Source organism: Branchiostoma belcheri, unplaced genomic scaffold (assembly GCF_001625305.1).
Source record: "Branchiostoma belcheri isolate BF01 breed outbred unplaced genomic scaffold, Haploidv18h27 scaffold14, whole genome shotgun sequence".
Classification (NCBI taxonomy): Eukaryota; Metazoa; Chordata; class Leptocardii; order Amphioxiformes; family Branchiostomatidae; genus Branchiostoma; species Branchiostoma belcheri.
Window position 1 is genome coordinate 1,817,509 of NW_017802824.1, and position 125,687 is coordinate 1,943,195.

General features: G+C 41.0%; 13 protein-coding genes across 17 annotated transcripts in view; 6 read left to right on the forward strand and 7 right to left on the reverse strand.

Moving 5' to 3' along the window:
* Window positions 1–12,902: 12,902 nt before the first annotated feature.
* On the forward strand, window positions 12,903–14,863 carry LOC109464691 (angiopoietin-2-like). Its single transcript, XM_019761739.1, has one exon. The coding sequence runs from the start codon at window positions 13,007–13,009 to the stop codon at window positions 14,141–14,143; it is 1,137 nt and encodes a 378-aa protein (XP_019617298.1). The 5' UTR covers window positions 12,903–13,006; the 3' UTR covers window positions 14,144–14,863.
* A 3,646-nt stretch (window positions 14,864–18,509) lies between these two features.
* Window positions 18,510–23,090, forward strand: LOC109464731 (dynein light chain Tctex-type 1). Its single transcript, XM_019761804.1, has 5 exons — window positions 18,510–18,768; window positions 19,428–19,469; window positions 19,870–19,993; window positions 20,503–20,580; window positions 21,689–23,090. Exons 1-5 carry the CDS (start codon window positions 18,742–18,744, stop codon window positions 21,757–21,759), a joined length of 342 nt encoding a protein of 113 aa, XP_019617363.1. The 5' UTR covers window positions 18,510–18,741; the 3' UTR covers window positions 21,760–23,090.
* A 2,221-nt stretch (window positions 23,091–25,311) lies between these two features.
* On the forward strand, window positions 25,312–30,142 carry LOC109464603. The gene is made up of 7 exons (XM_019761610.1): window positions 25,312–25,447; window positions 25,935–26,197; window positions 26,631–26,752; window positions 27,373–28,027; window positions 28,579–28,703; window positions 29,211–29,373; window positions 29,756–30,142. The coding sequence occupies exons 1-7, from the start codon at window positions 25,312–25,314 to the stop codon at window positions 30,140–30,142; spliced, it is 1,851 nt and encodes a 616-aa protein (XP_019617169.1).
* An 874-nt stretch (window positions 30,143–31,016) lies between these two features.
* On the reverse strand, window positions 31,017–32,970 carry LOC109464524 (leucine-rich repeat and fibronectin type-III domain-containing protein 5-like). Its single transcript, XM_019761531.1, has 2 exons — window positions 32,410–32,970; window positions 31,017–31,676 (listed from the first exon to the last, which is right to left on the reverse strand). Exons 1-2 carry the CDS (start codon window positions 32,968–32,970, stop codon window positions 31,017–31,019), a joined length of 1,221 nt encoding a protein of 406 aa, XP_019617090.1.
* A 3,169-nt stretch (window positions 32,971–36,139) lies between these two features.
* LOC109464696 lies at window positions 36,140–44,082 on the forward strand. Its single transcript, XM_019761748.1, has 6 exons — window positions 36,140–36,267; window positions 40,929–41,136; window positions 41,600–42,004; window positions 42,152–42,330; window positions 43,041–43,164; window positions 43,545–44,082. Exons 1-6 carry the CDS (start codon window positions 36,155–36,157, stop codon window positions 43,674–43,676), a joined length of 1,161 nt encoding a protein of 386 aa, XP_019617307.1. The 5' UTR covers window positions 36,140–36,154; the 3' UTR covers window positions 43,677–44,082.
* LOC109464693 (E3 ubiquitin-protein ligase Midline-1-like) lies at window positions 37,071–40,284 on the reverse strand. Its single transcript, XM_019761740.1, has 2 exons — window positions 39,004–40,284; window positions 37,071–38,056 (listed from the first exon to the last, which is right to left on the reverse strand). Exons 1-2 carry the CDS (start codon window positions 40,155–40,157, stop codon window positions 37,261–37,263), a joined length of 1,950 nt encoding a protein of 649 aa, XP_019617299.1. The 5' UTR covers window positions 40,158–40,284; the 3' UTR covers window positions 37,071–37,260.
* Window positions 44,083–44,169: 87 nt separating the features above from the next.
* On the reverse strand, window positions 44,170–51,160 carry LOC109464694 (glutathionyl-hydroquinone reductase YqjG-like). 5 transcript variants are annotated; one of them, XM_019761742.1, is made up of 11 exons: window positions 50,940–51,160; window positions 49,735–49,798; window positions 49,377–49,497; window positions 48,738–48,916; window positions 48,161–48,233; window positions 47,922–48,007; window positions 46,985–47,097; window positions 46,481–46,574; window positions 45,864–45,980; window positions 45,126–45,242; window positions 44,170–44,628 (listed from the first exon to the last, which is right to left on the reverse strand). In XM_019761742.1, the coding sequence occupies exons 2-11, from the start codon at window positions 49,789–49,791 to the stop codon at window positions 44,530–44,532; spliced, it is 1,056 nt and encodes a 351-aa protein (XP_019617301.1). In that variant the 5' UTR covers window positions 49,792–49,798; window positions 50,940–51,160; the 3' UTR covers window positions 44,170–44,529. The 5 variants fall into 5 exon arrangements, with proteins under 5 accessions (XP_019617301.1, XP_019617300.1, XP_019617303.1 ...); XM_019761741.1 differs by having other exon boundaries at window positions 50,925–51,160; XM_019761744.1 differs by lacking the exon at window positions 49,735–49,798 and having other exon boundaries at window positions 50,940–51,156.
* A 197-nt stretch (window positions 51,161–51,357) lies between these two features.
* On the forward strand, window positions 51,358–55,500 carry LOC109464695 (transcription initiation factor TFIID subunit 12-like). Its single transcript, XM_019761747.1, has 8 exons — window positions 51,358–51,562; window positions 51,755–51,902; window positions 52,774–52,866; window positions 53,305–53,484; window positions 53,777–53,854; window positions 53,958–54,072; window positions 54,467–54,555; window positions 55,430–55,500. Exons 2-8 carry the CDS (start codon window positions 51,831–51,833, stop codon window positions 55,463–55,465), a joined length of 663 nt encoding a protein of 220 aa, XP_019617306.1. The 5' UTR covers window positions 51,358–51,562; window positions 51,755–51,830; the 3' UTR covers window positions 55,466–55,500.
* Window positions 55,501–58,005: 2,505 nt separating this feature from the next.
* On the reverse strand, window positions 58,006–58,734 carry LOC109464587. The gene has a single exon (XM_019761593.1). The coding sequence runs from the start codon at window positions 58,636–58,638 to the stop codon at window positions 58,186–58,188; it is 453 nt and encodes a 150-aa protein (XP_019617152.1). The 5' UTR covers window positions 58,639–58,734; the 3' UTR covers window positions 58,006–58,185.
* Window positions 58,735–58,939: 205 nt separating this feature from the next.
* Window positions 58,940–75,650, reverse strand: LOC109464525 (mucin-like protein). The gene is made up of 27 exons (XM_019761532.1): window positions 75,307–75,650; window positions 74,656–74,794; window positions 74,095–74,192; window positions 73,537–73,684; window positions 72,507–72,684; window positions 71,905–72,059; window positions 70,865–71,116; window positions 70,075–70,380; window positions 69,405–69,658; window positions 68,831–68,987; window positions 68,332–68,436; window positions 67,675–67,950; window positions 66,983–67,105; window positions 66,564–66,683; window positions 65,856–65,987; window positions 65,138–65,398; window positions 64,355–64,480; window positions 63,475–63,609; window positions 62,728–62,850; window positions 62,356–62,466; window positions 61,868–61,980; window positions 61,132–61,357; window positions 60,794–60,863; window positions 60,445–60,494; window positions 60,104–60,209; window positions 59,433–59,661; window positions 58,940–58,954 (listed from the first exon to the last, which is right to left on the reverse strand). The coding sequence occupies exons 1-27, from the start codon at window positions 75,601–75,603 to the stop codon at window positions 58,940–58,942; spliced, it is 4,305 nt and encodes a 1,434-aa protein (XP_019617091.1). The 5' UTR covers window positions 75,604–75,650.
* A 1,466-nt stretch (window positions 75,651–77,116) lies between these two features.
* LOC109464526 (mucin-5AC-like) lies at window positions 77,117–107,715 on the reverse strand. The gene is given in 30 exon segments (XM_019761533.1): window positions 77,117–77,125; window positions 77,623–77,762; window positions 78,163–78,309; window positions 78,701–78,826; window positions 79,352–79,504; window positions 80,077–80,250; window positions 80,434–80,480; window positions 80,797–80,866; window positions 81,657–81,846; window positions 82,895–83,007; window positions 83,156–84,013; window positions 84,218–84,487; window positions 85,126–85,453; window positions 85,455–86,035; window positions 86,628–87,356; window positions 87,923–89,111; window positions 89,437–89,603; window positions 90,249–90,387; window positions 91,466–91,533; window positions 92,092–92,281; window positions 92,509–92,621; window positions 93,424–93,546; window positions 93,838–94,179; window positions 94,459–95,121; window positions 95,211–95,280; window positions 95,414–96,946; window positions 97,048–97,500; window positions 97,773–98,063; window positions 103,051–103,301; window positions 107,386–107,715. Coding segments are annotated over 30 exon segments (9,597 nt in total). The 5' UTR covers window positions 107,456–107,715.
* A 6,848-nt stretch (window positions 107,716–114,563) lies between these two features.
* LOC109464610 (importin subunit alpha-1-like) lies at window positions 114,564–123,952 on the reverse strand. Its single transcript, XM_019761621.1, has 11 exons — window positions 123,851–123,952; window positions 122,983–123,116; window positions 121,995–122,126; window positions 121,221–121,405; window positions 120,362–120,534; window positions 119,111–119,388; window positions 118,594–118,719; window positions 117,732–117,908; window positions 116,934–117,116; window positions 115,827–115,982; window positions 114,564–115,201 (listed from the first exon to the last, which is right to left on the reverse strand). The coding sequence occupies exons 2-11, from the start codon at window positions 123,037–123,039 to the stop codon at window positions 115,103–115,105; spliced, it is 1,566 nt and encodes a 521-aa protein (XP_019617180.1). The 5' UTR covers window positions 123,040–123,116; window positions 123,851–123,952; the 3' UTR covers window positions 114,564–115,102.
* Window positions 123,953–124,065: 113 nt separating this feature from the next.
* The window catches only part of LOC109464616 (protein DGCR6-like), a 3,152-nt gene continuing 1,530 nt past the window's right edge, over window positions 124,066–125,687 (forward strand). Inside the window, exons 1-2 of the mRNA XM_019761629.1 lie at window positions 124,066–124,267; window positions 124,886–125,046. Of these exons, the coding sequence (XP_019617188.1) occupies window positions 124,134–124,267; window positions 124,886–125,046 (295 nt within the window). The 5' untranslated portion in view covers window positions 124,066–124,133. The remainder of the gene's footprint in view (window positions 124,268–124,885; window positions 125,047–125,687) is intronic.

Consider the following 125,687-nt stretch of genomic DNA (forward strand, 5'->3'; position numbering starts at 1 on the left):
ACACTGACTCTCAAGGCAGCAAAGGCTGGATGTTAGAGAGTCAACACATAAGGACAAAACATATAGGGCACATAATATCAACAGTGTGAAATTACAAAAAAATGATCATAAGAACCTATCATTCCAATTAGCCGAGTAAATATATGTACACATCTAAAATAACACATTTGGAGGTCAGAGGTCGATAAAATAAGTCACAGTCAGACTACCTTATATGAGAAAAAAAAAAGGATACTAAATAACAAGGTTAGAAAGGAACAGCTGGAAGTGCCTAGAAACGGTTTGTTGAAGTGATGTAAGTGTGGAAGGAGTGTGAGAGGCTTTCGTTTAATGTGATGTCATTGCCCGGGGACCCGTTGAGTAGAACGCTGGTGGAGAGGGGCCGTCTCACGAGGCGGTACACAGCAGTGGCAAGGTCTTGTCGTGCCGCTGCGTGCAGTGGGCAGTGCAGGAGGAAATGTGTGACTGTCTCCGAGGTTGCACCACAGGCACATCCCCGGCCGGTAAGGTTAAACTTGGCCAGCGTGGAGTTAAGCTGGCACCAGCCGATGCGGAGTCTCGTGGCAAGTATGTTGCTGCGGCGGTCACCGAGCCTACGGTACCCCTTTAGCATTTTGTTTGGACGACTTGCAATTGGCCAATTTTCAACAAAATAGAGTGAATGAGAGTGGTCACAGGTAATGAATGAAAAAATTAACAATACAATTCAATACAATTAACAACTAAATATCAAATATACAAATACACAAACAAAATTATCATAAATCATTTAGTCTGTGTTCTTGCCATGTCTCCTAAGTGTCTTCAATACATGTAGCTCTTTCATTGCTAAATTCTATTTGGGTCTGAGCCATACCATTTTGTATCTCCCTTGCAACAGAGTATGAGACCCAATGATTTGATATACAGTATAGTCTATATGAGAGTGAACAGCACTTCCAGCACTAACTCACTAAATACATACAATGTTGTAATGTAGTATATTTTGATACTATGCTGGCAAGCAACAGTAGATACATAGAGAAACATCGATAAGAACTATGTGGATAGTCAAACATTATATATATATAAATCTTTTAATCTTTCTTTGCTACCCCCATAATCAAAAGAGCTATAAATTGTGATCACTGAACAAAAGGAGTTTCCATAATATATGGCCAATAAAGTATTATGAGCGAATCAGAGAGGGTACATCAGTGGGTAGATCAACAACTGCTGGCTTGCAAATCACTGGGCCTCAGTCAGGCCTAATGGTGAAGAATGTGGTCTGAAATTAGAAAGGACAACTGCTTGATGCCTATTTGTTCCAGGACATCATTACCTTTGCATGTGCGGCGGTAATGTTGCAGTGAGGGGATATTGGGGAATTCTGTTCCGTGCTTGAGTTACAAACATATTAAAAGCATAGTCATTAATCATTACACAGATAAGTGTCAATGGTATGGAAGCTTGAAGGGATTATTGGAAAATCAGAGAGCATCTGACAAAATACATTTTGTACTATTTGTAGATCAAAACGTCATAAAAGTTCAGTGTTGTCTGGTTTGCCAACATATACAGTAAAAATGGTTTGAATGCTGTTTGTCTGCAAAATGTCATTATAAAATAACAATACAGGGCACTGGGATCCTGATAGCATTTATAATACCATCGATAGTAATTTTTTTATAATATAGTAATGGTTAGACTTTTGTGGGAGGATATATTTCTTGCAATGCAAAGTCATGCCACAAAATGGCCCCATAAAGGGCTGCAGGCAGTATTCATCCGTATTGGCAAAACTAAAATTGGATTCGACAGACGCACTTAAGAAGCACTGCCAGATGGAAGATCGGTGTATCGACTGAAGGAAGTCAATTCCAGTACTAGTCAGCCCTTAAACTTGAAGGACCTTTCATCACCCAGGACAATCCCTGAAGTAACAGAGGCAGGATTTGTGCCAGATGTCCATCCCACAGGAAGGGAGAATAATACTGAGGCAATATAACCTGCAGGATCAAGTCTCCAGTCATGTGACCTTCACTCTGACCTTGGGAAACTCTGAGCTCTCCCCTGTAATCACCTTGAAGAGAGCTCTTCTCTTGATAGCAAGCTCTATAAGTAAGTCTTGTTACCGCCACACAAAGCTAATTTTCTGGACAGTATCAATGAAGGGATTGATTTTGGCTTGTTCCCAAAAATTGATAGAATCTCTCGGTCCTTTTCACAAAGTACTTGGCAATGCACATATCTTCATAACAACCTTCTACAAATCAAAATGTCGATAGTGGCTCTTTGTAAAGCTACTGTTATGCAATACAATGTGTCGTACATGTACATGCATGTAGTTGTTGTGCAACTGTTGAAAAGTAATTGCCTATATCGTTAAACTCCCTATTATAAATTGGGTTGAAATTGGAAGGGGGGAGTTTGTGAGTTACTTTAAGTTGCTTCTGATTTGGGGTCCCCAGGGGTCATCCATAGAATCAGGTTATCTTTAAATTGTATAACAGTGATTAACATGTTTGCTAATGTTACCGCTATCACTATTATAGCAGTTTTGTGAGAAACGAAAATACATGTAGCACATTTGGACACATCATATATTGTACCTTGAATATAGGACAGTATTTTAAAGAATGTCTAAATGTAAGAAATTCTTTTAATGATTGTATAAGCGCCTTTTCATCCCATATCACCTAGTATTGTACTACGTAGACTGATTTGTTAGATTTGTTCTCTCATTTCTGCCATACTTTGTACCTTGTACATTGTTGCGTAATAAAAGTCATTTCATTTCAATTTCATCATTTCGGTTTATTTTAAGTTGTTACATTTATCTTCATTTTATCTGAAAGCTTCCTAAAATTAACAAGACTGCAGGAAAATAATTACTGTTATGGTACTGCACATTTCGGAAACAAGAAACTGTCTACAAATTTCAATAGGATACTCAAATGTAGGTTTGGAAAATCTTACATATCCAACTACAGGATACTTTCTTGCTCAACTGCGTTTCACAACCATATATAAATGATTTTGGCCTCATCATAATAAAGTAATGAATGAAGACGTATCATCACAGGTTTTATTCTTTATTGATTACCTTCTGATTCACGGCAATTGACATTTACTTCTCCATAACAGAGACTTCATCCCGGGTCACCCGAAGGTGCCCAGACTATCCTAGGTCTCCTGCCTGATCAATAATAGTCTCATTACTGGACAACCTCAAATGGGGCAGTAACAGGTTTATCCTGGATGAGGTTCAACCACAATCAGACTCTCATTCTGGTCGTTTCCCCCAGCCCGGGACCTGAGATGATGGGATGATACGGGCAAATGCCAGGATCCAATTTTCTACGCCCTCCCTCTCCAGACTTTACGATTCTTTGCCGCGGATTTCACACTTTTTTTCCAGTCACCCCGGGTTCAGACTTTGAACTTGAAAATCTTATTGAGCTGCAATGATGTAATACGATTTGCAACAGTTTAGATATATTCATCTGCAATATTCATTTTACACCAATTTTATTTGCCCTCCCTCTCCCGACTTTACGATTCTTTGTTGTGGATTTCACACTTTCTTCAGTCACCCCAGGTTCAGACTTTGAACTTGAAAATCTTATCGAGCAATTATGGTAAGCTGTAATGACGTAATACAATTTGAAACAGTTTAGATACATGCACTTCAGCTGCAATATTCACGTTATACAGCAATTTTATTTGCCTTTCCTCTCATGGTTTTATGATTCTTTGTTGCGGATTTCACACTTTTTCTTCAGTCACCCCGAGTTCAGACTTTGAACTTGAAAATCTTATCGAGCAATAATGGTAAGCTGTTATGATGTTATACAGTTAATACAGTGGAACAGTTTAGATACATGCACTTCAGCTGCAATATTCATTTTACAGCAATTTTATTTGCCTTCCCTCTCCCGATTTTACGATTCTATGCTGCGGATTTCACACTTTTTTTCAGTCACCCCGGGTTCAGACTTTGAACTTCAAAATCTTATCGAGCAATATGGTGAGCTGCAATGATGTAATACAATTTGCAACAGTTTAGATACATTGCACTTCAGCTGCAATTTATTATTACATCAATTTTATTTACCTTCCCTCTCCCGATTTTACGATTCTTTGCTGTGAATTTCACACTTTTTCTTCAGTCACCCCTTTGAACGTGAAAATGGTAAGCTGTAATGACGTAATGCAATTTGAAACAGTTTAGATATATAGAGATGTACAATGTACTTCAGCTGCAATTCATTACACACCAATTTTATCTGCCTTCCCTCTCCCGATTTTATGATTCTTTGCTGCAGATTTCACTTGTTTTTCAATAACCCCAGGTTCAGACTTTGAACTTGAAAATCTTATGAAGCAATATTGGTGAGCTGCAAGGGTACACCAATTTTGTATGAATTCAATTTCCCAACTTTACGATTCTTTATTTGCTGCAGATTTCCCTCTATTTTGCAGTCACTCCTTTCAGACTTTGAACTTTCACACTCTTATCAAGCAATAGTGAGCTGCGATGATGTAATACAGTTTGGAACAATTTAGATATGTCAGCTGCAAGAATTTGTTATACGCCAAATTGAATTTTAGTTGCTATCCCTCTCTTGACTTTATGATTTCTTGCTGCAGATTTCACTTTTTTCATATTGTTTTTACTCAGTTTCTTCCCCCTCATCTGTTCCAAACACTAACCTCTGACCTGGCCAATGAGATGATTTGTTGACGTCTGTCACCAAGGTGACTGGTGTTGGGTTACATAATGTTGCAATTTCATGGTCTGCTCTACTCCTGTCACCATACATTTGTATACTCGTAGTACATGTATGAATTTACAGAGCAGACCATGTCCGAAGGTATATATGATGCATTAGCTTTGCAAATGTTACTTCTCTGGTTCAGATATTAAACTTGAAAATCTTATCAATGATGGTGAGCTGCAATGATGTAATAAAATTTGGAACAGTTTAGATAGGTCAGCTGCAAAGTTTCATTATACGCAAATTTTATCTGCCTTCCATATCCTGACTTTACGATTCTTTGCTGCAGATTGCACTCTTTTTCGCAGTCACTCCTGGATCAGAATTTGAACTTGAAAATCTCTGAACTTGAAAAAGTTGATGAGCTGCAATGATGCAATACAATTTGCAACAGTTTAGATAGGTCAACCTCAAGGATACATTACATAAGCAAATGTCAAAGGACCTTTCACAAGAGTTCACATCATTTAGCCACTCCAATGCTGATCTGTTTTCCATCATGATGGTAAACTATTAGTTAGAGTATTTATTTTAACAGTACCGTTATAAATTCTAAGGTGCAGAATTCAATCTATACTATTAAGAAGGTAAACAACAATCAAAACTATTTTATGTTCACATGAAATCAACATAAACAGAAATACTTCTCTTAAACTGTCCCCTTTTCTTAGGAAAATGGACCTTACCAATTTGGGGCACTAAACTGGGTTTTGTGTCTACTCGGTGTCCTGAAGGTCAAACGAACAGCTCTAAATCGATGAAGTCTGGAAATACTCCGCGACTAATGCCGACTATCAATGAAGATTATACCCAGCTTGAAATGAAATAGGCTACTGCAGCTGTCTTTTGCCTAAATTGTACAATACCTCCACGATTAATCATGGATATCAGATAGGATGCAAACTGGGCTTTTTCCAATAAGATTCTTCTTTCCTTTCAAACTCCTATTGGCTACACTGTCTTAAACTCCAAAGGATGTTAACATACATTCTGTAAAATGTAGAGTAGTGGCTGGTAATGCTAAAAGCCTTCGTTGTCTACCCCTTATTTCAAGAAATGGTTTCTACCTTAACCAATTACATGCTATTGAATCGTCAAATACCAGAGGACTCATAAAGGTTCTGCAAAAAGGTCTGAACGCAGGTGTATTGTACGATGTGCTCAATCATATCAGCAGTATAGTACCTTTTACTGGAAATTTAAAACATGTATAGGGAAATGGTTTTGATAAAACTTGATATTCATACCGGTACTTCATATAGCAAAACCCAGAATGTTCAATTTGTGAATCAGTCACAGTCTGCAAACCTAAGGCATAGTCCACCTGTTATTCAATATTACAAACATGTATAGCGAAAACAGTTGGGAATGCTAAAGGGACACAACTATGATACAATTATTGTTTTACTTCATAAATCAAAGCAGACATATACAAGTCCCTGTGGACAACCATGTCCACCCAAGCCATTCCTGATGATAGTGTCAAGATATTAGTTATGATGGAAACAATTCAGGTTAAGAATCCCACAATATAAAGGCTATCTAGTGTGTGCTTCTGTAAATTAAATCATCACCATTAGTTTTATCCCACTCAGATCTAGCACGTAACATTCCACTAAACCAGCTGATACTTGTAATTGCTGTTTTAGTTCACTGAAGCACTCGTGTCTGAGCTACAAAACCTACTGCACGTTAAATTTGTTCTGTATCACACAACGTAAGCTACCCTGTGTACTGTCGGTAATATATTCTGTACACAGAGATGTTTTATGGATGTGCGTCCCCTGAGATCACATGCCAGTTTAATCAAGCAAGGAACGCAGGCATGCCTCTAGCTTACACCTGTTACCCCTGGCTATATGTAGCAGCACTTCATAAATGTGCAAGTCTGCGAAAATATGTAGAGCCGCAGCAAGAATAAGGGTACAAAACCGCAACATGATGCCACACCATCCACACACATTACTCTCGCTGATGCTGATGCTTCACGAATAGGCAAACGTGTACCCGACAAGGATCTGACTTGACGAGTTTTTGCGTGGCATTGTTGACAGAAACAACCCACAAACACAATGAGAATAATCGCTGTGACAGAGGTTTAAAGAGGGGAAGACAAAAATCTGTGCCTTACCTTTTTGGCGAGCAGGAAGCAAATAGGAGTTGGGACGGTCTCAGCCTGTAATCGAATGGATCAATCAGAGATGCCCCAATGGCTGCATCTTTGCCCGGTCGGCGTACTTTATAATTCATATGGTGGGGAAGCGCGCAGAGCTGTGTTAATATGCAGGGTGGGTAGACCTGTGGGATTTGGGGCTACAATGCACTCATGTGAGAGACTTTGATTATAGCTGTGTCACTGCTCTGCTATCATTGAGGGTAATAAAGAGAGCCATCCATTGTGCGGAGGCGCGCTTCCGACAACGAACAGAGCAAAAAACACCTGCTAAGATAAATATGTTGACACTGAGAGTAATTTGACGCCTTATTATCTTACCATTACGGGGCACCTGAAATAGAACATTAAGATATTGTACATTATTAGTGGCAAGTTATCTTCAGTGACATCTTAATGTAAAGATCATAATTGATAACAAAAAGTGAAAAATACTAAACAATTGGCATTGTCGTTGATGAATTGCTGTGTCCTACAGATAAGATTAATATAACTTGTAACAAGTTTTTTCATTATGTTTCTGTGTTTCCCTTTGAGACTGAACAATGGTGGGTGCAAATCGGGAAGGAAGCCAAAATGAATACTGATTAATTCTTGATTCAGTCAACTGCTGCAACTTTGTTTCCCACAGTGTAAAACTGTAAATCCCCTTATCTTGTACGAACAAATGCTAACTTGAAGTCATACTGAGTCATATACAAGAATGCAATCATACCTCACAATAGGCCTAGATAATTCTGTAGAGTACTGTAGAGTACTGTAAAGCACCTTTTTTTTTCTGGTACTTTAATATTCACATTTTTTGCTATCAATTCTGTACTGCGAATTTATCATTACCGTGAACAAATGACTAGTCTTGGTGACTTTCTTTTTGATTCACCTGCTGCCACCGCGAATGGATAGTTCTGCGGACATGTCCATTTTTCTCAGACTGTGAACTTTCGCTGCCGCAAACATAAGGCAATTTACAGTAATATACACGTATGCAATCGTACCCCACAATAGGCCAATATCCTCCTTTTCCATCCATCTAAAGCACACTTCAGCAGTGTAGAATTCACCAGGATTTGTTTCTTTAAACCAGTTTGTTAATTACCTCCATGAAATGTGTCATGGAGGTTATATTTTCAGTTGCGTTTATCCGTCCGTCCTTCTGTCTGTCTGTTGGTCAACAAGATAACTCAAGAACGCCTGGATGGATTGGTTTCATACTTGGTGTGTTGGTAGGGTGTGACAAAAACTGGAAATGATGAGATTTTGGTCCCCCCAGTGGCTTCCCTTGGTACTGCAGCGCAACTTCCGGTTTTGATATCTCGCGATCTGGACATGCTAGGGTCATGAAATTTTGATGGAAGGTAGCTCTCGTGCTTGGGAAGAAGTCATATGAGTTTGGGCCCCCTAGCGGCTTGTTCTGGAACTGCAGGGCACTTTCTGGCGAAATGTTTAAAAGCCAATAAGTCCAGACAGGAACAACATATTTTCATTATTTTTGGTGTGTAGGTAGCTGAGAGAGAGATGTACATAATTAAATGCAAATTATGCAAATGAGGACTTTATTTGCATAATTAATGAGGAAATTCTATAATTACAGTGTTTTACATTATACTATGTAACCTAGGGCAGGCGGAACTTCAACAGATACTAATTATGCAAATGATGACCTAATTTGCATAATTAATGTGAAAATTCTATGATTTTGTAATGGTGAATGATGAGAATGTCATACTTGGGACATCTGTAAGTTAATCAAAAGTTAACATACATCACGATGCATATATCATGTTAATGCAGAGGTCATTTGAACAATTAAAGAAGAAATTTACATTTACATATCAAGATCATATTTCATGGAGGTATGAGATCTCGGAATTCTAGTTCATGAATTGAAATCAGCCTGCAGGCTTTTTGTTCATTCAAGTTAACTTATTCTTGAGACAAATAGACCATAAAGTACAGAGGCAGCCACAATTATTCGGGACATCTCATGCTACATCATATACTTCAGTTGAAATGCCACAAGCTATATATAAAGTATGTGTTTTGAATGGCAAATTGCTATAGGGTGTGGCACAGGTCTGGCCTCAAATCACACAGTCTGCCACCTCATCACTTCTGTTTACAGCTGGGGAAAGAGTTTTATTTATACTTAACTGACAGATGAGTTTGCTACCATATTTTCTGCCGCTATAATATTGATCTTTTCTTGATGGGAAGGAGTTGGTTATGAGAGCAAGGACGGTCATATCTAGAGATGGTTTATTATATTCATATGACGGCGGTATCCAACAAGAATCCCCCAATGATGTTTGGAATAATAACAACCACCATCTGACTGCACAATCGAATCTTTTCCCCGCCGTACAAGATATGCAAATGTTGTCCCAGTGCCGGAACACAGCAAAACCTCAGGGCTCCTCCAAAATTCCATCACATTCTAATCATAGCCAGGGGCCATTCCAATCACATGCACAGGGATTGGGCAGGTCACTTCTAATCTTGGAAGGAGATGTCAGAGAATTCCAAATGCTAGGGGGAGAGGAAGGTAAAAAAAAGTGTGAAGGAAGAAGGTTGGAAAAATTCAAAGTCTTTCTGTAGATCTCTAAAACTAAAACTAAAACTGGATTTTTAGAAACTTGATATTGTAATTACATTTGTACATTGTATTTACAACTTTTCTTCAAAAAGTGCTTTACATCTTCTTTTGTTACCAAAAAAAATGAGAAGTTGAAATTAAATAAGAATCAAGAATATTTGGGGTCACCACATTCTAATTAGTTGTAATTGAAGCTTCTTCCAGAATGCACAAGATATTGTATAATTAAGTTAGGGAAAAAAATCCACGATGCTCTATTTCCATGTCAATAATCATACAAAAGTGCTTACAGAGTTTATTTATGCTATAAAGTTAACATTTTTAACAAGCAAACTATGCATTCCAACAGGTCATCATATTCAAGCAATACTCTCAAATTAGACAATACATGACTGTGCAGGGCTTGAAATTCATTTTTGGCAATAGGTGCACTGGTGCACCCAACCTAAAAAAATTGGGTGCACAAAAATATTTTAGGTGCACCATATAAGATTAAGTAAGCAGAATGTCAACAAAAACTAATAATGTTTGTATTCATTTCTAAAGAAAAGTAGTACAATAATGATTTTATTATTTTTCTGACACCTAGAAATTTAACATCTTGACATACGTAAACCTATGAAAATATTTGGGTGCACTGGTGCACCCACAGAAAAAAATGGGTGCACAGCTCCAAATTTGGCTGCACTAATTACCCAGTATTTCGGGCCCTAATGTATATACGTGGAAAGTGACAAGCATATTGTACTAATAAGTGTAGATCGGCTCACCATTGATACTAGTAGTATGTGGAAACTACAGCAGAGATGAGCATCAATCAATGCGTATTTAATGGTTATGAGGTTGTCGCAGCATGCATGACAACCTAATCACGTGGAACGGACATGCCATCCATCATCCGTTATTACACAGCCAAACTAGCTCTCACCACCGCCATCAACTGTCCATTCTTTACTGTACTTCTTCATCCATCACGACTAATAAGTTTTCAACTTACTGGCCATGTTCCATTTAGGCACAGGTTAGAAAAGCTCAGGTGTTCCATCTTGAACTCCATCTTAGATCAAGACTTTTGTCATGTTACATAAGGGGGCGTACTCATGGGAAAGTCAAAGGCATCCGAGGCAATTTCAGCGCAGCGAAACAAGAAATATTCTGGATGAGGAAATCTGTCTGATTGACATTTACTGCCATTTCTTAGCACATTTTCATCATTTCGTACTTGAAGCGTTTGAAATAAACCATAAACATACGCTACGTAAGGAGTCCCTGTATCTTTTGGTTCCACCAGATAGGTTTAAAACCAAAATCAACCTCCTTGCAATTGATAATCATATTAGGTAAAACCAAACTACGATACGAAACAAGCTAGAGATATTTTCATCAGCGACATCACATTTTTGCCTCACATATAACAGTTTGCTATGGGATAGGGTTGATTCAAAATGACTGTAAAATTATGAGTTTGAGTTTATTACCTTTGATTCAAAATTTGATACCAGTAATCCAGTTTTACTACCTTGAAATCACTTTTTGGGTGTCTTAAAATTAAAGTTTAATGCCATGAAACAGTATTAATTCTATATCTAATATCATTCTTAGAACTTTTTGTTTGCTTCTGTTTGCAAAAGAAAACACACAGTTTGAGTATCACAATGATTACAATAACAGAGAGAGAAGAGCCCTGATGAGAAATGATGCTACTTTCTTCAGAATCATATATTTCCACGCACTCTCATCCGAGGATAAGCCCTGGATCTTTTGAAGTCAGTGAGGTTTACAGCACTAGTTTATATCAGTGTAAATCTGGACGAATGTCAATCCAGGGCTTTGGAATGATCCATCACTGGAAAACAACAATTGATCCATGACTTTTTTACAGTCTGCTGCCATGAATTATTGCAGGTGGCCATGCATGAGGGTTGTAATGTTTGTGTTGTAGCGTACACGTACAACTATGGAACCTAACTTAATAATATTGAAATTGAAAATGAACGTGTCTCAGAATTTAACAGTCATAATTTTTATACATGTCAGTCTAATTTGTCATTAAATCATGATAAGGCCTAGGAAGAAAATGTTGTGTTTCCAGATGCATAACTCATATCATTTTAATAACATTGAAATTGAAAATGAACGTCTCAGAATATAACAGTCATATACATGTCATTTTAATTTTTTTAAAATCATGATACAGTGTAAGGCCTAGGAAGAAAATGTTGTGTTTCCAGATGCATACATGTACATGTAACTGACACTAGCAAAAACCAACCATTTAACCAGGTAATTTCTAAATTTCAAATAATCTCTAAATTTCTTAAACGTCATTTAATGCATTTTCAGAAGCAACTTTTCCTCAGTAAATTGGATGAATTCGAACTATTTGTCCACAAGCATATATAATTATTATAAATATATACAGGTGGACTGGTCCTTGAGGGAGACAGTAAACTTTATTTGTTACCTGAAATCTAAAGAAAAAAAAATTTAAAACATGAATGAATATCCTTTAACCTACCAACCCTATTTTTGTCAGGATTGAAAGTGACTGCAAATAATCACAATAAAATAAAACATTTCTTTGTCATCGTTTTAGGAATCTATCAACTTTACCCTTTACCTTTTAAGTAATTCTTTGCAGTATAATTCCATACAAATCCTGAGTATGTTGACAATGTAAAAGTATTCTACATGTACATATTACAGACCCCACAGGGGGAGGTTAGGAGTGGCAGTTAACATAAATAAGCAGTCGGTCTAAAGAAAACACAAAATAAACATGCTTTTCTCCACCTTTTGTTATGACTACATTTTACCGTTAGACACTAATAATACTTTATATATTTGAAGACTGCACATAATTTCAGAATTAAGAAATCACGGCATGTTAGACTTCAGGAATTAAAACAATGTAGTCTAAAGTAACATGTCTTTAATTGTATATAACATTACATACATAATGTCACGTACAACACATGCAAGCTCCTTGGCCAACGCTTGACCCCTGTGTTTTTATTTACTGCCCTAAAGCTTTGTATTGACCAGCCATTCAGTAACACTATACACTGTAACAGATCTTAACAGTATAATACTTGACAACTTTAAGCCATCTTTTCCATGTGTTGAAACACATGTGCATAGCACAACAACAATGCAATGCAAAGTCAGTAAGTCTACTTGTCTAGTTTAAACTTAACCTTCCATGTAACGTCCATGGTCGCTGGATGTTGAAACATGAGGTACTTGAGAATGCTGTCAACAAAAGCACAGCAGCAGACAATACCTGAACAGAAACAAAAGCCAGGGCGTGACATCGATACGGTCGCAGACAAAAAGAGCTGAAACCAAACGCCCCGCCCAGGGTTTAAACGGCAGTTGTATTCACACAGTACAGTGATAGCGATATCAACACAGTCCGCAGATTGACGTCAGTGTGTCGCAATAACTTGTAGAGAGAAGACGACCAAAACGCAGTCTACGATGGCTGTCACTTTGCTGTCACTTCTCTTGCTGTCCATGTCAGTTCTGCTGGTCCACGGCTGTGGTTACAGCAGCACCACCTGCCCAACAAGCAGCAGTGAGAATGAACAGCTGGCCAGGAGACAGGGGGAAACGCTGCAGCAGAAGGTGACGCACTTGGAAGACATCAACACAGAGCTGCAGGAGGAAGTGGTGGGATTGCGACGGACCCTTTCCGACCAGGTGGAGGTTCAACACGTCGTGAACGACCACAACAAGGCTCGGACCGAGATCAACCACCTGAAACTCCACCAGACAGAGCTGCAGAAGATGATGAAGAGGGTGGAAAATGAGAACGAGTACCTGAAATCTACCATGAGAAAAGCCGGGATAATCTCCCAGGCTGACTCCGCCAAGACAACGCGGGAAAACCAGTCGCGACTGCCCGGAGCGATTGCTACAAGTAACACCCAGCTCTGCAAAGCACTGAAGACATGGCAACAGGAAACCGGCATGGAGTGTACAACTGAGGATAGCCCGACATGCACGGCGTACGATGTGGTCTTCGCTGGCCGTTCCGTCCCGGTGTACTGCGACGAGGGCAGCGCTCACGACTGGATCGTCATCCAGCGGAGACTGAACGGAACTGTCAACTTCAACAGGGACTGGCACGAGTACAAGGAGGGGTTTGGTGACCCCGATGGGGAGTACTGGCTGGGGCTGAAGCTCATCCACAAGCTGACGGAGAACGGGAAATGGACGCTCCGCATCGACATGGAAGACTGGGAGGGCAACGTCCGGTGGGCGCAGTATTCCAGCTTCCACGTGTCCGGCGAAGGAAAGAACTTCAAGCTCCACATAGCAGGGTACAGGGGAACTGCAGGAGATGCCATGACGTACCACCATGGCATGTCCTTCTCCACGTCCAACAAGAGTAACGTTGACCTTCAGGCGTCGCGCCGTAACCCGGACTGTTCGCAGGACTATCGCAGTGGCTGGTGGTTCGGACCCTGCTTCAAGGCACTTCTGACCGGTCCTTACGCTGGAAACTGTGGGTACAGCTGTCCATATGGAGAGGGACTGTACTGGAACACTTGGAGAACTGGCTACTCACTGAAGACTGTCACAATGAAAATCAGGCCTGTCGTCACAAAGTGAGAGCAGAGTGTACTGCACAGACTTCATATCATAGTGTGTTCGTCACAATTGAGAAGGTCGAGTTGGATAAACATTGGAATTACTGAGGCCAGTCTGGGCAGCCTGGCTTTATAACTAGGCAAACTTGTTTTAGTCTGCTTATATATAGATATTGCTAAAAAAAGTTACATATTTAAATGTCAAAAAATATGAAAACTGATACCATGATTAATCAACTAGTTCACAAGATGACATTCCAGTTTTTTTTTGCTGTACGACGTTGCTATCATGAGATTAAAATCATTGATTTTATGAAATAATATGTTAACTTAACCCTGAGAATAAGTTTGACCGATTTAACAAGTGTTTTGTTCTTTTTCGGTATTTATAATTTGATACTGTTGCTGCTGCTACTGAAATTACATGTACATGTGACAATTGTAAGACAATGCAAAAAAAATACATTTAATTGTGACTTAGACCTAGTGTAGAAAGGGAGAATGAGAAGCTTGTAAATAGGCTGAAGTTGTTATAGATAAATTCCTTGACGTTACCAAGGAGGTTCAAAGAGAAATTTCTTTTTGACGCTACCAAGTTTGCATAACATTTTGTTAAAAGTAATCTACTTGCCTGTTGTATATTCCTGTCATAAATTAATGAAAAAAACTTGGAACATTTTTCTATGTCTGATACAGAGATGCTATACCAAGAGAGAATGACATGATAATTCTACATCAAACATGCAGAAGATGAGAAATAGAAAAAGTATGCATATTAAAGCATATGATGCCATCTTCATTAATAATATTTTATACAATTTGACTCATTCTTACCTTTTTTTACTAAATCCATCTTGATTGCAGATATCTAGGCTCAAAGATCTCGGCGGCACGTTATTTACAATTGTATCATCATGAAAAGAATCAATAGAAATAGATTGTAAAGCTTTATAAAAAAATTGTGCAAAATTATCGCAAAATCACAATGCCCGAGCGTCCAAGGTCGGCAAACACCCCATGATAATTAAAGAACATTCCCAAAGCTTTACACAAGGACAAATTAATTTAACATTAAGCATTGCCGGCCTGCCTGAATTTACCACTAAGCATTGTCAGGCCCTTCTATAGCTACATTGACCGTTAAGCATTGTCAGTACATGTACTCTCCAAGCAGAGGTTTGGGTTTTGGCTTATTTTTGGCATGTCTTTACTATTTTAGGACTTTTTGTCGGGCTTCCTTTTTTGCAATGGTATCTTTTTTTTTACACCAACCCCGTCAAAAAAGATACCTGTGTAAAAAAAGAAAGCCAGATACATGTAAAAAGCCTAAAAACATGCCAAAAGTCCAAACCTAAACCTCTGCTTGAAGAGTACCCCCCACGCAGACCCTCCTACATTAGCATGCAGCGAGTAAGAGAAAACTGATTACCTGGCGTGCACTCCCATTAGGAGGCTGAGTCTGGATCAGTAGGGAGGAGGGGGTTGCCATGGAGACAGCATCCAGACTGAGAAGACGAGCTTGCTGCTGGGATCTCAGGTAATAAAGAAACAAGGCAGGACCCATGGAGTGGTGATCAGCAGAGGTGTGTTGGAAGGCCGGGCTGTTAGGTAAAGAGTATCATCAGTATTCTTCAGACATGAAAGGAACATCAAGGAATGGCCAGGTAATAAGTTAAGGGTCATGGATAGTGACCGCAAGGTCTAAGGTACCAGCATCCAATACTGGTATGTTAGGCCTGTTTCTGGTTTCAGACATGAAAAAATAGGGTCGGTAAGTAGGGATTTTCCTTTTTTTTAGTTTTTTTTTTCAATTTCAGCTAAGTATAACAAATAAAGTTACTAGTAATCAACAATGCTGTCTCAATGGCCCAACCAACTGTTGGCTTGTAGACAAATATTTCAGCCGATTTACTGAAGAAAAAACTGATTGCTTCTGAAAAAAAGTTAAATGACGTTTCTGAAATTCAGAGGGTTTCAGATCGAAAATTTTGTGGCATTTTCTGTGGTCCATAGGGTTGGTGGGGTTTTGCTAGGGTTGAAGGAAACCATAAACACAACATATTAACGTTTATAGCACACACAAACACTAAAAGTACAAAATGTACAGGGATCGAAATTCATTTTTTTGATTAGGTGCACTGGTGCACCTAACCAAAAAAATTAGGTGCACCAAAAAAAATTTGGGTGCACCACATATTTCCAGTAGTACATTAATAAGTTAAATATTATTAATATCAAATTAATATTCCACACGTAAAGAATGCTAAAAATGATCGTAGCAAGAGTGGAAATTGCATCGCTATGGAAATAACACAGTAATGATCTTACCGAAAAAGGGCAAATTAGGATGCCGAGATCGAAAAAAAAATATAAAAAAAATCTAGAAATGAAAAAAAAATCACACAAAGCCTCAATCTTTTTTGCACTTGACTTCTCGGTTGATTCGGTTTCGGACTCCGACTCTGATGACCCGGAACTGGACAGTCGGAAGGAGCTCGGGAGGCCGTGGAGGAGGGCCCGGGAATGTTGTCGAGAGCACATGGCCGCCCCCTCCCCCTCTGTCTCGGCGCTCCCACGGCACGGTCTGTCCACTTCTCGCTCGTCCGGGCGTGTTTCCCGTTGGTTTCCAGCTTCATCGCTTCCTTCGGGGTTCTGAAGAGCTTGGGCTGATGTTGCCACATCTCGTCGTCATCACGATCGGACCTCGGCTGAAGGAACCGTAGAAGCGAAGTCTGTCTCGACATATTTGTTTTGCTTTGTCATCCACGAATTTCATGGCCGAATTTTGTCGACACCCGGGTTTTGACGATGTGACCTCGAAGATTATCGAAGTCAAGCGAAAACTGCACGAAAACAACATTTTCTCACATGACAAGCCCCCGAGGTAACTCCCAAAAAGCGTCGGAAAGTTCCGGAAGCGAGTTCGCGATGTTTTGGTCACATGACTATCAAGAAACCGGGGAACGAGAGGGAAGAGATCTCATGTCCAGTGTTGTAGTCGGGATCCGGAAGTTGGTGGGTAACGCGAAGTCGGCACTGCGCCGACACATAATTTTTCGGGCTTTAAAAACTGAAGTAAATCTAATTCTATCTCAAGAATTTCAAACAAGCAGTGCATCAAAGGTTTTTTATTATTTTATTCCATCAAAGCAATGTTGGAATTACAGTGTTTTGTACCTTTACCGTACTAATACTACAAAAATATTTAGGTGCACCGGTGCACCCACAGTCAAAAATTGGGTGCACCGATCCAGATTTGGGTGCACTAAGGTGCACATGCACCCATTATTTCGATCCCTGAATGTATCAGCATGCATCAGGATAGCCTGGGTACCATCTAAGCTCAAAACCACTCCTACGAAATGATACCCATCAGAGGTCATCTTCAGTGTCATCTTCAGCATCCCAGCTAGGAACAGTGGCAATCTAAAAAGTCATTTTCGAGAACCTCGTATTGATAAAATGTGCATTTTGACATTTGACCAAGAACAAATTCAAGTTCAAATGTGACCCTGATGTCATGCAGAGATGGTGGGAATTTTCCATTTAGGAGAGATGGGATTTTCATGCCTCTCTGCAGAATGCTCGTATGTACGTGTTGAATCTGTGCAAAAATGGCAGCGGGCCCAAATGTGTTCCACCTCGTGCTTCGGAGATGGTTTCTTCACGCAGGCAAAACACATTTCTGTATGGCCAAAATGGGATTGTAGGAAGTCATTTTTGTCCCACAGCTTGTCCTAAACTCCACATAATCAAATTTCGAGCCTTTGATGGGGTGACATCTGTCTGCTGATCACCAGCGTGGCAACTGAGAGGAAATTCGACGTAACGTTATATGTAGCCGTGGCGACTATTGATTCGGGCTTACATTGCATTACCCTCAGCAATGTAAGCCCGAATCAATAGTCGCCACGGCTACGTTATATGTAACGTTAGCCTAAGAATAAGCTAAACTTACAACTAATTTTTACTTTTCCAAATAATACTTTCAAAACCTTTTGCAAGGTTTGCCCCCCTCCCAGCTCCCCCTTAATCGAAACCAGATGCTGACATCCACACACAATGTATTTTCATCATCACGTGTAACGGACCGTTAGATTTCAACAACATCGGAGCCTGAACATCAGCAAAAATTATTTGAGTTCACAATGATAAACTACTGACCAACAATTTTATGAACCCTCCTACTAGAGACGTAGGCTTCTGCAGTTTCGTTGGACTTCCCGTCAACAGCTACAAACTGGCATATTTTGCCAACCAGGAGACCAGCGATGAAGAAATCCCTGGAGAAATCTGATGTTTTGCGCCTTATGCAAATCAAGTGTCCCGGGAAACTTTTCCAGCCAATCACAGGATATATTTATCAGCAGGGTAACATAAGCGGCACATTCGCCACCAGCAGATACGTACATGTACTGCAGTTTTTATTCAAACTGCTAGAGGTCGCCCTCAAAAGGCGTTCTCGTACTCAGGTTCCTAAATGGTGACATGGGAACGAGATCTCCTTCCCATCATTCTTCACTCCCTACCAACGAAACCAAACATTTCCGGTCGAGCTTCGTTGATTTCTCCACATTTACAGCGCTTTTAGACCGCGTACGAAGACACTAATAAGACACAATGGACGACTTTCAAACAGGAGAAGAGGTAATGTCTAAAGTTTAGTGTTGCTAAGAGGAATCATTGACGAAAATCGTTAGAATTCCGTTGACAACCAAGTCAGTGTTTAATAATTTTGGCAGGCGCCATGTTTTTTTAATCACAGAAAAAGTCATATATTTTGAGGCGTTTCTCATTATTTACCCTGACCTGTGAACATTGTACTAAGATACGTTTGTAGCTGGGTGATCTACCCCCCAAATAGAACCATAAAACACAGTTTTTCATCCTACCAGGACGTGTAACTTGTAGAATAATGCCAAACAGTTGGGGTGTGTCTATGATGAGAGTTCAAAAAGATGCCTGTTTCATGTCATCAAGGATGCAATTAGCATCTTTTAGAAATACTCTTCACCGCAAATTTATGTTTCCATATTGTGAAATTCATGAATCCCATCCAGAGCCCGTGTAACTGTTTTGATGTTACATCTGTTTCCATAACTCTGCACTTAATATTATAGAACTAGGTTAAAAGGAAATTTGACACTTTTGTAGTAACAAACAACTTTTGTAATAACAAACAATCTGAAGATGCATAGCAACAATTTGTGCGAAACGAATAATGAAGAAGAAAGGAGACTTTGGCCTAGTGCTGTATAGGTTTTTTGTCTGTAATCTCATACATATGTTTCTTCATGAATCCGCAGACAGCCTTTGTAGTGGATGAAGTCAGCAACATCATCAAAGAGGTATGTATGAATATGATGAAATAAATCCATTCAGTTTGAACTTGCTGTTATCATTGCAAAACTGATGATTTATACACAATCACAGCATACCTACACTACAATGTATAGACAAGCATTTATAATATTAATAACTCTCTCAGTCTCTGTGTCAGTCAATCTCGAAAAACTATGACATGTACATAACATACACGTACATGTACATATGTGCCAGAAGCCTGAACAATTTGTTTACATGTATCCCTATGCTTAAGTAATATCCATTCATTCTAGAATTAGTATTCTTATATTTATTTCTGTATACTATAGTTTGAGCCCAAATACATGATTTCTGTAGTGTAGAAAAGGAGCCAAATGTTGGTTGTTACTTCAACACAATCTGTGAATGTTATTTTTTCTCCAGTCTGTTGAAGGTGCCATCGGTGGCAATGCCTACCAACACAACAAGGTGAACCAGTGGACATCCAATGTGGTGGAGCAGTGCCTGAACCAGCTTACAAAGCTTAACAAACCATTCAAGTACATAGGTAAGCTTCTACATATGATATATTTCTTGAGTCTCTGAGTTTGATGTAGAATGTACTAATATATGTCAGGGTACCAATGTACTTTGTTTTAATGATGCAATATGCGTGGTCTTAAATTGGGTATGTAGGGCTCAAAATACTGGGTGCATGTGCACCTTAGTGCACCCAAATTTGGAGCTGTGCACCTTTTCTTTTCAAATACATGTAGTTTCGTAGGTTTACATATGTTATAAGTTAAACGTATAGTAGTATACAGCATATTCTTAGATTCTAAGTGTCAGAAAAATTTTAAAAAGTCAATGTAGTAGTACTTTTCTTTAGAAATGAAACATAATTAGTTTTTGCTAGCATTCTACTTGTTTTATTCTATATGGTGCATCCAGAAAATTTTAGGTTGGGTGCACCAGTGCACCTATTGCCAAAAATGAGTTTCAAGTCCTGGTATGTACATGTATGCTACATGACAAAACCATGTTTCACATCCTACCATTGCCTGTTTTGTCCCACAGTGACCTGTGTCATCATGCAGAAGAACGGTGCAGGGCTGCACACAGCCAGCTCCTGCTTCTGGGACAACACCACTGACGGTCAGACAACTTCACTAACTCACAAATAAGTAGTGTCAGGGCTCTAGCCAGCATCCATTTTTCCATCAATGGGCCTATACCATTATTACGTCACAGTTTGTTTACCTGTTCTAAAGAACATTCTAGAACGGTCAGTTAAAGAATAAAGATCATTTCAAAGTTTTCAAAGTAAGGTATGTCTGATTTTTGCTGCGTCTAGTTGTTTTGACACAGCATTACATGCCGCATGGATGATTTAGTTGTGACATTAGACGAAATTAGTACTGTATTAAAAGCCTTATATTAAGGCTAACGCTACACAAACACACACCGCGCTACGCACCCCTGTACAATATAAACGTCGATTGATCGGCAGTCATTGCGGTAAACAAACTGTGACGTAATAATGGTATAGGTCCATTGTAGGCACTTTGCAATGTGTGACGGAAAATTTTTTAAACCAATCCGTCAACCTCGATGGGCAAAATTGACAAAAATCTAGGGAAGAAATATAAAAACATCCAGAGGACCACCACCAACCACTCTTATATCTCAACCCCATGATTTGACTCTCAAAATAAGGGTAATTGCAGTTTTAAAGGCTTGAAAATCCAAAATTTACCCCAGGACACCCCCTCCCCCTAGATTGCAAGCTATCTCCCCCCAGGTCTGCTCATGAACCTGGACTGACGGGAAGAAAATTCAAGCTTGCTAGAGTCCTGAGTAGTATATAATAGTGAGAGCCCTGAGTGCTAGAGCCTTGAGTAGTTTTCATGCTAGGAAGATTGGTTCTAGCATGAATTGTATGTCGCACACATTGTATAGCATGTATTTAACCACTACAGTTGACCTGGAAATAAAATGAATCTGTGACATACAGTTTTAGTGGGATTTATATTTCCTAAATTCTGAGTGGTGCAGGTAAAATTTGACTGGTGCAGGTACTTTCCAGTGTTACCTGTACCAGTACAGAAAAAAGTATTTTGAGACTGGTTGTATTTTTCCATGTAAACCATAATTTAACATTGCTTCCCATGAATATAGCACTGATGGTATACTGTAGACTGTACACAGTAGACTGTAGAATGATATTACCTAAACATGTTTTTTTGTTTGTTTGCCTTTACAGGTAGCTGTACAGTGAGGTGGGAAAACAAGACCATGTACTGTATCGTCAGTGTTTTCGGTCTGGCCATCTGAGCTGACTTCAACCCACAACATTCTACCATTATAGCTTCCACACATAACCATCGTCGATCAATGTCCAAGTTTAGGGGATCTGTACAGAATTTCTACGTTCACTGCTTGTCAGAGATAGCTGTCTTCAGCCAGAAATGTAGTCACAAGTTTGACTCATGTTGAACTTTTGTGCTTCAACTGGCTTAGTTAGCTGTCCTGACTGTGTGTTTATATCAATCTATTAATAAAGGGTTTTATTCATTAGTATATTGACTACGTTAACCTGCTATTTCTAACAAGATTGACATTTGTATGGCTTAATAAGTACTACTGGCGGTGGTGTGTTTAGCTACCTATTATTATTACATGCACATATATAGGTCAAAGTCCACAAAATTGTGTTTTATGTGGCTAATTCAGAGAATATATTCTCCACCTATTACTAGCATATAGAATATGTATTATGAAATGTTGATATCCCAGTAGTTTTGATTACTTTGTTTCACCACTATAACCTCCTTGGTTTCACATACGTCTTTTAGACAACAAATCGTTTGGTGTGTACTTACAATGTATTACATACATAAAGCTACACAAGTTTCAACTTGATGTCAGTGCCTTTCTCACTGCTGTATCATGCCTTCAATAGCAAAAAACATACTACCACAAATGTTGACTTGTCATTCTATATGCAGTGACAGAATTGCTACCCTTACTTTTATCTGTTAGGATAAATTGAAAGTTTCAATGGTTGCAAAATATTATCTTAGTTGTCACACTATATCTATAGTACATGACAAGTGGTTGTGCTTTATATAGTGTGTGACTATATAGCATAAGTTGATACAGCACTGGATTTTGGCTGTCAAACATTTCTGTGTGCAGTTTTGGAATATATATAACATGATGCTTTACGCATCCTGAGATGTAGCCTTGGCCAATACATTATACACCACCTACAACTCTATCCTGGTATTTTTGGTTTAAATGCAAACTTTGGCATTTGATATGCACTGTTTTTTGTTGTGTACCAGTTTCAGTAGAAAGTCATTGAAGAATGTTGGACTGAAAGAATCTGGTGAAATCTGGATATCCAAGTTAGACCATCTGTACAACTATTCAAACCATCTCTGACTCCTTACAGCTTTTAGCAGTGTTAGATTCTGGGTTGTGTTGGGATGTTTCTTTGCTAGAAGGAGAAACAATTTTTTTGCACCTTTTTTCTCAAGTGTGTTATTCATTTCATAGCACTTCCCGATCTTGTTTGTTCTTGGTTTCTGTAAATATAGCATAGTGCTGCATTATAGATGCCAGCTGAATGAAATGGTTAGAATAAAAACTGTACAACCTCACATAACAGAGTGGAACTGTCATTTGCTTCAGTACCCTTGCCTTTTTTTTTATTCCAACATTTTGTGACTAGACATGGTGAGAGCACACTCAATTACATGTATATCAACTTATTTTATGCCGCCACCGACGCAGAGGACGAATACAGGACAAGACAATACACGGGAAAGTCGTGTAAAGTGCCTTTCCCAAGGGCACAAGATCTGTGGCATGTCAGGACTCGAACCCGGGACCTCATGGTTCCATGTCGAGCACGCTGCCGCTTCGCCAAACGACCCCAGACTATCCTTGCCTTTAGAGGATGAGAGGTACAGGACGAGTGAAGAAGTCGAACCTATAGGTCTATTATCTCCGTGTTGACATCCTATGTCCCTGTTCAAGAGGAATCCAATCCAATTGCAATTTCACGGCGACAAATCGAAAATATTCTGGATGAAGAAATCTGTTACATGTATTGACATTTACTGCCGTTCCATAGCACATTTTCGTCATCATTTCATACTAGAAGCTTTGAAATGGCACCAAATCTAGGTACGTGCGGATTTCCCTTTGCTATTTGGCGCACAATTATCACTGCACTAAATCCTATCTTTAAGCATATCGTAAAGCATACGAAAAGGTACGCTCTATGAATGAAGCGGAAACTTTACACTTGCTTTAAAGGTGTGCCTGAAGAATGGATTTTGTGCAGCTCATTGATTGGAATTCGCTGCTCGACATGACCAACCGGTGAACTGATACAAGTACATTCAGTAGTGTCTGTCCTTGGTGCTGAATTTCGTTTATTCAGGCAGGAAAAATCTATTTTCTATTCTGGTCGCCACTGTAGGCTTCCCTCTCGTAAACGGTCGTTGCCATTTCAAACGGTCGATACCATATCGCTGGATGGTGGGTGCCATATCCTAGCGTATCATAACTTTTCTGAGGGGTAAAACCATTGAAAACGTATTAAAAGCAACATTTTGAATGTAACTGCGTGGTGAAAATGGTAAAGATATGAGTGAAGAAAGACAAAGCTAGGAGTTAAAACACCTCATCCTAAAACCTTAATCCTCAACGCCACGTGTTGACGGAGCGTTTTAATGCACTCAAAATTTACCTTTCTGTGATATACCACAGTTTCATAGCAACAACCGTATATGAAACGGAAAATAGCGTCGCAGTTTATGCATTAGAACGGACCTGTTTCTGAACAACATTCAACATGCGAAGACACGTCGTGGCGCTAGGTGGCGCAGTAGGACAAAGCATCGTCCGCACACCGCCACTTAGGTCTGTCCTTGGTGCTGAAGATGCAACAAACTGGCAAAACGTTCAATCACTTGTTTTCAATACTGCCAATAGACAAACCTTTCGCAGAAGGAAAAGAAAACTGCCTGGAACTCTCGCTGGCTGATACACGGCTACCGATACACAAGTACACCGTGTTCTAGAATATCTAGTGTTTTTGTCCGTTGCCAAGCTACTAAATGTAGACGTCTGCTTTAGATGCTAACAATCGATGGAACGTTGACGTTGACGTCTCCACGGAAACAAACACGGTTGCGAAAACAAGTTGTGAAAACTCTTCGCGAGAATGTAGCCCTTCATTTAGGTGAGAACATATAGCTTTTCTACCACTGATTTGTGTTACAACATTTTAAAGAATGGTCGTGTTGATGCATTCATACTGTAGAAACTCCGGGCGAAGTTTGTTTTGACTACTTTGAAAAATAGCAATGAGACAGATGCAGTCGTTTCTGTTGTCTTTGTACAAAGATGATGAAGTAAGATTGTTTGTTTACTTTGAGCCCTTGCTACGTTCAGCTGTAGTCAACGTTACGGTAAACGTGTTCTTTGATGTTCATCAATCACAATTGACAGTAGTATTTGATTACGACGTTGTGGGTATATTGCTATTTGTCCGCTTAGATCACATACGTATGAAAGCCTATATTCCTTCTTGTTGTTGTTGTTGAAGTCCCTGTACACGCTAGACGTAGTCTACAGGTGCTATTCTCTCCCTGGTACTTTTTGGTTATGGTTACACAGGTGCTTGTTCACTGGTGCTTTGCACTTGCATCTTTACGGGTAATTCCCTATTTCTTTACCGAGGCCTCTATATATAATTTTAAAATGCTGAGTACATCATTCTGTTCATGTCGTCTCTGGCATATTCCGTAACTTGTATCTCCATCGATACTTTTCAGGTATGTGTGATGTTTAGCTTGATGACTGTCCACCATGAGTGACTATGACGATTGGAGCAGTGATGAGGAGAGCTATGATGAAGAGTCAGCCAACCGACTGGGGAAACTTGTGTCCGCGGAGGAGTACAGGGCATTCGTCAACGAAGTCACCCTGGAAAACGACTTCTTCGGTAAAGTCACAGAAGTCTTGATTTTCTTTATTCTTGTACTTGAGAGCTTTTATTTAGTGGAGCTTGTTTGGGAACGCTGGAATGGCCCCTGTCATAGGTAGTGACAGAAACTGTTAATGTTATATCGACTGTCGTTTGAAGGTTCGTGTGTCATGTTTACACCATATACAATCTGAAGACCCATTCATTTCCATCATTATTACTTGTTTGTTTGTTTGTTTCACCAGGGAAATCATATCTGATTCGTTCACTTGTGTTAATATTCTGATATATATTGATAATATTGTATAATAATCTCCAGTTAATTTGTTTTTATTGCAGGACTTGTACTTCTATAGGAGATTACTTTTAATCCTTCCTGCTTTGTATTATGTCTGTATCTTGTGGGACAGCCGTTACCAGTCTCGACTGCCTGCTCCATGTAATGATCTTTATCAGTGCCAATAAATGAATAAATGTTAACTTGTCTTGACTTCTCCCTCTACAGAAATCACTTCAGACGGAAGGCTGGTGGAGCTGGTAACTCTCGGCCTCTCCTCCACCTGTCTCGTCATAGGGAAGGACAACTGTGACATCTACAGCGGGGACACAACGCCCTCTTGCGGCGGCCCGGATCCCTGCAGCCCGTACGTCGGCACCTTCGAGCTGAAGAGGATCCTGTTCCTGGAGCAGGTCCGTCTGACGGTGCACGAGGCGTGGCGGTCCCGGCTCAAACTGGAGCTACCCAACGGGAAGAACTACTTTTATCAGGTGTGAAAGGCTTTGGATAGAACATAAGACTCTCATCTGTATGTTGTTGTTTGTTTCCTTTATTTTATTTCACCAGGGAAACCATATTGAATACCGGCGTTTTACGTTTCGATGCCCATCGGACATCTTCATAATCTTTCCATGGCCATCAGAGATTTGACTGGAGTACTGCTTCTCTCAATTTCTTTGTAGCCGAGCAGTCTAAATCCCTCCTGCTGTAAAATTGCAACATGATGTAACCCAACACTAGTTACCATGGTGATAGACGTCTGGTTCAGGCCATTGACCTTATTTGTTTGGAGAAGAAGAGGAAACGTAGAAACAACAACATGTTTTCCTTCGGTAAACATAAATATAGATGGGTAACGTGAATCTTTGTGAATCTCGGACCCGCTAGCTTCACCAGGAGACGGGACACTTCCTGGTGTGGAAGCGGTGGCAGGACCTGGTGTCCACGTTAGAGACAGACTTCCCCGCCTACCGCGCAGAGTACCTCAGGATCAAGAGACAAGGGACGAGAGAGAGGAGAGAGGAAACGTGGAAGTCCAGATACAGGTGGGGAACACTTCGCCCCAAGGGGCACATATGAAACTTACAAGTGTAGGACATCGTTGTAAATATCTTCATTCTTCCACCTTGGTCCGTACGAAACTGGATTCTGTAAGAATTAAACAACTGCATAATTTTTAAGAATTGTCAGACGTTTCAGGTAGCATACTTTTCGTTTGTGACTAACGGAATCTGTTACAGTAGTTGAACAGGTATTTATATTATCCAAAGCGAAGTATTCCGTTGGTCACTGACGAAAAGAAGTACTTGAAACGTCTAACCAGTTGAGTAACGTTTTTCTTGTGTATCTAATTACCTGGATGTCTAACCTTCATCGATATATACATCGGCGAAACACTTATGTTAGATTTGAAATTGATCCTCGTTTTTTAATGATTTTAAGCAATACTATCATGAAAGTTCATCTGTTTTGGTAGTTACATGTTTAAAGTTAAAACTTTTGGTCCAACACAAAAAAAGAGCTTTCGACAAGCTTCACTGGGCCAGTCTACTGAGGAAGACGAGAGTGACTGGTCTAGGCGAGAGAACTTTTTGTGTTGGACCAAAAGTTTTAACTTTAAACACGATTTTAAACAATGTTATAACGGATTGTTATCGGCACACAGGCCATATGGCAATGGTAGCGGAGAGGGCCACGACTCAGATGAAGATGACCTCACTACAGGGCCGAAGAGAATAACGTCTGCCGAGCTTTATGCCGAGATCTCCCATCCAAACGTTCGCTCCGACGTCACGTCTGGGCCGGGGGTAGATCAGAGTCCACCCCGTCTGGAAAGGAACGAATTATTCGAACCTGCCGCGCAAAGTGAGCCGAGTTCCTTCACTAACATCACCCCGAGAAGTGAGGATCCAGACGGCCTAGATGAAAGCGATGACGATGTGGAAGACTGGAACGTACCGGAGTCCAGCGACGACAGCGACGGGGACATCTCGCTGAGCCCTTCGGACCGGGACCTCGGGCGCCTGCCGCCGAAGTACCTCACACTCCGCGTGCGGTCGCTTTTCGAGAAGACCAGCGTGGAGTTTCACAGGCACGGGGACACCAGGCTGTGCCGGGCGGCGTCGCTTGGAGGGATCTCCGAGCAGGATGGTGACGAGAGCTGGTGCGAACTGGCCGGCACAACCCGGTCCTCACTTCTGCGTTACTCGTCCTTACCGGACATCCTGGAGGGCCAGGCGGGGTTCCTGTGGCAGCGGTCCCGTGTGGTGGTGAGGGAGGTGACGGTAGACGGGCACCACGTGGAGCTGACACCGGAGGAGGTGGGATATAGAATAAATACACTTAATATTATCTCGATTGGTTTGCTTTAATTTCCTTGTATGAATTTGTACATACACGTGTACTACCCATAATCACGGTATAGCATACACGTGCTAAGGTCACATTTCCAAACCGCGGCCCGGCCGGGCTGTTTGCATAAACGAGAACTACACCATTCATATCACATTGTGCAAGTTACAGTTGTTGAGCAATTAAGTTGATTGATTGATTGATTGATTGATTGATTGACTGACTGACTGACTGACTGACTGACTGACTGACTGACTGACTGACTGACTGACTGATTGATTGATTGATTGATTAATATCAAGAACATACGCGAATGCTGCTCATGAATAATTAGTTTTTGATAATTTGTTTTGTTTTAATTTATGAATAATTAGTTTAGTTTTTTCAACTTGCCCGGCCGGGCCCCGAGTTGGTAATTGTGACTTGAGCATTTCGTTGAGGATTCATCCGATGTTCATTGTAAAGAGGCACACGTACTCCTGCATCGTGCTGTAAGTTCCCCTCCCCTCCCCCCCTCCAGGTGTCCCTGTTACGTGAGGTCGCGACCCTGAGGAAGACCCCGGCAGACCTGGACATCCTGGTCATCACGGACTTCACGTCAGGCCAGACTGGTCAAGTGGTCAGGGTCAGCAGGAGCGTCGGAAAGTACGAAGTTCGTTCTTTATTACCTAGACTCCTTGTTTTTAAAGGCACCCAGGGAGGCAAAACAAAAATATTCTGGATGAGGAAATGCATGTCTGATATTGACATTTATTGTCAGTTCGTAACACTTTTTCGTCATCTTTTCATACTTGAAGCGTTTGCAATAGCCCCGAAACAAGCTACGTGAGAAGTCTCTTTATTTTTGGTACCACCAATAAATAGTTAGAACCAGCCTATAATACGAAACAAGCAACTGTTTTCCGTCAGCTACAACGTATTTTTGTCTCACCGCTATCAGTATGCTATGGGATAGGGTTAATTCAACTTACTACATTTAAAAATCCAGTTCTACTGCCCTAAATCGCGTCTTCACGTTTATAGGAAAGACCGGCTGAATATAATCATTTTAAAAAGGAAATTCGTTCATTTTAAAGTCTTACCTATAGTTTAGAATCTCGTCTAAAACGTTACAGAATTTTTGAACTTGATATCGCGTTATGTTGGACACAGTCTCGGTCGACACCTGGAGAACGTGAAGTTCATCAACGCGCCATCTAGCGGAAACCCCGAGAAACGACTGCCAGACAATCAGATAAAGGAGGATTTCTCCATCGATGACGCGTTCCAAAAATACATCGTGCAGCATCCAGAAATGAGCCCCACAAAACGTAAGGTGTAATTGTTATTACATGTAAAATTCACATTGTACATTGTAAATTTCAAATACGAGAAATTTTAACTCTTAATGGTTCTTGGTAGTAACTGCCCTTGGTACTGAATCCCTGGTTATACTAATGCTTATTTAAGGGCAGGAGGATGATGCAGGGCTTGTTCTGGAACGCTAACCTGTTCTAGAGTATTAGTCATTAGCATGACCATTTCTAGCCTGGGTGCCATCCCCCGTAGCGCGGGCAAATACTAGTACTACGGGGGATGGCACCCAGGCTAGGCCATTTCAGGGCTTTAGATTAACTTCTGAACAAGGCATGACTTTATAAGATAGATTGGTATAGCCCCAAACATAGATGTTTTGTATATTCACTGTTTCAGAAAAGACTGACCGTCGAAAGAGTGTCGCCGCTGCTTTCAACAGTATCTTTCACAGCCCTAAGGCCCAGTCACCCTCTCCAAAAAAGAGAGGCCATAATCGTCAAGACAGAAACTCAAAGGAAAACACTGGAAAAAAGACACCTTCGTCTTTGAGCCCGTCACCTATGACAGAGAATAAAGGAAGAAGAAAATCTGTGGCACAAACCTTGGCTAAGCCATTTGTGAAATTAAAGAAGTCCAGCTCCAAACTCCTACACAAGAGGATCACGCCACTATCTGAGGTTTCAGAGGAAATGCCCTGTGCAGAATTAGAAAATGGCAACCAGACTGTCGACCTCCACAACAACACACAGGTGAGAAAACGTCTGAAACTGCTTCTTGTACAAGTTTGATAACATGATGACAAGACACGTATGAACCAAGGAAATTGCTTGGTCTTTATTTTTTGAAGCGCACCATCGATATACATTACAAACTGAACAAAAACTATGTTAACTTCCCTTTTCTGTACAAGTTTCTGTTATATTGTTGTTTCTTCACACATTACACGTTTGTTTTTCAATGCCGATGGGCTACGTGGAGCTAGCGATCAGCGCTTGGTATTTAAATACAGACTTATATTTCTACAATCACTCATCCATATACATTCATATGCATAATATATACATAAGATCTGAATATATTCATAAGATATACATTAAAAGCTTGAGTCTTACAAACCGCCATTCCGGGTTTGTACTGTCGATATTACACACACAGTGCACATATCATTTTCTAGTATGGTAGAGAACAAGTGCTTTTGAAAAAGCTGTCGTTTGCCGACGTTGTACGAGTATACATCACAAATTTGTGCATAAAACGGTATGTAACCAAGAACAAAATGTGCATAAGAACTTTGTACTAAGACCAAAATTAAAGCTACCCGTATATAGTTGAAACCATTTCTGAACGAAAATGACCCATAAAGTGATGCACGTACCTGCCACTAGACGTATATCGGTGTGTCATTAACATAATATATTCACAAACAAGAAGATAGTGATTCTTCTCAGTTTTGAGTCACTAATGCAAAAATTTATTGTAATATGATCTATTTCAAATGTATATTTTAGTCCATCATATGGCTATGCCCAGTTCCAAGTTTTTCTGTGCAATATTGAATAGAAACCAGAAATTGCAAATAGTTTTAAAACCCCGTCAAGAGCAGTACGCTCCCGATTGGACGACCGAAAGCAATTTCGTTTGCCGCCCTAAAACACCACACGACTACTTTACACACATTTTACTCCATGCGAGCTTGAGGGCAAAATAAAGTATACCCACGAACGACCCCACAGTCAATGCGAAGTACACCGAGATCTCAACGAGAGTGAAAATATCTTTGTGCGAGGGGTTAGAGTCGGAAATAGGGTTGGAATCTAACAAAATAACGACTTCCGTGGTTTGACGAAGTGGCTTGTTGTTGACGTCGTTTCGGCCAGTGGTGCTCTTTTTTGTGGTTGTCGTGAAACGCCATACTGTTGTGGGATTTGAAGGCGTGAGTGTGCGGTTGTGCGACGACTCGCTCTGCACCGTCATGGTAGAGACCGAAGAAACTGGCTTTGTCGTTACATTTGCAACACTGAACCTTTTAAACATTTCGCTCGTTTCACCGGATTTGCATACAGGGCTTTCTGATCCATTTGTAGGACAGCATGTTGACACTATTCCTTTTATACCAGCTACCAAAACATCTAACGTTTCCCCTTTTAAGTTTTCAGGCCCGGCACAGGCCATTTTGTCCCTGTCTCGGACATGTATGTTGTCGCCAGCGGTCTCTAGACTTTTTAGGAAGTGGGTTAGTTCACAGTCACAGCCCCAGGGGTTTTCGCCGAACCAGATATCCAAGCTTGAAGCTGTTTCTACGTTGGGAATGGCGGGGGAGGTCTGTAGACGAATCAAATAAAGGAAGGTGTTACGAAACTCATGGCTTACGTGACGTGTGTATGACATAGTTTAATCAATGTCTGGAGATATAACATTTGCCGACCCACTAAATTTTTAGAAAAAAATATAATTGGCACGCCTAGAGTCGGTTGTGGTAGAACAAAGAAAAGGAAAGAACAGAAGTAAATTCAAACACAGGAAGGTGTTACGACATTGCATGGCCTATGTGACGTGTGCATGACATACAAGTAGTTCAATCAATGTCTGTGGATATGACATTTGCCTACCCAACAAATTTGCAGAAAAAACGATTGACACTTCTAGAGTCAGTTGTGGTAGAACAAAGAAAAGGAAATAACATAAGTAAAGCTACTAAATTACCCATGTTTATCAATGCACAATGTGTATGTGATTACTTGTTTGTTGCGCTTCTTATACCCCCTCCACATGCACTTAGGTGTGGGTATCATTATTGTTTTTATAAATTGTAATCACAAGACATGGTGACGGCACACTCAAGTTTTTTACAAACTTATTTTCACACTGCCACCAACACAAAGGATAATACGTTACTCATTTTTTACCTGAGTTAATTGAGGAAAGTCGTGTTACAGTGCCTTTCCCAAGGGCACAAGATCGGTGGCATGACAGGGTTCGAACCCGGGACCTCTTGGTTCCGAGGCGAACACTCTACAGTTACTCTAGACGACCATTATTTTGGATATAGACTTACCTGTATCAAATTCCTGCTCACGTCAAACTTCTCTAACACATCGGCCGATCCCGGCCAGGGTACCTCAGTTAGTCTGTTGCCACTGAAGTTAAGACGTCGGATGTTTATAATCCCGAGAAAAGCATTCTCCGACACGGATTTGATCATGTTGTTTTGAAGATACAGGTACCTTAACCGCCGCAGTCCCCTGAAGCTATAGTCCGTCACTAGAGACAAGTTGTTTCTTGAGAGGTCAAGAGTAAACAGATTTGTCAGTGTCTCCAACGCGTGGTCCTCTATGAACAGGAGACCGTTATTGGACATGTTCAGGCGGGAGGGTTTTGAAGAATTCGAAATGCCTTTGAACGCCGCCCTTGGGAGTTGGGTGATCTTGTTGTCCTGCAAGTCTATTTGCATCACCGTCGGAGAAAAGCTACGGGGGACGGAGAACAGCCCTCTGTCGGCACACGCAGCTATATAGGCCCCCTCGTAGCAAGCACAACTCCTCTCGCACGGTAGGGCGAGTGAGATGGGTACGTAATTTGGAATCAACGCTACCGCTAGTACAAAAATCAGCAACATTTTTGTAGTTGTAGGTTGTGCGAGACGCGGCCAACACAATTCCTTACGCACACACACACATACACGGAGACGACTGACGCCTACGCACAGCTTTGATAGTCTTCCCTTCGAATTATTCGCAATCTGGCACGCGTCGTTCCGCGAATCGAATCGCGATGAATATATATTTCTTCTCCAGTCTAATTTACGAGGCATTGCGCAAATACTGAATAAACATCAACACATGTACACTAGATTTTTACCTTTACGTGACGGAATTTTAATTAAGTAAAACATTGATACTGGGACATTTTGTTTACCTACAAGTGGTACGTTTATGCTTTAAAAAATTGTAACCTTCTTAATATTTAATTAATCCTTCATTACATTGCTAGACCTTAACTAACAGAGGTACGAATGGAAAAGCCACTGAAACGGACCTTTGCTTCTCTATGTTGTTATTGGTGTCAAAAATCTGTTTTGAAAGTAACAGTCATTCACACAAATACAGAAAAATTTATAGGCGATATTTGTCTATGACTGATGACTATTCATGTTCTACGACATACCTTACGTGATTTTCATGTCAGGACAGACTAAAACATATTAAAATATCTTTTTTGTTGTACGTTCTTATGTAGACATCACCATCAGCGGATGAGGACGTTGCCATCAGTTGTCTGGTGGCAGATGTGAAGGATAGTGTGGAAAACTTCCGCCGTATCATGTCAACTGTCTCCTTCGGCAAATGTCACCTGAGCTCATCCCCGTCCAGAACAAGTCAACAGGTAAGAGAAGCACTGTCTAAGGTAAAACGAGCAGTACTTTCTACTAAATGTGTTGGAGTAATCGATTTAAAACAGTTTTTGATGTAGACAATGAGAATCGTGGGGTCGTATGGCGCAACGGCAGAGCTTTCGACTTGGGTCCAAGAGATCCCGGGTTCGAAACTTACCATGTCACCGATCTTGTGCCCCTGGAAAAGGCACTTTACACGACTTTCCTGGATGGAGGCCTGGCGAACCCCATCTCGTATTAGCCACAAAAAGGCGGCAAAATCTTCAGCTAGTTGAAAGCGGCTGCCTCAAAATGAAAGAAGAGAAGAAGAAGAAAAAAGAAATATTTCCAGAGAGTGTTTAGATGAATTATTTACTATCACCCGACTCAATATCTGGGAACGATATTTGTGCCACGGGGCTTTTACGTTGGCAATAATGTAAGTACTAAGTAGTCTGTTTCATTTCCCTACTGCATGTCTGAACCAAGCGCCTAGAGCGGCGGGATAAGACCTACACCCGTGCCTGGCAAATCCAACCGTCCGAAATCGCGCGAGAACTGGCCGTGATTGAACGAGACTTGCTGGTGAGGGTCCTGGAGGCAGAGTTGGTGGACTGTGTCTGGACTGGACATGACAAAGTGGGTAAAAGGTGCACATTGATAGATGTAATGAGATGTGTAGTTGCCTGCTAAAGGTTTGTTTTAAAGAATGCCATCAAATTCAATCAGAACGCCTTTCAGCACCAAGGACAGACGTTATAACTTGTGACAAACGATTTTAGCACCAAGGACAGAGGTAAGAATTTATTAGGACGAGCGATTTCAGCACCAAGGACAGAGGTAAGAACTTATTGTGGCAAACGATTTCAGTACCAAGGACAGAGGTAAGAACTTATTGTGGCAAACGATTTCAGTACCAAGGACAGAGGTAAGAACTTATTGCGACAGACGATTTCAGCACCAAGGACAGAGGTAAGAACTTATTGTGACAAGCCATTTCAGCACCAAGGACAGAGGTACGAACTTATTGTGACAAGCCATTTCAGCACCAAGGACAGAGGTAAGAACTTATTGTGACAAGCCATTTCAGCACCAAGGACAGAGGTAAGAACTTATTGTGGCAAACGATTTCAGTACCAAGGACAGAGGTAAGAACTTATTATGACAAACGATTTCAGCACCAAGGACAGTGGTAAGAACTTATTATGACAAGCGATTTCAGTACCAAGGACAGAGGTAAGAACTTATTGTGACAAACTATTTCGGCACCAAGGACATGTGTGATATGTTCCAAGTTATTTTCCACGCCACGTCAATATGAGATTTATTTGCATGATTGTACTATGATAAGAAGATATGTAAGTAAAAGTATTTACGGTTGTTACATAACTTGGGAATGGATGTTTGTTGAACAAATGATTTCAAAGAATACACGAACATGTTTATACACGAGGAAATCTTACATACAGGAAAAGAGAGCCCCAAACATCACTAAGATGGTGGCATTTTTTGAGCGGCTGGTTCACCTGGTTGGGTCAGAGGTCATGCACGAGGAGACCCCGGAGAGCAGGGCGAACGTCATCGCGGGGTTCATCACCGTGAGTGGGAAATAATTACTCATTTGTAATTGTTCATTTGTAAATCACACGGGGGCGCTCTCTAGCTCTACATTTATCGGTTTCAGACATGGAAAATTTTATCTCGGAGAAAGAATGGAAGTATCGTGGGGATGATCGGTGTGTAAAATGTTTTGCACAGAATTTTTTTGGAGAGGGACAACGGTTCTCGATTTTTTCCGTCATGAGATCTTCTCGCTTGTCCTTTTTTTATATTCCCAGCTTGGCTTATATGCCAAATCAAACTTGATAGAAGTACTACGAATGCAGAAATTAAGAAACTATCATTGGGCAATAATGAACATGTCAACCTCTTTGTGCTAAAAGGTTTTTACACTAGCATGACTGACCTGTTTATCTTTCATAGATTGCAAGAATCTTTCATGGACTGCTTACGTCACATGGGGGACATTTCTTTAAAAATGTAGTTCTAGAACCCGGGGGTTTTGCAGCTTTCGCTTGCGGTGTCCCCCCTTGCAGATCACTGCGATAGTCTGCATTCTGCTCTCAGATACCAGAATCGGCTGTTGAGATTGGGTGGAAGGAAACAGGGGACAGCCTTCCTTCAGTGAAGTTTCTATAAGCTTTAGACTCCTTGTACGTACTAGGGAAAGTCCGGAACTTTCGGAAACTAATGTTACACACACCAGGAAATCTGCCAGGGGGGACAACGCAAGCAAAAGCCAGTTCTAGAATGGTGTTCTATTGGAAATGTTTTCACCTGTGACGTAGGCAGTTCATACGATCAGTGAAAGGAAAACTGGTCTGTTGGATGTTTCCGTTGCGTGCAGGTAGCGGACCACTGCCGGGTGATGCGGAACTTTGACTCTCTGCGGGCGGTGTTGGCGGGGTTACAGCTCCTGCCCGTGTTCCGTCTGGAGCGGACCTGGGACATCCTCAGGACACAACACGCGGTCCAGTACAGGTACACTCAACCCCACACCAATTCCAATTGTTGGTTCTCGGATTTTTTTAAAGAAAAAGTATGAAGCGACAGGGCGAAAAAAATAAAAACAAAAACAGGCCAAGGTATCCTCTGATAGCCCCAAAAGCTACATAATAGGCGCGCTGATGTCAACATAACAAGCATGTTTATAATACATGTACAAACAATGAATGTTAACCTTTTTATTAAACCAATGTATTGTTAAATGGATGAACTGTAACAATTGTGAAGGCAAGGAGCTGTCTTCAACCGATTGGATCAAAATATGAGCATTTTGTAGTTGATTCAAAACTTGAACAAAAGATACACAAATATTGTATGATATACACGATACTTACTACATAGAGTAAGACTGACTTTTTTGTCGCAATAGTTTTGTACAACCAAAACAAAACCGATCGCCTCTACTGTGTTCGTAAATAGCCTAAGCCCAATACCTACATCACAGTCTGGAATTAGCATACCACTCTATTATAAAGTGGAATCTACAACATGTACACTCGTGAATAATCAATTTTCGTTTTCTGTACTTGTAAACAGTACCAGACAATCTGTGTTGGTAGTTAGATGTTTAAAGTTAAAACTTTTGGTCCAACACAAAAAATTCTCTCACCTAGAGCTTTCGACCAGTCACTCTGGTCTTCCTGAGATAACTTTGACCCAGTGTTGACGTCACACTTCAAAGAAGCCTTGTGACAAGCTTCACTGGGTCAGTCTACTGAGGAAGACCAGAGTGACTGGTCGAAAGCTCATCTAGGTGAGAGAACTTTTGTGTTGGACCAAAAGTTTTAAATTCAAACAAGTACCAGACAATGGTAGTAAATAAAAAGCCACATACAGTTATTTCCGGTACTGTTTACAAAGTAAACTTTACCCTAGTTTACTGGCATTTATTACTGCTAGTGTTGGTAAATCCAACTTTCGTACAGTTGCTCTTACATAAGTCCTCAAACTGGTGACGTTTTAGATTATCTAAGACCACGGATTGGGCACGCCACTGATGACTGTAAGGCTGCCACTGACCGAGAACGCGGGATAGACCGGCTCCGTGAAAAGGCAGTCCTTAAACACGTGGATGAGACGCCCGGTCTCCGCGTCGCTCAGGGTGACCGTGCCGGCGTCGTGATCCAGGAGGACGCCGATCGTCCGGAACACGCAGCCGAGCGTGAAGGACGCTCCGGTCGGGCCGTGGAGAACCACGCCGATGTCGTCGCGGTTACAGATGCACAGCGCCCAGGACTGCAGGGTCGACCCGACGTGCTGGTCCCGGGGAGTCCAGCGGTGCGCCACGCCTATTGTGCACCAGTTGTCGTCCACGACCGCCTGCCAGTAGTGCCTCCCCGACGTCACGCCCGTGTCGCCCAGAACGGAGAACTTCTGATCCACAAACCGGGACGGTAGGTCGGGGAGAAGGGCGTCAGACCCGGGCTCGTAGGTGGCGCAGGAGTTGTTTTCCGACAGACGGAGTTGCCTGTGAGCTGTGTTCGGGTCCAGGGCGAAGACGAAAGGCTTGGTGGTTAACTCCAGCTCGTGACTCGAGGTTTTGGTCACTCCGTTCTTGGCGGTCACCACGAACCTGTAGCTAGAGTCGGAGTCCAGTCCTCTCACGGTACAGGAGAAGCCGTGCACGTTCTCCAGCACCACCCACGCTTCTTCTTGCACTTCCCGTGAGCTTGGCTCTTGGCTCTTGGCGTACCTGACGTCAAACATGACGTCGGCGTCCTCCCCCGTCCACTGGAGCGTCGCCGCGCACATGGACGTCCAGCACCTGTGATGAGATTATAAACAAAACCGTCAGTATAGGTATCAGAACAACTAACCGCTTCAAGGTCGCGCAACCAGGGTGGAAGTGGCGCATTGTGTTTGCAGAAATATCTTCATATGACCCTTTGCTAGCCTCCACCAGGCCTTTCTACGGGAATACGGATCGTAGAATTCGGCAAAATAGAGAGTAAAATTGGCCAAGGGAGTCCGGCCACGGGGAGGTAGTTTCTTTCCCTCCGAAGCGGCTAGTCAAACCTACAAGGCGGCCAAACTCCCCTGGTAATTATTCTCCTATATATAGCCAGCGTAGTTAGTCTGGTAGTGCACCCTTTCCCCGCTTCACACGACTGTTCAACCGTAACCAGAGTAAAGCGGGCTTGACTATGTAGAAACTGAATGTCTCTAAATGCCGTGTTGCATACAGTAACTGTTATGAATTTGCTTTGGCGATGCAGCGCTAGTGGAAGGTTTGTTTGTCACTCGCGATCTACTGACACATTTTAATCAAGATAAAGGAGAATATGCTATTCTTCCCTCATTAGATTCCTCTGGGTTATTATGCATGGGTTATTATGCAGCTAGGCTATCTATTTTTAATAGTTCGTATGTCCTTTCCGTGCAAATATCTAAGTCTGTATTATATTAATGTGTATTGTATTGGGTTCGTATACCTGAAGTTAAGAATAAATGAAAATTGAATGGAATGATAACATTTAGTGACCATTCGCGGCACAAAAGCAAACGGGGTGAGGAGAAAGCATTTTTGGCAGCGTGCCAAAAGGATGCTATCCCGGAAATTAAACAAGAAGATGTTTATTTTTCTCATCCCACTTGGCCTACACAAAACAAAGAAAAATGTGCAACAATATTGTATCAAAAGTCACAACAACAATTTTCCATGCAGGTTGAGCACCAGTGAGGAAAGTGCAGCACTCAGCTACATGTATTTACCTGTCCAATAGAATGTCAGGTGCCTTGGGAGCCCGACCAAAGTCCAGCAGGTGCAGGGTGTGTGCTGTGCAGCTGAAGTCTACAGACAGGTGCTCCAGGTGCTGCCACACCGTGTCGTCCTTCAGCTCCGGCAACTGCAGGGCCTTCTGCACGTGCGTGTGGAGCGTCTTCCACGTCTGTAAGAACGCCGCGGCGTCTCTTTCCTTCAGAACCTCGGTCACGTAGGTCACCAGGGCGCCGACCTTACGCTCGTTGTCTCGCGTTCTCTCCAGGAATGCCTCTACCGCTTCCTCTTCAGTCTCTTTGGCTTTGTCGACGCCACGTTCCATGTCAGTTTCTCGCTGCTGTATGATTTCCACAAGCTTCTTACACTCGTCTCTGACCTTGGATTTCAGCTCTGCCGCACGTTGGCTCATTCCTTCCCTGAACGTTTCCATCCGTTTCAAACCGTCTCTCAGGGACGTCAGCTTCTCCTTCAGTCTGTCAGAGCTTTGGAGCAAAACTGCGAAGTTTTTCTCGAACACCTGTCCGAGATCTTCCATGTCGTGCTCCTTGTGCTTGCCGACCAGTTTGCAGAGGGAGCACACGGGGGTCTGGTCCGTCAGACAGAACATGTTCAGCCGCTCGTTCCTGTGGTCGGGGCACGTCAGCACCCGGGGCTGGTCTAGCTTTGTCGTCGGTTCCACGAGCTCGTGAGAGGCGAGAGGGCCGCGCATCGGGTGCAGGGTCGACAGGCACTGCTCACAGTACGAAGCCCTGCACGTCACGCAAGTCATACAGGCCTCCATCGGCGCGTCTTCGCAGAGCTGGCAAGGAACTTTGGTGAATGAGGCACCCTCTGTCATGGACAGGTGCTGGTAGCGTTCCACGATGTTTGCTAGCATCATATTTCGACGCAGCCCGTCCAAACCACGGTCGTCGATGGGCACTCGTTCCCGACAGATAGGGCAAGGGAACCCGGTGGTGGTGTCTTCGCGATCGGTGGAAGGCGACGCCTCCGCTGACTCCTCGACTACTGGTTTCGCCTTCAGGGTCTGTAAGAGGATATCGTCGGCGCACCTGAAACACAAACTGTGGAGACATGGCAACAGCAAGGGACAGCTGAACAGTTCCAGACAGACAGGGCACGTCAGTTCACTTTCTAAACCCTCCATAGTGAGAGGTTTTCGTCAAAATGTGTACCGAGCGTTATTCTGGAGAGACAGGTGGAAAATTACTGTAACAGTGGACACCGACACCTGATCCCAACGACAAGGCCATTTCCTTATTCCCATCATCCAATGCAAACCGTGCATTAGCGCCACCTTACAATTAAAGTAGGAACTGCAGTTCGTTGCTTGTGTTGAATTAACTTCTTTGCCATTCCCATGCTGTCGTTGCCACACTGCTTTGTCCAGCACAGTTCAACGTTCAATATCAGCTTAGTTTGTAAAAGCAGACATCAGTGAGCTAATTTCATATAATGATAGTGAAGTAGCAAGGGTATATCAATGGACATCAAAGATATACACATTTTAGACACATCATCTAACTCCATGGACACATATAATATCGGCCTGTCTCTGTTGCTAGCCTTTGTCAACAACAGTAAATAGTATTATATTACCTACAATTCAAAGAGTCCATTCTCCTGTTTTAGAATGTATGCAATCTTTCCCAGATTTTTTAAAACTGTCATGATCTTTTATGCTACCATTCCTTGTTGTTGTTTTGACCATAGTTATTATATAAGTATGACCGTGATGTGACATGGATCCCCTCCACCAGGCTCTTTCTGGAGCTGTGTGATCTCATGAGTGAGGAATCCAACTATCGTCTGTACCATAAGGCCCTGAAACATGCTCCCACATATGAACTTTCATGCTAACATTACTTGCTGTTGTTGTTGTTGTTGTGACCACAATGTTATATGTACTCTCAACCAGGCTCTTTCTGGAGCTGTGTGATCTGATGAGTGAGGAGTCCAACTATCGTCTGTACCAGAAGGCCCTGAAACATGCCCTGAAGGACTCGGCCTGTGTGCCACTCCTGGGTGTCTTTCTGCAGACCACTGCTGTCATCAACTCCATAGCACATGTCGACCCGGGGCAGGTAACAACAAGGGAGCTACGGTCTGTTAGGAGAGAACAACAGGCAAGTTGTTTTACTGTAGTATGTTGAGGATCAATGATACTCGATTTTACAGCTTCTGCAGAAAATTTGAGAGGAACAAAATTAACGCTCTCCTTGCTTAAAAGTCCACATCAATGAATCAGTAAGTCAGGGGTATTATACAGAGTGCAAGTGCAAAGTAACGTAAAGAAGCAAAAATAAAGGAAAAAACGTTGATTCCTGCATGATACTGCGGCGCAAAATAAAGGGAAGTCAGCACTAAATGTTGATGTTTTGAATATGGTAAAGAATTTGAAGTTGGTGGCTTGCTTTTGATTATTTTTGAAATTTTCTGTACATCGGTAATTCAGGAGGCTCGGTAGGGGAGTCGTTGTCAACTGTGTACTGTCCTTGTAGTTGTAAAATTATCACTTACACCTACAAGCTATAAAAGAAAGGCCTTGTTGTAGCTACATGTCCAGCCAATTGTCCTTCACTTCAACAGGCCAGAGAACGAGGAATAACACTGACTGAACGGGAGCCAGCCGACTTGTTGGCCAGCATGACTGAGGAAGAGAAGAATTTACTCATCCGTGTGATCAGAAAATGGAAAGAGCAAAGGGCACTTAGACTCGAGAGAGATGCTCAAAGAAAAATCAGAGACGCCACTGAAATGCCAACAGAGGAGCCAAAGGGATGGTGGCAAAGAAGAAAATTCAGAAGAAATTCCAAGAAAAAAGTAGCAATGCAGCCCGAAGCAAAGAAATCTTGGATCGGATGGATGTCAAAGGAAACCTCTGTCATAAAGGAAGAGTCGGGGGGACACAGAACAGGAGAGGGACATTCTTTCTTGAAGAGCACCTTCAATCTTGACAAGTGGGGCCAGCTCCTGCAGGGCTTGCCAACAGAGGTAGGGGGCGCCACAGGACTGTTTCAGAAATTTAAACTCTGGCAAGACAGCTAAGAGTGTCTTACATCCAGCCTATTTTTCCACAAATATTTTTTAGATGAAAGGAAAAAATGTACAACTGATTTCATTGGTCACTATAATTTACAGCACAAAACTTGGTCCCCAACTTCCCGCTCATGGGGCAAGAGGCACCAGGAGGACCAGTCCATTCTCCCTACAGGGGTGTCATCCCACCATCACATCCTCGACTCAGACAAGAATCTGGACCATGAGTTGGAGATCGCCCACCATGATGACATTCACGACAACGACCTGGAAGTGTCAAGGTGACGAAATCTGCAGTCTGAAACTTTCATTTTAACAGTTCATTCTTCAAGTTACGTAACAATCGTGGAAAAGATGTCGTGTAACCTTCTTATAACAGTAGTATAACAATCTTGCAAATAGTTTGCTAACACTTCCATTGGCATGGACAAAAACTTAGGAACATGTTATACCTGTCCTTGGTGCTGCAATCGTTTGTCATGATAAGTTCTTACCTCTGTCCTTGGTACTGAAATCGTTTGTCATGATAAGTTCTTACCTCTGTCCTTGGTGCTGAAATCGTTTGTTACAATAGGTTGTTGCCTCTGTCCCTGGTGCTGAAAGGCGTTCTAATAGAAATTTGATGTTATTCTTTGATCAACACCCTTTATTGGCATTGGAAATATTCCTTCACTTTTCAGACTTATTTGATAACATGTGTGTCCATAATATCACCAGGGTCCATAATATCGCCACCTTGAGAAACAGTGTGCTTAAAGATATTTCTACTGCAACATACTTTTGGTACGCACTCCTTCACACATGAAATGTACATACCTAGGGTATCTTTAAGCACACTATTTCTCAAGGTGGCGATATTATCGACCCCGGTGATATTATGGACACATATGTTAAATGCAAAGCTTGTCAGTTTTTCTACTAAATGTTCTGTGAGCTGATTTAATTTTTCATTTTACTGTCGCATCTTAACATGGTATTTCTCCATGTCCAGGTACAAGTCTGTTGACAAAAAAAAGATTCTGGCCCTTGCATTTGGATCTGCAGACAGTGATGATGATGATGATATCCCTGCTAACTTGGCACACAAACCTTTTGAGATGCTGCAGCAATACCAGGTAGAGGGGAGTCTTTGTTACATGTACCGAAGGAAAACATATTGGTTTTGCTCTGTTTCCTCTTCTTCTCCAAACCAAAAAGGTCAATGACCTGAACCAGACATCTGTCACCACGGTAACTGGTGTTGGATTACATCATGATAGCAGGAGGGATTTAGACTCCTGTCTGACCATATATATATATACATATATTAAATGTATTTGAGTAAGATTTAACAGAGCAGACCACATATTATATATATATATGTACAATGTTTACCTTCCCATATATCATGTGTATTATGTGACTGTAAACCCTGCATCAATTCAGCGCTATAAAAGGCTGTGATGGCACGGGTAATGTTTGACCAATAAACCATTTATTATCATTATCATTATAGATGTCTGCTGTCCAGTACAGACATGAGAGTGACCCTGCAGTTCGTGACTTCCTCCTGAGGGCAGACTACAACACAGAGACAGACAACTATCGACTGTCACACGAGAGAGAGCCATCCCACAACATGTCATGACCATACAAGACCCTCACCACATCCGTCTTTCTTTCTTTATTTTATTTTTTAATATGATGATGATGATTTGTTTATCAAGCATTACCAGCATGCTGGCAGAACGTACTGCGCCTAAGCTAAACATGCAATGTATTGTGCAAAGCACTTCGGCAGAATGTCTCATTTAAGGTTCTGTTTGCATATTTAAGGATGACATCCCATCTGTAGTTTTCAAATGTTGTGTCAGAAAAGATATGCAAAATTCTGATGCAACATCCAATGAAAACCATGAATAATCTTGGATTTGCACAGGCGCAGTGCATTCCGCTAATGTGACAATATTGCATATGATTTAATTTATCCCTTGTCATTAATGAAACATGCTTACGCAGTGGCTATAATGCTATAAGCTTTTAATGTGTCCACTGAAGGTATGTGTCCAGTCTTCAGATGTTCCCTTTTTTTATATGGGTCATAGCTACGGAGTTCTAACCAATAAACATGTCACAAGAAAGAATGGGTCATTTATTTATTTTCATATTTGATTGTCTACATGTGTTTGGTAATATTGTATAATCATCATAACATCAGATTCAGCGATATACAATGTATGCTTATCATTTCAAATATTATTCTATGATTTTAGATTACTAGACTAAAAAAGTACACTGCAAAAAGTACAAAACTAGTAGTACTGCAAATCCCATAAGCAGTTAATGTTCCTGCTATAAATACACCTGCTAATCCTTTGAATACCGCTGTGGTCTACAATGGACTCCTCTATATACTACCTCCCTCTTCTTGCTATCTGAGTGGCCACTCTAGCTGTGATTCTGCCAACCTAAAGGCATCCACTGACACTGTGACTGTTCCGTCATGCTTTGGTCATCTTGTCCCTGTTATGAGGCAGATTGAAGTCCAGGTCTGGACCAATGGCCACGATGGCATAGGGGTTGATCGATGTGTGACTTGCCTGTAAGACAGAGACAACTTTAAGTCTTGGTCACACAAATATGTCCTCCCAAACTCCCCCCAACCATAGTTAGGAGTACATGTAGGTTGGGAGCAACGTCGGATGTGGTTGGATGGTGTTCGGCAGCGCAGACTGAATGTTTCAAAATGATTTGATAACAGTGGACAGGAGGTTCGGCAATGGTTGGCCAGTGTTCAGAAATAGGTTTAATCATTGTTCAGGACCTGTTTTCAGGATCAAATTTGACTCAAATTTAACTTTAATTTGATTCAATTTGTATAGAAAGATTGGTGTGCTCAGGAACTTCACCCAACCAAAGTCGGGAAGGTTCTGACTGTGCGACAGGGGCTTTACTATATGATGTACTGTGTTATAACTGACTCTGTGTATTGATATGAAGAATTGCATCTGGTATAAAGGAAGCATGTTTTCATAGTCTATTTCAAATTAACAAATCACCTTTAATCAGCTCATTCATAAGGATCTACTGTCCCTACCTGGTAATGCTTCTCGATGTGTTCCCTGTCCACAGTCTCTGCCACCCCGGGGAGCTGGTACACATCCCTGGTGTAACCCCACAGGTTAGGGTAGTCCATGATCCGCTTCTTGTTACACTGGGAAAGAAAAATCATAAACACAACTACATTTGGTGTCCAGTTTCCTGGAAAATAATCCCAGCTACAGTGATTCAACTCCACTGCAACACAATAAGTGAAGAATATAAATAATTAACTAGAGAAGTAACATTTGCAAAGCAAATGCATAATGTTTACCTTCGGACATGGTCTGCCCTGTTAATTTTTACTCAAACATATTCACATACATGTACTACTAGTATATGGTGACAGGAGCAGAGCAGACCATGAAGTTTGCAACATTATGTAACCAAACACCAGTCACCATGGTGACAGACGTCAACAAATCATGTCATTGGCCAGGTCAGAGATTAGTGTTTAGAGAAGAAGAGGAAGAGGAAATTGAGTAAAAACAATATGTTTTCCTTCGGTAAACATAATTAGACTCAACGATACATCAAATATTCGGAATGTCCATGATCTGCTTTTTGTTACACTAGGAAAGAAAAGTGTCAATGTGACTGCTTTTTAGAGCGGTTGAGATTTTATAGAAAAAATACCCAGTAATTCAACTTCACTGCAACACACTGTCACAGATCAATATTCATGTTCAATGATAATGTAAGTCAAAGATTCAGAAAGTGATAACCTTGCTCTTACCTTGAAGTGCCCCACATAGACCGGATCAAACCGGACCAGGGTGGTGAAGAGCCGGATGTCGGCCAGAGTCAGCTGGTCACCTGCCAGGTACCTGGTCTTGGATAGGATCTCCTCCACCTGCAGTATTAAAAGTCAACATAGAATTTATACTAAATTTGTATGGGTTGGTGGAAAACAATGTCCAGTCTGATTGGCGGAAAACAAAGTTCAGTCCGGGGTTTGGGGTTGGAAAATCCGGACGTTTATGGGTGTAGTATTGCCCCCTTGTAAAATACGATAAAAGTGCACGCATTGGATACGGGCGTGACAACTGCGTGAATGTGAGCAATACTTTACATAAATAATAACAGACAGTGCGGCAGTTAAGCAGGTCCTACAAAAGGTGCACCCCCCCCCCCCCAGTGTTCTATATGTACCGTATGCACAAACTGTATGTTGCTCAGGTACATCTTGGAGCAATGAGGTTTAAAAGCTACATTCTAAACCTCCTTGGTAAGGAATATTTTGTGCCTTGAGTTTAAGCTCAAATTTGATTTGTAAAGGAATTGTATCATCTTGTTTTTTAACTGACTGACAGAAAGAGAGGGAGGTAAAGGAGAGAACAGAAGTCTACATACCCGGTCCAGAGAAGCAAACAGCTGTGTGACAGCTTTGTCGTAGGCCTCCTGACTCCTGGCAAACCCAGACTTGTACACACCATTGTTGATGTCACTGTGAAAGTCAATAATACATGAATAACTACATCCTTTCATTAAACAATGGGTCACAACTACTGTAACACTAAATGCACATACAGGTATAAGCCACAAAAAGGTCTTGTTAATCTAAGAGTCTCAGATGACTTTTACATGTATATACATTGTACAATGTACATGTACTCAATCTGGTAGACATAACTGATACTTGACACTGGAAAGAAGATGAAATGTTGCAATTCTGGGATACATGCAATTGGCCATTTTTCTGAAAGCATGAAACTCTTGCTATTCAATTCATGTTAATCTTTTTTTCACATTCTGACCTTAGATGCATTACTAGTGCATGTATTTGAACTTTAACCTGCAAAACTTTTGACAAAAAAATTATTACAGTACTTAAAATGTATAAGATGAAAGTCTTACTGGTAAATCCACTCGTTCACTTCATCCACCCTTGCCCTGAGGTGTTCTGGGTACAAGTCGAGCTCCTTCTGCTCAACTGTGGCACAGAAGTCATTAAACTCACTGTTGAACATCTGAAAGGGAATAGAATAAAATAAAATAAATAAAAGAAAGGGAATAGGAAGATGATAAGCATTAGGAGGAGGCAGAAGACAAAATCGTCATTGTACAGTCAAACTTGTCTAAGATGACCACCCAGGGGAAGACAGGAACAGTAAGTCCTTCTTAGACAAGAGGTCTTCTTATACAACATGCAGCAAAATTTCCCCCATTAATATATATACATTAGGCTGCTGCATTGATCTGATAAATGACCCAACAGGCACCATTTTATTTTGCCCAAAGACTCACATCAGTGATTCACTATCAGGGCCATGTGCGGTCACACTGGAGAAGTGGTAGGTAAGGCTTTAATGCTTTTGTCTTTATGGAGACAAAATCTGGACCCCAAAAAACAGTCATTAAGATTTACTACTAATATGGCCAGATGGCCGGCTTATACATGTAGAGGTGGTTGCTTGGGCAAGTTTGACTGAACAAAAAAATTAAATTGGAATTCTCACAGAAGCCACCATATTAGAACAAACTTAAACATCATAACTATAATATTTAAGTGCATATAAACTGCATTTCTCCTCTGGTCTCTCAGTCACTGACGAAAGCTAGTGGATACTAGCTGAAACGTCTGACGTTTCCAAAATCATATCCAGTGTTGCTTGAGTAACTGCTCATTGATGTATGGTATTACCTGGATGTCTAACCTTCATTGACGTATATCATATTAACATTGTAACGTTAAATGTATCATCAATCTGGTAGAAAGACATGTAAATTTATTTTTAATATGTGTATATACACTGAGAGATTTTAAAATGTTTGTTCATAAACTGAGTGTTACCTGAATAATCTCACTGGACTCATTAGTCACAATGGTGTTGTTCTTCTTGTCCCACACCATTGGCACAGTGAAGCGCCCCTCATATTCTGCAAGCATAAAATTATCCAAACTGAGCAATGTATTGACATTCATAGGCATTCATAAAACTTGCCCAGGTTGTATCTAGAGGTACAGAATATACTTTTTGACTTATTTTATAATAATTAAGTTGTTTAATGCTATTAAAGAGACAATCTTACCTGGGTTAGCCTTGAAATAGAGCTCTCGGATGTACTGGGCACCAAAGAGGGGGTCTGCTGAACACTTTGGTTTCTGGGAAAAATATCAGGAAGATTTTTAGCATTTCACTGTCATTATCCAGAAATCTTTTACATTTACAATTAATATTGTAAATCATTAATTGTAGAATTAATTTATATTTCTATAACTAATTTCTAGAACCTTTCTAGGTAAGAAATACAGCACACTGCACTAAGAAGGAAGAAAGAAATTCAATATTACTTGTGAATTTACACTGTAAATTGTACCTTCCATGAATAGTTTCATCAAGTCACTGAATAAAGATACTTTTTTAAACAATCAAGTGTTTTATTCAGCCGAAGTATATATTGTATTACACTCTGCTGTATGTTGGGGCCACATTATAGATACCGTGCAGATTATATTAAATAATACTTTACATTCAGGAATGCATCTTTTGCAATGACATGTTTGAACCAGTAAGAAATGCTCAGAGGAAAGTGACAGACAGTCAGCAAAACGTCTGCTGACTGGTGGCGTAAAAAGAAACTTTACATAATATTCTATAAATTGTACCTTGTCAGTGAAGTTCCATCCCTTCTCTCCCATCAGCCAGTCAACGACAGTATATGGGATGACATCCTCCAGCCCCTTAAGTTTCCGGACGATGAGCGTACGATGTGCCCAGGGACAGGCGAGGGACACGTACAGGTGATACCTGTCTCGTTCTGCCTTAAAACCACTGGAGCCGTCAGCTACATATACACACGGCAGCAAAAAATAACATCAGCATATTTCTTTGTTAGTTTGTTTCCCATGACTTTTGTACCAGCTTGTAAGACCAGGCTGTAAAGTTTGAACCACTCACACCGGGAAGGACCCTTAATCTTTTTCGAAATACATGCGTACTAGTGCAGTGGGGTCTTAAATGTGCTCAAGGTGTCAGGCTCTCCTCAAACATGGGACCTCCGGCTTTATGTCCTATCCAACAATATGTCCCTAACTGAGGTCAGGTACTCATTTTCACCCGAGTCAAGTGAGGAATTAGGTGTGAAGTGCCTTTCCCGAGGACACAACAGTAGCAACCCTAACCACAAGACCACATTGCCACCCATCATGATCATGCTTTAATTTTCTGAAGGCAAACCATGAAAAAGAAAATGGCAAGACTAGAGGGACTCTGGACTAAAGGAGATGTGTTTGAAAAGTACCTACCTGTGATCCAATTCCTGAAAGCTGAATCTTTCCTCACAAATTCCCCTTTAGATCCCATGTAAGACTTCAAAAATTTATCAGACATCTTAAGATTCCTTCTTTGGATGATTCCTGGCTGGTTCTGAAATGACATGCAGAGATTTTGATTATTGTGCCTCTAACTTCTAAGACAATTTAAACCAATGCCCTGCATATGAATGTAAAAAATTGCAGACAGATAGAAAGGGTCAGTTGTAACATAAAAACACATAATTGCAATTGCCACACTTACACAGTGATTGGTATTGTTGATTTGGAGTGATTTCAAAGAAAACTATGCAGTTACAAAATGCTCACTCAGAGCTTTTTAAGAATTTACCAGCAAGAGGACAGAAATTTGCCTGACTTGTCTCTCTGGTTTCAGTCTAATCAGCATGAATAATCTGCAGGAGATTAAGAAAGGTAATCATGTGTTAAATCTCAAGACAAACAGGTCTGTCTACAGTACTGATGGGTAGATGATGCATGCCAGTGTTGTTTAGAAGCTTTATGCCTGATGGTGACCCCTGGGAGCTTACAGACTAAACTATAAGACATTTGGCTGGCATCCAGGCTAGATAAATGGAAGGCTTACATGAGGGCCTGCAAGGGGGGGTCCCGACAACGCTCTACGCTGAATTCGGAAACCTCTCGATTACTTTACGATAAATTCCAAGTGGCTACAACGTATTACGTAGAATTAAAATGGCAAATACGCTCTACGCAAAAATATTAGAGTGGTCTGTGTACGCTCGACGTAGCATTAAAATGGCCGATTACGCTCTACGGAAAAGGGCTTGCTTTTTTGTATAATACTGTAATTCACAATTTTTTCACGGTATTATGTTTGCAGTTTTTGTGGTGTCTGACACTTCTGTACTGGGACCTTATCATTACCATATTAAAAAGATAATACATGTATCATTATCATATTAAAAGATAATATGCCAACTTTCTTTTTTCTGCACCTGCCGCCACTGCGAACATATAGTTCCGCAAAGATGTCCATTTTTCTCAGACTGCGAACTTTTGGGCTTTGCTACCGTGAAAATAAAGTAACTTACAGTAAAACAGAGATTAGACATCCATATAGGTCATCCTTTGCATGATGTTTTATGGCAATCAGGCATAATATGCCATTTAGGGGAAAAATTAACCTTTAAATTACACAATAATTGACAAAATAATAGTTTCTTTTTTTTTTAACGTTAGGTTCGGCCTTAAGTCAACAACCCTTACCCCTGAGGTACAATAATTAATCTATTAACTTACCTGCACCAAATAGATACCGCAATTGCAAGAAAAACAAAATTTCTGTCACCTGTCTTTTCACCAGAGGTTATACCTTACACTCTTATGTACTCTTAAACCACATATGATACCGTCCTCCACTTTCGCATCTTCTTAGTCTACAAGAAAACAGAAATAACCTTGAACTAGAAGAAAAGAAGCATATATGCAAGGCTGCATGCAGCTGACTTGTTAGGAATTTCCCATTGCAGATACTTAAGACCTCAACAGTTAGTTTACCTCAAAAAGTCTTACTTGAAGCACTCAGTGTCCAAGCTTGACCTCCTAGTCTGGCCTTAACTCCGACAATCAAGGAGAAATGAGATGCTTTGGAAGTAAACAGCCTCTCCTCTTAACAAGCCTTTTGACAACCACTCAGCTTGAAATCTGGTAGCATATTACCTGGTGACCCTTAAGACGCTAATTTTTTGCTTACTCATGCCAAGGGACTAATTTGCATTGATGTATGAGTATCATTGGCCATGCTGACTTAACATTTTCCTGCTATCCATGCTGACTTGCAGGTTAGTACAATAATAACAACTGGAGAAAGTTGAAAGGTCATACCAGGGATCTTACATAATCGTAAACAAAAGGGGAAAACTGCTACATCATTGTTGCTGGCATAAATTTTCAACTGCACTGAAAACTTCACCCCCTCGGTAAGAGTGGACTCGTCTGAACCTAATGAGCATTATGGGTACTTTCAACATGGCGGTCGTTTCTGAATTTTTGTAGTTTCTCGTTTTTGTAGAAGTTTTATTCGAAAGAGTGAAGCTTTGATGAGCAAGTAACACGATTTCCAGACCTATAAGACTCTAGTGTAGGTTATTATGTAGTTTTGGGTGGCCTAAGTTCGTGCGCGCGCCTTTTGAAAGGTAAGTTTTCTCGTCACTCACACAGTCTGGGAAAAACAAATTTTTGACAACACGTGAAAAATGTGTTCTTTTTTATGGACACATTTTCTTCTTCAGCTTCTGTGGCGTTTTCCAGGGCAGGTCTTCAGGGAAGGTATATAATAAGTCAGCTACTGTATTATATGTATTTTCGTTTTTCTTTGTTTATTCCAGTGCAGCTAGTAAATCGTCAGGCATCGACACAGGTTTTGTTTTTCTTGTGATGAAGCTTTACTGATGACACACAGGGATGTCTGCTTCCAACCCGGGAAAACCCAAAACTTTACAGGACACCATTCAGGACATTGAAAACCAGATAGCTGTGAGTAAGAGATGTTGGTGTTGGGAATCAGGCTGTCGTCTGAGACATTAGCACTTTTCTTTAGCTTAGGAGCACATAAAACAACCTTGGTGATTCTCACACGTGGTACAAATTATGTAATAAATTTTAGGGGAGCAGGTTGATTCGCTCCATGTCCATTTCACCCCAAAATTTACTACCAGTTCTAACCCATGATGATGAGGCGACCAGCACTACGTATACATGTATATGTCCTACTTCAGAATATTAGTAAATATTACAAAATATTGTCACATGGCTTGCTAGCATGTACTCTGTAAAGTAATATTTAGAAGTTGGATATATGCATATAATGATAACCTTTATTGTACATTCATGCCCTACCGGGCTAAGTACAGGCGAACAGATGAAATCGGTAATATACCGGTACATGTTTGTAGTACAAACAGCTCTAAAGCTGTTTAATTCAAACATAGTGCCACCCGGTCATCCTAACATGGGTCAAACTGGTAGTAATTTAAATACATGTAGTTGGGGCAAAAAGAACGTGGGGAAAACCGTCTAGAAACCTAAAGGAGCGTAAGCAAGGGGCCCTCCAAAATTAAAAGTTAAATTTTAGTACATGTACTAGATGCACTAGATAAGAGTCAAATGCACATGTTTCATTCAGCGATACACCATTATTTCCAATCAGTCGATTTACCACAGAATGAATTATAGATCTTCAAGCACCACCGTACCGTAGAACGAAGTGCACCACCCACAATTTTACAAATCACACCACAGAAACTTGCACACTTGCACTATTAATATCATCACAATTATGGGCTGGAGTTTGACATTTTGTATAGGTTATTCAATTGTAAGGCATTTTGTTTTTTTTCTCACCCAGCTGCTTGGCTCTGGTCCCAACACCGACAAAAAGAAGGAAGACCTCGCCAAGCTTAAGGAGCTTCTAACTAAAGCCAGGCAAGAACAAGCAAAGGTAGGAAGTTTTAAATTTAGGCCACAGCAAGTAAATTTTATGGAAGACATCCTCCTTAGAAGGAAGATATGTTGTTTGTGGGGAACGTCTGGGCAAAGTTTGGACACATAATTTACGGAGGCTGACACTTGACAATGGCACTGTTTTCTTCTCTCTATTTTTGACTAGTGTAAGATTTCAGGTGGTTAGAACAAAAAGGGGAATGTGACATGACTTTTTTATACAGTTTATACAGTTTTTTTATACTACATGTAGTTCCAGATGTTCAGGGTTTTTTTGACTTGAACATAAACACTTCCACAAGTCCGGAACTAGTTCCAGCGAACTGGTACACAGCACTATTTGAAACCTTGTTTGAGTGGGCACAAGATTGATGACTCGGCAGGATTGCAAACATGTGTTAGAGTACATGAATTCTGACCGTTTTGCAAATAACAGGTCCAGTTGCAGGCTACAGCAGCCAGCTCCGGTGCCAAGCCACAGCTGGTCAAGGTCCCCGTGCCCAGCGTCAACAGTAACACCTCTGTTACCATGGCAACACCGTCTCCCGTTCTCCCCAGGCTGGGCGGCTCAGGACAGAACCATTCAGCCGGCAGGATCAGTCCAGAAGGCAGCCAGGTACACTCTGGTTTTGTTGTGATAACAATGCACTCTTAAAATCTTTGGGAGTGTTGAAACATGAGGACTTTCTTATATTTCTGTGTGTACTGTACAATGTATGTAGTGTCTGTCTTCTTATCTCTGTCATGACCAGAGGAAGAATAGCTCTCCAATGTGCTAAAACTGAATCAAGATCACTAATTGCAGTTAGTTAATTGCTGGGTAATATGGTTGAAGTAATGCAAAGATATCTAATGGGTACATTGTACCATTGCAGTTGATGACATTTTTTGCAATTGTTACCAATCAGGTCCTATCGAAGCGACGTTTACAAGACCTTGTCCGCGAGATTGATCCTACGGAGCAACTGGATGATGATGTAGAAGAGGTAAGAGAAATACCAGCTATTCCCATCTTGGTCCCTGGCCAGCTTTCTTTAAAAAGATATAGTGTTGTTAGTAACTTTTTACTGACAGTTCTGTCTTCCCTAGTTGTTGCTTCAGGTTGCGGATGATTTCATTGAGAACGTGGTGACGTCATCCTGTCAGCTGGCTAAGCACCGTAAATCCAACACCCTGGAGACCAAAGATGTCCAGATGTATTTGGGTAAGGTCTATATTATTATGTACAAAATTTACCTGTGAAAGTCATTTCTTTTACCTCATTAAGACCTGAATGTTTTTCTGACAAAGGAAAGTTTTTAAAGATTATTTTTGCTTTTATAAAATGAATTGTTGATGAACATAACTTGATGTTTTAGGTTATGATGGCTGCAAGATTTCGTAGTGAAAAAAGATGATGTTAGAAAATTCATAAAATCTGAATAATGTGTAATGACAGTTTACACTGTATAAAAATGTATACCATTATCGAGAACAGTTTTCTGCAGTACATTCTCTTGTACATGTAAGTAAACAATTTAGTCTGATTGAGAAATAAGAACTACATTGTATAGTTTTAGTTAAACATTTTAGTCAATGTCATATGTTCTCCTTACCAGAGCGGAACTGGAACATGTACATTCCTGGTTTTGGGACTGATGACATCCGTCCGTACAAGAAGGCATGCACTACAGAAGCTCACAAACAGGTCAGATTCTCCTTTCTTTTTGTCTTCTTCTTTGGCAGTTCAGTCTATCGTAGACTATCTGGGTCATGCCTCTGGTGACCTCTCATGTGGCTTGAAAGTCACGGCCTTGGTTTTGCAGACCCTCCTGCATACTCTGCATGTGTGTAGTGATGCATACCTAAACCCAATTTTGGGTTCAGGTCCAGATTCAAGTCCAGAGGTTTAGGTTCAGTCCGGACCTAAACCCATGGCATATACAAAATTGCATGTTGGCAACCTTGCAATGCTGTTTGGGCAAAACTGTGGCCACATAACATGGAGGCCGACACTTGACGATGCCGATGGCAATGTTTTCTTCGGTTTGCAGCAAAGATTTTACAATCTACGGAAGGTTTTAGGTGGTTTGGAAAGAAAAGGGGTATGTGAAATGGTCTTTTATGGTAATAAGTCCGGACTCAGTTCTTGACTTTTAGGTTTTTTTGGACTTGAACCTAAACATTCTTACAAGTCCAGATCCAAGTCCAGTGAACCTGTATGCAGCACTACTTTCGCAGTCTCCGTTTCTCTGCTGCAGCTTCTCCCCTTCTCTTGTCTGCATCTGCAACACCATTTTTCACATCTCTGCGCCAGGCGCAGTTTCCTTTTGTATGTCAGGGTATATACAGTATAGAGACTCAGTACTTTAAGATCTATTCTGGGTGAATCGGCAATAATATTAATTCTACCAGTAGAGGTCCCGATCGGAGTCTCTGTCAACTAAAACTCTGACCAGGATCTCTGCTGGTTGAATCAAAGATGCTGATTGTGTGTGTAATCTTCGTTGAAACTACAAAACTTTTTATTCATAATAGTTCTGACATGATACTTACCTCCTTTCATAATTTGTGCTTTCCAGAGGATGGCCTTGATCAGAAAGACCTTAAAGAAGTGACGAATATGGAGGGTCAACTTCACTTAATACACACACAAAAAAAACACAGTATTTATGTCTTGTACATGTAACTACCATGGCAGCAGCACTACTAGTGCTGCCTCTTCAATCATAACAATATTTCAGTACAGCTAGAGAATATGTGTCAAGCAAGGAGGTATACTGTACGAAAATGGTATGTAGCACTAAGGATACCGTGTCATAGGTTGTCAAAGTAACTGTTTGACCAACTAGGCAATCGCAAACCTATCTTTTGAAATACATTTAAGGCAGATGCATAGTTGCTTTTGTCACACGTACTGAGTATTACGTTATTCTATATTAAGTAATGACTTGTCAACTATAATTATAATACAAAGAGAAAAGCGACATTCTAGACTATTGCACAAAACTGACATGTTCAGAGATAGAAATGCCTTAGTGTTGGTGGATTAAATACCATTTTCTTGTTGGTGCTAGAAAGACTCCTCCATTGCTTAGAAGTTGCTCGAAGTTGTCTCGCATCAAAAGAAACAATGGTGTGTGACGAGTGTTACATCCTGTAGTGCAAGCAGTTGTACCATCAGTACTGCAAGTATCTTTCTCTCACTACCAGAAAAGCGTTTCAGCTAAAGAAATTGGTTAACCTGTTTGATGGATTTATAATGCAATAGTATCGACTGAAGGAGGAAAAGAACAAAAAAATTGTGCCCCCTTATTTAACGACATAATGAACTGGTTTGGTAGCAGCTATGGTAAAGTTATAAACTGCTCATTGCCCCTTTTTTTCAACTGTTTGCACAGGCACAACCTAAATGTAGGATATAGTGAGGGATTTTTAGGGGGTAATAAAAGAAATGGGTATTATATCATGTGAAATCTTGGTCTTATTGTTCTTGGTTTAATTTAATCTTATCCAAAAGTAAGAGGAACCACTACATGAACCAGTGAAAAAGTGTACAATATCACACCGTTGCTGACACTTTTTTTAAACCATTGCACACGAAAAAGTTTTGCATCTAGGAAAGGCAAAGAGCAGAGGTAATTTAAAATCCTCTGTAGATTATCCTTCTGCAGTGCTGAAATGTTGACATATTGATGTAAAGGACTAGCATTCACTAACATGTAAGTTGTTTGTAACAATCAGTCCCCACCCTTTTTCATTCTATACATTGTAACTTATGTCTACATGTATCTTAATTTGTAGTAGTTGGAATTATGCTGGAACTGATCCATGTCATTTCAACATATTAACCAGCAACATGGCCACTGATTATAATGTTGTTGCTTATGTGAATAAAATGCCATAATGATAACTGACCAACACAGCTCCATATTAATGAATGAAGTGTGTCTCTTGTCTGATCATTCCTTAATGCTGAACAGCTAAACTGATGCCTGCATCATCTTCATAATCATAACACTTAGTAAAGGTTAGTACAAAATCTCTTATGAGTGTTAACTAAGGACTGACCACACAATTCAATGTTAAGTTGATTTTATTACCTTTTCAACAATAAGGGATCTGTAACATCAAATATCTCATATCATCATCTTGTATAAACTTAGTTTTATTATACATTCATTGTTGAGAAGTTTCTCCAAGTAGTCAGTAGTAACATCAAGTAATTATATTTTAATCTAATAATAAAAATTAAGTGACCTGAGTTAGTATTACGTCTCTCAGAAGTATTAAGTATCATCTTAGTTAAACGTAAATGTAGATAATCTTTATGTATATTGCAAAAATACTATTTCAAAACATCACAAACTTAGTGCTTAGTGAAATACCATACATTTGTATAGTGCAAATGCTGTACCTACAGCCCGTCACACTACAAATTTTGCCTCCCGAACAGTAGCCGAATGCTCCGCAACTATGGCTAGGAGCAGGTCAATCAAAGTCGGCTTGTGTTTGGATGGCTGCTATTATGCTCTGCCAGCCCTAGCTTAATAAAATATGTTTATAACATTTGGGGGTTGGTCGGGGGGTTCGACCATCGTTGGCTGGTATTCGGCTGTAAGTCAGCAGAACACCAGCCAACCATTCGGGAGTAAGTCAGCAGTTTTTTGAGTGTGTCCGAGAGTCAAATTTTACTCAAATTTCTTGGCCAACATTTGGTCTGATTGTTCCTGAATGTCAGTTGAAGGTCCTGAATGTGTAACAGGCTTAAGGACTATTGATTAAAGCATAAAGATATTGACATTTTACTACCTATGCAAAAAATCCTAGCTATGTTTAACCTAAACTCTTATATTCATACAATATACATTCATACGTATTCATGATTAATTTGTGAAAGTAGTAATGTCTAGTATATCAACTATTCTACTAACAGCTAATCTTAAATCTCCTTTGATACTTAGAATTTACTAGTAAGAATTTTTGACAGTTCAACTTGATGTGTATTTAAACAACCAAAAAAATTTGTTTGCAACATACATGTGTATAAGTTTTGAAAACAATTTTGAATCAAGAAAAATAGGTATAAGATCATTAGTGATAATCAATGTTTATCGTTTTGTTGATTAGCACAAGTTGACACATCTAAGTCAATTGTGGCTAACCTAAATGAGTAAAACAAGTGAATTACATTTGTACATCACAAAAAATCAATCAAAATACTTGAACATTCACAACTCTCATACATACATGTACATGTATATCAATCTATACTACTATGTACGTATATCTGTTTCACAGCTACACCTAAAGCTGGTTACATCAAAGTTAACGTTGTTCAGAATTTGTTGTAACCAAAGTGAGTGACTTTAGCATATCGGTCGACAAGAGAGCCCATAATCTGGCGAGGCTGGGACCTGGAAGGATTTGGTACAGCAGCGTTGATGACTGTCTCACCGGACCAGGAACTGCCAGTGGCCTCCGAAGTGTAGCTCGTCGTCTCGCTGTATTGGGTGTCGGTCGTCTGAGAGCTCGTCTCGGATGCCGTCTCGCTCATCCGCGATGCCGTGTCGTCATTGTCATCCGAGTACCGCTCGGTGGTCGTGGCGGTGGTTGTTTCGTCTCCGAACGAAAAGCTCAGGTGGCTCCTGTCGTCATCCTCGGTGGAGAAATCCCAGTTGAAGACCTCGCTGTCATCCATGTCGTAACCAAACACCGCGCTGCGTGCGTCGTCGCCTGCGGCGCTCCTGGCACCACCCATGCTGACCCTGTCCCCTATGTCTATGGACATGACGCTCCGTGCACTTCCCGAATGACGTCCGTCTATTGAAGGCGTAATCACGTTCAGAAGGGCTTGCAAAGCCCGCGGGTCGATCACTGGCCGCGGAAGACGATACTGAAGAAAATAGAGAACAGTTTTGTGATTTTTTTAATCATGGAAGACGGCATCCCAACATATAGCATGAACAATAATTATTGTAATAACTGTACACTGTTAAGTGTTTATTGGCACTATGGCACTAAAAACACCCTACAGTTTAATTTGGGACTTCAAATTTAACTAGGGGCTGACCCCCCTCATCTCAGCAACCTTACATCCAGTTGGGCTGTTATTGCAAAATAATCATAAGTCAAACTTATGTCAGATATGTAACGTTAGCAGCCATTAATCACGAAATAGGGCTTTGAAAAGTTATACATAATTATGCATAATGATAAAAGAGTTATACATAAAATGCTTCCTACACTTATGCATAATTGTTCATAAGCCAACATTATGCATAGCAAATGGAAACCTTATGCATAATTATGTCTTACCCTTGTAACCTTATGCATAATTATGCATAACCCTTGTAACCGTACTAGTATGCATAATTTTGCTTAACCCTTGGAACCTTATGCATGATCATGCATGACCCTTTTAACCTTATGCATAATTATTATAACCCTTGTAACCTTATGCATAATTTTGCTTAACTCTTGGAGCCTTATGCATAATTATGCATATCCCCTGAAACCTTATGCATAATTTTAGTTTACTCTTAATTGAAAATGGTAGAGGTAAGTAGTTGCAACTTTTCTTACCCGTACACTCGACATAAAGATCTCCTCATATATCTCCTTATCCCTGATGGCTCCGGCTACAGAAGAAGACATGCTCCTGACACTGTTGTGTCTGGAGGACTTGCGTCTGTTGCGCACGCCGGGAAGGAACCTGGTGACCTGGATGTCGTACAGGTTCTCCTGGGAGTCTGCCTTGTCCACGTCCGACGGATGGGACAGCCAATGATGACTAGGCTTGGAAAATGTCGGCCTATAGAAGGAAACATTTTAAGTATCATAGAAGCAGGTACATGTACATGTGCTGCTATTTCAATTACAAGAGCTTCAACACTATTTTCTGCCTTGATCCATGTACCAGTATTTATACATGTAGCTCTGCTTAAAATTACATGTTACAATGTTAAAATTACAATGTAAGCAATTGGTTATCAGGTCACCGGACACCAAGTGTTTACTACTACCATGGACATTGCCAGGCTACCATATTTGGTTATAAAAAAATCTACCAGAATTATCATTTTCTGTTCTGAGTCATTCTTTCCCTTTTGGTAAGTTAGAGAATGGAAAGTGAAAAAAAAATTATGCAGCACAGAAATATGAACAGTTCATTTTGTCTCAGTACATGTATTTCTGAAAAATTGAAAGGCATTGGGTTCTATGGTAATTCCTTTCAGATGCATGATGGTCCTTACTTGTACTTCTTAGCCTTTTCCTCCAGGGTCTGATTCCTGAAGATGATTATGAAGATGCCCAAAACCAAAAAGACTGCAAAGAAGCCAGCAGTTGTCCCGGAGACGACTGGAATGAAAAAGAAATGTACTGTCAACTACTGTGATCATACACTGCACAGTGTCCCTGTTGATTTGTATCCAAGACTTGCTTATATCAAGACTTGCTAGATGCTTATTTCATATCTTCATACACTGTAAATGGCCTGTACCTTTCTCAAGTTAATTTTAGAAAATGAAGACTGAAATCTGTGATGGTGATATGTTCGAATTTGAAACATTTTAAATGAATATGGGTGGCATACCTGATACAATATTGATCTGGCATCTAGCTCCAGTGTACTGCAATGGACAGCTGTAAAACAGTAATCAGTTTTGAGTTAACAGGCTAGGTGAAAAGGGACATTAAACAACCTTGCACGTTGTTGCATGCATGTCTTACAGTCTGAATTTGGTGAAGAATAAAAAGTCTGATGAGAAATTCAGAACTTAGAAAAGTCTTTTAGCCAATGATGTACTCTTCAATTGGAAGTTTTGGCAGATTTGCAGTCAAAATTCCTTGTTCAAAACCCACAATCTCCCCAGCCTAAATTCTTTAACTGAACAGCGTCATATTGGCAGATTTTGTAAGAAAGGCATAAGCTGAAACAATACCTGCATGACTTTGCTTTGTTCTTGATGGAACAGGACCCTCCATTCTGACAGTACCCTTTGTAGCAGAAAGCTAAAATGAAAAAAAAAAACTTTCAGTGATTATCCATGGTATTACATACATGTAGGTACAGTACCAACAAATGGAGGCAATTTTGTATTATAGGCTTACACATCATGGATGGTACCTAATATGTCGTAGACATGGGAAACCAATGTACATGTACATGTAACTTAAAGGAAAAAAATCCTTACAGTCAGCATTAAGATCTGGTTAGAAATAGAATTACAATGTCATGTACATGTAATTGACAGTAATGCATTACACTGCTGTCTCGTACCTTCGTATGTAACCTGGGACACATTCAGGCCCAGTAGGTCAATAGAGGTGTTCCTTGCCCCGTTTTCGAATGCCTGGGTGATGTCAGCATTGGTGAGAGCAGCAGAGGGGTCAGTGGCCAGCAGGATACTGGCAATGACACTTCCATTCCTGAGCTCCGAGATGGACACCGAAGAAAATGCGGAGCGGATGGTCTGGTTGAAGTGGGTCTCAAAGAACATGGTCAGCTGCAGAAAAGAGAATGTAAGTTTTTTTTTAATGATACGTTTAAACTTACTGTTTTAAGCCATCCAATGCAATTCCAGGGTGGCAAAACAAACAATATTCTGGATGAGGAAATCTGTCTGTCAGTATGTCTAATATTGACATTTACTGCCTTTCTTAGCACATTTTCATCATCATTTTCATACTAAAAGTGTTTGAAATAGCCCCAAATAGATAGCTAGGACCAATCTACTATACAAAACAGCAACCATTTTCCATCAGCGACATCACATTACTACATTTTTTGTACGTGTATATTAAAAAGAATGTCCAGAAAATTGACTTAGAAAAAAAAAGCTCTGAAATCACTATTGAATATGTGATGGAAAAGTCGAATTCTGTTCCTTATAGAATGGCCAATCATTATCAGTTTTGTTTCTTTGCCTCCAACATAAAAATGAGAAGAAAAAATGTTTTTATCCTGATTAACATATGACCATCCTGTTGTGAAAGAAGAAATATTCCCCACTGACCGCTAACTCTATCTGCCTCCTGGTATTCTTGTACCCATCAGTTCTGCAGTCCGTCAAGTCTGAGGTGAAAACAAGATCTCCGAAGGACAACTCCAGGCCAAATCCACCGGAGTCTGAAACAAAACAGAAGATTGTTGTCATTTCTCTGACAATAGACCAGAAAGCGTTGCAGGTAACAATGGACTGCTGACAATAGTCGTACTAGTACATGTAGGTATGTAATATCAAGGTAGTCCAAGATGGTCTCGTGGTTAAGGTTTTAACTCAGAATCTGGAAGGTTCTGGGTTCCGATCCCTGTCAGGCCCCACTGTTATGTGTTTGGGAAAGACACTTAACACCTATTTCCTCTCAAGATTCAGAGTATGAGTCCTTCCCAGTGTGTGCATAGTTCAAACCTTTCAGTCTGGTTTACACTGCTTGTATGTACTGTACTAAATTAGTGTGTTACCATGTTTACTGTTCATGTAAAATAAACAGAGATGCTTACCTATTTCACATGTGGTAGTGCCATCTCCACTCCAGCCAGTTTTGCAGCGGCAGAAGTTGTGTGTGCCATTGAAGACGTACTCTGCATGCTCGTGACAACCGTCATTGCACTCTGTCAAGAAGAAGTATGATAAATAAAACGTATTTTAACAACTTGCAATGACTTAAACTATTGAATTTTACATTGATGACTTAGTATCAAGCCAAAAGAAATGTTGAGATGAAGATGTACAGAAGACATGCAAAATTTGGGGGTATGTGTTTCTACCTTTCAAAACATTGTTTTGAGTCACTGATTGATGAATGTTCTACACACCCTAATGTCCTATGTTTAACCATTCAGATGAAATTATTTTGGGAAATAAAAAGTTACCTATTTCAACACAGGTACGTCCATCTGCGTGGAGAGTGAAGCCGTCTCTACAGGAGCAGTTGTAAGAGTCGACAAGGTTGGTGCAGGTGTGATCACAGGGGGAACTGTCACACGCGTTCCATGCTGAAATGTCAGAGAAACATCCTATTAATACAAATAAAACCAAATAAAATGTACAAAAGGTAAGATGAAGAAGAATTCAAAAGTAAATGTTTTTCATGTATGACTGCTACATCCATACATGTACATGTAACTCAGGCTAATGGAATATGCATGTCTGGGCCACACCAATTTAATTTGTTGTTTCTCGGATTTGCCTCTTCATTTTTTTCTGATTTACAAAAAAAAGATTCTGGTTCCGAATCAACTAAAAATGCTCATGTTTTGCTCCCAACAGTTGAGGAAAGTCCTTTTCTTTCTAGTTGTTACAGTTTTTCAATCTTATAATGCAGTGAATTGGTTAAAAGTTTAAAATTCATTGTTTAAATTTTATCCCAGCTTTTTGTGTTGACTTCATGGCTCCAATCGAAGCATTTGGGGCTATAATAGGATGCCTATGCCTGTTTTCATTTTTTGTGCCCTTGTTTCTCTGAAAAAATCCAAGAACCAACAAATTAAATTGGTGTGGCCTTGCTTGTACAAACATCATGACAGTAACATGCTTTACATGTAGATTACTCATTCAGGCTATGTTCTTGTTCATTATTCAATTTGAATGAGAGGAGAATTGTAATGACTCAGTCGTACCTATGCAAGTACAGTTGTCATCTGCCAAGACAAATCCAGGGCCACAGATGCACTCAAAACCGCCCACGAAATTCCGACAGCCGACTTTGCATCCTCCTTGTCCTGTATCACCAGCCTGCAGGCACTCATTTATATCTGAAAAGCAACAACTCAGTTACAATCAAATACATTGTACAGTGTAATATCAGCAAATAAGTGGAAAAGTCATCTCTACCTCCAGAGGCATCATACATGTACTTATACATGAAGTGCTGTAGACACATAATTTTTCCTTTCGTGTGATGTCAGCAATGGGTCAAAGTTTGTCAGAAGTTGGTATTCTGGCACACTGAACGTAACTCTTTTTGTGAGAGGAGTGAAGGGGGCTACTAGTATATACATCAGGGCATACCAACCTTCTCTCAACTGAGATTGGGACTTCCGACAAAATTTGACTGATGTCACATGTGCGGAAAATCATGTGTCTACATTACACAAAAAACTTACAATAGGTAGAAAATAACGCTGTAAAGAAGGAACATGAAATAACAAACATATTGCAAGCTTTCCATTGACATGAGGTCTCTGTCCTTGGTGCTGAATGCCTTCACTTCACAACAGTTACTGAATTTTTATTTATTTATTTCAAAGGCACTTTATGGATTGTGATGATATTTGGTATGCTGGTAGGTCTTAGGAAGACGAAGGTCAAGGTCAAATATGGGCCTCCTGGTGGCTGACCTTGGTACTGCAGCAAAACTTTTGCTTTTTTTTTGTCCTGAACATGCTATGGTCTTGACTTTTTGGTGACAGATAGCTTTTCCTGTCAGGAATAAGTGGCGTAGGTTTCGTCACCCTAGCAGCTTGTTTATTACACTGTAAGTTTGTGATGTTGACAAACCTCCACACAGTGATCCATCTCCTTCGTAACCCTGTTTACAGTCACAGTGGAAGCCGCCAAGATCGTCCCTGCAGACGGCGTTGGAGCTGCAGTCGTTGGTCGTGTTGGACGCACACTCATCGATATCTGGAGCAAGAACGGTACACTCGTCAGGAGGATGGCAGGAAAGATGGTGAGATAAAACATTGATTATCGTCATCATCATCAGAACATTAGATATCTTTTGACACTAATTGCATGGATTTTTAAGGGGAATGAACCACAGCAAAGACATACTGATGTATACGAATGAATGAACACACCAGCTGGTGTAACACATGAGATTCCAAGGCACACAGCATGGCGGCAGCTGGCTATATTACACTGAATGACTTAAATATTCTTAGTCCTTGAACATCTAAACCTAAACATTGTCTAAAGCTATCTAGTGAGGATGCCTCCACTGTACTTGAATGAATGAGTAGAATAACATTATATGACATGTACAAATGTATACATGTACATGTCATATATACACAAATACATAAATTGTATGATAGGCAACTAGCAACAGTATTTATAATGCATCAAAGATTCTTTATATCAAGTTTTGAAAGATCAGTCTGACAGATAATAATGGCCAGAATAGAAACGGGTTTAGACAGAAAATGACTTTTTTGAGGATTTTTTGAGGATGCATCGTATTCTCATCAGGACTTCTTATTAGTCTCTGGCTATTGGTTCTGAGCAGTCTTGTATTATAGAAGCTGTACAAAATCAATATCTACAGGATGTGGGTCTTACTTATACAAGTGCATCCATCGGTGTCCAGGTAGTAGCCCATCTGGCACCTGCAGTAGAATGACCCCTGTGTGTCCTCACATATCTGACTGCAGTTCCCGTTGTTCACTAGACACTCGTCAATGTTGTCGCACCTCCGCCCACCGCGCTGTGACGTCCGCCGAAACCCGTCCTTACAGATGCACTCGTAACTGCCGGGGGTGTTGCGGCATTCCTTCGCATTCTCATCACACATGTGAGTCCCTTCAGCACATTCATCAACATCTGGAGAGAAAAACGTTGTTGTTACAACTTCTTTTGACCATATGTGATTGAAAAGACTGTACTTTTGTTTGTTGTATCTTGCTGATATTGTTATTGGCCAGTATACACTACTGGTAAGAATGCTTGTAAAAAAAACTATGTAGTCAAAGGAAGGTTTACACAAATTCGGCTACTCAGATCGATGAGGAGACCTCAACAACTACAAGTGAGTGAAGTATACCACTGAGTCAACAACTTATTTCTAAATACAAAATTTTATATTTATGTATTAATTTCATATGGGTCCTGGGTTTGATTCCACCTACATGCCCCTACGTTGTGCCCTTGGGAAAGGCACTTAACACAACTTTCTCCCAACATGCCAGTTATTGCCAATTTTTCAGAAGATGGTCTATATCGGAAGAAGGCATTCAGAATATTCAGGAGGGAACTGTTAATTGTTTTTAAACTCTCATACCTTGACAAGAGTTGTTTGCCTGTAGTTCGTAACCAAGGTCACAGACACAAAACTCAGCTCCTGTAGAGTTGGCCGCACATCCACCAATGGGCTGTGCATGACAACTGTTATTGGCTGAACAGTTATAGAAGGCTGTAGGAGAAAAAAAACAGAAGTAACACAATGTGAAATATGTCGATGAATGTTAGACATCCAGGTAATACGATACGCCAAAAAGCAGTTACTCAAGCGACTGGATATGATTTTGGAAACGGTCAGACATTTCAGCTAGTATCCACTAGCTTCATCTTGAGTAACTGCTTTTTGGCGTAATGTGAGATTTGCTTGTGTCTGTCTAGTATCTCATTGGAAAAGTTTAGTTCATTCCTGTTTCTGTAGCCCTTGGGCCACACATTTGTGCAATCACTACAGCAGGGGATGGTCCATTTGATAGTGGTGTCATATACTCATTCCAAATGCTGAGTGCTAAGCAGAGAAAGCAGTATGTATGTGTACCATAATTAAGGGTTAATGACCCCCCCCCCCAGTGTATATGGTGTGATAAAGCCTTGTCAGTTGCTATTACCACCGAATAGAACCACCGAGTGAGCGTTTTATTTTGTCTTAGAAGTCATCATAATGGTGGTACTATTGCAGCAGTAGTTGAAGCACAAAAGGAATCTGGAGCTGTATTCAAAAGGGGGATGAATGTAGAAAGATTGTACTCACGAGTACACGTCCTGGCATTCATGTCGAGGTTAAAATGGGGATGACACTGACACTCGTAGTAGCCCACGTGATCAACACAGATATGTTCACACTTGCTTCCAGCCCTGCATTCATCAAGCTCTGTTTCAAGGAGAGACATAATGTTTGCAATAAGAACAACAGAACAACAATGCAAAATGATCTTTCAAAAATGAGGAGTGCCAATGGGGTACTTCAAATTCACGGTTTTCACATCTGCAAATCTATCATTACCACAAACAAATAATTCGCCAATTTTGTTTTTGCTGCAACTGCTGCCACTGCAAACATATAGTTCTGCGAACATGCCCATTTTTCTCAGACCGCGAAATTTTGCTACCACAAATTTACAGTATTTTGACTGCAGGAAAAGTAAAGGGAACTGAAGAACTAGACTGTACCTAGACAAGTCCTTCCATCAGAATGAAGATAATAGGCTGCTCCACACTCGCATTCGTGTTCCCCATCTGTGTTTATACACAGTCGATCACAGCCTCCATTGTTCACCAGACATTCATTGATATCTGTAATGCAGGTACATGTAATGTCAGTTACAGCTTGCCCAACCTATCAAAGGTACATGACATATACATATTAAGATAAAAGAGATGCATAAGTTCATGTATCGGCTTACATGTAACTGTCCTCATGCTTACTAAGCTCTTGAAATGAATTACAACTAAGTAGCGTGCGTAGTCCAGTGGTTAGCGATCCTGCCTCTGGACTAAGAGGTTGGGAGTTCGAATCCCAGCTGATGTCGCTCACCCGACATGCACCCTACTTTTTAGGGTCGCAGTCCTTAGGACGGGGCGTTAAGCCGTGGTCCACTGTTCATTGTGCTTGTTGAAAAGAGCTAGGGGAGTTTCCCCGGTACAATGAACCTGTAAATACTGTACATAGCGTCTGTCTTCTCTGTCACGACCAGTGGAGCTCTTCAATGAGCTACATGTAAACTGGTTCGAGATCACTTTAACTTTTCACTTTTACTTGAAGCATTCTTTATAAAAACATGTTTGATGTACATGTGTGCATCATACAAAAAAGCAACAATTTAAAACATTATAATTTGATTCTGTCCAATGATACCACTTACCTGCACATGTTTTTCCATCACTTTGAAGCTCATAGCCAGGGTTACAACCACAAACGTACGCTCCATCTGTGTTGTTACAGTAGCCGTGGTTGTCGTCACACTCGTTCTGTGTCGGCTGCCGACATTCGTTGATGTCCACACACACGTGGGAGTCGCCGCTTTTGTGGTACCCCGGCAGACAGTCGCAAAAGTACGAACCAGCCGTGTTGATACAGTCTGCATTCACACACTGGTGTGCTTTGGTGTGGTTGACATCCAACAGGCATTCGTTGAAATCTACATTTGCACAAGGACATGTAAAAGCAGGACAACAAGATTCAGTTTTCTTCATGATGAAAATGGTATTTGAACTACTGGTGTTAGCAAGATGTGTACGTGTACAATTGAAATGTGACCATGGCCATGTGTACATGTACAAAAATATATTGTTCAGATGTTTACAGTTAAAGTGGTCAAGACTATGCTGTGTTGTTGTGCAGCTGAACTCCCGGTTTTGACATCTCATGATCTGGACAAGCTAGGGTCACAAATTTTGGATGGTACTAGGCTAGGGAGGAAGGGACATGAGTTTGGGCCCCCTAGCCGCTTGTTCTGGAACTGCAGTAGCATTTGTTGAGAAATATTTGAAGGAGGATAACTATTGTCAGTTGACCTTACCCTCGCACACCTCTCCGTTCCCTATCATGTCTGTTGGACATGGTCCACACTCATACCCAGTCTGGTTAGCCAGGAGGGGAGCTGGCTGGTCTTTACACGTCACACCTAGGACAGGAATAGAGGAACGTAGTGAGAATGAATACCTAACAAAAATACTTTCAATAACATTGAAATGCCTAGTTACTTGTCTGATGATTAGTTTATATCCAAGGCCCCAGATGTAGCTATATTGACTTTATGCAAAAACTGTTTTATTATAGAACATCTCAATCATTTCATCTATCCCTTAGTCTCATTATTTGACCATTTGGGTGCCACTGACAACCTTTTTCATCACATACTGTTAGGACATACATGTATCATTCAGAGACAGTTTGTGTCTTTTCAGTCTAATTAACATGCTATAATCCTATACAACTTTTTACAACTGTCACACTCAGATAATTACAAAACCTTGAAAGTGACTGATACACTGTATGAGGCTGAAAGGCACTTGTACCTTGAAAACAAGGGTTGCCGCTGCAGCCATCAATGTCTTGTTCACAGAATGGCCCTCCCCATCCACTGGGGCATACACAGGTCGCAACACCAAATCCCTCGGTCCGGGATCCAACGTTGTTGTAGTTACATGTTCCAAGATTGACGCAACCACATACCTAAAAGTGACACACGTCATTTTTTTCATGTCAGTTCTTTTCTTAGTATAGTAGTTGTTGCTGTAAAGAAGACTGAAACATTTGCAAAGCTAATGCATGTTTAGCTTCACATGGTCTAGCCTAACAAACTACTGCTCTTTTTTTACTCAAACACATTCATCATATGTACAATGTATGGTGACCAGCCCCTCCAACTCTGCCCTGCAACTTGCTACATAATTGTAATCCAACACCACAGGGTGTAAGATACATTCTCAGTTACAGTGGGGACAGTTGTCTGGTCCAGATCATTGACCTTTTTTGTTTGGAGAAGAAGAAGAAATGTAGCAAAAACAATGTTTAATCCTTAGGTAAAGTTTAATTTGATAATAACTTAACATAAATATACTAGAAATGTCAGCTGCTCTGTTGACTTACTGTGATGTCTGGGGAAACCGTTGTTGCAGCATTGAGAATATCAGTAGCTGTCCAGCTGATAGTTGTCTTGTTTGTACTGGTTGGAGTCCAGACAAAGTTGGCTTCCAAGCCTACAGACTGTGTCAACGTCCCAGAGCCGCCAAGGGTGAAGTTCACCACAGGCTGCTCGTCTGTCGCTTGCAGGGTGGCTGTGAAAGTCTCACCCACCTTAACTCGTACTTCACTTGGCGCAGTCACATTTGGTGGATTATTTGCTGCAGAAAAAAAAGTAGTTTCATTGCATCATTTATAAATAGAAGGAAGCACTGCATAAGCCACACCAATTTGATTTGTTGGTTCACAGATTTGCCCTCTTCATTTTTTTTCTGATTTGAAAAAAAAAGAAATTTTAGGCTCTGAATCAACTCCCAAATGCATATTTTGGCCCCAACAGTTGAAGGAACTCACTTCTCTTCAGAGTTGTTACAGTTTTTCCATCTATCAATGCAATGGTTTCTAATAGTTTTGGGACTATCATAAATGATATTTTTTCCTGTCACTTCATATTTTTTTCTGAAAAATCAGAGAACAAACAAATCAAATTGAAGTGGCATCTACATCTGTACATATCAGTAGTAATGGTGAAACTGGGTACATGTGTATGTAAGGAAATGCTTTAATTTTTACTTACCCAAGACAGCGGTTGCCTGCTGAAATGCCAACAAGCCCTGTGACGTTGCAAGGCCTACTTCAATAAGGCCAGTAACAGCAATGTCATGAAGACACTGCGTGTTGTTCTCTCCACCACAAGCGGCGATGGCCTGGTTTTTTAAGTTGGTGTTCCCATCAAAGAGGACATCCAGGTCTCTGGTAAAGAACTTGGGCACAAAACTGTCGTCTCCATATGAAGCGGCAGACGACCCAGATGGATACCGTGTGAAAAGTGTCACGGTAGACACGTCAACTCCTTGAAGAGAACTGACATTCCTCAATGACCCTAGAAAAATAGCAATGGTGAATATATTCTGTTATTGATCATAGGCATTGATCTGTGAAGTTAAAAGTTAAACCAAAGGTGTTGTTCACTTGAAATTTTATCAAACTTAAGAATCCTGTGTTGACATCTCTGATGTCCCTGTACAAGGTTCAAGGTTATCAAACGATGGCTTTAGAATGATGCTTAGCCATTGATAAGGCTGTGTTAGGCATAGCATCATTTTAACACAGCCTTATGAAAGGCATAGTATCATTCTAAATCCAATGATTATATATGGCAAAGCATCATTCTAAAGCCACGATTGTAATGCCTAATGGCATTTGTCTCCCTGCAACTACTGATTTTGTACTGATAGCCTATGTGACATTTTTCAACATTGAATATGCAGACACCAAGCACTGCAACAACTGGATTGTTATGACAATGGAGATGCCACAGAAATGGTTAGTTATGGTATACGTGTACCATGTTTTGCTGTACTTACAAGCTTGACCAAAGGGGAAAATTTCCGAATCTTGAGGCTTCGTTGGGTTTGATGTTGGGTACAGAGATCCGTCTGGCAAGACGAAGTCATCTGAAGAGTTGCCGTTTAGATTTCCCAGAATGCCTTGCAGCTTCCCAGACATCTCTGCAGGCATGCCCACCACGTAGGACAGCAGGTCCAGACCCCTCGTCACGGAGATGGAGATTCCAGACGGGAAGGACACAAGAATGCCCGTCAGATTTCCTGCATTGTCTGGAAGGGAAAGACAGTTTCTCAGCTATGACATCACAAAGAATCATCATGGCTCTCATCTAATGGAATTTCAGGGGGTTAAAGCTGGATTTTCAAAGTCAATTTTCTTTTGATCATCATCATCATATCTTGTCGGCCCACTGCTCTAGCCAGTCCAGGGCTTCCTGGTTTGCATCGTACAGGTCTCGTTTGGTGACGGATGGTCCTAATTCGCAGTCCTGTAGGATGTGTTGCATGCTTTGGGTAGGGTGTCCACATGGGCAGTCAGCTGAGCTCACCCGTCCCCATGTTAGCAAATTGACTCTAGTCCTACCTACTCCACATCTAGCTCTATTCAGAGCACCCCATTTCCTTCTAGGCAAATGAGTGTCATGAGGTAGGGACTCACATGGGCTCTGTAGGGCTCTTTTGATGTTACAGTAGTAAGTTGAATCAAACTTATCCCATACCATACATTTCTGTGAAGCAAAATGTGATGTCACTTACAGAAAATGGTTGGTAATGCTTGTTTTGTATCGTAGGCTGGTTTGAGCTATTTTTGGGTACCGTAGTACCCAAAAAATTATGAGATGCCTCACATATCCTATTTTGGGGCTATTTCAAACGCTAAAGTATGAAATGATGAGGAGACTGTGCTAAGAAATGGCAGTAAATTTCAATATCAGACTGATTTATCATCCAGAGTATTTTTTGTTTTATTTTTTGCCACCCTAAAATTGTATGGGATGTTAATAGCACAAATATGAAGGAAATTGAGTGTATAGATTCTGAAGAGATATGCCCCTCACCATTTTTGGCAAAGACTCTTCCATCACTGAAAGTCTTCCCTGCAATGATTTCTTCCTTCTGCAGCTCCACACCATTGATGACAACATAGAACCCAGGGCTGCTGGTACTGAGATGTACTTCCACCGATTCTGATGGTTGTTTGAAAGCAATGCCACTGGAAACAGGTGAAAATATTTTGATAAAGATCTATATATGTAACATGACTTGAGAAAAAAAGTAATGAAACTGCCAGGTTTATGCACTGATGTTCACAAAAACTGTTTTTCTTAAAAAAAGTTGCCATGCCAACTAAGGCCTTCTTAAAATTTTACATAAAGCAAGTTTAAACTGTACCAGTGATTTAAACAAAAAAATGGACATACCAAAATTTTGGAGTGTACAACATTTACTCTACTCTTTCTCAAGGAATGTCCAATTTCTCGTGTTGGAAATTACAGTTTAAACTTGCTTCATAATCACTTCTACCAACACAGATGAACTTCCAAGATATCACGAATGTGAGTGGTAATATTGTTACTATGTCTAATGCGCTTGTAGCTACACAATTGACTTTCACAGTTGAATGTTATACTCTCTCCATTAACCAAAAGTGTTTCCTCACCTGTAGACTGTGCCTCTGACTTCAACACCGTTGATGACTGGCCGTTTGGTCCGTGCCTGGAGCTCAAAACTGTACGGAGAGTCGCTGGTGTTCCTCAGCAGAAGAAACTCACCATAGGCGTTCAATGAGAAGGAGGCTCCATCAAGGGTGGTGATGTGAGGATCACCAAGGCCAGAAGCTGAAAGGTTCAAAGATGCAAGTTTTTTTTTTTTGTTCCAACACAAACTAAACAGTCACACCATGAATTTTCAGTCAATCTTGCCAACCTTCATCAGATGTCTGATTCACTTCTGTCAGCGTGCAAAATACCTGGTTGCCCAGTTGCCCCGGGCAACTAAATTTTACTTGGGGCAACCTACTTTGGAACCTAGGTACCCAAGTGTACTACCTGAATTTTAACAATGCCCCCCCCCCAAAAAAAAAATCATGCCCACTTGGCTTCCACCACTGTATCCGGAAGATGCCTTTTAATTTTAGGTCTTAATGGCTATTACTAGTATCAGTTAACTGAAGGCTGTTAGAAATATTATCAAAGGCTTATGTATGTAACATTTCTTAATTTGAGGAAAGTAGTAACTTATACTCTGTAGGTGGGGCAACCAAAAATTCTGATGGGCAACCTAATTTTTGCCTAATAGGTTACCCACTGGGCAACCTGGTTCAAAAAATTATTTTGTACACTGCTTCTTTGACTTACCCCAGGACATACATTGTACATGTATGGTTACATTGTAGCTTGACAAGGTGTGCATTTTGGCTGAAAATTCATGGTGTTTCATTTGTGTTGGAACAAAGCTAAGATTTTACAACTCTGGATTCCACCAATTTACATGTACAGTTGAGCTTTGATTCATTTGTACATGTTTTGCCACTTGCTCTAATGTACATGTATTCTGTCAACTGAATGCCCAATGATAACAATTGTTAAAATGCTGATACAGAAATTTAAAAGTTATCTTTTGAAGGTATGAAGTCAATGTAAGTTGTCATTATGACATGATAATCTCTCTACAGTACAATCTAATCTTACCCTGGACAGTTTGGCGATAGTTGCTTGATGACGCTATTGGTCTCTTCCTCCTGAATTTAGCGCAGAACTCGTCATCTCCAGACATCTCACAGCACCAGTTTTGAGGCAAGTAGTCATTTTTGTAGTAGCTGCTATTAGTGTTCATATCCTAGAAGGCAAAATACATTATTCTTGACTATCAATGTGCCATCACCATTATACAAAGTACATTGTACATGTAAGTGTGATATGTTACAACTTTTAACCACTGGTTTCAACAGTCACTGTGATAACCAATGGATTTGTTAGAGAAAAGTCAAGTGTTGAAGCACAGATCAAATTTTTGTTACATGTACATTTGTATCATTTTGATTCAAATTTTAATAAAGCATGACAGAATGACTATGGATTTCACTGCACATTCAAGCTAATTGTAGAGGATGATATACATTTTGTATGTCATGTACACTGTGCTGCCAGTGGCTCATTGGGAAATTTTCAGTCCTGTACGTTGTTAGCCATTAAATTCTATGTAGCATTTAGATTCCAGGTAGTAAGATTGATCATACATGTACATACCTTCCTGTATCTATGCAGGAACCCAGCTCCCGACCCATATCTGCTGACAGAGTCGATCAGGGCTCCACGGTTGTCATAGCAACACTCGTAGTTACCACCTGACCAGAGAACACAAAGGATTGCAGGTAATGTACATTGTCATACAAAATAACTTCATACATTGTAAGACAATATTAGTACAGACATACAGGGCACTAAACAGGCACTTTAAAATAATGCCTCCCTTAAAAGGAGGCCACAAAATAATTGAAAATAATACATGTAAATACCCAGCAGATATTGACACTAAAAATGTTAAATTGCTGACAGATTCTCAAGTTGTCTTAGGATGCATAAGTATGTCACTGCTTTTGTGTTTGCTCTTATTACTTATACATGTAAATATGAAGTTGACTTTTGATATGTACCGGATAATGTGTAGGTTATAGGGCGCAATTCAGTCTAACCAGGCCCACAAATCCCTTGGCTAATAAAACTTGACTTGACAAACCCTTACAAAGATGTTTTATGGAAGACAAGTTAACTATATACTGTCAGTCAAGTACATGTAAATCAACCAACCTGTGGATAAGGCAAAGGCCTTGGAAAAGCAGTTGGCGCTTGTTAAAACCCAGCGGCCAGCCTCAGCCTGCGCTTGTCTGAAATACCTCGGACATGTTCCGATCAGGTTAGAGGCATACTCGGATACATCCGGCTCATCCTAAACAAGAAATGAAAAAGACCATCTTTTGATTTGCAATTAAATGATAACAAAAGTACCAATACCTTAATCAACGGTTTTCAAAGGAATGGTGATATCAAATACAAAATCAACCATTATTATAATACTCATATGATAATGCAACATAGAATTTTGAGCTTCCTGGAATCATGTTGCTGGCTACTCAACTAATACACATTACAATTTAACAATCATACTAATAATATACATGTAGCAGACTTGGTATTGAAGAACTCAATGATAGTCTGGTCTAATGTCCTGTCTTATCGTGGTTTGAGATGGTTTTCTTTGGGCATGTAGATGATCGCAGCTGCCCAGTTCAACTAGGCCTCGAAGGTTTTGGATGACAAGAGTTTAGAATCAGCCCAAGACAACGTCATGCAAAATCTACCAGGGAGCTTAGTTGCACTGGGCGGCTGGAATCATCTACAAGATAAGACTGGACATCAGGCTATCTCAGTGATGGAAAAATAACTGTTCTGTATACTAACCCTTGCCCAGTTGTCACACGCAAGCTTGGGATTGATGTAGTCATCTCCATTGTTGTCCACCTGGTAGAAAATCTGTCCCCGTTTTCCAGTTGTCGGACTGACTTTCTGGCTCATACGATACGCATTGACGTCGTTGTTACTGAAGCTCCACCAAGCCGAGTTGGGGTCCTCTATAGCGTAAGAACTGCTTGCTGTCCTGACCATATAGCCTATCCTCGCGGGGTAGCCATCGCGGTAATAGACAAGGAGAGGCAAGACTGGGATCCATGTCATGTATCTGTCTCTGTACCGGTACATGATATAGGTGTGGTAGTAGTCAGTAGCCACAACTGCTTGAAATGTGTTCTCCTGTGTAGAGTGTGAAAGGGTAACAGTACATGTAAGTACAAAACATATAGTGTTTGACATGATACACAGAACGATGTCAATTGTTATAGTATACGTAGGCATCCTTCAATCTCGAAAGATGATGGTACAACACTAGTCTATACATATAGCTAGGTCTGGTTTTGTGGCAGTGGGCAGCGTCTATCTTTGCAATGGCAGTTACAGCCAGAGTTTGGACACAGGAAATTTGAGATATTATGTGGTTGTGGTTTCTCTCTTAATCACTGGTGCATAGATCTAAAGAAGGTATAAAAGTAGGTACAGTGTAAAATAAACTATTGAAAGGCAGCACACATACAAGTAGCTGTAACAGTTGTATGTAAACCAGGTTTCTTAAATCATGATTGTCATTTTTGTTGCCCACCTTTTATCGTTTGTTCCTTTGCACAGTTAGAAAACACATGTTAGTTACAGTCATGAAATTGTCACAATGAAGTTTTTAAAAGCTGTTTCAGATTGTGAAAGGCTTTGTTACCTCAGTAGCGGCAGCTGCCCATGCAGGGACCATTCTTTGCCACGTTGCAATAAAGACGAAAGCAGCCGAGAAATTCCCAGTCGTGGAGTTGTTCCTTCGTATGGCAGAGTTTACTAACGCTGTCACAGTTTCATTTTCAGCAGTGTATGTATTGTACCAAACCTGTAACATACATGTACATATGAGAAAGCAGCATGTATTGGTAACAATAGAGCACATAATTTATCTCTTTATCTCTGGTGTGGCATAAAAATCTAAAGATTTTGCTCCCGTAGAAACACATTTAAAAAAAAAAGAATTAATTTCTCAAAGCCCACACATGAAGCAACCTACATGTATGATTCTTCTTTTTTAGCCACCCAAGATTTAAATCAAGTTGACCAAGACCCTAAACCAAATTCTAACTAGAAAGGTAACATTTTGCATAGCACATAATATACCTTCACATAGTCTAGCCCGGCCAACTACATTTTGTACTCTGTTTATTCTTACTCAAGCACATTCATATTGTATATGGTGACCAGCCCCTCCAACTCTGTCCTGTAACTTGCAACATACAGTGTAATGTAATCCAACACCACAGGTTGTCTGTTACAGCACCATATACTATGGTGACAGACATCTTGTCCAGGTCATTGACGTTGTGTTTGGAGAAGAAGAAGAAGAAACTGAACAAAAACATAATGTTTTCCTTCTGTGAATGTATGAAATACATGTACAACCAGATTACTACCTTTGGTGCCATTCCTGGTAGTAGTCCACTGAAGCGATTGTTTGCCCAGAATGGGGAAAATAATGCACAGATGTCCGTCTGTTTCCTCAACTCATCTTCTAACCTCCCCGGATTGCGCAGACTTGGAATTCCGTAGTAATTCTCACCATTCGTGGAAACAATGAGGCCATTCTCTGTGACCTGTATAACAATGTAGGTATGAAATAATACATGATTTAACGACTCTGCAGAGATGAGAACAGCAGAGGAAGATTTACATATATATGTATATATATATCTTTTCAAAAAAGAAACGTTGCCTCATTAGGCCATGTTGATTTGATTGTATGACTGTATGACATCCTCTGGGAACTCCAAAACTGATGCCTTGCCTTCATTTAATAATAATATGAAATCTACATAATTCTACACAAGAGTATGGTATGGCAAATAATAGACTCTTCATTTTTATCTATTCACATTTTCCTCTTGACCTTAAGAATTGTTCTGGCATTCTACAACATTAAGTATCATTTTCCAATATATTTTTTTTGCAATTTACGGCATATATATTTGCTCTTTGTATGACTTACAGTATGGTCGAAATTTTTTTGGATAAGGATGAAAATTCATGCGCGCATGCCATCCATATACAAAATGTAAGAAAAGAGTGTTGCCTCATGTACTGTATAATACTAAAGAATACTTTCAGCTGACAGAATTGTACAGAAGAAAGCCTTACACAAAGGTCACTGCAGAGACCCCCAGGAACTGGAAGTCCATAGGGGACTTTGATAGGAGCAGATATGGTCTCGCCATTCCCTGGTGTGGTGTCTAGTAGCTTGTCATTGGCGGCCTCACCAAAGGGAAACAACCTGTTTTCTGCAAGGAAGTATGAAAGATCATAGTATTATTAATTTATTGGTTTATGTAATATTTCAGTTTTTGGTCCTGATGTGACAAGTGCATTAAGTTTCTGCAACCATTGAATGATGTCAGGGCAAGATACAATCATTATGTGAAATTCATACACACACACGTCATACATTTTTTGTACACGCGCACACACGCACACACACACACATGCTCGCACACACGCAGCCACACACACATGCTCATCCACACACACACACACACACACACACACACGGATGCATGCACACACACACAAACACACACACGCACACAGCCACACACACGTGCTCATGTACATGCACGCACACACATACGTGTGCATGTACATTATTTTGTAGTCATGAATACGATTTAAAAATCAATGTACCTCTACACTGTCCTACAAAGCCAGTGCCTTGTGTGGAAGTGCTGTGGTATCCTGTGTTGCAGGTGCAGTTGTAGCTGCCTTCGGTGTTCACACAAGTTGCATGTGGGTCACAACGGTTCTTGGATTGCTCCTGGCACTCGTCAATGTCTTTGAGCAAAGGTGAAAGAAACATCAAGCATCAGTGTGAATTCAAAAGTGATGTATGACAAATTTCCCAACTCTTGCAGTATGATCATCATGATAATGCAGTAATGTGACCTAATATTCTTGGACTTGGAATAGGCACAATGAACAGAGAGGTTCACAGTATTTTTTCATTTATGCACAAATATGCAAGTTGCCCTCCCTCATACAAGCAACAAAAAACATTGATAATACATTTCAAACTCAACAAACTCAGCAATATATAAAAATGTACAGAACAGAATCTGATAATAAAAATTATGGTAGTATACATGTACATGTATATGACATGGAGTGTTGGCATTTGTTACAAATAGTTTGGCAAATAGTGAATCGGAAATCTGCAGTTTTGTACCTTCACACTCGTAGCCGTCTCCTTGGTAGCCAGGCTTGCACTTACAGGTGTAGTCTCCGATCGTATTTGTGCACGTGGCAAGGTCAGGCTCACAGTGGTCCATATCAAACGCACACTCGTCTATGTCTGCGGAAGAACAAAAAGTTGATCAAACGAAGTACTATAGCCTTCTTTCTTCATGCATACACGCACACATACATGTGTACACACACACACACACACACACACACACATGTGTACACACACACACACACATACATGTGTACACACACAGTCACACACACACACACACACATGTGTACACACACACACACACGTGTGTACACACACACACACACACACACACATACATGTGTACACACACACACACACACATATACATGTGTACACACACACACACTCACTATCCGGTTTCATCTTAAGTACTGCTAAGCCCAATTTACATTGAATTACTAGCAGCTGCACATGGGTTTAATACATATTAAGAAGATAGACACATACAACAAAATGGTTTGTGCCTGACATGTACAAAATGTACATGTCTTAACTTTTTTGGTTAATCAATGATAGTCAGATCCTCCTCATCTTGCAGATTTTACATTGTGAAACGTATGAGGCTATTCATTTAAAATGGCAATTATAGTATCCTACCCTGGCATCTGATGAACTCTGTGTCATTGTTACTGAGAATCATCTCGTAGCCATGGTCACAGTAGCAGTCGTAATCTCCGTTTATGAGAAAACAGTTTCCAGGTCCAGAGGTCTGGGAGCAACGGTCATCTTCAGGAGTGCACCAGTCAATATCTGCGAAATTGGCAACAGTTGATTTTTCATTAGCTTTGACCCCCAAAAAGCCAGAATCTGCATATTTTTTTATTATGGTTGCATCGTAACTGCACATCAGGAAAATTATTTCTTATTCCTTAGCTGTTGTTCGTAGGTAATGAACTAGCAGGTAGACCAGGGGTCGAAATAGATTTTGGGGCCAACTTGCACTGGTGTAGATAAAATGAAAAATACTTATAGGTACACAACCAAAAGTACATGTAGTAACTTTAATAGCATCCAATATTTGCTTACACTACCAACCTTACATGTATGTCAGTAAAGTGGATGAAGCAAACTGCACTGCTGTGCATACTGGCAAAAAATTAGCTGCATGACACCAAATTTACTTGCACCAAGTTGCACCTCACCTCACCGGTCCCATAGCAGTCTGTCCTGCTGTCGGGGCAACTAAACTGTCAACAAGATTGCACACAGAGGGGTATTTCGACCCCTGTAGACTAATCCAGTGGCTTCCCACTGGGAAACGTAGAGTGGGATGACCACATACTACACTTAGACTACACACGAAAGCCGAAACATGAACTTACATCCTTTTGGACAGTCTGGCAAGTTACAATCCCGTAATTCCACCGACGTTCCATTGCAGTAGCGACCGTTGCCCTGGGGAGGGGGGCTGTCACACTTCCGCGTACGAATCTGTGTTCCTTGTCCACAGGTCGACTGACAGTTACTCCAGGAGCTCCACTGGCCATACTGACCATCTAGTCAACAAACGAGCACAAAGAAGTTTAATTCTGAACCAGTTTTATCAGGTGAACATGTCTCCTCCACCAATTTACTTAACTACATAAACACAATAAATACATGTATGTAAACTATAAAGTTAAATTATATATTAATATATAGAAATTCAATATAGTATTCATTGCTTATATTGATCTTACCTATCACACGTGTCTCACAATTGTCGCCAGTGTAGTACACTGAGCATCTGAAACAGCATTAAACAAACAAGGCCCTGGTTTGTTCATACATAATTGTAAAATGTACATTTGAAGCTATGATAAAAGTCTGGCTGAACCTTAATTGCAGGCTTCCATAACAACATATCTTTGCAAGGAAAAAAATGACTTGCAAACTGAATTACCAGTATTGATAATCCAAGACGCATTTGAAATATTTAGCATTTGTTAAAGTTACAGCAAATTTGACTGAGTTTGTAAGCATAACAATCAACCAAAATAACAAGGTGGCATCGGCGTTCAAGCAATATTTATGTGAACAACTCAATACTGGCATTAACTCACCCGCAAGTTGTTGATGAGTTGACAACTTGACAGTTTCCCCCATTGGAGCAATAGCTTGAATAGCATATCTCTGTAATTAAGGTACAAATGAAAATAATTATCATTCATACAAATGTAACAGTTATTATGCACTGTACAAAGTTCAGAGTGAGATCCAATCATCACAAGAGGAAAGCAACAACAGATTGAAAGTGGGGATTGTATTGAATATTTAGACAAACAAAATTTAATGTATATTTCGTATTATGAAGCAGGTACAACCAAGGAGGTTAAATACCTTGTATTTAACCTCCTTGACAACTGTACAACTGTAATTTTGCAACATAAGAAATTGGACTTATTTCAACTGTACCACTCCAGTCTTTGTCAAGGAATGAGCAATCCACAGCTTCTGTGACATGTAAGATTTTGCCCTACATCCCTCAACAAAGATGGGGGACGCCACAGGCTTTCTGCAACCTATGATCCGCTGCTCACTGAGTCACGTGTGTCACAATAGTTTACTATCAACACAGTTAAACTTTCAATAGTTAACTACCTTGAAAATTTATCTGAGTGTGTTCTTAGACTTCAGTCATAATGAAGCCAGTTTGAACTGTCCTTGTAACATAAGGTATTGGGCTGTGCAACTCCGGTCTTTGTCAAGGAATGAACAATCCACCACTTCTGTAACATCACATTATGCAGATGACACACATGACTTGGTAAGTTGAGTGGTCATAGGTTGCTGAAAGTCTGTGTTGCGCCCCCTGTCTTTGTTGAGAGATCGCAATACAGTACCCTGATGTAGCATATACAATTTCTGTAACACCATCTGACTACTATAGTATTAGTATTTCCTGTTATTGCTTATTGCTGACCTGTTGTGTTGACATCCAGGCTGATGCCAACAGAAGAGATGAAAGCGGCTTCCAGGACATCGTAGGTGATTCCAGCTGCCGGGTCAGCGGTGACAGTCAGTTGTGCTATCAAACTACCACTCGAAAACCCTGTTACAGTCACCGAGTACATGTGGGCAGCAACGGAGCTGTCAGAATAGATCTCTGTCACCTGTAGAAAACAGCAATCAATCAATCAAACTGCAAGCATCAGGGCAGATGCATGGTGGCTGCAGACATGTCCCTCCAGGATGTTCTGTTATACATGTAGCAATGCAGAACCCTTCATTAGGCCACACCAATTTAATTTCTTGGTTAACGGTTCATTTTTTCTGATTTGCAAATAAAACTAAAAATTCAGAATCAACTGCAAAATGCTCATATTTTGCCCTGAACAGTTGAAAACAGTCATTTTCTTCCTAGTTGTTACAGTTATTCCATCTTTCAATGCAATGGTATCATTAAAAGTTCAAAATTCATTGTAACAGTTTAAATTTTGAACCAGTCTGGTGTGTTTACTTCATGGCTCCTATCCTACCATTTTGGGCCATAATAGGATGCCTAGGCCTGTTTTTATTTTTTTTCGCCCACCTGCTCCATTCTACAAAAATTCGTTAACCAAGAAATTAAATTGGTGTGGCCTTATATTGTTTCATATTATAGAGTTTAATTTGGGACATCCAATTTAATTTGGGACTGACCTCCCATATCTGAGCAACCTTACACCCAGATGGGCTAATATCGCAAACTATTGAATAATAGGTGAAAATGATAAAAAGAAATACGTAGCAGCCATTGATGATCCTTGGGATTAGTCATATCATAGGTAATTATGCATGATTATGCATAATTATGCATGAGGCTTTGAAAGGTTATACATGGTTATGCGTAATTATGCATAACCCTTGGAACTATATGCATAATCAAGGGATAACTGTTATGCATAATGATATCAAGTACATGTAATACTTCCTACATTTATGCAAAATTGTTCATAAGGCTTGAAGTTCATAAAGCATAGCAATTGGGAACCTTATGCATAAATATCATATATAACCCTAGATCTTTTGCATAATTAGATTTGCATAATTTTGCATAATTGTGCTTACTTAGATTAATCCCTAGGGGGGCATCAATGGACGCTACATACATGTATTTCTTACATCATTTTTAGCTATAAACTGATAAAAAATTTATTATATTTAAAAGGATGGACGCACTGTAGTTTCCAGTTGTGCCTTCGTTGCCACAAAGTCATCAGACGTACAGTCTGCCAGTGTAGCGCTGTACGTCAAACCTGTGAATCTCACAGATTGGGAAAAACCTCTGGAATCTGGAAGCAGATGATAGTAAGCGTTAGACTTCTGTAGTCAAAGCATGCAAAATAATACAGAGATGATCTTAGTCTATTTCAATCATACATGACATTGTAAAGCTTTTCAGGTTCAAATGTGTGACGTTTGATAGAAAAACCTACTCACCGAGCTCGCATGTTGTTCCATTGCCAGTAAACCCCTTTCTACACAGACAAGTGCCATTGGACAGAGCGTCTGCATGCTCGTCACAACCTGAGTTACAAAGTTTGGGGGCTGTCGTCATCACTGTTGTGGTAGTTTGTGTCGTAATCTGCGGTGTTGTGACTACTGTTGTTGTGGCAGGTGTTGTAGTTGTCATTTGGGCTGTAACTTGTGGAGTTGTTACAGTCGTTGGAGCTTGGGTTGTAACTTTCTGTGTGGTGGTAGGAGCACCTGTTGTTTGGGTTGTAACCAGTGGTGTTGTAACTTTCATTGTGGTGGCAGTTGTTGTTCTCACTGTTGTAGGTTCAGTTGTCATTTGGGTTGTAATTTTCTGGGTTGTTATCCTTGTTGTTGGTAAAGTTGTTGTTTGGGTTGTCACTACAGGTGTTGTCTTAGCTGTAGTTATAAAAGTTGTATCTTTCTGCGTTGTTGTCGGAGCACTTGTTGTTTGAGTTGTAGTGGCAGTTGTTGTCCTTGCTGTTGTAGGGCCAGTTGTCATTTGGGTTGTAATTGGTGGGGTTGTCATCCCTGGTGTTGTTGGAACAGTTGTTGTTTGGGTTGTCGGCTTAGGTGTGGTCACAGCTGAGGTTACCACAGTTGTAACTTTCTCTATTGTTGTAGGAGCACTTGTTGCTTGGGTTGTAATCTGCGGTGTTGTCACTTTTGCTGTTGTAGAAATCGTTGTTTGACGAGTTGTTACTTTTGGTGTTGTAGCAGCTGTTGTCACCAAGGTTGTAGCCTCTGTTGTTGGAACCGTAGTAACACGGGTTGTTGCTTCTGTGGTGGCATCTTCTGTTGTAGGAAGGACTGTTGTAACGTCTTCTGTGGTGACAGATTAAAAAAAAGGAAGAAATTGAGATTAATGTGAGCTTGGCCTTGGCTTTGAGATCACATCTGTTTAGTGTTGTATTTTGTGATGGAATAGCCCTAATGTTAGTCCTCATTTTAACGGAAAACACGACAACATAAATATCATGTGCATATTGGTGATGTTGAAATAAAAACAAGGCTAGAACAGAAGTTTACCTGTTGTGTATTCCTCTGTGATTGTCGTAGGAGCACTTGTTGCTTGGGTTGTAACCTGCGGCGTTGTCACCTTTGCTGTTGTAGAAATCGTTGTTTCAGGAGTTGTTACTTTTGGAGTTGTAGCAGCTGTAGTCAGAACAGTTGAGGTCTGTGATGTTGTAGCAGCTGTTGTCACCAAGGTTGTATCCTTTGTTGTTCGAACTGTAGTAACGCGAGTTGTTGCTTCTGTTGTGGCATCTTCTGTTGTTGGAATGACTGTTGAAGGACCTTCTGTGGTGACAGATTTTTTAAAAAAAGGAAGAAAGTGAGATTAATGTGAACTTCGCCATGGCTCTGATATCACGTTTGTCTAGTGTTTTACAAATGTAGATTGTGATGGAATAGTCATTTTGAGGGAAAAAACATGACAACATTTACATATTACAATGATTTAATTTTATGAATGACATCCACGCGCACATTGATTTTTGCCTGTTCTCAAAAAAAAAAAAAAAAAAAGATCTCCTCCGACGAGGCTCTGGCCAGGGTGCCATCCTCCAAAGTCCATGGTAGCTAGCATAGCAACAAGAGGGAGCCAGCAGTAACTACACAAGATGACACGCAAGCTGCCAAAGTTCCACGGAACTCAAGACCTCAGTACAGTGCAGACGCATAAATGCTACAAAGGCATATGCAGGCTTGTCATAAAATTCATTACATACTACCGTAAATTTACAGTACCAGCTTTGTGACCAATGGCAGCATTTTTTTATGGCAGGAATTTTTTTATTTGCCCATTCGCACTTGTTTTTTTTTTTTGGGGGGGGGTTCTTCTGAGGATGTAATCCATAAAATTAAGTCAGTGTGGCCTAAGGTCCCTACCATGTTAGTGATGTTGAAATAAAAACATGGTAAGAACAGAAGGCTACCTGTTGTATATTCCTCTGTAGTTGTAGGAACACTTGTTGCTTGGGTTGTAACCTGCGGTGTTGTCACCTTTGCTGTTGTAGAAATCGTTGTTTCAGGAGTTGTTACTTTTGGAGTTGTAGCAGCTGTAGTCAGAACAGTTGTATCCTCTGTTACTAGAGCAGTTGAGGCCTGTGGTGTTGTAGCAGCTGTTGTCACCAGGGTTGTATCCTCTGTTGTTGGAACTGTTGTAATGCGGGTTGTTGGAATGGCTGTTGTTGTAACAGTGGTGTCCATTTCTGTCGTTATGCGTGTTGCTTCTGTTGTGACATGAAGAGTTGTAGGCTCAACAGTGGTGTCCATCTCTGTTGTTGTCTTCTGTTGTTACATCTGTTGTGCTGGTTGTTGTTATTTGAGTAGTTGTTGTTGCATCAGTGGTGCCCATTTCTGTTGTCATGTGTGTTGTTTCTTTTGTGACCTGAATAGTTCTAGGCTCAACAGTGGTGTCCATCTTTGTTGTTTCTTCTGTTGTTACATCTGTTGTACTGGTTGTTGTCATTTGAGTAGTTGTTGTTGCATCAGTGGTGCCCATTTCTGTTGTTTTGCGTGTTGCTTCTGTTGTGACATGAAGAGTTGTAGGCTCAACAGTGGTGTCCATCTCTGTTGTTGCCTCTGTTGTTACATCTGTTGTTGTACTGGTTGTTGTGATGCGAGGGGTTGTAGGCTCAACAGTGGTGTCCAATTCTGTTGTTGTCTCTGTTGTTACATCTGTTGTTGTGCTGGTTGTTGTGATGCGAGGGGTTGTGGGCTCAACAGTGGTGTCCAATTCTGTTGTTGCCTCTGTTGTTCTGATTGTTGTTGAGGCTGTGGTTGTTTCTGTTGCGGTCTGAGGAGTTGTTGGTTTTGCTGTGGTGTCCATTTCCGTTGTTTGCACTGTTGTCACAAGTGAAAATGAGATCATTAATAACGTAACGTGTTTCTAGCCAATAAAACAATTGTGCTGTCATGAGAGGCAGATGCAAAGGGGCTGAATACTGTAAAATCCTCACACTGCATTGTTATTATGTGTTTAATGGGAAATGCAATCATTGATGAGACCATGTTGATTTCATTATATGGATTACATCCGCACAATGAATTTTCGTCCATTTCCCCAAAAAATGTTTGACCATGATGTAAATTGTACAAAGCACCTACAAAATGAGCATGCAAATATATGCCGTAAATTGCAAAAAATATATTGGAAAACGATACTAATGTCATAGAATGCCAAAATCATTTCTGAAGGCAAAGAAGAAAATGAGAATGAAGACTCTTATCATTTGCCATACCCATACTCTGTGCAGTTAGTCATTTGTTCAACATTCATGGCCAAGAAGATTTCATTTTCAACATGGCCTAAGGGGAAAATGTAATATTTCACAAGAGAAGGATAATTACCAGTACAACAAATTTAGTTATAATCTAAATGCAGTTTGTATAGAAGACTAACAATATCAATTAGTATTAAGAACAAGAGGGATACCTTCAGTTGTTGGCTGTATTGTTGTTGGCAGTATTGTTGTAGGCATTACTGTGACAATGCCCTCTGTGGTTGGTTCTGAAGTGCTGGATTTGCTGCTAGTGCTTGATGCAACAGTGATGTCCTTCTCTGTTGTTGCATCTGTTGTAATAGTTGTTGTTGTTGGAGATGAAGTTGTTTCTTTTGTGGCCTGAGTTGTAGGCTCAACTGTGGTGTCCATCTTTGTTGTTTGCTCTGTTGTTACATCTGTTGTAATAGTAGTTGTTGGAGATGAAGTTGTTTCTTTTGTGGTCTGAGTTGTAGGCTCAACTGTGGTGGCCACGTCTGTTGTTCGCTCTGTTGTTACATCTGTTGTAATAGTTGTTGTTGGAGATGAAGTTGTTTCTTTTGTGACCTGTGTTGTAGGTTCAACTGTAGTGACCACTTCTGTTGTTAGTTGCTCTGTTGTTACATCTGTTGTACTAGTTGTTGTTGGGGCTGCAGTTGTTTCTGTTGATACCAGAAGAGTTGTAGGTTCAACAGTATTGTCCACCATTGTTGTTGCCTCTGTTGTTACATCCGTTGTACTAGTTGTTGTTGAAGTAGAGGTTGTTGTTGCTGTTACTACAGGAGTTGTTGTTTTGACCATCTTAGTTGTTTGCTCTGTTGTTACATCAGTAGTGCTGACTGTTGTGCCCTTTGGTGTTGTAACTGTAGTTGTAGTCTGGGTTGTTCCTGCAGATGTTGTAACTACTGTGATAAAAGATCAAGGGAATGTGATGAAGTAAATTAGTTTTAATAAATTTGTATCTTCTAGTAGGGTACATACTGCAAAATCCTCACACACATTAAAACACTTTGAAAGATGCAAATACACCTAATACCAAGGTTAGTTTCACACTGGGGGGATGTAGAAGTCCAAAACCCATGTGAGCATCCAAGGAAGAAATGGATGGACAACATAAGGGAAGACTTTTTCCACCTTAACCTGCAGAACATCAAACCACAGGACAGAGGCAAATGGTGGGCTGACATCAAGGCTCAGCACCAGTGTGCATGCACATGTAACCCTTGGAGTGAGAGTGAGTTTCTCTTTTCCCATGGAATGGTTCATGCAACAGTTAGAAGTCCTCTTCTTTGTCCATACACATGGACTGTTGATGAAGTTTAGGCAGAAAGAAAAAAAGAGGGATGGTTTTTCATGCTGTGGAAATAACATGATGATGTGCAGCGGCAACCAGTTAGTATATGATTATATAGCTGCTGGGGAGGAATCGGGGATTATGAAATGAAGTCTGATGGAAAGAATGGAAGACTACCATCAGTTGGCAGTACTGTTGTTGGCAGCTTTGTTGTTGGCAGTATTGTTGATGGTGCCAATGTGCTTTGTTCCTCCGCAGAAGATGTTGTTTCTGTGGGAGTGGTTGTAGGCTCAGCTACACCTGTTGTGCTTGTTGATGTTGTAGGAACCAAAGTTGTTGTAATAAGAGAAGTTGTTGGTTGGGCTGTGGTGTCTGTCTTAACTGTTTGCTCTGTTGTTACATCTGCTGTGCTTGTTGTTGTTGGAGCCAAAGTCTTTTTTGCTGTGGTTAAAGGAGTTGTAGGCTTAAATGTCGTGAACATCGCTGTTGTTGGCTTTGTTGTTTCATCTGCTGTACTGGTTGTTGTTTGGGCTGATGTTGTTTCTGTTGTTACCAGAAGAGTTGTAGGAACAACTGTTTTGTGCATTTCCGTTGTCATAACTGTTGTTACATCCGTAGCGCTGACTGTTGGTTCTGTTGTTACATCTGTTGTACTGCTGGTTGTTGTTGTTGGAGCCAAGGTCTTTGTTGTCGTCATAAGAGGAGTTGTTGGTTGGGCTGTTGTGTCTATTTTCACTGTTGGCTCTGTTGTTATATCTGTTGTAATAGTTGTTGTTGGCGATGCTGTTGTTTCTTGTGTTGTAGGTTCAACTCTAGTGACCTGAGGAGTTGTAGGCCCAACTGTTGTGTCCATATCTGTTGTTATGACTGTTGTAACATCCGTAGTGCTGACTGTTGGTTCTGTTGTTACATCTGTTGTGCTGCTAGTTATTGTTGTTGGAGCCAAGGTCTTTGTTGTTGTCATAAGAGGAGTTGTTGGTTTTGCTGTTGTGTCCATTTTCACTGTTGGCTCTGTTGTTACGTCTGTTGTGCTGGTTGTTGTTTGTGCTGATGTTGTTTCTGTTGTTACCAGAAGAGTTGTAGGCCAAACTGTGGCACCCATCTGTGTTGTTGCCTCTGGTGGTACATCTGTTGTAATAGTTGTTGTTGTTGGAGATGAAGTTGTTTGCTTTGTGTCCTGAGTTGTAGGCTCAACTGTTGTGTCCATTTCTGTTGTTATGACTGTTGTTACATCTGTAGTGCTGGTTGTTGTAATCTCAGGAGTTGCTGTAGCAACAGTGGTGTCCATTTCTGTTGTCATGTGTGTTGTTTCTTTTGTGACCTGAAGAGTTGTAGGCTCAACAGTGGTGTCCATCTTTGTTGTTGCCTGTTGTTACCTGAGTTGTAGGCTCAACTGTTGTGTCCATTTCCGTTGTTATGGCTGCTGTCACATCTGTAGTGCTGATTGTTGTTTCGGCTGACGTTGTTTCTGTTGTTACCAGAAGAGTTGTAGGCCAAACTGTTTTGTCCATTCCCATTGTCATAACTGTTGTTACATCCGTAGTGCTGACTGTTGGCTCTGTTGTTACATCTGTTGTTCTGCTGGTTGTTGTTGTTGTTTTTGTTGTAGGGGCCAAGGTCTTTGTTGTTGTCATAAGAGGAGTTGTTGGTTCGGCTGTTGTGTCTATTTTCATTGTTGCTTCTGTTGTTACATCTGTTGTGCTGGTTGTTGTTGTAATCTCAGGAGTTGTTGTTGCAACAGTGGTGTCCATTTCTGTTGTCATGTGTGTTGTTTCTTTTGTGACCTGAAGAGTTGTGGGCTCAACAGTGGTGTCCATCTTTGTTGCTGCCTCTGTTGTTACCTGAGTTGTAGGCTCAACTGTTGTGTCCATTTCCGTTGTTATGACTGTTGTTACATCTGTAGTGCTGATTGTTGTTTCGGCTGACGTTGTTTCTGTTGTTACCAGAAGTTGTTTGGGCTGATGTTGTTTCTTCTGTGATCTGAATAGTTGTAGGCCAAACTGTTTTGTCCATTTCCGTTGTCATAACGGTTGTTACACCCGTAGTGCTGAATGTTGGCTCTGTTGTTACATCTGTTGTACTAGTTGTGACTTTAGTTGTTAGAACTGTTGGAGTGTGTGCTGTTGTGTCTGCTGTGATGAGACATCAAAGACATTTAAGATGACAATGAAATTAGCAAGTCACAAATGGCATTTGGCCTGGCTCAGAAATGCATGCTTGACTGAAGCTTGATGTGAAAACTCTGTATAAATGAATGAATGAATGAATGAAGATTCAATAAACATGTCCTGCGACTACACGCCGCCCAGCACATATGGGCTTATCTAGAGACTCCGACAAAAGACAACATCATAATACACACTGTATATACAAGGTCAAATCAAATTAAATCATAAGGAAACATAAGTGGAGGATACATGTATATAGATTAGGTGGTAGTGTGCATAATACAGAGATTTCAATTCAAATACGACATATTAAGTATAACAATGTTTTTTATTACCTTCTGTTGTCGGTAGGATGGTTGTCTGACCAGATGTAACATCGGCTTCATCTGTGGTAGGGATCAGGGTCTTCGTCTGCACTTCAGATGTCTGTGCCTCTGTCACACCTTTCGTAGTTTTGACAGTAGTAATCGGCTCCTGGGAAGAGGACAATACAGATGTAGGTTGATAAGGGGCTGTTGTAGTGTAAATGGCTGTGGTTGTGTGTTCTGTTGTAGAACGTTTGGTAGTATGAATTGTGGATGTGGTCTTTGGCAGTGTAGACCAATTTGTTATGGACCCTGTAGTCTCCGTCTCTCCTGTTGCAGTAGCTTCTCTTGATGTAGTCATTGGCCTGGTTGTAGCTCCGTCCATTATTGAAGTTCCAGCGGTCGTGGCCATAGTTGTTCTTTGACTTGTGATGACTGGTGCTGTAGTCTCTGGTTTGGCTGTAGTCTCTGTTGACATGTGGTCAGTTGCTGATGCGAGTACTGTTGTCATCTTTTCAGTAGTTGAAGGTGGTTGAGTGGCTCTGTCAGACTGGGTAGTGTCTGATAATGTTGTTCTTTTTGTTGTAGTGTCAGTTGTACTTTGATGTGTTGTCACTGATGCAGTTGTTCTTTCAGGACTGGAGACAGCTGAGGTGGTGAAGGCCATTGTTACCTGCAAAAGACGGAAAATATTTCTGACTTTTGCTGAGTTGTCTTGCAAACAAACACAGTTTTAAGCTGGTGTGTTACGCCGAAAGGCGGTTATACCGGCTATACAGATACAGTGCTGAAATGCCATCAGAAAGGTGACCACATCAAAGTTTATACCCGTTGTATTTTCACCAAAGCAAGGTCTTTAATATGGTTTGATATGGTTTTTCTCCTCCACCAAGTATGTGCAATTATCTTGGGTGAAGAGGTTATAAGTGTGAAAAACTCTGTGCCTGTGCTGAAAAATGAAATCTTTAAATATTTGTGAGTCAGAGTAATGAATTTCACTCACCAGAGCAGCGAGAATATGGATTATAGGACTATGAATGTAAAGAGAGTAATAGGTCTTGTATGGTTATCAATCAATTGGACAGCACATTAAAAGTCTAGTAAAAATGTATTTTACAACACAGCAAACAGACCAGAGCTTTAATTAGTACCGCCAGGTTTTTACCTGTGTGTAAATTGTGACATACACAAACATTGACTTCAATATTCAGTATGGCTGAACATAATTTATTAATTAGATATCCTACCTCTGTTGTAGCCTTGAATGTTGTGGTTGGTGATGCTGGTAGCGTGGTGGCTGGTGTTCTTGAAATGACTGAAATCAATGAAGACAGAGAAAAATGATTATCTTGAACATTCCAGGTAATATTTAATGTCTTATTGAATACAATACACAGGGATTATGAACATAATGATTTCAACATATGACAGGAACACAGTAGATGTAATGTTAAGGTGGCAAGGTGGTCTTGTAGTTAGGGTTCTTGACTTAGACCTTAAAGACTAGGGGTTCAAATCCCTGAATTGCAGGCTCCAATGCTGTAGGAAAGGTACTGTGTAACTATTTTTCCTCATTCGACACAGGTGAAAACAAGCAACATATTTTAGTAAGGGACGTCCTCCCAGGATGTTAAGTTGGAGGCTCCGTGTTTGAGAAGAGCCACACCTCTCATTATCCCACCACAATAGTAGTCTATCCGAGTGTGAGTGGATCAAACCTTAAAGTCTGGTCTTACTGTACTTACTGTATAAAACTAGCTGGTGTGTTACACCGAAAGATGGCTTACTAGTTATGCAAAATTAACAAATTTTACAGGGCAGAGTTTTATCTAAAAATCAGCCAAACTGTAGGTTGATGTTATAAGGAACTGACCAGTTGCGTTGACTTCCAAGTCTTCACCAAGAGATGACTTCAAAGCTGTGGACAGTTGTTCAGCAGTAATCCCAGCTTCTGGGTTGGTGGTGGTAGTCGTACTCACCACCAGACTACCGCTTGAAAATCCAGAAATGGTCACCGAGTACACATCATCAGCAAGGGAGCTTGCAGAAAAGGCCTCTGTTATCTGGTGGTAAAAATACATGTAGAACAGCAAATCAAGACCCCATAGTATTACAACAAATACTGCAAATTTGCAATTTAAGCTTGCACTTTTAAAATTTTTTGAGATCCTTGCACTAAGTCTTATGGTACAAATACCACTGTGACACTATAATACAGAGAAAGGGAACTTCTGGTTTTAATGTAGTCTATTATATATTATAAGTTATTAGACTAAAACAGAGCACCCACTGTTGCTTCTATTTCATCCTTGGCTCCCACAAAGTCATCAGAGTTGCAGTCTGCCAGCGTAGCGCTGTATGCTTTGTCTTTGAATTTCACCGACATGGAGAAACCGGTGGAAACTGAAAGGCAGATGTAAAACATTTTAGAACATCTTAGTGAAATATTCTCACATTCAAAAAGATGGGCAACGTTTATGATGAACCAGAGCACCAACTAGACCATCAATATGAACCAGCACAAAACAGTCACCAACAATTACCAACACAGATGAAGTTTAAAGATTAGACCATCAATACTTTGACAATGGACTTCTCAAATGTTGGTAATAAGAATTCTGTGTGTACTATATAATCTAGTTGAGAATAAAGACTGTGTAATGTCATTTAGGCCACACCGACTTAATTTATGGATGACATCCGCGCGCGCATTGATTTTCGCCTGTCAGCCTAAAAAAAAAAAAGATTACGTCCACCGAGGCTCTGGCCTGGCTCTAGGCCTGGGTAGTCCATGGTAGTTAGCGACAATACGGAAGCCGAAGCACCCAGGCTATCGAATTCGAAGCTCCATGACTCAAGAACTCAGTACATACGTACAGTGCCGATTCATAAATTCCGCAAAAAGCCAGCATGTGCCGGCTTGCCGTATACTAGTATGTCGCTAAGTACTGCCGCGAATTCACAATACCAGCTTTGTATTCCTTTGGTTTAATAGCATTTTTATTTTTGCCCGGAATTTTTTTTTATTCGCCCGCGCGCACTAGTTTGGGGGTCTTCAGAGGATGTCATCCATAAAATTAAATTGGTGTGGCCTTAGGTTCTTACCTAGCTCGCATGTTGTTCCATCTCCACTAAACCCCTTTTTGCACTGGCAAGTGCCATTCGACAGGGCTTCTGCATTCTGGTCACAACCCGAGTTACAAACTTCGGGGGTTGTTGTCATCACTGTTGTTGTGGTCCTGGGAGCTGTAGAAGTCTGTGATGTAGAATGAACTGTTGTAGCAGCTGCTGTCCTCGTTGTAGGGCCAGTGGTCACTCGGGTTGTATGCTGTGGGGTTGTAGCAACTGCAGTTGTATCTTTCTCTGTTGTCAGCACAGTTGAGGTGTGGGTCGTTGCTTGTTTTTTTGTTGCTGCTGTTGCCACTACAGTTGTTCCAATCTCTGTTGATTTAACTTTAGTCGGTCGAGTTGCTATCTGTGGAGTTGCAGCAGTTGTAGAAACTGCAGTTGTATCTTTCTCTGTTGTCAGAACAGTTGAGACCTGGGTCGTTGCTTGTGGCGTTGTAGCAGCTGCTATCACCACGGCTGTGCTTGGAACTGTATCGGCTTGTGTTGTTACTTGTGGTGCTGTAGCAGTTGTAGTTGCGACAGTTGTACCTTCCTTTGTTGTTGGGAGTGTAGTGGATTGGGTTATTGCTTGTGGCATCGTTGCAGCTGCAGTCACCGCTGTTGTTTCCCTCTCTGTCGTTGGAACTGTAGTGGTTCGAATTGTTACCCGTGGTGTTGTAACAGCTGTAGTCATCAAAGTTGTATCCTTCTCTGGCGTTGATACTGTAGTGGGTTGAGTTGTTACTTGCGGGTTTGGAGCAGTTGATGTCAACAGCGTTGTTTTCTGCTCTGTTGTAGGAACTGTAGTAGCCCCCGTTGTTACTGGGGCTGTTGTCACCACAGTTGTTTCCCTCTCTGAGGTTGGAACTTTAGAGGTTTGGGTTATTGCCTGTGGTGTTGTAGCAGTTGTAGTCATCAAAGTTGTATCTGGTGTTGAAGTTGTAGTGGATGGAGTTGTTACTTTTGTTGTACTCAACGGCGTTGTTTTCTTCTCTGTTGTAACTCGCGTTGTTACTTGGGGCGTTGTAGCAGCTGCAGTCACTACAGTTGTCTCCGTCTCTGAGGTTGGAACTTTAAAAGTTTGAGTTGGTCTCTGTGTTGCTGTCGTCACTGTAGAGGATTGAGTTGTTACTTGCGGGTTTGGAGCAGTTGTAGTCAACAGCGTTGTTTTCTCTGTTGTACGAACTGCAGTAGCCCCCGTTGTTACTCGGGGTGTTGTCACCACAGTTGTTTCCCTCTCTGATGTTGGAACTGTAGAGGTTTGGGTTGTTGTCTGTGGTGGTGTAGCAGTTGTAGTCGCCACAGTTGTGTATTTCCCGGTTGTTATTCGGGGTTTTGTCACCACAGTTGTTTCCCCCTCTGATGTTGGAACTGTAGAGGTTTGGGTTGTTGGCTTTGGTGTTGTAGCAGTTGTAGTCGCCACAGTTGTTTCCTTCTCTGTTGTCAGAACAGTTGAAGTCTGGGTCGTTGCCTGGGGCATTGTTGTCTCTATTGTAGCAAGTACAGTGAATTCTGTTGTCACCTGTGGTGTCGTAGAATCTGTAGTCGCCAAAGTTGTATCCTTCGCTGTTGTAGAAACTGTAGTAGTTTGAGCTGTTACTTGTGTGGTTGTAGCAGCTGTAGTCACCAAAGTTGTATCCTCTGTTGTATGAACTGTAGAGGTTTGCGGTGTTACTTCTGGTGTTGTAGCAGCTGTAGTCACGGCAGCTGATGCCGTCTCTGTTGTCAGAACAGTTGGGGTCTGTGGCGTAGCTTGTGGTGTCGTAGTAGCCGCAGTCGCCACTTTTGTCCCCGTCTCTGGTGTTGTAACTTCATTACTTCGGGTTGTTACTTCTGGTGTTGTAGCAGCTGTAGTCACCACAGTTGTATCTTGCTTTGTTGTACCTTGACTTGTAGCTGGCGCAGTACTTATTTCAGGTGTGGCTGTGTCCATGGTACTGAGAGATACCTTTGCCTGCAAATTGTAGAAAATGTTTATGATTTTGTTCCTATTGTTTTAGAATGAGAAAATTGATTAGTCTAGGCCTTTAACATATTCAAATGAAACCTTAGTGAAGGTCTGTACAATTTGTTTTCTAAAATCTTACCTCCTTTGTTGTCTGGAGTGTAGTGGTTGGTGTTGCCTGACTGGAAGGCGCGCCAGTGGAGATTTCCGTCGCTGTTTGAGGTGACGTTTCTGTCGTCGTGATTTCAGCGGCGGAAGTAATTTGTCCGTCTGTTGTCATGTCGGTGGAGACGCCCGTGGTAGAAGATGTCGATTGCTGCGTTGTTGTGCTTTGCCGCGTTGTCACTATGTTCGTTGTAGCTGTGTACATATCTGTACTTGGAACTGTATCCGCCTGTGTTGTTTCTTGTGGTGTTGTCGCAGTCGTAGTCGCCACAGTTGTATCTTTCTCTGGTGTTGAAACTGTAGTGGGTTGAGTTGTTACTTGTGGTTTTGCAACAGTTGTAGTCAACAGAGTTGTTTTCGTCTCTGTTGTAGGAACTGTAGCAGCTCCCGTTGTTACTCCGGCTGTTGTCACCACAGTTGTTTTCCTCTCTGCGGTTGGAACTTTTGAGGTTTGGGTTGTTGCCTGTGGTGTTGTATTAACTGTTGTCATCGCAGCTGTGCCTCCCTCGGTTGTTGAAGCTGTAGAGGATGGAGTTGTTACTCGTGGTGTTGTAGCAGCTGTTGTCGCCACAGTTGTTTCCCTCTCTGAGGTTGGAACTTTTGAGGTTTGAGTTGTTGCCTGTGGTTTCGTAGAAGCTGTTGTCATCACAGTTGTGCCTTCCTCGGTTGTTGAAGCTGTAGAGGATGGAGTTGTTACTCGTGGTGTTGTAACAGCTGTAGTCGCCACAGTTGTTTCCCTCTCTGAGGTTGGAACTTTAGAGGTTTGAGTTGTTGCCTGTGGTGTTGTATTAACTGTTGTCATCACAGCTGTGCCTTCCTCGGTTGTTGAAGCTGTAGAGAATGGAGTTGTTACACGTGGCGTTGTGGCAACCGTAGTCGCCACAGTTGTTCCCTTCTCTGTTGTCAGAACAGTTGAGGCATGGGTTGTTGCCGGGGGCATTGTTGTCTCTATTGTAGCAAGTACAGTGAATTGTGTTGTTACACGTGGTGTCGTAGAAGCTGTTGTCACCAAAGTTGTATCCTTCTTTGTTGTAGGAACTGTGGTTGCTTGAGTTGTTGCTTGTGAGGTTGTAGCAGATGTAGTGGCGGTAGCTGATGCCTTTTCTGTTGTCAGAACAGTTGGGGTCTGGGCTGTAGCTTGTGCTCTCGTTGTCCCCTTCTCTGATGTAACTTCAGTGGTTCGGGCTGTTACTTCTGGTGCCGTAGAAGCTGTTGTCACCAAAGTTGTATCTTTCTTTGTTGTAGGAACTGTGGTTGTTTGAGTTGTTACTTGTGAGGTTGTAGCAGTTGTAGTGGCGGCAGCTGAAGCCTTCTCTGTTGTCAGAACAGTTGGGGTCTCGGCCGTAGCTTGTGCTGTCGTTTCCCCATTCTCTGATGTTGTAACTTCAGTAGTTCTGGCTGTTACCCCTGGTGTTGTAGCAGCTGTAGTCACCACAGTTGTATCCTGCTTCGTTGTACCTTGACTTATTTCAGGTGTGGTTGTGTCCATGGTACTGAGAGATGCCGTTGCCTGCCAAGGGTAGAAAATGTTAATGATTTTGTTCCGTATTGATTTTAGAAGGAGAAAAGATTGATTAAACGGATTGTACTATTTCTTGTCTGAACTCTTACCTCCGTTGTTGTCTCGGGTGTAGTGGTTGGTGTTGCCTGACTGGAAGGCGCGCCAGTGGAAATTTCCGTCACTGTTTGAGGTGGCGTTCCTGTCGTGATTCCAGTGGCGGAAGTAGTGTGTCCGTCTGTCGTCATGCCGATGGAGACGTCCGTAGTAGAAGTCGATTGCTGCGTTGTTGTTGTGGCTCGTTGTGTTGTAACTATGTTCGTTGTAGCCCTTTCAGTTGTTGTCGTTTCGGTAGTGCTTATTTCTTCACTGGGCAAAACTGTGGAAAACTCTTCGGTTCTGTCTGGGGACGTCGTGGTTGGTCCTGCCGTTTTGTCTGTGGTTTTGTGCGGCGTTGTGAAGGTAATGTCAGTTGTCAAAGTGTCCGTCGTAGTTGTAGTTTGTCCGGTTGGTGCTGTTGTTCTCTCGGCTGTACTCGCAACCGATGTGCTGGAAGGAGCTGTCGTCTGAGGAGAGCAAGAAATATTGATTGCATGTTACTTCGAAAGCTAATGAGGTTATGATAATGATAAGGTAAGCACACACCTATTATACCCAACTACTCCAGAACTATATCGCAAAGTAAATACCAATACTCCGAATTTTCCCTTGCAAGGATTCTCATGGCTTGTATGACCTTCTTTAATCTTGCTCAACAGAATTTGTTACATTTCATGCTATAGATAAATTCAATTCTATAAGGCAACAAGCCTTATTGTATACGTGTGGAAAGTCTTACCTTTGATGTTGTCTGAGGTTCAGTGGTTGTTGATCCCTCAGTGGATGGGTTGAAGGTAGTAGGTATAAAGGTGGATATCCCCGTTGATGTGTCTGTGACTACGGTGGGGGTAGTTGTAGGTGATATTGTTGTCCGTTGTTCTGTTGTTGGTTGTTCTGTCCTTATGCTTTGAGTCGTAGATACTTCAGTTGAGGCTTGTGGAGATTCTGTTGTGGTTTCAGCCACTGCAGTTGTATGCGTTGTTTCCAACAGCGTTGTAGACCCTTGGGTTGTACGGGCTACTGATGTTGCCTGTGAAGGCGTCAAAGTTGGGGTTATGCCCCCTGTTGTATCCTGTTGTTCTGTTGTTCTTGAATATGTGGAAGTCCCCTGTGTACTTGTTTTGAGCATAGTTGTGGCTAGCTCTGTCGATGGTTCAAATTCTGTCATTGTTGTTGTTGTATGTTCTGTCGTAGTCTCATCTGTTGTGATTTTTTCTAAGGCTGTAGTTGATGATTCTGCCATTGTTGTTGTTGGTACATGATCAGGGGTAGAAATTATGTCTGACTGGGTGGTTTGTTCTGTAGTTGTTGATGATACCTCAGTAGAGGCCATGGTAGTTACCTCTTCTGTTGTATGTTCTGTCGAGGTCTCATCTGTTGTAACTAATTTCTAAGGTTGTAGTCATCTCTGTTGCTGGTTTTGTCGAAGCTTCGGTGGAAACCATGACAGTGGTGGGCATGACGGTGGGTATCTCAGTAGATGTGTCTGTATCTGTGACTTCAGTGATGGTAGTTTGTCGGGTTGAAGCCGACACTGTAGTTGCTGGAACTGTCCCTACTTCTGTTGTTGGTTCGTACGTCGTGACAGAAACAGTGGTCGGTCCTTCAGTCGTTTGGAGAAATTCTGTTGTGGTCTCATCAAGTTTAGTTGTGAACCTTGTGGTAGTTGGCTCTTCTGTTGTATGTTCTGTCGTAGGCTCATCTGTTGTAACTATTTCTAAGGTTGTAGTCATCTCTGTTACTGGTTCTGTCGAAGCCTCAGTGGAAACCATGACAGTGGCAGGCATGACGGTGGATATTTTCGTGGATGTGTCTGTATTTGTATTTGTGACTTGGGTTGTACTTGATGGTTCTGTCGAAGCCTCAGTGGAAACCATGACAGTGGTGGGTATGACTGTGGATATCTCAGTAGATGTGTCTGTATTTGTTACTTCAGTGAAGGTAGTTTGTCGAGTTGAAGCCGACACTGTAGTTGCTGGAACTGTCCCTACGTCTGTTGTTGGTTCGTACGTGGTGCTACTTTGAATGGTAGATCCTTCAGTCGTTTGGAGAAATTCTGTTGTGGTCTCATCAGGCTGAGTTGTGAGCCTTGTGATAGTTACCTCTTCTGTTGTATGTTCTGTCGTAGTCTCATCGGTTGTAGTTTCCTCTAAGGTTGTAGTCATCTCTGTTACTGGTTCTGTCGAAGTTTCGGTGGAAACCATGACAGTGGTGGGCATGACGGTGAATATTTTCGTGGGTATGTCTGTATTTGTATTTGTGACTTCAGTGAAGGTAGTTTGTCGAGTTGAAGCCGACACTGTAGTTGCTGGCCCTACTTCTGTTGTTGGTTCGTACGTCGTGCTACCTTGAATGATAGATCCTTCAGTCGTTTGGAGAAATTCTGTTGTGGTCTCATCAGGCTGAGTTGTGAGCCTTGTGATAGTTACCTCTTCTGTTGTATGTTCTGTCGTAGTCTCATCTGTTGTTATTTTCTCTACGGATGTAGTTATGTCTGTTGCAGGTTCTGTCGAAGCTTCGCTGGAAACCATGACAGTGGTAGGCATAACGGTGGATAGTTTCGTGGATATGTCTGTATCTGTGACTTCAGTGAAGGTAGTTTGTCGAGTTGAAGCCGACACTGTAGTTGTTGGAACTGTCCCTACTTCTGTTGTTGGTAGGTACGTCGTGACAACAGTGCTACCATGATTGGTAGATCCTTCAGTCGTTTGGAGAAATTCTGTTGTGGTCTCATCAGGTTGAGTTGTGCGCCTTGCGGTAGGTACCTCTTCTGTTGTATGTTCTGTTGTAGGCTCATCTGTTGTTATTTCTGCTAGAGTTGTACTTGATGGTTTTGCCATTGTTGTCCTTGGTACATGATCAGTGGTAGAAACTATGGTTGACTGGGTGGTTTGCTCTGAAGTTGTTGGTGATACCTGAGTAGAAGCCATGGTAGTTACATTTTCTTCTATTGTTGTATGTTGTATCGGTGTCTCCTGTGTTGTTATTTTTGATGTGGTTGTAGTTGATAGTTCTGTCGAAGCCTCAGTGGAAGCCATGGCAATGGTAGGCATGACGGTGGATATCTCAGTAGATGTGTCTGTATCTGTGACTTCAGTGAAGGTAGTCTGTCGAGATGAAGCCGACACTGTAGTTGTTGGAACTGTCCCTACTTCTGTTGTTGGTTCGTACGTCGTGACAAAAACAGTGGTCGGTCCTTCAGTCGTTTGGAGAAATTCTGTTGAGGTCTCATCAGGCTGAGTTGTGAGCCTTGTGGTAGTTGGCTCTTCTGTTGTATGTTCTGTCGTAGGCTGATCTGTTGTAATTGTTTCTAAGGTTGTAGTTGATGGTTCTGCCATTGTTGTTGTTACATGGTCAGTGGTAGAAACTATGATTGGCTGGGTGGTTTGCTCTGTAGTTGTTGGTGATACCTCTGTAGAACCTATGATAGTTACATTTCCTTCTATTGTTGTATGTTGTGTCGGTGTCTCCTGTGTCGACATGGTTGTAGTTCTCCCTGTTGATGAATCTGTCGAAGCCTCAGTGGTGGAAGGCATGACAGTGGAAAGCATTACAGTGCTAGGTATAACTGTGCTAGAATATTCAGTCGTTTGGGAAGAATCTGTTGCAGTATCGTCAGGATGGGTTGTGCTCCTTCTTGTAGTTACCTCTCCTGTTGTTTTATGTTCTGTCGAAGTCTCATCTGTTGTCATTTTTTCTAAGGCTGTAGTTGATGGTTGTGGCATTGTTGTTGTTGGTACATGATCAGTGGTAGAAATTATGGCTGACTGGGTGGTTTGTTCTGTAATTGTTGGTGATACCTCTGTAGAACCTATGATAGTTACCTTTCCTTCTATTGTTGTATGTTGTGTCGGTGTCTCCTGTGTCGACATGGTTGTAGTTCTCCCTGTTGATGAATCTGTCGAAGCCTCAGTGGTGGAAGGCATGACAGTGCTAGGCATGACAGTGCTAGGTATAACTGTTCTAGAATATTCAGTCGTTTGGGAAGAATCTGTTGCAGTATCGTCAGGATGGGTTGTGCTCCTTGTTGTAGTTACCTCCCCTGTTGTTGTATGTTCTGTCGTAATCTCATCTGTTGTAATTTTTTCTAAGGTTGTAGTTGATGGTTCTGCTAGTGTTGTACTTTGTGCATGATCAGTGGTAGAAGTTATGGCTGACTGGGTGGTTTGTTCCGTAGTTGTTGGTGATACCTCTGTAGAAGCCATTGTAGTTACCTCTCCTATCGTTGTATGCTGTGTCGAAGTCCCCTGTGTTGTTATTTCTGATATGGTTGTAGTTCTCTCTGTTGATGGTTCTGTCGGTGCCTCAATGGTGGAAGGCATGACAGTGCTAGGCATAACTGTGCTGACTTGAATGGTAGAATCTTCAGTGGTATGCCGAGAATATGTTGTAGTATCATCATGATGTGTTGTTCTCCTTGTTGTAGTTACCTCTCCTGTTGTTGTATGTTGTGTTGAAGGCTCCTGTGTTGTTATTTCTGACATGGTTGTAGTTCTCTCTGTTAATGGTTGTGTCAAAGCCTCGGTGGAAACCATGACAACGGTAGGCATGACAGTGGATATTCCCGTGGATGTGTCTGTATTTGTGACTTCAGTTGAGGTACTTTGTCGACTTGAAGCTGTCCCTGCTTCTGTTGTTGGTTCGTTTGTCGTAGTTGAACCTGTTGTTGTATATTGTGTTGTAACTTTTGCTAAGGTTGTAGTTGATGGTTCTGTCGTTTTTGTTCTTGGTACATGATCAGTGGTTGGTTGGGTGGTTTGTTCTGTAGTTGTTAGTGATACTTCTGAGTCAGTAGAAACCATGGAGGTGTATATTAGGGTCGGTTGGGTTGTGAGCTTTGTGGTAGTTACTGCTTCTGTTGTGATATATTGTGTCAAAGTCTCCTCTGTTGTTATTTTTGACGTGGTTGTACTTGGTGGTTCTGTCGATGGTATGACGGTGGTAGGTAAGATTGTGGATATCCCAGTAGATGTGTCTGTACTTGTGAGCACAGTGGTGGCAGCTTGTCTAGTTGAAGCCGACACTGCAGATGTTGGACCTGTTCGTGGTTCTGTTGACGGGGTTGTATGAGATTCCGTGGTTTTTGTACCACGGTTGGCACTAGTACTTCTTGATGACACCTGGGAAGGTATCATTTGATGAAAATATGTTGCATATAGTAGTCTGTTGTAGCCTGTCCGTTGCAGTACCAAGTCGTTGTCACTGTTCTTGTGGTTGTTGTTGTTGTCGTAGCTTTCTTCATTAATCGGACCTCTGTTTTACGTCCCTTCCGAGAGGACGTCCCTAACCGAAGCTAGGTACTCATTTTCACCTGAGTCAAGTGAGGAAATTCGTGTAAAGTGCCTTTCCTAAGGGCACAACATCGGAGCCTCTCAGGGCTTCGAACTCAGGACCACTAAGTTCTGAGTTAAACACTAGACCGCCGATGCCACTCGTAAGTGTCGCAAGCCTAGATATTTGGTGTCTCGAAACAATGTGTTCAATGGAAGTGTGAGTTCTTATGTGATACTTGTCTGTGTTTGTTTGTTTGTTTGTTTGTTTGTTTGTTTGTTTGTTTGTTTGTTTGTTGAGTGTGACAGTGGTACTGAGGCTAAGTTATCTTTTCTTCAGTATGTACTAAGTATGTAGTGCTGTACACTACCTGACATTGCAGCGAGTCTATCGGTAACCATACCCGACATTGTAGCAGAAAGTGTGGACTATAACCAGTGCGACTATAACCAGTGCTGTGTATTATATGTTGCTATTTTACAAACAACCTTTACAAGTAGCTAATTCAAGTGTTGATTAGTTATTGTAATTGTTTCCGAGTTAAAAGAATGCAATGTGAGTATGTAGTGCTAATCTACTTCAAAAGGAAAAGAAGACAAAATAGCACAGTTACGTACTACCTTCTATCAGCAAGCTGGAAGATGGGATATAGTTATATACTTCAGAGTACCTCAAATGATAAAGTGTGCACTTAAGATATGAAAAATTGTGCTCTCACCTAGTTCGAACTCTATCAAAAGGCCTACCTCGGTTGTTACCATTTCGGAAGTCGGTTCAAGCGCCTCAGTGGTAGGCATGACAGTGGATATCCCTGCCGTTGTATCCTCTTCAAAAAGCGTCGACATGCGATCGGTGGTTCCTCCTATTTCTGCCATTGCGGTGGTGTCCACTTGTAAGATTCTCCTGACCCTGTGACGTTTCTCGAAGCCCGGGGCCGTGGTCATGTTGGCGTGTTCGGGGCACTGGCATAGAGAGCCCGCAGAGTTCTTGTGGTCGCCTGGGACAATGAAGGACAACAAACCACAATTGTGAGAAGGAAACTGCTTAGTTAATTTCATGTCACACATAGCCGGATATGGCCTCCCGAACACAGCCGAACTCCCCCAACCATGGTTAGGAGTAGGTCGGGAGCAAGGTCGGTTGTGGTTTCCTGGTGTTCGGCAAGGTCGGCTACTGTTCGGCTGCGCCAGCCGAATGTTTCAAGATGTTTAAAATATTCGGGTGTGGACGGGAGGTTTGGCCATTGATGGCTGATGTTCTGGGGGTCATATATGACTCCAATTTAACTCAAATTCGATTGGATTTCTATAGAAAAGTAGGCGTGGCCTAAATCTGGTCAGAATGCTCCGGAACTTCAGCCAGCCTTGGTTGATTGGTGGGTGGTCCGGGGAAGGTCCTGAATGTGGGCTTTATATACGCATTCATATAGAATTCGAAGATCTCGTGACATTAGATAGCCTTATTACCAACAAGGAACTTTCCCTACGCGGTTATTTGCGGTTTTTACACGCATAGTACGTACATCAACATTCAAGTACAAAGAATAATATTCTCGATTGCCTTGGGAAAATACCGTACATTTAAAAATGGTTCTGTTCTGGGCCAAAAATTGCAACTTTTCTCCTCAGTTGTTTGAAACCTCCATTGGTTGAACCAATACGTATACATTCATTTATACCCATTCGTGTTAGCTACTTCACTGGCTGACTGTTTCCTTTTTGACACGTATGGTACCTTCTCTACAGTACAGCCCATCTCTGTTGTCACGCAAGGATCGGACATGGGCCTACTTTAACAAAGTAACGTCTGTTATCTTCCAAGTCACCAGGCAAGACGGTGCGGTTTTCTCGCGTAAGCCTAGAATTAAGGCCAGGATTACGGATATGCTTCCACCCGACATGATCATTTGTTTGCCTCATTGCACGTATCTGTGCAACAATGTGTAGCTCGTTGACGTGCTGACTACACTGTCAGCGAATTTGTAGTGATTTTCACACCATTTTGTGCGTCATGTACAGCACTTTAACTTTTGTCACTCACAAATAAGGCGAATAGGGTGGGGTCGTGTGGCGTAACGGTTTGTCTCAGAACCGAGAGGTCCCGGGTTCGAACCCTGCCATATGCCACCGATCTTCAGGTTCTGAATCGGCCATCATGCTCACTGTGACGCCATTGCCGTAATCTAATTGGATTAACTGGTGGCAGATATCAAGAACTCGAAGAATGATTGGCAAGATTCGATGTTCCCTAAAATCAGAATAGTGTATTTTGGGTCCAAACGTCTTATTCTCATTTAATAATACCTATATCGCGTCTGACTATTTTCTGGAACTGTTGTATTTTAGGGTTATTGGTGTCATGTAGTCTTTAAAAGAGCTACACACATTAGAGCACAGTGTCAGATGGGTGTGGCAACTACATTTTTTTGATCCACCGACACCCAAACACCTTTTGTGACCATCCAGCCTACATTTCGCTCGTTAAAAGTCTCCTTCACCTACTTCAGTAGAAGGTTGTAAATCTGTGTTTCACGATATGGCATCAGCCTGGAGGCTTAACAAAAACGACACCAACGCTGCGGTTGAAAAGAATTATTGTTAAGAGATGTAATAAGGAAAGCTATGGAGGCCCTCAGGCGGTTTCTCTGGTCAGATAAACTCGTACCTTTGTGAGGAAGCGGACACACCCAATAATTAACCCGGGGTAAGGGTCTTATGTTTCCCTATGAAAACGGTTATTTGCTCTGCAGGTGCAATGACACAGATAGTTACGACCTGTCAGAGGAAACGAATTGGCTGGTGTTTGACTATATGACTGCTGTCCAATGATATACAGATATCTACCACTCAAACACAGTTATCGTCATCATACCCTTGCCTGGCTTGCCTCTGTAATGATCCACAAGTGAACAAAGGTGTAGACAGGGAGGTAAAGATGTATCAAAGATAGATTATTAGTCTTAAAACTGTATCTTTAGCCTTCAAAAGTAACTACTTACACTTCCAAGTGACTGAAGCTTTACATACTGATTCTGTATCTGTATAGCCGGTATAACCGCCCTTCGGCGTAACAAACCAGCTTCGCAGGCACGCAGGGCGGCACCAGCTAGCTATATTACATCGAACGACCTGTTACACCGAACCTTTGCACATCTAACTCTAATCGTTGTTTAAATCTATCTAGTGATGATGCCCCTGCTGTACTTGGTGACAGCAAGTTCTACTCTGCGATAAGATCTAGATTGATTTCTACAGCGTTTTTAAGCATGACCCCTTCCTTGTCTGTACTCAGTCTGTGCCCACAGGGAATAATTCTCAGCAAGCCTGCTACATCTGACGATGCACGTCGGAATTCTGTGAGAATGTCTTTGAAGGCGAAAAACAATCTACTGAAGATTATATACCGGGGAATTGGACAAAGAGAACCCTGTCACGACCTGACCCTGAGATACTAGAAGTGAAGTCTTATCATGGATTACGATCTATGTTCTAACTGCCTCCTATATATTAAAGATTAGAAAATGCCGCAGTCTTTTAAATTGTTGACCAGATAATTGTTTTAGAAAGAATGTCCACCACCCATAAAGGTTGGTATTTTCTTTCCAAATGTCAGTTGTAACCTGAACCACAAAGATACAGATGGAATCACCGGTGGTATTAGTGCAGCTTGCCCACTGTGGCATGTTGGGCAATGCCCTAAGGGCATGCAAGTCTTCCTAGTAAAATGTACCTTCAACACTTCCGTCATGCAACAAACACACGGAAGAAGGAAACAGAAAAAAAGATCCAACTTTCACCGCGTATGGACGCAGATGTACGAGTTTCTGTTCTAGGAGAGCTTTTCTGTCAGAATTAATTGGAGTAAATCACTGTGTGTTTAGCAAAAATGTAACTGTGTCAATTCTCTGTCCTAATGAGAAAAGGTGAATCACCTCACCCAGATCCGTTAATCATGTTTATGGTGCCATGACGTCTGTTGTCTATTGTCAGCCAAACCTTCCGATGGTAAACTGAATTCCAACCAAAACGAACCAAACGTCCTATGTTGTGACAACTGGGAACATTGTTTGTAAAGATTGTGTGTATTTTGTCAAGACTTCTACGCTTAGATGCTTTTAAAGACTTTTTGGGAGTTCCTCTTGTCCTTAATAGTTGACCACAGGATACTAAAACGTACAGTTTAAACCATTCTTTGTTCATGAGAAGTTCCAATTGGACGCCAGTTTCCAGTCACAAAGTTGATACTTTTGAAGTATATTTTCACACTATAACCTCACCTGAAGCAATGCTGGGGCCATGGCCCTCTCTGGTACACGTTTTACTTCTTTTGTGTGTTCTGTTGTCTAACATACATCCAGTACGTTTAATGAATACATCAATCATGAATGCCCTGACAACTTCTTATGGGGACTACGAAGCCACTCTTGTCTGCACTTCATGTTCCTTGTTATGTGTACCCAACATATTTGTGATAGAAATCTAGCTTCTCAGCCCAGTGGCAGGTTTTATTCAAAATTTCTGTGATGATGTTTTGCATACAGTAGCTTATAAAAGCTGTACAGTTGTCTACGTACGTTCTCCCTAGCTCGTTAAAACGACCATATGGACAGCCATCCTGGGCCTAAAAGTAGTAATTTTGACTTGACCGCGGCCGACCACACAGAATTGACAATAACAGTAACTTTTAGAACAATCACATGATGTAATTTCAAGCTACTTCTGTAACCTAAAGCCATCGCGATAAACTTTGTGTATACGTAGAACTGGTTAATAACATCTCTTGGGCATTTGTCTAACTTAGCAGGACATAGATAGCCCCTACCAGGCTTCAGAAGCGACTGGAAGAGTGAATTGCCTAAATACTAGTAGACAGATACGTAGAAAGTAATTGTAGTAGACAGACAACACGCCAGGATAGTTGATCATTCCGCCAACGGAGTACATTTTCTGGGAGAGAAAAACTGTACTTCTCTTGTGGACCAACTAGCTTCGGACACCCCTCTATATGGCCATTTTCTACTTTTTCCAGCCGCTTCTGAAGCCTGGTAGAGGCTAAGAGAAAGAATTGAGCACACGGCTTACCTGCGACCACCTGTTGAACTCGGTACACCTGTAACACCACGGGCAGGATCATCGCTATCCTCAGCAACATGTTGTGAACAAAGTTTGTATCTATCCTGCCGACAAACAGCGTTGTCTACTCCGCCTGGGTTTCCACCAAACGTCCAATTGTCTGTATCTCACAAAAAAAGTTTCACACACACGATGAAAGCGTCAATCCCTCATCTTGTAATGTTGCACGTTGTTTCGGTTCTAGTCTGCGTGTAATAAGTACGGCCGCTGTTGAATCATAAGTTGGACTGTTTGTTCGGGGCACGCCCTTACCTACGTGACTCAACCTGTCGCACAGGACTTTGGGAAAATGATTGTCTAAATAGCAATTATCACGACTTGTGAAGCGGAGATGGTACGGTGGTGTGACGTAGTGTGGGCGGGGCTTAATTATTGTGGGTCCCCGGAAGAGTCGGAAATCTCATTAGGGATATGAAATAACGCAAGCCACTTCCGCAACAGCCTATTTCCGTGTGTTGCGTATAATAGAACAATTGTAAGTTGCGTATATTTCACTAGCTCAAAATATCTACTGTTCTTTGAAACAACCAAAATAGGCACGACCCTGTACAAATTAGTTGGGGAATGTTGTTTGTACCCCCACCCCCACCCCAAATACATTCGTACGCTTATGTACTGTTTCTTTTCACACACAAAAATGCATCGTGTTTTGTATTTAAAACTTCTTTTAAAGCTTTCAGATGACCAGTTGTTTCCTTTGATTGCGAGGCTGTGAGGGTACCATGCCCTAGCAAAGTAACGTGCTGTCAAAGTTCCCTATCACCATGGAGGTAGACAAAATTTCTACCTCCATGCTATCACATAATCAGACTACTTGTTCTTTCCCTTTTGCTTGCTTTTTTAAAAACACCTTGCGGGTGTTATAAGGTGACGTCTAAACTAGATCAATGGTACTTCAACTCTTCTGCATCTGTCTGGAAGGCGTTCTCAAATGACCCTAGGCCTGTGATATACAGGTCGTGAGCACAGACCATACTGCACCTATAAATACTACCAGTCGGACCAGTTCTTGCCTCACCAGCTTGTATGTGTGTATTAGGCCACACCAAGTAAATTTTATGGATGACGTCCTTTGGAGACCCTAAATCTAATGCGAGAGGGCGAAAAAAAACAGGAAGGGCCCTAAAAAACAAGATGCCTAGATAAATGTTAGGACACAAATTGAATGAGGTGACACAGTGTATCAAGCAAGAAGTCTTTTATTCATCATCAAAACAGCAATAAATCAGGTGGAACAGCAGTTTTCGTCCTGTGCTTTGGGGAGATAGAAGGAGCGGTCAGCAAGTTTCTTCAAATGTGGCAGCATGTACCAAACTGAATTCCTAATGGAAGTCATGATTTCCTTGCTTCATGGTTCATAAGCTTTTTGGTACGTACAAACCTATTTGCGGCACTGTCGTGACTCTTTGGTCATAGTTACAGGAAGCGGAATTTCTTGTTTTTTTCTAGGATCAGGCCAAAATCAATGCGCGCGCGGACGTCATCCATAAAATTTACTTGGTGTGGCCTTATAGTACTAGTATACATGTTTTCCCCTAGAACAATCGTAGAGTGGAACTCCTTGGTACCAAAGACATATTTTAGCGGCATCAACACTTAATAGTTTAAAACAACGTTTTGGCCACACCAATTCAATTTCTTGGTTAACGGATTCGCCCGCTTCATTTTTTTTCTGATTTGCAAATAAAAATAAAAATTCAGAATCAACTGCAAAATGCTCATATTCTGCCCTGAAAAGTTGAAAACAGTCCTTTTCATCCTAGTTGTTACAGGTATTTCATCTTTCAATGCAATGGTATCATTAAAATTCATTGTTTAGATTTTGAACCAGCCTGGTGTCTTGACTTCATGGCTCCTATGGTACCATTTTGGGCCATAATAGGATGCCTAGGCCTGATTTTTTTTCGCCCGCCCGCTCCATTATTTTTCTAGAAAAATTCGTCAACCAAGAAATTAAATTGGAGTGGCCTTACAGTTAGATGTGCAGAGGATAGGTGTAACGCCTATTTAGGGGTAAAATAAGGCCTAGCAAAATACGTTTTTAAGTAGGGGTCCTTTTTTGTCATTTTTCACACATGGCTGCATTGAAAAACGAATTTCCCAGGGTAACGGCTTCTAGTTCTCAGAGAAGCTCAGTATCTAATGTTTCAGAATAATTGGGAAATATTAAAATCGATGCGATAAGTTTACCGTTATCTTCGATGACCCAAACACACCCACAACGCACGTAGAACGCACCATCCCGGGGATCAGGCGAAAAGGCCACATAACCATCCGCGCGGACTAATACCAGGAACTCTTTGCTAAACCACCAACAGTATGCCACCTACAAAGGCTACAACTAACAGGCTTTTCAGAAAATACAAAGATATGTACACAGACATTACGATATCGCGGCGAAAACGTACGAAACAATGTCACGTTTCCGGCGATTTACTTAAAATGTCAATCCTTCCACAATGAAAAAAAAGGTTCGAATGAACTTTATATTGAATCCGTGCGTCATTCAGAAGCATTAACAACTGTTACGTAGAGAAGAAATCGCGTGTTTGAGGGGGACATTAAAGATCCCGACGCGCTTATCATCGAAAAGATTTAAAGACATCCATGCCAGTGCAGTTTTAGGGTTTGGACCTTGCTCCAGCCATTTATTTGCCTTGATTACCTAAAACACACTATCCCAATGTATATTGACCCTCATGGAGCAAAAATTTCCAAAATTCTGACGGAAAATATGGTTAGTGGAAGGGCCCATGGTGGATTTTTACGATACCACCCAGAAAAGACAGGATTCATCTTGGGGCTTGTTTCTGCAGTTTTAAAAGCCCAAAGTATGAAATGCTGATTTAAATGTGCTAATGTGAAGCAGTATCTCAATATCACAAAGTTTGCCTTATTCAGACTACATTGTACTAGTATTTCCAGTTTTGCTGCAATGAAATCGCATTGGGTGTCTTTAAACCTTACAGTCTGGTGTCAGGGTTGACGCTTTATTTCTTTCTTTATTTCTTTATTTGAATTTACCACATGCAAAAACAAGTGGAAGGGAGGACAAAACAGGTGTATCAACGCCTTTACAAGTTGTCCTCCCAAACCTGAAATGATAATACAAAACAATACGAAACCAAGTCAAACAATAAACATTAGACATCAAAAATCAGTAGACATGAAATATACAATTCGGTAAAAATCATACACAGAGTTAATAATGTACAAATTATCAAATATCATTATGTACAGAGTAAAAAGATTAATAATGATACTAATGCGGCCTTAAAGCAGTGCATGAGGCACACCCACAAGATGTGGACCAGGAGCAGGGGACGTCGATATTGAACTGGGTGTCAAATCTCATAAACGTGGCTCTCAGGTGAAGGCAAACCTCTATGAATAAAAGGTTTAAATGAACCTTAATTGACTCCATGCGTCAATACGTTATCCCGCCGGGAGGCACTTGAAAACACACATGAGAGAAGCGCGTTTTATACCATATTAGTGCACACATGAAACACCCAGAACCCATCATGCACAACTGTCTTCCCACGTTTCCTGTGGCCTGTCTCCTGTCTACTCGTCGAAGACATCAGAGGAGACGGTGTGCAAAGCTGCGTCGTTCTTGGTTCCCATATACTGTGCTCGCGATCGGTTGGAAAAAGTAAGTAGCGTTGATGTTGCTATAATGGATACTTAGTAGTTACCTTCACCGAGAAGGTTATGTTTACAGGGGCGTTCGTGTCTCTGTGAATGTGTGTGTGTGTGTGTGTGTGTGTGTGTGTGTGTGTGTGTGTGTGTGTGTGTGCGTGTGTGTGTGAGCACGAACGCCTGGATGGATTATCTTGATATTTGGTAGGTGGGTAGGTCTTGATGAGACCTGGAACTGATTAGATTTTGGGCCCCCTAGCGGCCTATTATGGTACTGCAGCAGATATCTCATGATCCAGGCATGCTAGGGTTACAAAATTTACATGTTATATAGCTCTTGTGTTGGAGATGTAGTGACATGAGTTTGAGCCCCCTAGCTGCTTGCTCTGGAACTGCAGTGGCGTTTGTTGAAAAATGCTTAAAGGAGGATAACTCAAGAACCGATTGATGGATCGTCGTGGTTTTTGGTATGTAGGTAGATCGTGGAACTCTAGTTATAACTATTTCCACCATTGTGTCGTGTACAGCACTATTCGCGATTCTTTGAAGGTATACCCAAAGCAATTTCAGGGCGGCAAAACTGGATTTCAAAGTAAATGTTCTGGCAATTTTTTCATGTAGTCTTAACGTTGACAAGAAATCCTATCTCGTCCATGGCATATTGATGTCTAGCTATAGCCTGCTGGGTGACATTCGTTCTGTGTCGAAAGGTACGTCGTAGGAGTCCGTTACAAAACGAATGGCACCCAGGTTAACTGACATCTGTGAGGCAAAATTGTGATGTCAATGACGAAAGACGGTTGCTTGATTTGTATCAATTTCAATTCAATTTATTTATTCAACCAGTAATAACAAGTCGGGCCATCGTTTATGTTTATGGATGTCACCCCACCCCCCCAAATAAAGAAAATTATAAAGAAATGCTTCACGTAGCTTGTATTGGGCCAATATCAAACACATGAAGGATGAATGATCACGAAAATGTGCTAAAAATGGCAGTTAATGTTAATATCAGACAGATATCCTCATCCAGAATATTTTTTGTTTGTATACTATATACCATTCATTGCAGTGCCATATTAGCAACGTGTTTTTCCGTTACGTTGCTGCCAAAAACAGCAGACAATTGCAACTTATTAATGACTGTTCATCACGATCGACAATTCAAGCATTGATAGCAAGTCAATTATTATATTAGGTGTTTGACCAATGGGATTGTGGCTGGATGTCTGTGAAATATTTCCTCTTACTTTTATGTTAGCTAGAATTTCTGTGTTTTGATGGAGGTTTCCTGTGCGATGGAATCGTCTGTCCTCGTGCAACCAGCTTGTTTTCAAACGCACGTCCTGTTGGTGGAGTGTGTATGGTTGGTTGGTAGGTTGAATATGCGAAATATAATCAAAATAAACTGGAGCGTGAGTAGGGCTCGACTTATTGCTCGACTGTTGCTGACCTTTCGACAGCAACAGTGGTCTCTTCCTACCCTGGGGTGTTACATGAAAATTGCAAGAAAATTCAATTCATATTCTTTATATATATATAGTACAGGAAACAATATCTAAAAGAGACCTAGAAATGTGATTTACCTTTGCGGACCTTATAAAAAAAAACGTGATTCCACAATTTGAGCATAAAAATCATACTGGGTGATGTGACAGAGGCCCTCCTCTACCACAAAATAAGGCCAAACCTTTCTGTAAAGTGGATGCCACGAAATCATATTTTTTCAGGCCTTGGATCCTGTACTAATAGATTTATATATTTAGATTTCTATAGGTAGGTTCGTTTCCTCCCACAGTACTAGTCTACGGGGAAGTGCCACCCTACCTGTTTGTGTATTTGAGGTCGTGCTTGAGGTTCAATATGGCTTTATTAGTTCTTAAACTGTGTCCTTTTTTCTGTTTGTTATAGATAACATAATAATATAATAAAAAATAAAAAAACAATATGCTGACATGCATGTGTCAGTGTGTGTGTGTGTGTGTGTGTGTGTGTGTGTGTGTATACGCGAACAGATATGTCACCAGAAAATAAGCCTCCAAGGAGGCCCAAATATAGTTGTATGTTAAACCTCTTCACAAGGCTCATTGTGCTTCTGGTCTCACGTCTCCACAGGTGTCTAACGTCATCCCCACAGGCGTCTAATGTGATCTTCATAGACGATTCAGGTTAGCTTTGTTCATCTCATACTCATAGCGCTAAATTTATATTTCTGTACATTGCCAGGCGTTAGCCAGAGTTAGCCAGGCGAACATTCCACTGTAAAGGCCCTTCCTGTACTCCTGCAGTACATTTCCATCCTGCATGGTGGGTTCGTGTGGCGTAAAACGGTAGCGTGTTTAGCACCAAGAGGTCCCAGGTTCATGTACTTTCTACTACTCTCCAAGCAGAGGTTTGGGTTTTGGGGGTATTTTTAGTCGTGTTTTTAGGCTTTTTTATTCGGGGTTTCTCTTTTGTCAATAAAAAAAAGACCTAAAACATGCTAAAAATACCCCCAAAACCCAAACCTCTGCTTGGAGAGTACTTTCTACATCTATATGTCTTTCAAATTGTGCAATGTTTAATTGCCGGACTCGTTTGTCAGAAAATCTTAGTTACCAATGGAGCCTATGGTATAATTATCTAGATTTCTTTCTTGGTTGAAGACAGTCTCAAATGGTCAAAGGGATTAATTTTCGGGCCACGAGATGTGAATAAAATCAACCTAACTTAAATGAACAATTATTTCAGTCAGCCAACAGAAAGGCAGCAGATAAAAAACGTACGTTTGTTTGACAATTCTCAGCACGTTCAATAATAAAGGGATTAGGATCTTTTAATCGGGCTTTCCTTTTTTGCACTGGTATTGTTCAATTTACATTATTTTATACAATGTACATAGATAGAGCTTCTGAAATGTTGCACTTTTCATCTAGAATTTGTCTGGTGCAGGTGATTTTCAGGGTTACCGGCACCAGGTATGTAGAAAAAGGACTTTGTCCTGGTTCACTAACACGGCGTAATGCAAACCTATCTTGTGAACATGGCTAGATGCTTACCTTTTGCCACATATATAAACATTAGGCTACAATTTAATTGTTGTTTCTTGGATTTTTTCAGAAAAAATATGAAGCGACAGGGTGAAAAAAACAGGCCAAGGCACCCCATGAAGGCCTGTTATGATTTGAGCCATGTTACGATATGAGCCAGGAAGTAAACATACCATGCAGGCTGGTTTATAATTAAAACAATAGATTTTGAACTTTTAATGGAACGAAGTTGCATTGTTACATTGAAAAACTTTAACAACTAGGAAGAAACTGGCTTTTTTCAACCCTTGTGGTCCAAATATGTCTCTCATTGAGCATTTTGCAGTTGATTTAGAACCTAAAATTTTTTTTGTTGCAAATCAGAAAAAAAATAACAGGGCGAATCTGAGAAACAACAAATTGAATTGGTGTGGCCTTAATGGTGGAGTAAAAAAAATTGACTCAAGACAGTTGCCATTGATGTACATAGTGTTTAATGGATAGTTCATAAGTAAGTGCTCTTTTCAAGAAACACTAAGGATTTTCTGGCTAATATACTATGTCTCTATCTAGTCACTCAGTCATGTTTACTATGATTCAAGAAGTTTTCACATTCACATAGATTGAAATATGGACAGTCAGTACAGATAGATTGAGCACCAACACAGTTAGAGACTTCTGACAATACAATGAAATACATGTATGTACAGTACAGTATGTTCAGACGTAACATTTATGCAAAAATAGATTGCTTCTGAGGAATGTAGAGAAGTTATTTCATTGTGAAGTATGTATATCATTTGTGTAAAAACTCCTTGTAGGTTTCAAATATCCAGTATCTTTCCACATGTTAACAAATTTTCCATCCTTGTTCCATCATATATGGACAATCGTGATTCCTTTCTTGCTGACTTTAAACTGTGCTACAAGGAGGAGAGTGGTTCTTTACACAAACGTTGTATAGTTTTGGCATGTTTGTGTCTTTGGTCCATGGAACACCTTGCTGTACAGGTGGATCAGAAGGAGAATCCTCCCTGTGGCACCTGGGCAGCTGCCTGGGTGAAGTTGTAGCCTTCTGCCGTGCTCTCGGGAGCCAAGTTCTCAACTTCTTCTCCCTGAAGTAAGAACATTCACGACATTAGTACAAGTTTATTATTTCAGTGTTCTACAAGTATAAAGTAGAGTGGATTCATTCCTCAAGCTAACCGACATGTAGCACACCATAGTTGTCCCTCAGTAAGACATCTGTATAGTTTCCATCTAGAACTTTTATTCGGACTGTCACTACCTGTTTTGCTTCGTGGGCCTCTTCAAGTGTACAGAGGCTAAATGACGCAAGTTCAAAGAAATTCTCCCTTTTGTACCTTTCTAGTACACATCATCCTGGCAACTTGATACCATACAGGTTGCAGTGCACAGTATTATACAACTACAAGTGTTATGGATATGATACAATACAACTGTATTATGGAAGCCCTTTAGGTTTCCTACCCCCTCCTGCACATCGTTTTTTCTTATTTTGTTTATATTTCATTGTGCAAATTAATAGATAAACAAAACAAACAGAATACAAGTCATGTGAGGGAGGTTATGATTCAAGTTGAACCATTTGTTTTCAAACATTTTTTTCTCCACAAGGTATGGATTCTTCTTTTGGGTACCCAGTGTAAGGGCTGACTACTAGTATTAGTGGTCAGAATTTTAGGTATAGAAAACCCTGGACACAAAACGAGAACTCACCTCTCCTGAGAAGTACTTTTCGATGAGCTGTAAGGCGCTCTGGTAGACAGACTCGTTCTCGTGGTTCTGGAGGGTCTCTATCTTGTCGATGCCTCCGTACTCCTCCACCCACACACAGATCTGCTCCACATGCTGCTGGCCCAGCTTCTCAGCAGCCTGAACAGTATTAACAATACTAGCATTAGTCAACAATGTACACATACATGTGTTTTGCTGGGGCCTAGGAAAAATGTTGTTTTCGGTTTCCCAACTGACCCTAGCAAAAAACACCTTTTGTTTTATCAACCGCTGGTAAGGTTATAAAATTTTCAATCTGACATGGAATGTCCCCTCTAAATTCTCAAATGTCCTTCAATGCATTTTCGAAAGCAATTTTTCTTCAGTAAATTAGGAGAAATATTTCGAAATCCCTATAATACCGACCCTAGTTTTTTTAGGACTGAAACCGGAAACAACATTTCATTTCATTTCAACATGAAATTTCCTACGCCTGGTGTTAGATCTATACCAAGATAATGCAACTTTGGCATAATATCCTGGTCTGTTTCATCTGTCGTAACAAACACAACATGCTAATTCAAGTGCTCACTGACTAAGTACAAATGGTGCAGGAAGCAACTTCAACTTTAAAACTACTACTAGTACATGTACTTTGTAAATTGTTGTGCCATTTAGACAAACTTTAGTTTTATTGATAGGTAAAGACATATTGGGTCATGAATATGTCACATTCTAGAAAACTAAACGGGACATACACGAAGATGCCCCGAGAAGTTTTCAATACACCATGGTGGAAACATATACTATTATGAACAGTTGTACGGTTCGTTACCAAATGTAACTACAGTAGTTAAATGTCGACGACTAAGCTTGGCCTGTCATGTTGTACGTAGTGAAGAACCAGCCAGTAGGCTTCTACTCTGGAACCCTGATACAAAGAGAAGAGTTGGACGTCCAAACATAACACTTAAGAAACTTATAGAAACTGAAACAGGCTTGGAGGGCCAGGAACTTATCTCTGTGATGAATGACAAACAGTTTTGGAGAGCTAACTTTGTATGCTCCACCTCTTCGGAGGATGATAGATGATGATGATGAAAGACTTACGGTGAAGATGTTTCCTATAGCATCCAGGATGACCAGGACAATCTTGGACTCCCTGACGACCAGCATGTCACACAGCGGCTTGATCACACCGGCGTTCACCAACTGGACTATCTGCTCCACAGATCCACCTGATGTGAAGTTTGTGATGGCCCACACAGCTTCCTTCTGACTCTTGTAATCCCCCTGGGAAGAAAACATGATCTACCATCAGAAACAAGTTCCTCAGAAACCTCAAATCACATTTTAAGATGATGATAACATGTTTGAAAATTTTCTGTCTAGTGATGAAGAAGTCTTGATGTCTTAAAGATGAATAGTTCCTTATTTAGAGTCTATGTCTGCTTTGAAAAAAGGACTTGAAATGCTTTTTCTACAATTTGAAACACTGAAAATTACCTGCACCAGACAAATTTTACCTTCACCACCAATTGATCATACTAAAAACTGTTCAGAAACCACTGCCATCATTTCTTTTACACTTCATAGATGGTAACAGTTAATGCTGACAATGCAGCAAATAAAAATGTATATATGTAAACCCACTACACAGACTGGTGCAGGTAGATCAGAAATACCTGCACAGTTTTAATTTTACCTGCACTTTTGGAGGTGGTATTTTGAGCTCTGGTAGTACTATAAATACTTGTAGACTAGTCCCTTCCTAGCCCGCTGTACTGGGTTCACAACTGTGTGACCCAAGTGCTATAGAAATGGATTGAGGCACTGCTCCATACATGGTCTATACACCAAAAGACATAGAAAAGATAAACTCATCAGTACTACACAACTCCTCCCCACCTTATGCAGCACCTCCAGGAGAGGAGGGATGAGCCCAGCATCGATGACAGACTGGATCTGGGTGGTGTTTCCTGCCGTGATGTTGGAGATGGTCCAGGCCGACTCCTTCTGGATGTTGTTCTTCTGATGACGCAGCAGGGCAGGGAAACAGGCCAGGGCACCCTGGTCCAGCACAGCCTGGTGGGGAAGTACAACTGGTCAGTGTGGGATGCTGTCATACATGCATTTTGTCCTACCTGGGCCGCGATGACGTTCGATACAGGTGTTCTGGCCCATGTGATAACTAGCAGTACCGCCCGTATTCTTTCCGTAAACGGCCGCTGCTTCCAAATGTTCTACAGAATAATTCGAGTGCGTTTTGCGCGCACCGAGTGTGCCACTTTTGAAACTTTGAACACCAAATTCGGATGTTGGAATTGACACCGTTACACTTTTTGTTTAAACTGTACCGCAAATTTACCATTACCGCAAACAAATAATTTGCCAACTTTCTTTCTTCTGCACCTGCTGCCACCACAAACAATAGTTTCAGAGAGTATTTTTCTTAGACCGTGAAATTTTGTTACCACAAATAGAAAGTGATTTTCAGTATTACATGTATGTCATACCTGGGCCATGACAACGTTTGACGTGGGTGTTCTGGCCTGTGTGATAACTATATTATTTGGGCTCTAAAGGTTATCACACAGGCTTTCCAAAATTCCATAGAATAATTGGATTGGGTTTCATGTGCACAGCATGTGCCGTTTCTGAAAATTTAAATACTGGATTTGGACATTCGAAATGAATTGATTAATTCTGATGGTAGGAAGACTCTTCAACCATATAGGTTTTTGTAGGAAGACAATCCAGTCAGCTGTACCTGAGTTTGAATGTCGTTCCCTGTGACGATGTTTCCCACAGCGCGGAGACAGGGAGTCTGTACAGACAACTCCCCACAGCCCAGCAGCAGCACCAGCCTGGCCACCACACCAGAATCCACCACAAGCTGGAAAAAACGTACACAAAGAAACAAGATTAGAAACTGTCTACCTTGCAAAGACTAACCTGGGTGCTGTTCTATTTGTATACCTGGGCTCCCTTAGTCATGCCTATAAGGGGAAAATCTCACATATAGTGGCAACCAGTAAAATCTGAAAAGTAGTGGCAATTGTGAAAAGTAGAACTCAGAGTGAGAAGATCTGACAGGCAAATGTGGGAAAAATAATAAATTCTTTGCTGCAGTATTTTTCTTTGGAAATTAGTTTTTCTGGCATTCAACTTATTTTATGTGGTGCACCCAAAAACTTTTTTGTGCACCCATACTTTCAGGTTAGGTGCACCACTCCAGTGCGCCTATTCGCAATTTTGAGCCTATGTTCAAGAATCCACTGTGTTACCTGGATGCGACTGTTGTCCCCGTCAGACAAGTACGAGATGGCCCAGCACGTGTCGGCCAGCACCTCGCGGTCATCGTGGTTGATGAGCGTGGCCAGGCACGGCAGGATCATCTGGACAGTGTCGATGGGGGGAGGGGGGTTCTTGTTCCGACACAGGTTGGACAGCGTCCAGGTCAGGTTACGCAGGAAGGCGACGGCCGTGCCTGGGTTGATGAGCGCCAGGAGAGGCTGCACCACGCCCGAGCGGATCACGAAGTCTCGGAACTCCGCTCCATCTCCTGTGGGGAGAAAGTAGGTTTGAATTTTGAATCTGAGTGTGACCTGCACAGTGCTAATAATTGATAGACCTAGATTCTACACAGTTTGAACAGTTATCTTGTATGGAGTAAAAGAAGCATCATTCTTGATCTAAAGGGGGAAAACTTGGAAAAGACACTTTTAATGTATCATTTTCAGGGTTCTCACATAGCGTAAGGGTCGGGTACAAAAGGGCAAACTCATTTTCACCACTCATACGAGTATCAAGTCCCAAAGACATGACCACAGTAGGGGTTCAGTATTCTGCCCAAAATTTTTTTAAACTCACAACCCTCTGCTTTTTAGGGACAGATTTTGTAAAGTCCTGTTCTTCCTCCTAGCTTCATTCTAATCTAAACTTGATTTTAATTTTTTTTTTAAGATCATCAAGGGCCATAGGGTTATCCCCAAAAAGAAACATCCCTACGCTGGGCCAAATCACAGCATAGGGGCTCAAACAGCCTGGTAAGAGAACTGATGTTCATATTAGGGCTGCGTACCTAAACGTAACATCAGGTACAGGTACAGGTACCGGTACAGAGGTTTAGGTACAGGTCCGGACCTGTACCTGTACCTGAACAATTTGACAAATTAACACGTGTTCTTCACTTTTTCAATCATGACACAGAAACAATAATAAAGTGTTGACAACTTGTCAGTATCTTTATCACAACCCTGGATCAGCCACACTCTAGCGATGTCTCGTGAGACTGAGGATCTCAAATCAATCCGACGGTGTTTACGTCTTTTCCAGTGCTAATTTTTCGTCTTTGTGGTAGGATTTACCTATCTTTAGTCATATACATGGTGTAAACTAGCTATTTCGGTATATACTCGTTACTTCATGATCCGGTATTTTGGACCTGTACCGAAACGATTTTTACGGTATTGGACCGGTACAATGTACGTCCGGTCCGCAGCCCTAGTTCATATATTGTACAGCTGTGAACTTGCCTGCAATATTGCCCAGTGCCCAGACTGCCTGCTCGGCCACATTTTTGTGCTGTGAGGACAGCAGGCTGATGAAGGCAGGCACACCACCCCCCTCCACCACAGCACGGGTCTGCTCTGACGTGCCTGAGGCAATGTTGGTCAGGGCCCAGGCTGCCTCAAACTGGATGGAAGGACTGAACAGAAACTTAGCATTAGCACAAACATAGAGCCTATAATATGGACAAACAAACACCAGTACAGTATTTGTCCACATCCACTTTTGCCAATGTTCTATCAAGCCATTGTGGTCTGTCAGAGCAAAACTAGAAATAGCTTTTTCTGCATGCCCGCACCTACATCAGACAAATTTTACCTGCACCACTCAGATTCAGAACTTGGAAAGTATGGATCAGAAATACCTGCGCAACTCCAATTTTACTTGCACTAACCTGCATACACCCAGTACATGGACCAGTGCAGGTTAGGTGCAGGTAGACATCAGAAATACCTGCACAACTCCAATTTTACCTGCACTAACCCGCATATACCCAAGTACATGGACCAGTGCAGGTTAGGTGCAGGTAGACATCAGAAATACCTGCACAGCTCCAATTTTACCTGCACTAACCTGCATATACCCAGTACATGGATCACTGCAGGTTAGGTGCAGGTAGACATCAGAAATACCTGCAGAGCTCCAATTTTACTTGCACTAACCTGCATATACCCAGTACATGGACCAGTGCAGGTTAGGTGCAGGTAGACATCAGAAATACCTGCACTACCCTGCATATACCCAGTACATGGACCAGTGAAGGTTAGGTGCAGGTAGACATTAGAAATACCTGATTATGATCATGTAGAGTCAGTGAGTACTCACTTGTCTTCATGAGAGAGGAACTCCACAAACTTGGGGATGACGTTGGCCTTGATGATGTGACCAATGGGAGGGTTGCGTTCGCGGGACAGGATTTTCCTGGCGCCCTGCACGGCCAGCAGCTGGTCCTGGCCGCTGTTGGAGTTGATGCCCTGGATAATCTCATCTACAGTCATAAAGCTGGGACCCTGCAGGAGGAATTAGATGGTTTAGGTCAGATAGATGAGTCATGACTATAGACAGGACTCAAAATACTGAGTGCATGTGCACCTTAGAGCACCCAAATTTGCAGCTGTGCACTCATTTTTTTCTGTGGGTACTGTAATACTACACCAGTGAACCCAAATATTTTTGTAGGTTTACATATGTAAAGATGTTAAATGTGTAGTAGTATACAGCATATTCTTAAGATCTAAGTGTCAGAAAAATAATAAATTATTTGTTTTAGAATTTTTCTTTAGAAATGAAACATAAGATGAAATTCTACTTACTTTATTCTATATGGTGCACCCAAAAACATTTTTGCACCCAATTATGTAGGTTGGGTGCACCAGTGCACCTACTCCCAAAAATTAATTTCAAGCCCTGATACTCAGTGATAGATGACTTACTGTTATGCTTGATTGTTTTATTGGGATCTCCATTAGTGTTACACAAATTTCTCACTATTCTTCCTAGAGTCTTCAAGACTGATGATATATTGGCAGGAAGCAGGAAATGAGGAGTAGTGTTACTGGATCTTCAGCGGAAGCCTTTCATTTGAAGAGGATAAGCTACCTGAGAGTTGGACTCCTTGAGTGGACTTGTGGCATCCTCAAGAACGGCCACATTCCTGCGTTTCAGCATCGACTCATCCTTCTTGGCCTTGCGAAGCTCCACGCTTGTCTCATTCCTTCTCCTGCGCAACTCCTATTCCATAAAACAAACAACAAGTACATGTACAAGGGGAACGGGTTTTCTGCGCGTGAAAAATTTGCGCGCGCGTGAAAAATAAAAGTCCCTGAAATATGTCAGAAAATATGCAGTACCAAATTCTTATGCAGTAAAATGTGATCCTGTGATATAATTTTCCATCTGTAACTCAAAATTTTTGTTGGAAATTTTAAGTCCCTTGGGAATACTAGTAGGTTAATTTTGCATATTTTCCATAAAATCTGAACATTTGAAAATCACTTGAATTTGTAAGAAATACATGGAAAAGTTACTAGTATAAGGTTTAGGATAGAAAAATGTAATAATCTGAAGCTTTTCTCCATTCTAGAAGCTTGCTTTCATATTTTAGCAAAATTCTTTCACGCGCAAATTTCAACCTTTTTTGCGCGTGAAAACTTAACTTTTGAAAATCACTGAAATATTGACAAAATACGGCTATGTAGTCTAGAATGCAACAAAATGATGTTCAATTCTGTTTTATGTGTTTTTTTCCAACTATCAAGCTTAAAACAGCCCCTTGGGAATTGGCTAATTTGCATATCTTCACGCGCAAATTTTTCACGCGCACAAAACCCCATCCCTGTACAAGTATTATTGCTAATGCATTGTTAATACAGTTGCAGAGGCTCATGACAATGTCCAATTGATATTATAAATAAGATGCTGACATATTTCCCAAACCTTTAAAAAAATTTTATCTACTAGACTAGGATCATCATACTCATAATGACATAATATTAATAATGACATTTTTGATCGACAGATTTTGTTTTAAGTAATTACTCTCGTACTGGAATTTCATGATGACCAGCTAGACAGAAGAATTTCTTACCGAAGAATCACGACCCTTGTTCTTGAAAGACTTCAGTCTGTTTTCCTGAGATGGCATCTTTGGTTATCGATATGTGGAGTGATGTCCAACAGTAACACAAGCAGTGGTGAAAGGATATTCCTCAGATTTATTGCCTGCAAATGATGAAAATATTGTTAACAATTTTCTTTGTAATAATTTTTCCATGATTTTTCAAGGGTATCACAAAAGAACCTTCATTGACTGATCATGAGTTTTTTTCACGGAAGTTTTAAATGTTATATCAGGGATGCCCAAAAGTTTATAGTATACAGATTTACTCGACTGAAGACGGTATCAAGGTATTAGCCTCTACCAAACCTTTTTAAATTCTAGCGTATCATCGGTATCATTTGTCTATTTGGCCAACAATTTTTGCTTTTTCAGCCACTTCCCGAAGCTTGGTTGGGGCTAAAATTATTCAGATGGCATCATGCCTGCTGCGTGTTCGTTGAGATTTAAATTTCGTTTTCTGACTCGCAGACACTTCGCCATTGTTTACAGATAAAGGGTGTCATACACACAAAGAAAAGCACCTCATGACATGAAAGGTAAGCAAATTATAAGCAGTAACTGTTTTAACTTATAATAGATTAATGAAAGATATCATTCTTTCTCGATAAGGTGTGAACAACCGACAGCAAAGTGAGGAATTTTTGTCATCCCTGACAACTTCGGTAAAACAGAAAAACAGGCTCGAATTACCGATATTCCGCATAGATTTCTACCCCAAACAGTAAATAAATCATGTAAAACATGTCTATTAATCCCAGGAAAGAGTTTCTTCCGAGAAATTGAAGTTTCTAGCGGCATAGAGGGCAAAAATCACACCAAAATTCTACACACGCACCTTCTCTCTTGTGTGGTTGCTCGAGACCTGACGCTATCGTGGCCAGCTGATTTTAAATATCCCGCCTTGAGGATGTTTGATTGGTTGAAGTTCTTGAACTGATCAGAAAAAAAGGCATTCGATTGGTCCATCCTCACCAATCTCCTCTCTGATTGGTCAAATTGAAAAACTCAGTCGTTGGTTTTGAGTTACAAACTCCCGTTCTCTGATCTCGCGAGATGATAAATCCAACATGGCGGCGGTGGGCTAAAAAATTTTGACAGCTGACGATAAATCTTCAATTATGAATTTATATCAGGACATTACTCCAGAATATATTCCTTCTAGGGTTTTTGAAGACATCCCGGTGCATCAAGCAGGGGATAGACGTAACTTCTTGCTGAAGGAGCTCCAGATTATGGTGGAGGATATACCGGAGTGAGCGCCCCCCTCCCCACTTGTACAAAACTTTGCAAGCTACATTTTCGAGTTGCAACTGACAGCTGTATTAAACGTTACAAAAGCACAGCAGTTGTTACATATATATATATATTTGATAGTCCGGAAAAGTGTACTTGTATTCAACTATAAACTCAAATGTTTCCGAATAAGATGTCAAGGTCTACTGCAGAATAGTAAAATATAATAGCAAAATAGAACAGAATTATGTTGTAAAGCTGTGAACAAAATAGTAAAGTAGAGTCATTTGAATTGGTCAGGTAGGACATCTGTCCAGTTTGAACTGCTTATAATATAGTTGGTTTCCGTGCCCACCACTTGAATTAGGCCCTGCAGTCTATGTGAACAAAATCTTGTGTATCAGTACCTTGGTGCTGAATTTTTTGGTGAAGCAGTAGTCTTTAGCTGCATAGCTGGCCAAACAAGGAACCAATTAAACAGCTAGCTATGTCAGCAAATGCTAAGTATCATTAATATTACTAATTTATCTCGTATACACCTCCTTGGCTCTGCCATACGTCAGATACATTCTTTAGTCACAGTTGTGTTAACTACAGATTGTTCATAACATTTACTTGAGTCCATCTCTTCACCCAGGCACTATCAGAACAAGTTGCCCGAGTCCCTTCTGTCCACCCTGGCCTCAGCCCTGATGGACGGGATGGTGTTTGACATCGTGAGTAACCTGGAGGAGATTCAGCAGGCCAAGGAGAGGAACCAACTGGACGTCAGAACAAGGGCCACCAATAAACATAAAGGTAAGATTCGAAACTTGAAAGCTCACCTGTGTAGGTAGAATCCATAGTTGCAAAATTCAAGCTTAGTTCCAACACGAAAAGGAAACTCACCATAAATTTTTGGTTCATCTCGTCAACCTTCATCAGATGTATGATGTACTCGCTGACTCCCTGGAAGTCGGGAGTGTGGTGGGAAGACGGAATCTCCCACCGTCACGGTTCAGAAAGGGTTGATGGGGCCTGATGTAAATTGCCTCCTTCGCATCCCTCACAAAGTAGTCCTTCTCCATATCCAGTATGTGTACCTTAGGCTATGTTGATTTCATTATATGGATGACATCCTCCAGGAGCCCCAATATAAAAAAAAAGAAAAAAGAAGAAAAAAAAAAGTTTTGCAAAAAAAAAGTTCTTTTCATTATGAAATCTACATGGTCATGAGGGTTGAGCAAATGGCACAGAGTATGGTTTGGCGAATAATCTAGTCTTCAAGTTCATTTCTTTACAATTTCGTCTTTTTTCGTTTGATTTTGGCATTCTACGACATTGGTATAGTTTCATTAATTTTTTTTGTAACTTATGGTATATTTTTGCTCATTTTACAACTGTTTTGTACGATTTACAGTATGGTTGAAAACTTTTTTTTTTGTAACGGCCGAACTTAC

Bases quoted from the DNA above. Each gene is read 5' to 3' on its own strand.
- LOC109464693 (XM_019761740.1), bottom strand. From the start codon at position 40,157: ATGGAGGGTTTAGAAAGTGAACTGACGTGCCCTGTCTGTCTGGAACTG. The intron at 38,057-39,003 runs GTAAATACATGT...ATCTCATCACAG, and splicing joins CCTGACATTCTATTGGACAG to GTGCTGGACGTCCATGTGCG.
- LOC109464731 (XM_019761804.1), top strand. From the start codon at position 18,742: ATGGACGACTTTCAAACAGGAGAAGAG. The intron at 19,470-19,869 runs GTATGTATGAAT...TTTTTTCTCCAG, and splicing joins TCAGCAACATCATCAAAGAG to TCTGTTGAAGGTGCCATCGG. The intron at 19,994-20,502 runs GTAAGCTTCTAC...TTTGTCCCACAG, and splicing joins CAAACCATTCAAGTACATAG to TGACCTGTGTCATCATGCAG.
- LOC109464694 (XM_019761742.1), bottom strand. From the start codon at position 49,791: ATGCTGATTAGACTGAAACCAGAGAGACAAGTCAGGCAAATTTCTGTC. The intron at 45,981-46,480 runs GTATGTAGACTT...TTAATACTGCAG, and splicing joins TGTTTGCTTCTCTGGACCGG to GTGGAGGAGATCCTATCCAA. The intron at 45,243-45,863 runs GTAAGAGCAAGG...TTTCTTTCCCAG, and splicing joins TCTATGTGGGGCACTTCAAG to TGTAACAAGAAGCGGATCAT.
- LOC109464691 (XM_019761739.1), top strand. From the start codon at position 13,007: ATGGCTGTCACTTTGCTGTCACTTCTCTTGCTGTCCATGTCAGTTCTG.
- LOC109464524 (XM_019761531.1), bottom strand. From the start codon at position 32,970: ATGTTGCTGATTTTTGTACTAGCGGTAGCGTTGATTCCAAATTACGTA. The intron at 31,677-32,409 runs GTAAGTCTATAT...ATTCGTCTACAG, and splicing joins TGAGCAGGAATTTGATACAG to ACCTCCCCCGCCATTCCCAA.
- LOC109464695 (XM_019761747.1), top strand. From the start codon at position 51,831: ATGTCTGCTTCCAACCCGGGAAAACCCAAAACTTTACAGGACACCATT. The intron at 53,855-53,957 runs GTAAGAGAAATA...TGTCTTCCCTAG, and splicing joins TGGATGATGATGTAGAAGAG to TTGTTGCTTCAGGTTGCGGA. The intron at 54,073-54,466 runs GTAAGGTCTATA...TCTCCTTACCAG, and splicing joins AGATGTCCAGATGTATTTGG to AGCGGAACTGGAACATGTAC.
- LOC109464610 (XM_019761621.1), bottom strand. From the start codon at position 123,039: ATGCCATCTCAGGAAAACAGACTGAAGTCTTTCAAGAACAAGGGTCGT. The intron at 120,535-121,220 runs GTGAGTACTCAC...GTTTCTGTTCAG, and splicing joins TTCCTCTCTCATGAAGACAA to TCCTTCCATCCAGTTTGAGG. The intron at 115,983-116,933 runs GTAAGTCTTTCA...AATACTGTTCAG, and splicing joins CTATAGGAAACATCTTCACC to GCTGCTGAGAAGCTGGGCCA.
- LOC109464603 (XM_019761610.1), top strand. From the start codon at position 25,312: ATGAGTGACTATGACGATTGGAGCAGTGATGAGGAGAGCTATGATGAA. The intron at 26,753-27,372 runs GTGGGGAACACT...ATCGGCACACAG, and splicing joins ACGTGGAAGTCCAGATACAG to GCCATATGGCAATGGTAGCG. The intron at 28,704-29,210 runs GTACGAAGTTCG...TGTTGGACACAG, and splicing joins GTCAGCAGGAGCGTCGGAAA to TCTCGGTCGACACCTGGAGA.
- LOC109464696 (XM_019761748.1), top strand. From the start codon at position 36,155: ATGCGGAACTTTGACTCTCTGCGGGCGGTGTTGGCGGGGTTACAGCTC. The intron at 42,005-42,151 runs GTAGGGGGCGCC...TATAATTTACAG, and splicing joins TGCAGGGCTTGCCAACAGAG to CACAAAACTTGGTCCCCAAC. The intron at 42,331-43,040 runs GTGACGAAATCT...CTCCATGTCCAG, and splicing joins AACGACCTGGAAGTGTCAAG to GTACAAGTCTGTTGACAAAA.
- LOC109464587 (XM_019761593.1), bottom strand. From the start codon at position 58,638: ATGTCCATAGACATAGGGGACAGGGTCAGCATGGGTGGTGCCAGGAGC.
- LOC109464525 (XM_019761532.1), bottom strand. From the start codon at position 75,603: ATGTACCGGTACAGAGACAGATACATGACATGGATCCCAGTCTTGCCT. The intron at 60,864-61,131 runs GTACGAGACAGC...TTTTCATTTTAG, and splicing joins GTCCCAGGTTACATACGAAG to CTTTCTGCTACAAAGGGTAC. The intron at 60,210-60,444 runs GTATGCCACCCA...TTTTCATTCCAG, and splicing joins CCAGATCAATATTGTATCAG to TCGTCTCCGGGACAACTGCT.